At 41.3% G+C, this 144,179-nt stretch overlaps 1 protein-coding gene across 1 annotated transcript; it reads left to right on the top strand.

The window, feature by feature from the left end:
* Positions 1–63,807: 63,807 nt before the first annotated feature.
* On the top strand, positions 63,808–120,546 carry LOC308161767 (contactin-associated protein-like 5; the record flags this gene model as incomplete). Its single annotated transcript, XM_080535838.1, has 24 exons — positions 63,808–63,883; positions 79,680–79,790; positions 81,184–81,377; positions 91,600–91,747; positions 95,621–95,824; positions 96,451–96,635; positions 96,943–97,086; positions 98,826–99,093; positions 100,809–100,952; positions 101,361–101,529; positions 104,047–104,153; positions 106,096–106,215; positions 107,395–107,595; positions 109,133–109,289; positions 109,879–110,006; positions 110,244–110,414; positions 112,065–112,283; positions 113,067–113,306; positions 114,832–115,056; positions 117,255–117,388; positions 118,264–118,351; positions 118,920–119,123; positions 119,542–119,616; positions 120,344–120,546. The coding sequence occupies 24 exons, from the start codon at positions 63,808–63,810 to the stop codon at positions 120,544–120,546; spliced, it is 3,915 nt and encodes a 1,304-aa protein (XP_080391964.1).
* Positions 120,547–144,179: the final 23,633 nt, after the last annotated feature.

Raw genomic sequence — 144,179 nt, 5'->3', positions numbered from 1 at the left:
GTGAGTATATGCACCGGTAGACGGACACAGTACTGGAGGCAAACAGACCTGAGCTTAGTCCCAACTAGATAGAACATTTTCATATTGAACAGAACGATCCCACGCCATGAAATGAAAACATTTAATCTGTAACGAATACAGAATATAAACATACCGTTTCCCTGTTACCACGGTGTTTCTCTCGCTAATAATACTAACCGCGAGAACCATTAAAATCCGAACCAGGACACGTTTCAGCTCATGCTCTTATTTTGAAAAGGCTTATTGAGGAAGTGACATGACATAGCAAGCAATATGGGGTCAAAAGTGTTACGTGTAGTTACGTGTTTCAAAAGAAAAGCCATGGTGGAAGCCATCTAATGGAAGGTGTCTTATCTATTCCACTTGTGAAAAGGGGGTAGGCCTACAAGTTAATATACTGTATGAGTGCATTCATCTGTCAAAAGGGGCTCTGTATGTACTTCTCCTTCAGTGCTTTGCTATGCTTGGGCCCTGTGACCATTTCCATCTATCTTTCAACACTCTCTATTCACCTTAAATTAATTTCATGACCATGGTACTGACATCTTTTTAAAGATCTGCTCTATAGTCATATGTTCACAAATTGAGAACATATTTACAATTGTAAATAAGTGTGATAATGGAAGACAGGCACTATCACTAAAGACTACTACTGTTCCTAACCAACCATACTTGTCTCCATGCCAACGGCATCAGTTCCAGTGCCAGTTTCCTGAACAGGCACTTTATTGCCACGCTTCTCTCTCCCTAAGTTCCTCATTAGAGCTTATGTCTAACACAGCTCTGTGTGTGTGTGTGTGTGTGTGTGTGTGTGTGTGTGTGTGTGTGTGTGTGTGTGTGTGTGTGCGTGCGTGCGCGATTGTGTGTGACAAGCTATTCCCATTCAAACCAATCCTGACTCGCAGGCTTAATAACCTGTAACACTTCATTTCACCTTTGTCTCTGATGACCCCCCCCCCCCTCTCTCTCTACACTTTGTCGAATTTTAAATCGACCTTAAAGAATATAAGTAATAAATAATGAACTGGACACAGTATCTCAGACAGACTCTTCATAAGAGGTATTTTCAAGAGCTTCTTACGTTAGAGTTAACAATTTGCCGATTACATAATCAAGAGAGGTCGTAGGCATGGCCAACTCATCTGAGACCTTCCTTCCCACTCCCTGAGTAAATGGAGACTCCTACTCTTAATTAAAGAGTTAGCCTTTATCCTGCCTGTTAACAAGATCAACACAGCAGACTCACTATGCATTTCGGCCAGACCTAATGAAGGCAACGGTTCTTTAACGAATTCAAACCTTTAGAAAAATAACACCGTTAGTTGTGTATTCACTGTCTATCAGTTTCATATTTTAGATACAAGGTATTTCATCAGTTGGTTTTCAAACATTGATATTGCAGTATTACACATGTTTTTATAACAACTCCGCGCATGGGTTTAGAACAGTTGTGTATCACCTGTGTGGTTGGGGTGGCATTCATCAACCCTGTTGAACAGAGGATGTAGAACATGTCATTCTTATTGAGATTCTTTCACATGTCAAAGGTCATGGTGCAAATGATGGCATTTAAACATGGCTAGCTAGCGATATTTACCTTTTCAACGGAAGGTGCTGGCAGAAGTAGATTGACCTTACTGCTTAGTAACAGTATCACTGTAATTGATGCCACACAGCTACTATTGTGCTACATAACGCTTTGAGTTTCACTGTATTTTACAGTCCACTTATATAACATAATGGTCTTCCAAAGTACTTTACTTCCATGACCTTGGATCACTTGCATCGCTTAATAAATAAAAAATAAAAATAAAATATATATATGTGTTTTTAGGGCAGCATTTCTACTTTATTGGGATAGAGACAGTAGAGATTGACATGAAAGATGGGTGAGAGAGGAGGGATGACTGCTGGAATAGAACCGGGGACCCTGTGATTACATGGCTGACACCTCAGTGTGCTATGTCATGCCCTTCATCGCTTTTTTTATCTTCCATTTTTCCTTTAGTTTTTTGGCTTCTTTAGAATCACATCATCACACACTCTTTTCACTAATAAGCTTTTTTTTTTTTTTAAATGAATGGATAGCAAGGTCATTTATCAGAGCGGTGGCTGGCTAACATTATATAGTCCTACTGCCAAACATTCTCTTATGGTAAAAAGTAATAAGACACAAAGCAATATATCTTACTAAGTATGAAAAGTTGTTTCATAGATTAAAGCTGGTGTGCTGGGAGATTTCAAAGTTGGCTTTAAAGGCCTCTGACATAGAAAACAAAATATCCATACACATTTTTCCAACATAATATGCCATGATCTTTTCAAAATGAACTAATGATGAGCTCATAAATCATAAGCCACGAGGAACCTGGGCTTAGCTTTGGATTTGAAGAATTACCTGAAAGCTAAATATAATACGAATCTACAAAGCAATAGGAGCTCCCTCTTAATCTCGGCCTCAAATGCAATTGTTATCCAACAGAATACTTTATTTGATCATCTTTTTCACTTTAAATGTAATGTTAATGAAGGAAAAAAACGGACACCGTGTTGTTTTCAATTGATGAGTACCTTTTTGAGAACACACATGTTATTATACCTTGAAAACAAGAACGTAGATACAGTATAAGACAAGTGTTTACAGTTTTTCACTGTGCTATATACACACACAAAATGTAACTATGCACACAAGTCTGAAAACTTAAAGCTCATGTATCAACAGCAAGACTCCAGACTGCTAAACTCTAAGTGCAATTCCATTGTTTTCACTCAAATAGAAATTCAAAATCAAATTTTTCACATTAGCTGGGTAGCTGGGTACCAATTGAATTTGAGCCACTTCATGGTAGCCTCAGTTATCCAGGCATTTAGAGATGAGAATACCGTAGGTAAGTAACTACTTCAGTAGTCTTCTATACGCTCTACAGTAATTATAATAATGTAGCTTCATGGTTTCTATGGATAATCTATACTGCTTACAGAAATGTATATTGTAATGTTTGTCTTGTATTCTTGAAATATGTGTAGCCTATACTGTATTCTGTATACTGTACTGTATATACTTTTCAGCCAATGGAGGAGGCGTGTGACACAGACGCATGCCAGTGGTGGATCTGCCACACTAGGTGCTTTTTTCCCTCGGGAGAACATCGCAGGCAATGTACTGTAGATGAGGTCCTCTGGCCTGATCAGGATCGGAGGCGGGATCCAAACTGATTTACATGTAGATCTGTTTCACCACTTTTTCTTTTTTTACGCTCTCCCTGAGATGTTCGCCACTAGGGAGGGAGAGTGCAACCTCCTGCCTATATCCACTCTGCTAGTAGGTGTAAAAATAACATATGAATATATTTTTTTTGCAGTCAGTTCAGTCAGCTGAATATTTTACTGTATTACAGTAGCACATACATATTTGCTCTCTTACTTTTTTGTATGTGTGCACTGATTTCATAATTTCATCCCCAGAAAGACAGACTAAACATTTTCTTACTGTGGTGTTTTTCATTTTACTTATTTGTGCAATTACTGTTTTTCCAAAATCTGTAACATTTGTGTACGTTCATAACTCTAACAATGTTGCAGTATCATCTTTAACTTTACAGTATGACTCTGAGGAGTTGGGTTGGGAGTTTATCCCAATTGTAGCCCTTTGGATAGACAAATGTGCATCGTATCCTATCCTATGATATATTCACAGTATAATACAGTATTGTATTATATTGTATTATATGGCAACAGTCTTTATAATGTATGTACCATTATATTGCAACCTATTTTGGGACAGAAAAAGGACAAAAAGGAAATAATTTTTACAGAAATCTATACATTTGAATATGTAACATGGCCTCATGAAGCCAAAACATATATAAACACTATGTAGATAGTAGATAGGTAGTGTTTTAAATTTAGCAGACCAGTATTTAATTGATGCTCCGTAAGAAATATTCATATGATAGATTTGTGTATCGTTTTGGTGGAACAAATCAGTTTTGGGAATTGATCTATACTTTCAGGAAACGTTTAAACGATTGAAAAACTGTAAAACCAAATTAATCCAACCCAGATCAACACTATCATCGAGTTTCACGTACGTAGATGTACTACCTTGATACACGTAATTGTACAAAAGCATATATAATTTATATAACCATAAGCTGCATTGCAGTTTTTGTATGTCACATAAGATGTTCCTGAAAGTCCCCAAACAGCTAGGCAGAAAATGAGACAATGCCAGTGTGTATTGTTGAACTGTGCAGGCACACCATGGTGCAGTAGCTAGCAATGTGTATCATTCCTCATTAAACCAGCTGGAGAGAGAGTAACCACACACACATCAATTACATGGCTGGAGCCTGATGCTTAAACGATCCAGTGAGATTTGGAGTATCTCTCTCCGGTGCGGAAAGGCAAAGCAAAGCTGCTGTAAGGAAATGGCTTCGACAGCATAAACAACTCACACATTCACATGTGAACACTATTAGCTGTAATATACTATATATTTTATAATATACTACTATATTTATACTGTAATATTCTTGAGAAATGTATAGACAAATCATTTACGGCTGTATTTTTCAATGGCAAATACCCCTTACAGTTCAATATCATGATCATCAGGGCTAAATCAATCACAAGACAATTGTCTTTTTTTTTTTAACACATTTAAGACAAACTATTGCAGTGAGAGATTATTTTGCACAACCATGCAGTGCTTTGCAACGAACCTTCAATTGAACCGCAGTTTTAATATAACTCAAACACTTTATAAACCGTTTGTTAGTTTAGAGGTGTGTAAAAGAAACATTTGTAGAGAGGAAAAGGGAGAAAGAGACAGAGAGAGAAAGAGAAAGAGAGAATCAATGTCTGTTTATTTCAGTGTGCTCTGCGAGATCCATTTCTGCATGCTCAGTGGGCCTGTTATTTTTTCATCAATATATGTTAGCAACATTTCAATACCACATTAATATTCCACTGGCAGTTTTACAGTAATCATGAATACAGATCCAGCCAAGTGTTTTGCACTGATTTAGCATCTTCCTTAACTGCTTGTTGATTTGCAGAGTTAAAAAAAATACTTACTGCAATTTACTAACGTAATAACAACATCTCACACATTAAGTGTGACATATCATCATCCTCACCCCCCAGTCACTCTGGCTGACCCTGGCTTAAAAGCATTTACTGGATATAGCGATGGCAGAGATGAGGTTAAAGAGTAAATAAATATATAAAAACGTCATAAACGAGGCAATCTTTCACCTTGCCCCCCCTGGTAATCATGTTCTTTGTGCTCTTGCCATGAAGCAGGCCCATTGATGGTCAGGTGTGATTGTTCACATTCATCATGTCCCACCGACCTGGGCATAGAGGCAGGCTGGGGCTGAGGCTGGGGCTGGGGTTGCTCTGACAATGAGGGAAAAACAGCAAACAGTGATTGAACTTCAATGAAAGCAGATGTCAAACTGGTATTGGGGGATGGAAGTTCACTGTTCCGTCAATTTAATCTGCTTCTGTTACCCAGTCAGAAGAGTAATGACGGCCCAGATCCGGCTCACATCTGCTTTCTACTGGCATCCAGATGTGGCAGAACGTTGTTCTGTGTGCTTTGACCACATCAACATGCTGACCTATTTGTAGCAAAAGCCTTCGTAAGTTATGGAAAAACCATACTGAAGCTCAGCTTCTACCCCAGGGCCATTCAGGCCCTGAACACAGCAAATACCTAGGTTCTAGGCCCTGGACAATCTAGACAATTTGATGGCAGCTACTAGATTGTAATCAAGTGCAACACTGAAACACAACTGTGAACATTTCAAACCTGCAAACTGCGACACTTTAAATGAATGTGCAATAACACTATGTGCAATATGACAACCCTCGGGTACATAAGGTTCAGAGATAGGAAATGTTAGGATATTTATAGCTTAGCATAGAGTACAGCACAGTGTTTTATTTGTATAGTATAGTATAGTGGATAGTGTACATAGCCTTTATTTATGTAAACCAGCTCTTTTCCCTTCTTGTTTTTAGTATATATATTTTTGTTTTCCTAGCACCAGGGGAGCCCCCCCTCCCAAATGTCGTTGTATGGTACCTGTACTATAGCAATGACAATAAAGACCATTCATTCATTCATTCATACCTGGCCCACTTCTGGACCATCATTACAATTGGTTACTGAGCCGCATTGTCATGCCAGCCAAGATATCATGGTGATGATTAGGTATGGCCCCCAGAGCCAGTCCATTTCTGGCCCAGGGAACAAACATTCTGGCCCAGGCTTCGCCAGTGTGTGGCAACAGCCTGGCCATACTGCCTTAATGAGTGGAGGGGCATCAGGTGGGTTGTGCCTTAATTGGCCACACCTGAGTTGAATTGGGTGTGGCGTTATGTGTTTGAGAAGCCTTTTTTGTTAAGTCAGAGGGAGCTGATGTGGTAGACTTATTTCAAGTTGATTGGCTTATATCTTGTCACTTCGCTTAACATCTCGTTCTAATATACTTGGCCTTCTGTGTCAATATGCTGCACGCTTCAGAGGCTGTTCTGATATGATCCGTCAGATGGCACAGCAAGACAGCACCAAAAAACCCCACAATGGATCGAACTACATCGTGGGAAAGTCTGAAATAGACAAAGCATTTTGTTAACAAGCTTGACAGCCTTGATGCACCCAGAGCATTTTGACGGACGCGGCTCATTAGGACAAACTGATTGTAGAGGGAGAGGCTCTGTTTCTCACCTTGATGCTTGTGCATGTCGTGGGAAATTAGGATACAGTTTTAGAACTGGCAAGGAGGTCACACACACAGTCTGACAACATCTGAGAATATAGAACACAGAATAGGCATATCTGAAAACAAGATTCTGTCAGATTATTGTCAGTTTAATTCAGAGTTTATATTTGTTTGTATCTACCTGGCCACACTGACAGACTCATCAGAACCAGATTAGATGAGTATTTCTTCAGATGGTCTGTATGTTTCATTTAATTTGTTTTTTGATGAGTCTCAGTGTGCTACAATCAAACTCTTCAAAATAAGACGAGACAAGTCATTTCCAGAATGGAGTGGTCTATTTCTAAACACACAGACCATTTATGAAAATGACCAGTTTTGATTGGACTGTGTACAACTGCCTAAGTCTGCATGAAATGAACAAACGGTAATAAATGTAATCCTCACTGCTTAGCTAAGCAATAATTTAACAGCAATAATAACGGTAATATATACAAACGCGAAGTAATATGAAAAGATGTGTCAACATTCCATTTAGCTGTGCGTATATCATGGATATTGGCACGGCTGGAACGCAAACTGACGCAATAGAGACAATGGACCGGATCTATCCGTTGTGTAACTCACTGTATCACTCTTTGCCCACACCAGTTTGTGGTTCCATAGTTCTAAATTCTTGACAAATTCCAATTGACAAGATCTGAACTGTGACACAGGCTTTAATGTGCACAAAGTATGGCAAGCTTAATTTGTAAAATGTCTTTCCAAATCCCAAAAGTAACTTACTTTGAGGCAAATACAACATTCCCCAGGCCATAAGTGGGCAGGCATAGGATGCCATTCCTAAGCCATATATTTCCCAGAATGCAGTCGGTATGTGGATGTGGCCCCGTTGTCACTTGGAATGTTAACAAACTTCAGCTAATAGGATGTGCTATTTATTTAACTTAAGGGCATATTAAAATCCTTTACAACATCCATTCTAGTCAGGTTAACTACACTTTAACAGAAGAAAAAAAAGACATTTAGACACAACATGACTAATTACAAGAACTCTTGGCTACCAAGCTTACCAGAAACACAGCAATCTAAACACCTGCATAAGCAGCATATCCTTTGGCCTCCTGCCCAAAAAACTCCCTCCAAATTACACTGAGCTTACATAATGCCCATTCTAACCAGATCTGGCCCATGCAATACAATGTCACAATTGTCTGCTGAATGGGAACATAGATAGAGCCATACTGTCCACCACATACAGCTGGCCCATAAGCAAGGTTCCAAATGTCACCCAGTACTTGTCACCAACATTTATAACAACGATGGCCCAGTAACTACAGAAATGTATTATGGCTACTCTCCTCATACCAGAGATGGCCCATGAGCAAAATGCCAACTCTCACAAGTACTTGTCAACCACACCAAGACCGAAGAGAGCCCAGTGACTACAAGCATGTGTCAGAGCCACATATAAAATCAGAGCCACTAATAAATTGACAGACTACTGTTCTTCTTATTCAACAAAATATGTCCAGATATCCCACAGAGTGTGGTGTATTTCAATGAGCACTTGGTTCGTTGGAGTTAGGCTGTTTATGATGCTTACGTTGACAATTTCCAGCCCATCCACAGTCTAATAACCGCTGAATCCACCAAAAACCATGCCCAAAAACGTCAGAAAATCGATTAACCATAGACTTGCAAGCAGGCCACGCCGAGTGTTATGTGAAAGTGTGCCACGCCAAGTGTTATGTGAAAGTGTACAATTTCCAGCCCATTCACGGTCTCAAAACCGCTGAAGCCACCAGAAATGGCTGGCCGTAAGGTTTTGAAAGCCTTCTTTATTACCAAGATGCAGTGGCATTCAACAACCATAGTGAGCCGTTTCAGCTCTACTCAACATGTCGTGTATACCACTGCCCCTGTGTAACCCGCAATTTATACTGGGAAATTGAGTCATTTACATTGTTGGCATTTAGCAGACGCCTTTATCCTAAGCAATTTTGTAACTTTCAGGCACTGACATTTTGATACCGCCCAAATGCTATTTATCCAGCCCAACCACCCAAATACTTTTCCCCGCCCATAATATGTGAGAGGTAATATTTCTACTTATTTTACACAATGGTCGCAATTTCAAAGCGTTTCTCCAGTTTCATCCTTTTGCCAGCGGAGTCGCAGTTGCTCATTTCTTCGGTGTCTGTGCATACACATGGGTCCCAGTGTGTGTGGAGCAGTGCACATTTTCACGCCAAGTTGTTTTTTTATAAATCCCAAAAATGTGCATCAAAGTGGCGTACGCAAGCTTTCTAAATGAGTCGCCAGGTCTCGTCTATGCTACTTGCCATTGTTGGCACTGCCATAGTACCGTACATGCCAACACAAGACCAGATCTAGCCCACAATTGTGTGCTGACTGGGTAGTGACCTTCAAATATCTGACCTGGATATCAGAGCTTACCGTACGTTCCCAGAAGTTGTTTTTTTCTTAACAGTGATAAACTACCGATGAGTGTGTAGGCCCCAAAAATTAGATGCCATTGTTTTCCCTTTTTGAGTGACAGAATTATCTGTCATGCACCTTTCATGCATGTCCTAAGAAACTGAAGCGTGGAAGCTATCAACTTTCTTCCAGATGTTAATGTTCAGTTCTGGTCTACCATGATTTCTGGGGGGGGCCACTTAAAGCCAAACCATGCGTACACATGTACAAACAGCATCATGTGGTTCCAATTATGTCCAATCATGCTTTGCAAATACAGAAATTAATCAGAATAATGCAGGTCCTTAGTAATGAATTATTTAGTCCTCCTTTCCCGAAAATGATGCTGCTGCAAGTCAGAACAATTCCCCTCACCCCTACATAGTGACGAGGATTGTGAAAAGGTTGCAGGTCTGTTTGCTTGATGAATCACTGTTGTCACAGCCCGTCTCTCACTCTTCGACACTTCCCAGCAAAGCCGTAACCAATGCTCAGTCACACCTCCCTCCATCCTGTGGCATGGAAGATGACCAGGAAGATGGATCGTGGTCACAGGCCAGCCTGAATAAATTCAATCGCAACATCCCCCTGCAGTGTGCAGTAAAAGGTTAAGGATGTGCATTTAAACACACAGCTCATTAGCTAGCATCAGAATGCTGTTGATGTACCATCAATGGCTCTATCTACTTAATCCAGATAGCACTCTGTGCCAACCACTATGAAAAGAGAGAAAAAGAGAGAGAGAGAGAGAGAGAGAGAGAGAGAGAGAGAGAGAGAGAAGGGGGGTGGCTCCATCATCCCACTGAATTCGAGACTAGAATAGAATAAGTCAGCCTGATGTCACCATGTAATGTTCGAGCTAGAGCAATTATTTCCTCGTATATTGTTATTCACGCGGCTTCCCCATGTAGGGTGAACCTGTTTATCAAACATCTCCAGTGTCTTAGAACATGCGTTTAAATCATGGCTTTGAACGTCTCTCGGCAATCACAACACTTGTTTTCATCAACCCATTCGGTAAATGCCAATCAATGTCAATATCAGACTTTCCTGTTAAACGTGGAAAGTTAATGCAAAACATTATGCATTGCTGAAAAATAAATTATATTTAGCCCCAGAAACCTATATCCAACGTACTGACAATGTTTTTCAGCACACGCAGCTGTCACACGCAGCTTTCACTCTGCAGTACAGTTTGTTGGTCGACATACACTCACCAGTGGTCAGGTTGTTTAGGATTCACATCTTCTCTCAAACAGCCAAATAATGACTCTCCTGAGAGGATCTTATAGTGGACTGCTTTTAGAATAATAATATGGGTTTGCATTTGAGTATAGGCCGAGGTTTAGGTCTGTCACTCTAATGGTAACATTATCATCTTTGTTTCAAGCAAAGATAATCACACATAGATTAACACAACAGTGTATTTGCTACACACAGCAGCAATACAGTAATATAACACTTGAATATTTTGTATTAGATACGGTTCTCATTTGTGTTGCATGTTTTAATTGACAGGACATAAACACATTTGCTAGATAGAACTGGTGTGATGTCAATACAGGAACGTTACGTTGATGTGTAACAGCGTTAGGAGAATAACAGGCACGCGTCCAAAGGCTCCTCGTGAATTGCATATGTCCCAGCACCCAGCTGTGGTGATGTGTTTTGTACACACATGCACATGTCATGCGTGTTGTGCATGTGCTGTCCTGTGGAGGACGCACAAAAAAGTAGCAGGGAGTCCGAATGACAAAGAGCGACTGAGAGAGGGTGCACGCCGTAACCCGACAGGAGTGATACACTGTACGTAACTAACCTGCCACCAGTGACGACCGGAGTCCTACAGAGGAGAGACCGGGGTTTAGTCCAGACGAGAGGTACCTGGGTCCCACTTTGCCCTACAGATGAGGACAATCCTATAGTGGACTAGTCCCTTCTTTCCCTCCGAAACAAGGACGAACCTATTTTGGATTAAACCCTTTTCCCCTCCGAGACGAGGAGGAAGTGGCTGACCTGTACCTGTTCTCTGTGTCGTTCTCTCTGACCTGTACCTGTTCTCTGTGTCGTTCTCTCTGACCTGTACCTGTTCTCTAGGTCGTTCTCTAGCTCGGATCTGTGTTTTCCCCCGGCCGATTCTAGTGATTGCCACAGCGTCTTTGAGCTGGTTTGCATTTACCTGACAGAAATCCCAACTCTCCCAAAAAAACAACCCCCCCCCCTCCTCTCCTAAGCGGGAACAAGTCGGCAACCGACCATGATGTTCCGACTTTTATTCAGAAAAATTGAACAAAATGTCAACGTTGTTGAAAATCAATGACACATCGCTAGCCAAGTAACACAGCTTGTTTTGTGAGCCTGCTAACGTAAAGTAGTGTAAAGTAGTGTTATAGTTAACTAGGTAGTAGTGGGGATTACTCAGCAAATCCATTGCATTGTAATATGTTGGCTTCACTAGCGAGTGTGTCATTGATTTTCAACAACGTAGAAATGTATTTACATTTTTCTGAATAAAAGTCAGTTTCACCAACTTCCGTCACATTATTGTTGTTATTCCAACACCTTCTAGGTTCTAGGTATCCCGCAGGCTAAAATGGTGTTTGCTTACAAACATTGTGATCTCTCCTATATACCAGTGATGTTGTGTAGTAGGCCTACAGTTGGTGTGGATATTGGAACAAAACCAGTATGTGGTTGAAGTGTTGACGTCATCATCCAAATGACAACCCTTGATTTGGGATATGCTGCTCAACCAATGAACAATGACAGCAGGAAGGAAATTATCTCACTCTGCTATTATGTGTCAGAAAATTGTGTGGATGCACCGTCACAATCCAGCAATTCCCAATCAAGCCTGGCAACTGTCATATTAATATGTGGACCGAATAGTAAAAGGCAGTTGTAATTTGAATTCCAATATGTTGCTCGGACAAGCAATACATACATAGTACACTAATGGCATATTCCCATCAGTTACACATCATTAAATATCTTTTCATAGAGTCGTGCTTATTAATATCTACATAATGGCTGTGCTTGGGAAAGACCCAAAGGCAAAAGTAAGTTAAAAAAATAAATAAAATCACTGTTCACTAAGGGTGTGGAAAAAGCCAACAGCAGAAACCCTCCCGTGACTGTAATCATAATGTCACACATCATAAGGATTTTGAAAGGAGTGAACACAATTTGAGGGTGTAAATGTGAGCCTCAGAGAGGTCTGAGGCTGAGTTCTGAAAAGGCTGTTAGTGCCACATATATATAAAGTGGCATCTTTGACGTTGTTCCCGAGGACCAGGTGCTGGGATTAACCATGTGCATCTGTCATTATCCCACGCAGGGTAAGTGCACCTTGCTCTCCTCTGAGAGGAGAACTATACGATTCAGGTCATAAAAAAATTGCAGCAAAACTGCCACACTCTTACTTTGTGACTAGCTCACATACACTGTCAGTGGTATGTTGTCACTTAGGTATGTAGTCTTCCTTCCTTCTAGCATTATGACTGCCGATGGCCCCTGCCCCAAGCATAGATTGCTTTTTCTTGCTATGACTAATGGATAGATGATTCACCTACTTAGACAAATATATTTGTTGTTTGTTGAAAGTTGGATAAAGGTGTCTGCTAAATGCCAAAAATGTCAATGTAAATGTAAAAATGCAGTATGCCTGAGGCCCACCTGAGGTAGATATCCTGGTGGGGGGGGGGGATCAATTGAGCTGTCTTATAGCCAGCCTGAGGGGACAAGCTGTTCCGGAGCCTAATGTTTTATTGTCTAATTGTACCTTTTCTTTTTTTTCTTTTTTTTTATTGCACACACACTTTTGTTTATTGGCATATGTATTTTATTTTTTATTTTGTTTTGTTTTGTTTTGTTTTGTCTCTTGGTTGTTGTTTATTATCTTTTTGTTTGCTGTTGTGTTTTGTCTTATAATTACTTTATTTTTCATACTTTCTACTTGACAGAGTTAATTGTTTTCCTTTAATGTCTGTCCTTGTTGTGACGTCTAGATGTTTGTTGTTTAAAAACTTACCAAAATAAACAATAACAAACAAATAATAAGAATAATTGTACCTTTTCAAAAGTTTACTTTTGCTAGCATATATTTAACTTCATGAATGAATGGTCTTTATTGTCATTGCTACAGTACAGGTACCAAACAACGACATTTAGGGTTCAATGATCCATGACTTTACCCCATGACTCTATGGGGATGGTTTTGTTTGTTTATACGGAAAATACCTGTATAAGCTGATGTTAGTGTACAGTAAACACTATGTTTCTTGGCGTCCTAAACATCCTAATCTACAAGATGATGGTTCTTTAAACACAATATCATGAATTTGAAAAGTTTATTAAACATATTAATGTTGTATCTTCTGTGATATTAACTCACAGTGAATGACTGTCAGACTTTCATTTAATCTTCGTTTAGCGGCTGTCACATATATTGACTCAGTCAGGCATGGCAGCTTAATTCCATTAACCTGCAACTACTGTCACATATCTGAAATTACAGTGAAATAATGAGGTTCAAAAATCACAATGATTTAACTGTCTTATCTTTTGTCAGTGGTTGGCTGTTCTCATTCATTCTTGAGTATAGAGGACGATGGAGAACGGCAGGTTCTTTTCTCCCATCTTTTGAAAACCTGTGAGCTGGTAACTGAGACTGCTGGTAAAACCAGATGAGATGTTGGTAATCATTTATGTTACGTTGCTCTATCTATGCTATACCTGTGAGGTAATACTGTTATTACTGTAACAGGTTTGTATGATGTAATACTGTTATTACCCTAGTAACAGGTTTGTATGACCATGTTTGTACATAGGAATTAAGGAAAAGAGCTGCAAGTGTTTGTTGTTGCACAAAAAGAAAATAGGAACAGTCCTATTGGAGATGGGAACTACAGTACATACTGTAGTGTAACCACAATTACAGTTATTGGCTGCTTTAGTACCAGTACCTGTCACATCAACAAATCCAGCAGCTACTCACTGTGCAGAATCCACTAGAACTCACTAGAAAGGGAGTCGTCAGAGCAGAACCAGCCATGCAAGACAGAACTCCGACAGCATATGGGGTAGCACCTGACATATCTGGCCCAGGTTTCCTGCCTGACTCGGAGCACTATCTCTGACATGAAACTGGCACAGTAGAATGATGTCAACTCGACGCCTGTGTACCGAGCAGAGCTAGTGGAATGTCAACTGTGCAGCTGTGTCGGTTGTAGTTGTAATTTCCTTTTCATGGGGTCTGGAGAGAGAGGGAGAGAGAGAGGGGGGGAGGGGGAGGGAGGGAGGGACAGCGAGAGAGAGTGAGGGGATTGGAGGATTGAAGGTCAGCCTAGAGACTTTCAATAACATGACTTGTTTCGTCTGGCCAAGTTCACCCCCGTCGAGGCTATGGCTAGTGAAATCATCAGGTATGATACGATGTCAGAGACAGGATTCATCAGCCCCACTTGCAATCTAATTACAGCAACACTGATCCCAGATCCCTGTGTGACTGAGCAAGGTTCAACCGCAAAATAACATAATTCTACCCCATCCTATTTTAACCTTGGTTACTAATGGAGGTAAGTGCCATGAGCTACGGCAGTGATAAATGGGATATATGACCTCAACCCAACGAGAAGAAAAGCAATTTTGCGAGATGACATACTATGGCAGCCTTGATTTAAGCAATATTTTCTTCTTTTTTTTTTTTACTGTGTGCGTTATTACCAGACTTAAAAATTAGAAGATAAAACATTGTCATCCCAAGAGCAGGCGACCGGTGCCCTCTATCTAATTGTGTTTCCCACCAAGACTGTAAGTCAGGCAGCCATGTTGCAATGTTAGCAAAGTTTGACTTTCTCCAATCATAACTGCCCCGAATGCGCAACCCAACACAACACAACAGCATACCGACTCAAATGTTCACATGTAGCTGTCAGTTACCTGTGAACTGATTTTAATAGATCATGCTCTTGTTTGCTGAGCCACCCTCTTCCAGCAGGATAATGATGACGCATGGGTGTTTTTGCAGTTGGAAACCCAGAGGTACAAGAGCTGTCAGGTCAATCTTAGTCCATCTCGCTGGTTGTGTTTATTTACTACGAACCTCAGAGAGCTCTCACCAGGCATGTAGGCTACACAGCTCTCAGCAAGCTCATTCATTACCACCATACCACCGGGCTATAGCCCCGAATGTTTTATGAATAGCCCCGGAAAAAAATGAAGTGAAGAATTGTTTTCCATCCAGCGCATCGCCATCGATAGTAAATGTAAGCCCCACCCCAACCAAAAAATACAAACAACTAGAACCCCCCCGACAAAACATGGGGTGGGCTAAGCCCCCAATGTTTCAACAAGATCTAACAACACCTCTGCCCCCAACAATTAAGGAACATACTCTAATTACTGGGAGATAACAGGCAAATGAGGAGAGGCAACCACATTTTGTTAAGATAATTTCTAAATGTGACTGCGTTTGATTAAAAGGTCATCATGTCGGGAATGGACCTATTGCTAAGCCACGCCCCAAAATAGAAATTGTCCAATCATATCACAGCAAAAGTCACTACAGGCAGAAAACTCTGACAAACAACTCGCTAATATCTGATGGTGAAAAGCCTCTAGACTAAATATTCTTGTCATATTTAAAAAAAAAACATGTCTATTACTTGCTGTGGTAAATCAGAAATCAGAAATTTGCCAACTCCCGCCATTGTAAGTCATTGAATGTCATTCAGTCACGGTCGGTCAGTCAGTCAGTCACTGTCAGTGAAGCGTTTGTCCGAGTTTTCAAAGCGGGCATGGCTTAGCGATAGGTCCATTGTGAAACCTCACAATCCAGCCAAACAAGTATTGTTGTGAAACAAAAATAGTTTTCCGGTTTTTGCCATAGGACGAAAATGTAAGCGATGAAGAACCCACTCGATATCATAACCAACAGTTGTACATTCTCTAATGGTGGGGGGGGGGAGTATTCTTATTTATATTTATAATATTATTTATTTTTGAGTGGACGTGTCGCTTTCGGTACTCCTGACCTATTTCCTCATAACATAGCCATGTGCGTGCATGTGTCTGTTTGTTGACAAGACTGCTGCCATCAAGGACTATCAACAGAGAAAGTTTCGTCGATTCTGCTTTGTTTTTGGGTAAAAACATGTGTTGTTTACTAAGCTGTGTGTATGTACAAGTTTGGATGTTTCTTGCCGACACGGCATAGACCCCTAGCCTGTCCGCCTACCCCCAGCCTGGCTGAACGCCTGGACCTCTTATTAAAGCTACTAGCGTAAACCTTACCTGTCTGTCCCGTGTCTGCTTTTGGATTCAGCCTCTGATTCGTGACAGTAATACATACAGTATATACATTCCCAAATCATGGGCTCTATCCGGCTGATCGATAGTGGCATGTGTTACGTGTTTGAAACAAATAAATAAATAGACAAACAAAACCTGCACCTGCATACTGAATCCATATTTCTGCAATCAAAGCCTGTTTTTTTTCAGTCTGAACTTTAGGGCCGGAGCAAGAGATCGACTTGCTGACGAGAGATACAGCAAAGGAGCTCACAGCAGTATCTCTCAGAGTGGAGAGAGAGAAAAGAAAGCAATGTTACTGTATATAGCTGCTTTAGCACAGGCCCTAGGATGGACAGATGCCCTCCTCAATCTGTTCCGAGATGCCAGCCGGTTGACCCCGTGACCCACAACATTACTCCACAGCCATGTCCACCCTGGCTCTGATGGGAAGCCTTTATCTCCGATTGTTTGTGTCTTTCTGTCAAGCCCGTTTTAGAGTGACACTCTGGTCTAATTGGTTTTCCTCTCAGATAGCAGAGTCTCATTCGAAAAACCACTGTGTCTTTCTGTCTTTGATTCGGACATCAACGGTGTCCTGATTACGGTCCCCCTTGATGGATCACAAGATGTCCTCTCTACTTTGTTGTTGTTCCAACATTGATAAGACATCATTCCGTCTTCTCTTAGTTTCCGACCAGTGGGATTATTGTTGACTTTCTCCACTGTATACTTAAGTCTTTTCCAAGGAAAGTCACACTAAGGTCAGCAACCCCTGTGGCTTTTGTCGCTCAAGTCAGTCCCAGTCAATTCCAATAGAAAGGTTAAATAAATCACGTACCAAAATGTCAGTGTCTCTCAGTATCACAGAATTACATGTCATTAGTGAATGGTAGAATAGTTATTGATGATTCCTCCAGGGGATTTGGACGTGTGATACCAGATAATCCATTAGTGGTATGCACACAGTAATCATTTTTTAAAGGTCATGCCAATACAATGTCTATCTGACGTGCTATATTCTATATTCTAACAAAACAACATAGAAAGTGTATTTCACAGTGATTATGCTGGAGGATCGATAACATCATTTGTGTTATCGTAATTGAATTCCCTTTAATATCTCTATGATTGAATTATGATTTACCATGAAAGGGGTTAAGACATGGGTGTGCCTGCAATTCAGTAAGAGTCAACGCCCATGACAATACTATAATTTCACACTTCAAAGACATCAAAAAGGTGTACACTATATGGTTTCTATGATTCGGATCATGCTGTTTATCTTTCAGGAGGTACACTCACTCCCCGTTCTGTCTCTTTCCCTATCATCCGTCTCACCGCAAAGCTTTCATGAACCCATGCAAAGCACGCCCGTGGTCATATTATGGAGCAATAGTATGGATGTGCAATAAGGATACAACATAACACATGTTCTCTAGGATGACATATAGTAGGTTTGCCCTCGATGCAGTAGAAAGGCTCCATAATAATGTACAGTATGAGGGAATTCCTCTGACAACCGTTCACCCAAAATATACTGTTCCTAAGCATCCATCTATCATTCTGAAGTGCCACAATAATAAAATGTCCTCAACAATTCACCTGACACCCCAGTGCTGTCCCTCGATACAACAATGATGGAGTGTAGCACTCACGTTAACCGCTGTGCAAATACCGTTGAAAATGTTACTTGTGTAAAGTGTTTGGAAGTGTGTGTGTGTGTGCGTGTGTTCATATGTGCATGTGTGCGTGTGTTTGTGTGTGTGAGTACTGTACAGCTAAAATAAAACTCAGGGTATAATATCAGAGTATTTCAGAAAATCTATATCAACCTACGGCATATCGACACCCTTATATAATGCCCTCGTCGTTAACCCGTAACACTTTTTTCTGGACCCGAATAGTATAACTAAATACAACATCTCACGAGTAATCTGCTGGGCTCCGGCAGTGTTTGCCTGAGGGGTAAATGAAGGAGGTTGACTAAGGGGTCATCAGCTCCTCCTGGGCAGCAGACAGCTGGTCCAGCCCCCTCAGCTGTGCTCCACGATATCAGCACAACACAGAGAATACTGCCTCTAAGCTATATCAATTCACAGAGTGCTAAAAGTGTACATATATTTGTGTTTCGTCGAACAATGAGTGTGTGTTTTTCCAAAGTCCCCGGGTCAGGTGACCTAGTCCTGGTGACAGACTGTGGTCACAGATGGAGGTGAAGGTTCCAGAGGTTCCAGTCACAGGGACAATGGCCACAGCGAGAACAGCATCCAGTCCCACCGCTCCCCTGACCAGCTGCTCTGGGCCAAATATAAAGTTGGAGAGTTGGAGAAAGGACAGGTCAGCAGCAGGACATTTTGCATTGTGCGCTGGATGTGTTTTCTCAGTGAATACATATATCCAAATATCCAATATGATTAATGGCATATTAAAAACTGAACCTGATCTAACAATTTTCGTGACTGTAGTCAAAACATTGTTGAGAGTTTGAGAAATCTGGGGAGGAATGACTAAACTAATTAATTAGTTAATGCACTGTTTATGATATTAGTGTTTCAAAGCTGCATTCCATTTCACCTAGGCACTAGACACTGTATGGTATGCAAGTCATTGAAAGAGCTGTGATTTAAATATACAACCATGTAGTCTTTGAACAAATCATTATGGACACCCAAAGAAACATATTGTAATTACAATTATAGGATCACACAATTTTCCAAGCTTAGTTATTGCCCAAGCTCCTATAATGAAAATGCAAGACCCTTTTACAGTCGGAGTGCTTGAGCACACTCATTTGTCTTGGAATAAAAATGATATAGTGCCCCGGCCATTTATTTTCTCTCCAGATTTGCTGGCTGTACAGATGAATTTCCTGAGCAAGGTCACCATTTAAATGACTCAATAATTTTGCTGTGAGAATATTTTATGATCCAAGGCCACACTGGATGCCTGGGAGGCATTTTCATCCATATTCATATGGTAGTTATAGGGATTCAATCTATTTTCTCTCATCTCCACAGCTCCAAGCAATCCCAAACGCAGGCCAAGTAGGACTAAATATTTAGTAGAGAAGTAGCTCGGAAGACGTTCCATAGATGTACTGGGCCGTACAGAGAACAACTTAACTAGTACAATGAGAAACCATAGTGAAAAGTGCCCCTTTTTCATCCCAAAGTATAAGAGGTGATGTTCTCTCTTTTTTTCAGATATGTGACAGGGTCCCCAAGTAGGCCAAGGCCATTTTTCTGTTTTTTTACAGATTATGAAAGTGCAGGTTGTATGCTTTCAAATGATGTGTCATATATAAAAAGCTATGCGTATTTGAATATTGTACATCTCAAACCAAATACCGGAGAAAATCACTCTGAATCAAAACAGACACGTTTGCTACCATCGCGTTGGTAGCTAGCTAAGAAAGAACATCGCTATGAACATCTAACTAGATGTTTAGCACATCCAACATGCTGGTAGAACATCAACATGCTAAAAACACATAACTACACATAGTTATATGATCACACAGTCCTTGCTTTGAACACGTCCTAAAACATATGTTTGTTTACAAGCCATGTATCACTAACCAGTAGCCTACGAAGCCTAAGTGATTCTAAAACTGTTGTTTATTATATATCGGCTGCGTTCGTATATTCGCTCTGAGACCGCCAGAGCGCACACTGGGTTCAATGTCATAAATGGACGTCATTTGACTGGACAAGAGGTATTCCATGAGTGCTGATCAGATTCCAGAGCAAATTTACAAACACAGCCATTGAGTGGTTTCTTCAACACTTAAACTTTCGTAATGTGAAAAAAAAGGAAAATAATTTCGTTTTTAAAAAAGAAAAGCTTTGGTAATTTGCACGACTTGAAGATTGCCGGCATCGGACCTTTTCACCAGACCGTGTCACATATTCTTCGACCAAACTACATTTCAGAAGTCGCCTTTCAGATAAGAAATTACCCACCTTTCCTTTAGTCAGAGCCAGGGGGAATAGTTCTGATGGACAGGTTATGTCATTACAGCCTGTTGCATAATTTCGTTCAACCCGAAGTCCATCTAAGTGCAAAGCTGACATTCCCCAACTGACAGTAATTGAAGAATTTATGTCTAAGCGAAAGATGGTACAGTTATTTCAGCAACTTCATCAAGTTTTCTATCAACGGATTAGAACATAATAAGAATTTGGCATTACACTCTAATCTAATCAATATGTCTCGAGCCACTCTTCATTTTTGCTTTCAATGCCACTATGTAAGCAGAGATAGAGACCAGTCAGTTTTATAGTAATGCCCTAATGAAAAGTGACACACGATTGCTTCTTATATTTGCATCTGTCACTGATGTCATGGGTTTGCTTGCACCCCAAGCCCCCCACCCCCTTGTGGTTTTGAAATCACAATGAAATCTAGTTGATCCACTGACGCAGTATTGTTTCCGAGGGCCCCTTATCTCTTCAAGGGAAAACACTCTTTCCGGGAAGAACATGGTTGTTTTATCGAAAGCAAGGTCTATTGACTGAGAGTAATCCTTTGAAGACAGCAGGTATCTAATCTCTTACAATTCAGAAACACTACACAGAACAAGGCAGAACACAGAAGAACATTGTACAAGTCAAATTTGCCTGGGCGTTGTTGCTACAGTACAATACTGTATGAATGTGTTTGTTTATGTAATGAGTGTTGGTTTGTAGTAGTAGTAGTAGTAGTAGTAGTGGTAGTTGTTTTTGTTGTTGTGGCATGGAAAATAGGGGAAGCTTGTTCAGTCATTTCAGTCAAGATGCAGATTAGGCAAAAAGCCTTGTTTCCATGTCAGCTTTGATCAGGTCTGATGTCTACTCATGTATGAAGGCAATCTACTTGTGGGGCAACCACTGATACCTTAACCAGGCATCACAGGGCCTTATACAAGACTAGCGGCAACCCCTCCAACAAACAATCAAAACTCATTGGATCAATGTTATATACCTTACATTTTATAAGGCCATGGCATCGTCACAAAGGGGGAAAGCAGACAGTGGCAGTGGTAATGAACAATCATCCAAAGATGTCATGATATTTACCTAATAATTACCTAAAATCTTCCTCCTGTCCTGTCCATGCCATCTCTCCAATAGACTCTCGAATGTGAGCTTAAAAATGTTATTATCAGAGTGTTTGTAGTGTTTACTTTGTTTACCTTACATAGCCTACCATTTGAAAGCATCTCAGGGACAGTATTATTTGAAAGCCATCAATGCCTATTTTCAAAAACTGAAGGAGCTTGTGATATATATATATATATATATATATACATATATATAATAGATTTAATTTCAAAGCGCTTTTCTCAAACTCAAGGACACTGTACAGAAAACAAAGAGAAGCAGAAAAAAAAACCAGAACAAAAATACAAAAGATAAAATCGTATTCAAAAAATAAAAATGGTGTAAGAGCTCAGGCAGCTAAGAGGTGGTAGTGGTGGTCTAGTGGATAGTGAGTTGGACTTGTGATCGGAAGGTTGTGAGTTCAAATCCCGCCTGAAACCACACCACTACTAGTGTGCCCTTGAGTAAGGCACTTAGCCCTCAGTTACTCCAGGGGGAATGTCCCTGTAATTCGTAATTGTAAGTCGCTTTGGATAAAAGCGTCTGCTAAATGGCAAAATTATTAAATTAAATTAAAATTAAAATTAAATTTAATTAATTAATTATTTAGTTGTAGTAGCACATAGCCTGTTTAATTCAGTATCAACCTTGCTTTATTTTAACATCAGGCCTACTTAAGAAAAATCCCATTGAGTTTAAGCATTTGAGGGTTAGATTAGCAGTTCATGTGAACGGGACATCTTGAATATGCACTTGTTAGCCTATGCTATGGACAAAGGGTTGTACTAACTTCGGGTTGCTGAGAGTATATAGTAGATATGATACTGCAGAATTATGGGATGTTTTATAGTCCAAATCATGTTTTAACTGTCAGAGATATGATTAAAAGTGTTTGCATCTTTTAAATATATTTAATATGGTTTTGTTGACTTTAATTAATCAGGGTTCTGTGAGTATTTCTTTTCTCTCTTGTCTTGAAATAAAGTGAATGTAATCAAAGGGAGAGACACAGGGAGAGAGGTAGTGTCCCCAGTGTGACCTGTGAAGCCCCAAGCATCAGTGATACTTGGGAAAGTGTCAGTATTGGAATTCTCACCAATGGTGTTGTGTCTTGGGCCTGACACATTCTTGCGCTCTCTCTCTCTCTCTCTCTCTCTCTCTCTCTCTCTCTCTCTCTCTCTCTCTCTCTCTCTCTCTCTCTCTCTCTCTCTCTCCCCCCCCCTCTCTCTCTCTCTCTCTCTCTCTCCCTGTCTCTCTCTCTCTCTCCCTCTCCCTGTCTCTCTCTCTCTCTCTCTCCCTGTCTCTCTCGTGAAGTGGCAGAGATAGGGGAGACAGCTATGATCACGCTCCTTTTTATTTGCATTGAAAGTCCCTCAGCATTATGTGGAATCATTGGACAATTACCATAAAATAGTTTATGCTATGAATCCTAAGCAATAACATATTTTCAGTGTGAAGATTTTGAACTTGCTTCTAGCTTGTTATGACAGACTATCTCTCTTTTTATATCCATCTGGTGGTACGGCTCCGTTTTTTTTATAATGGAAAGGTAATCATTTTAACTACAAGTTCAATATTAAAATTTCTAATGACGTAGTTAGAGATTTTGAATCCCTGGGCAAGTACAACTGCAGAAAAGATTCACTGGTGGATAAAAATCGATGTCATTCCCCTCTGTGCTGTCCATATCAAAACATCCACTCTTCAACTCCCATTTTCCAATAGGGCGTCAAAACAAATTTGTTTGGAGGATCTCTGATTTAGATACGCTTTACCTTCTGAAGCAAAACAAAGACCCATCCACTACGACCACTACATTTCAGTCCTCATCAAAATGAAATGATGGAATCTCTTGATCTTACTCTGCATCAATCTCTTCTACCCCCCACCTACCGCCCTCTCTCTTTCTCCCAGTAAAGTGGTGCTATTGTAGGTATATTGCCAATATATTGTGGTTGTAATCATAATCATACCAGGGAGAAAGGAAAACCATGCCATTGTTTGTTTTGCAGCTTGATAAGCTTGATAGCAGCAGACAGGTGGATGGGGGAGGACCAAGGTGGTGTTAACTGATAGTATGTGAAGGGACACGGCATCTCTGTGACTTAAGACGTGTTCATCTGTGATTGCAGGGCTACCAGTATTGTTTAATTTCCTTCATTTTCCTGTCAGAAGGAAATAGACTGCAAATTACAGGAGATGAAGGGTTAGAAATAACTGAGAAACAATCAATATTGTAGATTATGGTTAATGGCTGTTGAAGGGAAATGTTATTGGTTGGTGAACATGCTGACTTCAAATGAAAACACATTACATGAACAACGTGAGGCATGTATTGTACATGCAAGTGTTTCACAGAATATACTCTTTAGAAATGTCACTTTTTATTGTATGTGTTGCAATTTTACCATCAAGGCCATTATTATGGTAAGTGGGCTCTCTCTGAAAGCTACAATGTTGCAGTACTATATTATGGATTTTTTGTATTTTTGCATTTTCATCTCTTATTATTTACTGTTCCTCCTAAGACCTCTTCACCCCCATCTATTACCTGTACAGTTTCTCTACTGTAAATACTAAATAAAAAAATAAAAAAGGCCTGTGGCCCTAGCATAGATTACTTTGTCTTGCTATATGACTAATGGATAGATGATTCACCTACTTAGACAAATGCATTTGTTTTAATGCTTTGGATACAGGTGTCTGCTAAATGCCAAACATGTAAATGTAAATGTAATGTAATCTCTTAGACAAATACTCTGGTTTTCAGTTCAGCATGCCAAGACAGTCTTAGCATTATGACTCACAAAATTGAATTTCAGAAATGGTTTCACTTATGAGTAGGACGGCCCAGCTGCCAGTGGGGGGTGCGGGGGCTACGGTGAGTTTTGTTGTCATGACGCCAGGCAACACCGGCCCCTGCATCAAAGTGGGAGTGAAATGAATGATGCATGAACAGCTGCCATTGTTTCGAGAACATTGTGTAATTGTGGGTTCAAGCAGCTTCCTGTGTGCATCAACAGTTATTGTCCCCCCACCCCCCTTCTCTTGACCCTGGTTTAGAAGAGGAGGTCACGGTGACCTACAGTAGCATTTATAACTGTCTGCCTTCAGACTGGATGTCTGTTATCATGGCTGGCGGTAGCGATTGTTGTGGTGTTGTGATTCTACCATCGTTGTTGTGTATTTCTCTGGGAATTAATGGTCAAAATGTGAAAGCACATATGTGTAGTGGAGGGAGCTGGATTGAAGGAACATGTGTTTCTGTCTGCTACAGAAGAAGGGCATGTGTGGACATGTTTGAGTTTTCAGCATTTGGAAAAGAAAACATGATATCATGAATCTGTGACAATCTGATTCCCCCCCCCCCCCACACACACACACACACATACACACACAGAAAGAGGAGAGAGAGAGAGAGAGAGAGAGAGAGAGAGAGAGAGAGAGAGAGAGAGAGAGAGAGAGAGAGAGAGAGAGAGAGAGAGAGGGAGAGAGAGAGAGACAGGCAGGCAGTGGGATTCAGTAGCTTATTTACAATAGTGTTAGGTGTTCATGGTGCTACATAGGTAGGGCTAGGCCACTGGTACTGTCCATGGTCCTGGAAAGGTAGGTCCAGGCAATTGGTGTTATCCATGGTGCTGAATCATAACTTATTGGACAGTAGTGCTGCTCCTTTACCTCAGAGGGGAGATGGGATACTTTGCCCTGGCTGTGCAATTTCATGTGCTGAATGGGTATATTTTACAGACCACGGTGCTGAATATCTAAAAAAAAAGTTATAGAGTAGAGATAGATGTCCACATCCCAGAATCAGCATGTGTGAGCCAAAGGCCTCAGGAACCACCCTTTTATTTGTTTAGATTTTTTTCTGAGCATACATTGTGGTACACTGTAGTTCAGGCATGTCGTGTCGTAGAATTATAAGGTTCTATCTCAATTTTTGGTCAAAATGTAGTTTTTTACAGAATCTGATCGATGTTTATTAATGCCTTTGTGGTGTTATTTTTTTAAATGTTGACATTTTTTAGTTAGTAATTAATAAAATACAAAGGTTACATCTCACAAAACATAATGGAATGTAAAAACTTTGACGCTCAATATCTCTGAACTACCCTAAACGGAGATAGAACCTTATAATTCTAAGCTCACGATGTGTAACCAGATTGAGATGCTAAACTCACTCACTCAACTTGAAATACCCCCTTTTGCACCATCAAATTGCTAGCGTTTCGATGGTGTTGCTGGTTAACACAGAATACTGAGGTAACAGTCACCTGTGTTGGCAATACAAAGGACAGGCTGGAGACTGGTGTGAGCTTGGAGTGCGAGCAAGCATGCTGTTTGCAGCGGTGTGACGCTTGTTGCTTTGGTGCGCATTGACCTGGATTGGGAGTTGTGTTTCTCTCAATGACTGGGGCAGCTGTGGTGTTAGGAGAGTAGAGAGGTGAGTGTAACCGGGTTGAAATGGTAAACACACTCGCACTCAAGTTGAAATACCCCCACCTGTGAGGTCAAATTGATAGCTGCTTGGTGGCTTAGCTGGTTTACATCGGGTTTTTTCAGTGATGGCCATGTGTTTTGCCAATACAGAAGACACAGGTTCAAGACTCCTGTGAGCTCTGGGTGCCAGGAAGCAATACGGCAATTTCCGCAGTGTGACGCCTGTTACACATTAATAGTACATAGCAAAGTCAAAACTTGGGTCAAAACTTGAGTCAAAACGTAACTAAAATGAATCCTTTATTTCTTTTTTAGATCTTTCTTTTAGGCCACTCCGTCCTGGGGCCCGCTGACATTTCTTCCTCTGGAGTATGCCTTTCCTCTCTGTGTATTTAAAGGCATTTGGAGGTGAAGGCAGAATAGAGAGAGAGGGGGGGAGAGAGAGAGAGAGAGAAAGAACATATTGGGGTGGGCGCGGTGCGGCTTCTTAACCTTTATTTTCAATGTATTTCTATTTCAGGGTGTGTTTGGCGCGGAGGGATGTGGGACGGAGAGACCCGAGCTCTGCCAGTAAGTGAAACAACACGTGCCAGCTCGTGTTGCCGTTAGCGACACTCACTGGTGTCTGAGCGCTGAGCCACATTTAGTCTTTAATCAAACTTCAGATGTAGTATGGCTGTTCTAATTCACACCAGGCAACAGATTGTAGCTCTTTAGTCATGCGCCGCTGTGAATGTGGATTACATAATGTGATTCAAATGTATTCCTCACACTTCACACTTAAATTACTAACACAGGCAAGTACTGTTCTTTATGTCTGTCTTTTTCAAATGGGGAAGATGATGTGAGATGTACGTATATTATCACACTCAGTACTCATACTATCATTTTGTTTATAACAATACCCCTTGCAAATACCTTGCTTCAGTCATCCAACCCTTCCACATGTGAGGTGTGACATTAAAAAGAGATCAGAAATCACCGTTATTCTATATTGGCAGATTTTATAGGCCTTATAAAAAGCTCTGAATCAATGCTTCAAGCAATTCTAGGTATTGCAAGAAACAGACGGGGTGGATTGGTGGGGTGACAAATCTGTGTGAGTTGCCTTTGCGGGAACAGTGGGAAGTTGTATTCAATGTTCTTTTATCAGCATCTTTAGAGGGGTTTCATACAGATAACTAAAGCCTTGTGAATCATGAGGAAACATTACCCGGAACAATGGAAGGCAATAAACAAGGACAGTCAGGGGTCTCTGTAGAATGTATTCCAGACTAGAGATCTCAGTTGAATAGAAAGTGTAGGCATTTCTACGACACCCTGTGTTTTTTTTTCTTTAATGTCTCAGAAATTACTGTGAATTATTCTCTCTTATTTTTTTTTATTTTTTTTTTTAAACATGATAATGTATCCTTTCTTTACCTGAGTAGTGTGGTATTGTTTGTAAACTGTAATAAGGAAATATTTCATTACCCTTGGTTTGATAACTGAAGAAAACACGTTTTTTTTCTGATTTCCTCAGAGACCGAAAATGTCTGCCGTCTTGTGTTAAAATAAAAAGAGAAAAGGTCAAGTTCATTTTGCTCACGCCTATTGAATGATTCCCAGCAGGGAATAACTTTGGCCTCCGCTATTCTGACCGTTATTTCATCTCAGGGAGTTTTCAAAACGTTTAGTACATTTTGCTGTTGTTTAAAGCCCTGAGAGAGCTCAGAATAGAAAACGCCTCAACCTTAATATATACTTTTTTCTTTTTCTTCCCATCAACATGGCTCTTCTATGTCGGCTTCCTTTATGATTTATTCTGTTGAAGCATAGCTACAAATCCTCAAGGGAGTGACATAAATAAACTAAAAGCTCTCTTGATCTCTGTTGCATTTAATTATACCAGAGTTGTTATTTACAGTTTGAAAAGCACAATAATTAAAATAGCCAGGAGGCCTGAAGAAATTAATTCAAGATAACCTGGCGGTTTACTCAAAGCACTAGCTGCAGTCTTTTCACTATGGGGATAGCCTACCACACTCAGTCTGGGTATTAATTTGTGTCTTGAGCATTATAGTATATGCCTGCTATATGTCTACTGTTAATAATAACAAATTTAAAAAAGAGACCAAAAAAAAGAAAGAATTCTTCTTCTAGCATTGTGACTGCCAATGGCACCTGGTCCGAGCATAGTTTTTTGATGACTGATGTATAGATGATTCACTTACTTTAGACAAATCGTGAGCTTAGAATGATAAGGTTCTATCTCCCTTCAGGGCAGTTCAGAGATATTGAGCGTCAAAGTTTTTACATCCCATTAAGTTTTGTGAGATGGAACCTTTGTATTTTATTAATTACTAACTCAAAAATGTCAACATTTAAAAAATAACACCCCACAGGCATTAATAAACACCTAATGGATCAGATTATGTAAAAAACTCAATTTTGAAACTCAACACAAAAATGGAGATAGAACCTTATAATTCTAACATCACGAAATGTACTTTGTTGTAAGTCAACTACGTTGTAAGTAGTTTTGGATAAGAGTGTCTGCTCAATGTAAAAAATGTAAATGTATACGTCTGTGGGAAAATATGTGTACATTTTCACAACAGGATTATAAAAAGACATGTGCTCGTTAGATGACAAGAATAGCCCCTAGTGTGGGTTTATAGACAGCTGATTCTACCCCCACAAAACATTCATTTAAATATAATGAAAACCAATGCATTTCTTTCACTGTACCACTGTCATGATAGCAAATGACCTGACACACTTTTATAAAATATGATTATAAAACAATGTGGATGTCCAGTATGTATTCAGATTGAAATTGCAAGTTAAACAATACACAATACAATACATTGGCTAATTTGTGTTTAATGAAAAACATCTCTGTTTAGTTCGTTGTTTGGCACATAGTGCAAAGTGGGGCATCCTCTTGTGAAAGTTTCCTCAGGTATTGAGTCAACTTCTCAGCTGCTCCCTTTCATCCAACCCAGTAATGCCGAAGAACATGCAAAAATAGCAGTTGAATATGATGACGGGCTAGTGACAACGCCTAAAGCAAAGCCTCAGAGAGAATGAGGAGGGAGTAGCAGGATTGATGTCTGTTTTCTTTTTTAAGCAGTGCCTCCCTTCGCCTCCCTGTGGAGCAAATAGTTTCTCCTTTTCCTCCTTCATCCCTAGAATGTCTCACTTTTTTTTTTTTGGAGAGAGAAAGAAAGTGAAAATGTTTCATACAAGCAGGACAGACACTCGCTTTGGTGTGGAGCAATTACAATCAATAATTGAAGGGAACCAAAGTGTTCCAGCACATTGTTGTAGTGAAGCAGTCGCCCTATTCAACTAGGGAGGGATAAGGGAGGTGTAGATTTGGAAAAAAATGGGAAGCAATTAACATTGATTTCTGAGTGTTATATTAAAGCCCATGCTTTACATTGTGTGAAATAATTATCCAACTTTTCTCCACTGAATGTTCCGGAAAGCTGAGAGATGAGAAAAAATCTCTGTGTTCCTTGTACAGATAAGACACGCTCAAAGTCAACCGATGTGTGCCGGCTCTCTCCTCGTGTCGGTAATTCCGACACAGAATACAGATTGAATTCATGTCGGTTTCCACCTAGGTCATTTCACGAAACAACATGAAACAGTTTTAGACTGATCATGCCTACTGTTCCTGTGATTCACCGTCTGCTTCTGCCTCGTCTGGCTGGGTCATTCCATCTAGGACCTATTGGAATTTTAGGACCTCAATTATCTCTTTTCAACACATCAAGTTCAGTGCTTCATTCTGGAACTATACTGTATATCCATTTGTGTGTCTGATTCAGCCATGCCTAGCTCTCCATATAATTACATGATCATTATTCACTAAAGGAAATTAATAATATACTGTATGAAGCATTCTTTTTCAAAAAAATGACTGACAACTGAATAGAATATGGCTGCTTTGTTCTCTAAAATATTTTCGCATATAAGTCGCAGATCCTTCCATTGTGGAGCAGTGCCCCCCCTCTACCGATTTGCATATCCCCAGGACTAGATAAAAGTGTTGGAACTGTGTACGCCCTGAGTAACCTTGTGTGGGGTCATTCATCATCTTAACACCATGAAAATAGTATACATGTTCACTTCTTCACAGTTTTAGTTCTGTACGGCAGGAGTACTGTACGTGTTTTTTTTAAATCTTCAAACTGTTATTTTCTCCAAATGTTAGCACTTGGTCTCCAGCTGTTAAACTGAAGCGGGTTGCCTCTACCCAGATGCTGCGTTTCTGAAATACTGTATAGAAAAAGGTGAAAAACATATTCTAGTTTTCACACGCTGCTTAAATTATCTTATTCCAAGCCAAGCCACCCTGGGGACTTCTCTTCATTAGCTAGGAGGAGAAAACCAAGGAATGTTGATGCATCTTACAAGGATGTGCTTACTGCTTAGACTGCACCATTATGCAAACAGAGGATTTAAATGATCGGAAATCATCATCTAGTAGTGTATACTGCAACAGAAGACATTTTGATTATCCATGATAATCCATTGTATTAGATACACACGTTTGATGTTATAATAGTGATTACATACAATATCTGGAGTGTATTTGTTGTGTCCATGGTGTGAATTAACTAAAACAAATATGTGGCAGAGCTACAGACAAAGTCCCATTGATTGTAGCTTTAGTGGTGGCCTTGGCCGAATGGATAGTGAGTTGATCTGGTGATCAGAAGGTTATGAGTTCAAATCCCACCTGGGAACACCACCACTAGTGTGCCCTTGAGTAAGGCACTTAGCCCTAAATTGCTTCAGGGAGACTGTCCCTGTAATCTCTAATTGTAAATCACTTTGGATACAAGTGTCTGGTAAAATGAAATCCTCATTCTGACCCGAAAAGCAACTATAAGAAATTACCATTTCAAAAGTGAATATGATGTAATGTGTACTGGTAGCATCAAAGAGGTGAGAGGTGAACACTGAGTCCAACATAAAAATACATCAAAACATTTCTCAGAATGTTCTTTTTGCGAAATGGTGCTTTTTGCTCTGCTTAGTGATTTACAGTGGCCTTCAAAAGGGTGTTAAAGCATCATCTCATCTCCAAAGGTCAGCACCTTCCAGGGTTAGAGAGTTCTTAGTGCCTTTTAGTGTTATATAACTGTATCACTCCATTCCATCCTTTTTTGTTGAGGACATTTTAAGTATTGGACTGGCTGTATGATACATCCGAGGTTTGAGAGGCCTGTATGTGAAGGTCAAAGAGGGTACTTAATGTGCTATATACAGCAGCATAATATGAATGTCTGACTAATTGTCTAAATGTCCGACAAACAGTACATTGTCTATCACAAATAATATGAAAATGTTACTTTTTGTCTGTAGATCTGCTGCTGCTTTACACAAGTTGTACATCGTTATGCATTAGGTGTTATATGTTCTCCAGCAAGTTTTCCCTTTAAAAAAAAATCATAAAACCTTTAGGGGTTAGTTCGCCCTTGCCTATGGGAAGAATGTTGCCACGGTGAATCCATGCTCTGAAGAGTGCAAAGAATGTGTGACTTCAATTGTACTTGTAACAGCATCACTTCTTACTTCTCAAATGCATTGCCTGCAGTTCTCTATCACAGGAAGAAGCACTGTTTTCTCAGAAATGCCTTTCTTTTCAGCCAGAAACAACAAAGAAAAGTGGAACACGTGTATTATCTCTGTAGAACTTTTGTTCACATCTGGCAAAGAACAGCAGATGTTAGTGAATCACTACATGCCAAGATATTTCCACTGTGGGACTTATGGGAGGGAACGTGTTCCTTGAAGTGAACAAGAGTCCTGGTGTGCTTTGTGAGTGACACCCAGGGACACACAGTACACTAACATGCAGTGTAACATAAAGAAGTCCAAAGAGAAAGTTACCTCCTGTCTTGTATCAATATCAGAGAAAAAGAACTATGAATGCATTTAATGAACAAACTAGGGGTTTAAGCACAAATGAGTCTGGTCAAAACAAATAATTGATCAGTGATACTAGAGATGCACATTCGCCAAGCACAACAGTTGTGCCCAGAACCCCAAACTGCACAGCCATAAAAAAAAAAGTAATGGTCACCACTAGCTAGAAATCTGATCACCTAAATGGAAATTGTCAAACGGCTTTTGCAGTCAGAATTAATAGCAATGGTGCTCTTCTTCAGTTAATGAGAGTGTGTGGAGCCTTTGGAGGACCATCCAGTCAGAGATCAGATACATGAGCGTTAATGTCACCATTAACAGGCTACTCACTGGATGTATAATGACCCACATGAAGAGAGAGCAAGGCTTGTTATTGAAATTAGCCCTGTACTCCCTCGTACTCCCCCTCTCTCTCTCTCTCTCTCTCTCTCTCTCTCTCTCTCTCTCTCTCTCTCTCTCTCTCTCTCTCTCTCTCTCTCTCTCTCTCTCTCTCTCTCTCTCTCTCTCTCTCCCTCGCTCTCTGTTCATACCGGGTTGTTTGCTGGTTGTTTGAGGTGACATTAGTATGAGTGCTTCATTTACACTGCTAATGGTTTCAGCCACATCAGCCATGTCGTGACAACTTCGGTCTACAGACCAGGGCTATTCTTATTTAGTGTAGCATTATTAAGGTTTGCATTTGAAGACATATAATATGTTTGAGGTGGATAGGACTCATAGATAATAAGCACAATTTAAAGAGTACCAATTGACCACTCTGGTAGACATACACTGCAGTCGCTTCTAAATTCTCTTCATTTCCTATTTTACACAATTTAAGAAAGTATTCTTTCAAATCCATTTATAGCTTCCTGGTATTCTAAAGGGCTCAGCAGGGTCTGCTTTCTGCCTCTGCCTGGTCATTTTCTCTCTTTTATGATTGCAAAATAAATTACAGTCCTTCCTGTCTTTGTCTTTAACCATGGGGCATAAGTCAAGCTAACTTCTTAGAGGGTTTTTATATGGCGGTATTACAGAACACAATTGGATTTTTGCATTAATAGAAACTCCAAATGACTTCCATAAGTCTTTAACTGTCAGGTTAAAATTACATATGTTTTCTTCCTTTCACATAGTGTATTGCATCTGTTACGAACCCCCAGATTGTATGGCTCTACATACACCTGCATGGAGAATGACAGAGGAGAACATAGAAGGGGAAGGAAACACAACAAGGACACATGGGGACGTAACAGCATCCCATCCATGTGGTATAGTTGCCCGAGGGATCATCAGTGGCTCACTTTGGAGCAAAATAACTAACCACTGCATGTTCTATCTCTAGGGCTTGGTTAAATCCCTTTCCCCGGCACAGATGTGCCAAACAGTGGGATGTAAACAGCTGGGGGAGGACACTATAGGGACAGCCTCCAGAGCTAGCCTTTCTTGAGGAGTTCCACGGCCACAGCTGTTGCTCAGCCGAGGAGATTCCACCTCACTGGTTGTAGGTAAACAACAGCAGTGTGGCTCCGCGGTGCTCTAATGGTTTACATGAAGACGGAGCCGCCAGGGTAGTATACATTACACACAGTCCTGCAGATACCATTCCATACCACAGCCAACTTCCCCAGTTTAACACTGAGATATGCAGTCCTGCAGATCCCAGTGAATTTGTACCACAATTACACCAATTTAGAAAAACTAATGATGAAGAATAGACATTTAGACCGTGCTCATTTAATCTTGATCAAATTAATTCACTTGCCGTTCATGTGTCCTTGTGGTATGGGGGAATGTAATTAATATTACTGTGCTCATTATAACCTATTACTTACATGGAACCTATTACACAGCTACAATGTGACACGGTCACTCTGGTGAAAAGGTCTGCATGTCGGCAATTCTCAAGTTGTGAGTCAAATGGCGAGTGGCTTGTTAACAAAACGTACATTTTAGGACATGTGCAAAAGCAAGGACTGCGTGATGCTACTAGCAGCTGTGTTGCGTGTGTTTCGATTCAGAGCGAGTTTCTCCGGTAGGCTATTTGGTTTGAGGGGTACCAACATTCAAATAAGCATTATCTTCTATTATCTTCTATCTATCTATCTCTACATATCTTCTATCTATCTTCAACTATTTACAGATTTCAATGTACACATCATATGAAAGTTTACACTTTCATAATCTGGAAAAAAACTGAAAAATGACCTTGCCCTAGAGGACTTTTTCACCAGACCCTGTCATATATGACAGTTACATTTAGTTTTGACTGCCTTGGTTTCGAGGCACAAAGGCAATGGACATGAATGGCCATAAACCCATACTAATTCAAAGGTTATGATAAAGGAAAGCACCAAAGTCCCTGTCAGAATTGTTCAATTTGTCAATCAATTATTTGATGCTTAGCCTTCTTTAAAAGTTCCTATCTATTACCTTCTTCATCAATGACCTATTTGTATCCTTGTTTGCATGTGTCTCCCATTCAAGGATGTGCCTTTTGATGTATGAGACCTGCAATTAACCAGAATCAATGGCTTTCAATGCTCAGCGAGAAGATAAAAAAGTAGGTAATGGCCATGCGTAATCAGTGGAACTGTGTGTGTTCGTGCGTGTGTTTGTGTGTGTGTGTGTGTGTGTGTGTGTGTGTGTGTGTGTGTGTGTGTGTGTGTGTGTGTGTGCGTGCGTGTGTTTTTGTACAGCCTTCAAATGGATGACTCATATTTACTTCATCATTGATAGAAAAACAAGGGTAGGGCTGTAGGCACTTCTCAGATGAATGAACACCACCTGTACAACCTCATACAAGTAGTTTGTGTACTTGCTTCTCCCACTTCTAAAATATTTAACGCAATTGTTGTACATGGGCCTGCTAAAACATTGCATGGAAATTCAAAAGCATGTCATCTTCAGAAAATGTCCTAGGCATTACGCAGCTAGTGCTATCAAACAACCAAAGGAACATGGATAATGATTCATAAGAATATTGAAAGCAATGGAAGCTTCGAGGTTACAGAAATGTAAAATACAAAGAGAATGATTTAATGACAATGCTGCACATAGTATGAAAATAACATACAGTACATACAACAGTGACTGGGTCTGGTTAAAAAGGCAGAAATCTGGCAACATTGTTTCCAGATAATGAAAGGGTAGATTGAAAGCTTTAAAATGATGTGTCATACATTGAAATCTGAAACAAGTTGAAGAAGTCATGGATATTTGAATGTTGATACCCTCCAAGTCACTGAGCTGAGATATCCAGCATCAAAGTATTCACAGACGTTTTTCACAGAGGTAAGGGTGGGAACAATAGCTGGTTAACTCCACCCCAACCACTCCCTTAAGACAACCACTCCCTCAAGACAACCACTCCCCCATTACACTACCTGTCATTATCTACCTGTCATCTGTTAGGGGGGTTGTCAGCTAACCCTCAGGAAACAAACTGCAGGGCTGACATGTTTACATTTCTAAATAATAATAATAATAATTCAAGATTCATGATTTTTTATTGCCATGTGTGCCCAAAGTTTCTTACATCCCATTACAAGTACAAGAGAGTACAATTCATGGCAATGGAAAAAATTAGGCAACATATAATTGAGCAATACAATAATAGAATGGTAAAAAATAACAATGTTGTGTCCATGTGCAGGGTTTTTCCTGCAAAGAGAATTATGAGCCGGCCGCCTCTGTCATATTCCATGCCGCCTCCAGCTCTCGACAAAATAGGGTGATAATCCAGGCCAGATACTAACTAGTTGTGATAGGACGTGATCTGGCCACTATCAGGGTCCGTCCATGCTGCTCTCTTTCAAGATGAAGACATTATCAAAATGAGTTTTGTTAACACATTTTCAAACAGCTTGTAAATCAGCGCCAATTATGTTTTCCGATCTTACACAATAAGTGGTCGGAATTTATTTTATTTTAACCTCGATTACAACCATTTAGTTAACTCAGTGGCAAAGCATTTTTCTGTAAACAATTATTTTAGTTGAAATAGGGTGATATTCGGGCCAAATACTAACTACCGGTAGTTGTGATGTGACGTGATCTGGCCGTTATCAGGCTGGTCTTTATTCGTCCGGGTCCGTCGGTGCTTGCTGGGATGCCAAAAACCGGAAAACCATTTTTTTCACAACAAAACTTGTTTGGCTCGATTGCACAATTTCACAATTCCCTACATGAGGACCTTCTCATGAAATGGTGTCACATCATATTTAATAGTACATACGTATATAGCACAATAGGTAAATAAAGAACATCCGAGACGAATGGCAGCTTTTGATAGCAGCCCCAGAGTACCACATCCATGATATTGTTGGTTATATCACATGCCCTCCAGCCTTCTAGTGGGTGACCTCAGTAACCTCTCTGCTTGAGCGACTGTGCAGAATTGTCTTTGACAACCTCGGGCCATTTTAGGATTCTGCTGCAATTCACACCAACCCGCTTACACTTGGTTAGCAGCTGCTTTAGTTGACGAGACAATGTCTCAACTGCACAGGAATGGAAAGGACTATCAGAGCTGTTTCTCTTAATACAGTTTAATGCCACCCTGTGTTACGGATTAGCATGGGGGTTTATTTAGCGTCTTGCCTAGATGCAAAAGATAGACCAGCAATCCTTTGGTGAATACACTCCCTTAGGCACTTTTTACAATTAACTCTCTGTGTATATCTATCAAACATGTGTGCATGCACGTATCAGGCAATAGCAGCCAGAAGTAAACCAAGAAAATTGAGAATGCTTTGCAATGAGATAGGTTGGGGTTGGAGGAGGGTGTAAGACCCAAGATAAGGACAAAATTGCCAAAAGTGCTTTTAGTTTGCAATGCCTTTCCCTACTAATGTGTACTATTTACCTAAACCTAACACGGCCTAACCACCATGTACGTTTAAGTACTATATAGTTGCATTGCTAATGGATCTGTTGTTGTTGTTGTTGTTGTTGCAGTTTTTAAATAGAGCCCCCCACTTGTTTGTTTGTCAAAAAGGGAACACATCATTGAGTGATTAGAGGTTGATGTCCGAGATACTAAGAAACACCATCTGTCTCATTTGGGTACAATTGATCAACCCATTTTGTTCTGCTTAAAGCTGTTGACAAATCCAATCAACCACCATTGAAAATCCATGGCACTTTCAAAGTTATGAGTCACACACAAACTAACGGCATGTGAAGTAGGATGTGGTTACACTGTCTCATACAAGTTATTTTAGGATCACAGTAAGGCAGTCGGAAAGTGTCAGAAAGTTTCAACCAGATGTCTAAACATAAAGTTAGGAAGACCTTATAATGCTAACGAGCCAGAGATGTCAGTTTTATATTAGCATACAGTCTTCAACTTGTTCTGACATAATTTTCTTCATGAACATTGTATTAACATATGACAACGGTTACCTTCAGAACATTATTACTCTGCTTGGATGTCAATTGTAAACTTTATCTCAGCAGTATTTGAACCCTACATTAAATGCCCACACTTCTATCACTTAAGATCACTGAGCATAAATAAATAACTCACTCACTTCCTAAACTATAATCATATCCTCTCTGATGTTCAATCTGGCTTCAGAGCCTCCATGAAGGTACTCGATGACATAAGCTCTGCCATGGACAATATTACATTACTGTGCAGCAGTCTTCATTGACCTAGCCAAGGCTTTTGATTAAGTCAACTACACCGCCCCACCCTCTTCTCTATGTGTATAAATAACATTTCACTATTCTCCCATGCCATGAGTGCTGTTGCATAATGTGAATATCAGACACTTCAATCTTTCCATAGCTCTTTCCATCGTAAAGTTGTAGAGTATGTGGGAGACAAGCTGGGTGGGGGGGCGATAACCAGGATATAGGGTGGAGGGTAGAGTCAGGAAGACTCAGTCAGGAATAATTCAGTAACTGGAATGTAGTTTTGAGAGGCTCAGGACCCCTCGGACAGATAAGTAGAGAGAGGAAAATACAAGATTAGAGGCTGTGGAAAAATCTGATAGATGAAACAGTAGGAGAGAATCAGTATAAAAGCAGGTGGCCTGAGGCCTTGGCACATCTAAGGGACATCTAAAGGACAAGGCCAGCACCTGCTTACATTGGGTCCATTCCGTCATGGTCCGTCCCACCAGAGGGACATCGGAGGGTAGGGGGGGCAGTAGCATAAGCCCGTAATCGCCCAGAGCCAACAGCAGAGGCCCCAGCCAACCCAAACTCCTGCACTGCAAGAGCCCACCCACCACTGAAAGGAAGGAAAGACCAGAAGTGTAGCTGCTCAGGTCGACCCAGATGACCCCGTCCCCCACACCACCAGAAGTAGCCTCAGTAGCCACATGGCAGGCCAGCCGCAATCAGAGACAGAACGAATGGTTTATCGCCTAGAACCGGTCGGAACGCTGACCAAAGTCAAACGGCCAGGGAACTGGTATACGTTATTTAACTTGCCAAGTAGGCATATGCTATGATAAACACCCGGATGACTTAGAGGGCGTACCTATACTATACTAGTTTGCTGAATGTCTCACAGGCTAATGTAATCCAAATCTTCCGAAACAATTCCTCACCATATCTTGGGGATCACTGGGGAGTTCTACAGATTTTCCAACACTCACCTTGTTCGTCACATTTCTACACAATTCTACAGATTCTCTGATACGCAACTTGTTTTGTCACATTGTCCAGGGTAATATGTATACAGCACAGTGGCCTCTGGGCTGTCCATGGGACACCTCCTGCCTGAGGGTGACAATATGAATCATCTTTAATGCATAGGTACAGGACCATGCCTGTGTAAATGTGTGTTGTTTTTGCCCAGGGGCATGCCAAGGTTGGGTACTGTATATATTTTAGGACTCATTTCCTGCTTGATCTCGCTCAAAGATTGGTTACACTGGTCACTTTTAAATAGGGTGACCTTGTTAAACGACACAAAGATAGTCCACAGTATTGTACTAACATCTAACAAAAGAGGATTGCCAGTTGAGAGATGGATGTACAGTCCAATTATCTATTTTCCACCTATCATTAACCGAATGAATACACCTACAGTATAAACGTAATTCTCTGAGGAGTTATTGGGACTTTATCTCTCTCCGTCACACACTATTGTATTGTTGTCTTCCTCAGAGTCGGCCATAATAGGAGAGGACATGTTTGTTGACACCGTGTTATTGGACGGTGCTCTCTGTCCGCTGGTTATTGGCAGGATCCACAGACCTCAGCACTTCCCCTGATGACAGATATGCCAGGTGGCACACTCTATCCTCCGGGTGGAGACTTTTCTGCTACTCCATCATTTCATACGACCTTACCCGCTTAATGACGTTGCAAGTCAAGTCCACCGGTACTCCGAGTTCAGCCAAAACTGAGGCTGTTTATTTTTTTCGGATCTTTTTTTTTTACAACATAAGAGATTTCGATTTGTTCTGGTCACGTGTGTGTGTGTACATGTACACATATGTTATTGTATGAGCTTTTCAACTACGGAAAAGGTAAATCATCAATCATAATAGAGTTTCACTATTCTGCACGGTGTGAACAAGCTGTCAATGGGATGTATTTATGACAGAGGGTGAAGCTGTTGTGTTGTACCTAATACATAATGTCAGGTGGTATGAGCTTACAATACCAACCAGAAAATGACAGCAAATACATAAACCTCTGGTGCTCTCCTGTTCTGCATGGGGTTGACAGTTGTTTGGAGCAATCCTTGTTTTACAGAGAGGAGGCAGAGAGTCAGTTTGATCAAGGTAAAGATAGATGCCCCTCAGTCACAACACTCTAGGAGATCATGAGTGAGTGTGAAGACACAACCAAACAAACCTAATTAACCCCAAACCAAGGACAGATGACATAGATAAGTACAAAACAACATGCATTGCTGGTGCCTCGCTGTCAGTTGTCGTCTCTAAGTTAAATCAAACTGATTGAAGAGCAAACCCATCTGGACAATATATTTGTGTGTCATAATTGCCATGTGTTTCTCAAGAGAGCGTCTTGTTTTGACAAATTGTTGACAAATATTGCTAGCGTGCACATGAGCTGCATAACCTGAGGGGTATTCCATCAACGTCGCTTAAATAAAATCCAGGCTTATTTTTTATAAGTCAAAAATAAACTTTTGTGAGCGAATCACAATAAGCCTGGATTTTCCTTTAGGCGACGTTGATGTGGCCTAGGAGAAATAGCCACAAAGATCCACCTAAAGGAAAATGTCATCGATGATCACCAGGACTCAACAGCAAGTTATAAGTGGCCTTTGTAGCCAGGAAATATAAAATAATAAATTTTGCAAAGTAGCCGTTTATCGGACCAGTAAGAATTATGTCCAAAGGATGAACTCCTACAACACCCCTAGTGCTTTGCGCTTCCCAGTCAGCAACAGAGGCATGTCTAAGCTATGATTCATGTAAGTAAACACAAGTGATAGATGTATGTGCTAGCATGATGCTTATGGGTGTAAATAAACCAAGCAGTAGCTAATTCTGGAACGGTTAGCTCACTCCTCCCTAAAGCTTCTTGTATTTTCATAAATCCTCTGATTACCCCCAAATAAGTCACTCAGGGTAAAAGTAGTGATACCTAGCTTTTGATCTACAGAAAACATTTGGAAGCTGTCTTCATATGCCCACATGTTCATAAGGTAATCTGGAGGACAATGATTTTGAGGTATAACATCTGTGGAAGTCTCCCAATGTACCATTATGCAGGATTGCACCCAGCTTTGAATGCAACATGTTCTTGAAATTAGCAAAGTTGTGGTTGAAAGTGCAGTCATTGGAAATGTTCACGGAAACATGAACATGGAAAAACATTTTTGAAAAAGCGAATTCAGGCAGGGTCTTGGCAGGTGCACACACTGTCACAGACTGCCAATGCTTTATAACTAATAATTCAACATGGTTATTAATGGCGCTTTTCCACTACCGTACCGTACCGTACCATGTGAGCCCGGTTTGTTTCGCTTTCTCCACTGCCAACCGAGCCGTACCGGCCCATAGTACCCATACCCTTCCTGACTAGGAGCGTAAGGTACTATCCGTGCTAGGCTGTGTGTGACGTGTGACGCTGCAGACCGTTGATTGGTCAATGGAAATCGTCACAACATCGTCATCCCATGTTCATAGAGTTCACCGCTAACCGCCATTTTTAAATACCACAACAGATTTCGCACTCGGAAAATGTCATTTACTTTTTCTATAATTACTTATTAATAAAGATTTAAACAATTACGATAACCATCTTATTATCTTAGTTTAATGTAATTTCAATGCATCATTGAATGACAATGCAACTTTTCTTTACAACAAGCATAACAAAAAAAATCGCTATTATGGCAAAGTGCTGTGCTTATGCTAGACCGTTCCACAGTCCAGTGCGCTTCATCATCCCCCTTTTAAAACTGCCATCCCCCCTTTCCATCCCTTATGTCATTTTATCAATGAACGTGGTATTACTGCTATTTCAACATTTAGTTTTGCCGTATCGTTTTTGGAGTCGTTTGGTCTGCGATTGGGTGTGTTTTTCGCTAACGATGACGCGGACACCCACACATGTATTGTGGTTTACTTAATACTGTTCAGCACTTGAGGTTACGTTCAATGCATGACTTGTGCTATATGCTAAATACAATTATGAAAGCGGCAAGTAACAAGCACGTAACATCCATATTGACTTACTTGACTTATGCCGTTGATTCTCTTGCAGAGCAAAGGCCATCAACGACTCTTCTCCATCCATCACGGCTCTGGGCTTTCTTTTCCACCTCTCCCCAGCTGGTACCCTGCCTCTTCAACTCCGCCTCAGAGTCCCGCCTCCAGCTGTTTCTGGGCCTTCCTCTTTTCCGCTTTCCCTGTGGGTTCCATGTCAGGGCCTGTCGTGTGATGGTAGCTGCTGGTTTGCGCAGGGTGTGACCAATCCATCCCCACTTCCGTCTCCTGATCTGGCTCTCTACTGGCTCCTGGCTCCCTCTCTGCCACAGTTCCTTATTACTGATTTTATCTGGCCACCTGATTTTGAAGATGCGCCTCAGACAGATGTTGATGATAGTCTGGATTTTCTGCAATGTTTTCTTTGTCATTCTCCATGTTTCTGAGCCATAGAGAAGGACACTTTTGACATTAGAGTTAAAGATGCGCACCTTCGTTGGAGTAACTATTTCCCTTGAGGCCCAGATGTTCCTCAGGATGATAAATGCTGCTCTGGCTTTGCCTACCCTAGCAGTGACATCACTGTCTGTGCCACCCTGCTTGTCAATGACGCTGCCAAGGTAGGTGAAGGAGTCGACTTCTCTGATGGGTCTGTCGTCTATGATGACGGGGGTGGTGTTCGGGGTGTTAATCCTCATCAGTTTGGTCTTTTCCTTGTTCATCCTGAGGCCTGCTGCAAGGGATGTGATTGAAAGCTGGGTGGTCTTGTCCTGCATGTGGTTATAGCTGTGTGACAGGAGTGCCAGGTCGTCAGCAAAATCAAGGTCATCAAGCTGTGACCAGAGGGTCCACTGTATGCCTTCCTTCTTGCCCGCTGTGATGGTCTTCATTATCCAGTCTATGACCAGGAGGAACAAGAAGGGTGACAGTAGACATCCCTGTCGCACTCCGGTCTTGACCTCGAAACTGTCTGTTTCCATATGCTGTATAAATAAAGACTACCAGCAAGACGGCCATGTGCCAGCCAAAAGCCTTAAATCAAGGAAAAGTTTCCTAAAGAGCGTCCCGCCCCTCTGAACACCGAGCACAAGCAGTGAAAGAGTCACTCGGTGGGAAGAAAGGCTTGACAAACTCCCACCAGCAACAACAATGGAGCTAAAGGCGAGCGAGGCACTGCCCCCTGGAGCAGACACCAACTACGCAGTGTGGAAATGCCTAAACAGAATAAGATCTGGTGTTGGACGTACAAAAGCCACTCTCGCCAAATGGGGATACCTAAATGACATGAACGTTGTGTGTGACTGTGGCACTGAACCACAGACCATGCAGCACCTCCTGATATGCCCCCTGCTGGAGCAGCCCTGCACAGCATCGGACTTGGCAGAGTTCAACGAGAAGGGACAGCAATGTGTTCAGCTGTGGTTGAACCACATCTAGCCAAGCCTGGTAACTGACTCTCTTGTGGACACGAAAAGAAAGAAGAAGACCAGCAAGACACCGGAGCACTCATATCTGCACGTTTGTCACAGGGCACCAGTCACAGTAAGTGTCAAGCACAGCCTTTCCGTAGAAATACATTGCTCCCTGTCTAACGTTATATATCTAATGTTACGTTGTTTTAACGTTTTAAGGCTGATCTGTGCATGATAGTGCTGCATTTTGACATAATTCTTATCACATTTTCCCCCCGTTGAGCTGTATAGCGGCACTTATTAAAGTGAAGTGCTCTTATGACACTTAACTCATCCTACTGTCCCGGAAAATGATATTGCTTAAGCTTCTCTTTAAGATTCTTAAGCTAGACAGGTTGAGGTTGAATGGGGAAATCAGAAGTCTGAAAATACAGAAATGCTGCTCCTTCGAACGAGTCTACTTGAGGTCAAAATGGTTAGTTTGTGAAATAAATTCAATGCCTGCAAAAGTACTGTAGCGAACGGAGACTGGTAGTGTAACTCGCCCCATGCGGGAATCGAACCCCGATCTCCCGCATAACCGACGGCCGCGCTAACCATTAGACCAAGAGAGTTAACTCCCTTGGAGGAGCTGTTAACGGGCCTCATACAGGATCGTTACACTATCCGCACCGTTCGGGAGAGCGTGCCCTCACGCTTCACTATGTCAAGTCCCTCACGTGGACACGCCTCTCCGATGGCCTTCCTTCCATCCCAACTTTCTGACACCAGTGTAGCGAACGGAGACTGGTAGTGTAACTCGCCCCATGCGGGAGTCGAACCCCGACCTCCCACATAACCGACGGCCGCGCTAACCATTAGACCAAGAGAGTTAACTCCCTTGGAGGAGCTGTTAACGGGGCCTCATACAGGATCGTTACAGTACATTTTAATCTTTAGTCACTTGAACTGCTAAAGTTGTTATATGCCGCATTGGGCGTTAAGTACTGTAATAATCACACATTCATGCTTTGTATAGGCCAGGGGTCGGCAACCCGCAGCTCCGGAGCGACACACATCTCATTTGCCCATCCCAGTGGCTCCCTGTGGCTTTGACATTCACGTGGCTTTGACTTACATTCTCCAGTTGTAAAAACGTGTAGCCTATATACCCAGATTTTAAAGAAAAAAGTTGTAATATTTCCTCACACCTATTAGTAATGTTGATAGGCTAATTTAGGCTTACAGTAATAGGCTATGTTACCTTCAGTATAAGGCTTGAATATGTTTTGTGGCTCCAGACAGATTTTTTATAGCTTTTTTTATACATAAAGAACTTGATTTGTTCTGGACGTGTGTGTACATGTGCAAATGTTATTGTATGAGCTTTTCAACTACCGAAAAGGTCAAAAAAGTAAGGTAAATAGAGTGTCCCTACTCTGCACGGTGTAAACGGGCTGTCAATGGGATGTGTTTATGACAGAGGATGAGAATGTTTTGTTGTAAATGTCTAATAAAGATGTCAGATGGTAAGAGCTTACAATACCAACCAGAAAATGACAGCAAATACATAAACATTTGGTGCTCTCCTGCTCTGCATGGGGTTGACGAGCTGCTTGTAGCAATGCTTGTTTTTTTACAGAGAAGAGGCAGAGTGTCAGTTTGATCAAGGTAAAGATAGATGCCCCTCAGTCACAACACTCTAGGAGATCATGAGTGAATGTGAAGAGACAACCAACCAAACATAATAATTGCAGGTTAATTGAAGCCCTGTATGTTAGATATTTCTACGTGCCAGTGCCACCCACACCCCGATCCCCCTCGACACCCCCCCATTGTCATAATGACCATTATAAAGGACAGAGTGGACAATTGGGTGATAGACACAGACAGCACTCAGACAGCATGTTGAATCCTGCTGTTCCTCAGAAGCTATGACAAATGAATGTACTGTAACACCGTGGTATTGTGACGTTCAGACCAGTGTGGAACCACTCGTAGGGTGGCCAGTAGTGGCGTCGTGAGACACAGTGGACAGCAGGCTGACAGGGTAGTTTTCGTAGGTGTCCAATGACTTATTGATTACACCCTGTGCTTTTCAAAGTCGTTAAAAGTCACTCCTCTCCATGTCTGACGAGGCCTGTGAGTAATTGTGAAAAAGAATCAGTCTCTGGTAATTGAACTTCTGCGGTTGGAAACAGATGGCTGCAGACAGGGGGGAGAGAGAGGGAGAGAGAGGGAGAGAGAAAGAGAGAGGGAGAGAGAGAGAGAGGGAGAAAGAAAAAGAGAAAGAGAAAGAGACAGGGAGAGGGAGAAGGAGAGAGAAAATTGAGTGGAGGACGACACTGTGGAGTGCTCTCATAGCATTTAGTGGGTGTTAGTGTGTGTGTGTGCGTACATGCATGTATGCCTTCCTCTATGACGCCACTGAATTAGATACATTATTCCAATATGAAAATCCTAGTAACTGTTAATCCAAAATACGTAGTAGACACGAGGCATAAAAAAGCAGCAACTATTTTAACATATTCGTTTGGCATTACACATTACTTATGTTGAAGATACTTTTATAATGTTTTCTTTTTTTATATATTCTCAAAGCCATTAACCATGGCTTTATTAATACCGCAACAAACGCAAATTATTCTCTCTCTTAACACGACTCATTTTATTAACAACAGGTATGGTTATTGAAGTGAATCGGTTCAAATGATAACCCAGAACATTGAACAGTGTTCAATTAAAGGAACCATTCAACCGGACCACAAGATAATTGTTTCCTTTTATTATTTCCTCTGTGTGCTCTCATAACTAAGGTGAATTACTCCTGAGAGGTACTTTGCAAACCTTTTTCATAAAACTCTGGCAGAACTTCCAACCAATGTTTTTGTCTTACCACACTTTCTCTCTTATCAGCCTATAATAGTAACGATCATTATCGTCAGATCATGGGTGAGTTACCTTCTAACCACCATCTAAAATTATACTTTATTTCTCTTAATGACAGTTCCAGACCATTAACAGAACATGAAAATACCATATTAGCAATGTAACTTGCAGGAATCTCCTTCTAGATCAGTATTCCGTATCCCTGGTCCTGGAGAGCAGCAGTACAGCAGGTATTTATTCAGATTAGCTCAATCGGGTGTGATATCACTAGTCTAAAAAAAAAAAGAAACAGCACCCTCTGTGGCTCTTGTGGACCAGGATTGAGTATCACTTCTCAGATCATTGCTTTGGTTCCCCATGAATAGCAGTGGCACAGGAGGAGATACCGTACATATCAGCCAGTGGAGGGTGATCTTCCCCTCTGAATCAGTTCTCCCTCCAACCTGGGGGCGTAATGGAGACTGATGGTTAGAGAGGCTTGTCCTTCTGGCAAGACCTTAATCCAGGGGTCCTAGCTAGCACACTGTGGTCATTAAGTCCCACGGCAGTCACTGAGTAACGATGTGACAAAACCCTGACTCTGGTCACCTTATCACACAACTGGTGAAAAACTATTTTATCCCACACCCACCTTGAATACATCCAAAACAGAAAAAAACAAAACAATGTATTGTCTGAGTAGATTAAGATATAGTGTAATGACTAAATACAAAATCTTTCAAACCACATAGATTGGAGATGCTCAGAGACATTGGAATATGTGTTGCTTTTCTTATTTCTCTTTCTACCTGCTAGTTCAGAAACAGTTTGGACAGAGTTTGGCTACCTGCTAATACATCATTGTAAAGTTGATGTCCTCTCGACTTGTCCTCCAAAGATTGCGTGGTCTCTTGTTTGACCTGATTTAACTCTAACTCCAAGACTGGCTTTAGACGCTCGATACATAGACTCCTCTGTCCACTCCCAGAGACCTTTCATTTTCTCTATATTAACCTGCTCCGGTTTCACACCACCAAGCACGGGGACCTGAAAACCTTTTTATTCTCAGCTATATTTTTGGCCCAGCTGAGCTGTCACCGACTGTCAAAGTTATGGCTCTACATCCTTGTGCTTTCATGTACCTATTGATCCGGCGGTGAATATAATCTTGTGATATATTCTTTGGTTCATTTACTGTAAAATACAATGCTGCAATATGAAAACTCCCAATCATGTCCTATATGCCGTAAGTGGTTCCATCTATGTCTCTTAGGCTTCTGTTTGAACATTCAAATGTAGGTAGTATAGAACTATGTTTGGTTAAATCCTTCAGCAAATTGGTACGGTAATGAATGGAAAAAGCCAATGCTTATATTCTGGTATGTCAGATACCTGTTTAATTATTCTTCTATCAATGTCAAATGGGGTGCTGCTCGTTTACTAAGTGCAGCATGTCATCACTTACTATGGGCTTTCATACAACTCACAACTCGGAACTCACCTCAATATTGTGCATAGTACATTGGATACACAACTGAAGGTGTGGCTAATGTACTGGATAATCAAGACCTCATTGTGAGTGAGTCAGAAGAGCTCGAAGATGGAATGAGTCAAGAGGCTTAAATCAACCAAGTTTTTGGTCCTCCATAGCGTTCAGCATGGTTGCACTGGCTATGAGAATAACATTTGTGCGGTTGTCCCATCCACTACCCTCAGCCTCTACCCGCTTGGTCGTTCGCTCTGTAGCCTACCCAAGGAGGGTTTTATGTCGAGAGCTCCCTGTCTATATGTATATGTTGTGGTCGTTTAACCCCAGGCAGGGAGCTCTATAGAGCGGAGCCATCCAATTACGTCACGTTTAAATGTATTACCAGTTTCATGCCATACATGGTTAAATTGACTGAGTGTCCTGATTGAACTTAACATGAATGTAACCGTCACCATCACACGGCTGCCGTCGTCAAAGTATCTCACTTTTCTATAGACAAAAGTCTCATACAAGGCATGTGTCAACAATATTACTATAAGTTTGTGCCAAATTGCAAATAAAAGGTCATTTAAAAACATTTTGATATGCAAATACATTGATATATATACACGCTAGTAGCATAATGCTACTGTAGGTAGCTGGGGTTATGTGCGTGTCTGACAGTGAGACTTATGGTAAGGTCTTCTTTACCAAGCCAACCCAGGCGTTCTCCATATTTTATGTATTCCTTTGGATAGCTACCAGTATCCCCAGTACAATGAGGCATATCTCCACCTCCTTCCCTGCTGAAATATTGAGCGAAAGGGATGTATTTAGACATTTGACCTCTGCAGACATGGAGTAAAGATGGCCCCCACCTCCCTCTCCTGCTGGGTTGACATGGTTTTGTACTCTTACCACTCCAACTAGGAACCAGAACTAAGAAGCTAGTGGTTTCACTCATCCAAGATGGGGTACCATGCAATATTGGAAGCTTGTTACAGTAACATAATAATCAAGTCATTTTACCATGATGACAATCATTACTTTAATTTCATGAGAAGAACATTGGACTAATTACTCATAATGGCATGAGGATACACACCATAAAGCAGACACACATTATGAGAAATTAAACCTATATACAGTACCAACTTAACTGCTCATTAATACACAGTAGTTTGCCCATTTTCAATCATTTCTCATAGGAAAAGTCTAAAACTCCCAATGTGGAGATTCAAACACGGCGAGTTGACAGGTGGCAACAGACCAATAAATGGGGTTGTCATTTAATTGGGTGCTGCTAATGCGCTACGTCTACCATCCAGGGCTGTGTTGCAGGTATGCTGGAGATTGACTTATTTCCTGGGGCAAAACAGCAGCTGGGGCTTTTCTCAGATCCAGATGTTGCTCTGAGAGAGCCAGATGATGATCCCGCCCTTTCCAACCACAGAGTTTTCAGGATGAATCTGTATGTCAGTGTGGTTATTATTTAACAGCATTTTTGCCCAGAGGGTCTAAGATGTAGATTATCATTGTGTTAGCAACAACAATGGAGCTAATTAAGTCAAAGACAAACAAATTAAAGATTGTAAATGAACATGTATTTGTGTTAATTGTGCTCTGTCTCTCTCTCTCTCTCTCTCTCTCTCTCTCTCTCTCTCTCTCTCTCTCACAAACAAATTAAAGATCGTAAATGAACAAGTTTCTGTGTTAATTGTGCTCTCTCTCTCTCTCTCTCTTTCTCTCTCTCTTTCTCTCTCTCTCTCTCTCTCTCTCTCTCTTTCTCTTTCTCTCTCTCTCTCTCTGTCTCTCTCTCTCTCTCATTTCAGAGTCATGCTCACCTCAGCACTCATCAGAAACAAATGGAACATTAAGCTAATGGAACCAAGCAGACTTAGCACATGTTCAGCTCCCATCCTCCCCCAAAACACACAGGGAGCCAATTACTGCATAACCCCCCCCCCCTCCGCCATGCACGGCTAATGTTTTACTTTGAGTCTCTGCTGGGTTGTCCTGTGGCTTTTGTATAGGATATAATCATACGTTATCTTCCTTGTTCTGGCCATTAGAGTAGAACAAGTGGGCCAGCATCACTTATGAACATCTAATACTTGTGAACCAGTAGCGTAACAACTACCTTCACCTGATGACATAAACCAGCTATCAAGGAAGTATTGTGACGACCCTCTCCGCCCTGTCTGCCTGTTACCTGTGTGTGTGTGTGATTGTGCTCTCCTTGCAGGTACTGGAGATGGGCGTGGCGGTCCTGTGGAGGTCATTTTGCACATTGGCAGAGCCTGGGCGTTGTGTGACTGGGTCCTTAAAGTCTCTCTGGAAGCCCAGTTGCAGTGTGCTCTCCGCCCTGAGACACCTTTGTTTTTTTGTTGTTGTTTTTTGGCCTTTGTTTGCACCCTACAACATTACACCTACACACTCTTCCACTCATGCACTCACCTACACTACTGACTTTACTGTTTACACACCCTAGTTCACTTGGTTGTGTGGGTCTCCCTCTTTTATCATGACCGTGCGGTTCGGGTTTGTGACAGTATGAAAAATGCCTCTTGAGCTAAGTTGTGTCCAAGAAACAACACACACACACACACACACACACACACACACACACACATAATGGTCAATTCAAGGTATAACAGTGGAACAGTGAAAACATTTAAATGTTCAATAAAGCGGATATCATCCTTATTAGCCCCCAGGAAGTGCTGCTGTGGACATGGATGGGCAATTTCTTAATGGACTATAGAAAGACTAGATTAGCTCATTGACTGGCAGTATTGGATCTCCTGAGTGAAATTAGCCAGCCTGCCTGTCTGGATAAGAGTGAGGAAATGCTTAGGAGAGAGGGAGGAGAGGAAAGGAGAGAGGGAGGGAGAGAAGACGAGAGTGAGGGAGGAGATGAGGGAGAGATGACGAGAGAGAGGAAGGAGAGGGGAGGAGATGAGGGAGGGAGCCATGGCGAGAGGGAGGAGAGGGGAGGAGATGAGGGAGTGGGGAGAGGAAAGGAGAAAGGGAGGGAGAGATGATGAGAGAGAGGGAGGAGATGAGGGAGAGGGGAGGAGAGAGAGAGAGAGAGAAACACTTTCACTGGGCTATTGTTAATAGTTAACTCCCTCTGGATTTCTGTTAATACACATATGTCCTTTATGTGGACTTTAGAGTAAATGTACTACAATCTGAAGTTCATTGTCAACACATTCGTTAAATGTTTATCAAGCCAAAGCAATCAGTTGTGCAAATACCACGTAAATGGTTTTTGCTTATGTTTTTGATGTGGGGGGAAAGCTGTCTTTTGGTGTTTGGGGCAATCAAGTCTATCTTAGAGGAGCCAGTGTTCCTGATGTGCAGTCTGTTTCATATCAAACTCACCCTGGCATCTAAAACCTACCATATGGGTTTATCTGATAACCAGAATAAATATTTACTCTGATTCAAAAGGGTGTTCTAACAAAGACATACTGAAGTGTGGTCTTAGAAGCCTGCACTGCCTGGGAATGATTAGACATTCACAAATAGGCTTCTTTCAGTTGCAAAAAGCACGATTATCAGGTTGTCCATATGGAGATATCAGAGACAGCCCTTCATTTTCATCCACTGCCAAGGTTTGTCAAGTTCTAATGTTCATCATCAATCAAAAGAAATGAAAAAAACGTAGGAAAATGGGCCCGTCAAGGGCAAATGATGTTTACTGTATTTTGTTTATCAGGATCCCCATTAGCTGTTGCACATGCAGCCTCTACTCTTCCTGAGGTCTACTTAAAACATACCTCTCTCTCTCTCTCTCTCTCTCTCTCTCTCTCTCTCTCTTTATATGTATATATATATATATACTTGTATATTATTATATACAATGGAGTTAAATTAGATCATTAGATATGTTGTGTTTATGTTCTACGGAACAGTATGTATTGCTTCAGAGGTGACATCTCTAGACATACTCTATTGCTTTATGATATTGATGTTCTGCATCACTTCTTTTTGTATGTTAAAACAAAAGGCTATTATCAACAAAACATACACAGGCCCCTCCTCCAGCCCAGTGCACCAGAATACAGTCACAGTGCTCTCCACACACTCCACAACCCTTGATGGATTGTTTTTCAACTTCAACCTTATGACACAGCACAAACCCTCCTGTTTGTTGCCACTTTGATATTATGAGAATTGTTATGCTGCTCAGTACCTGTGCCCACGCAAAGCTTGCCGATGTCAGCACAAACTCCACCCACAAGATCCACATAGTAATTGGTGGGACTGCAGGGAGAGAGAATATGGGGGGGGTGGGTGGGGGTGTCAGGAGCTGTCTAGAGAGAGAGAGAGAGAGGGGTTCAGGGCTGGTTTAGACTGAGAGAGGGGATTCCGAGAAAGTTCAGACGGATAAGGAGGATTTAGTTTAGCCCATGTGGTTTGAACAAGTATTCCTGTTGGGGTAGTTTACTCGTGGTGCATTACGAGAATGTTAATGTTAATGTTGTCGGTAGTCATCACTATCGTAGTGTTTACAATACATAGAAATACACACAGTTAGTTCATTAATGTAGTACATCAATTCAATCTACAGTAAGTCTGTATGACTGTGGGATTGGTATTGTTTCAATTTAATGGTGACACGTTTAACCATGAATTACAGGTATGCAATACGCTAATCACTAATGTGTTTGCAGACTACTGTATCTTACACGTGCAGTCATAGTATTCTGTATTTGCATAGTACATTTGCTATAGCGTTATGCATTTGCAAAGTATATCACAAAACAATTGTGACGTATTGTCATATTTCACCCCAGGTTCTTCATTGATTTTCGTGTTTGTGTTTATGTCCTTATGGAGACAAATGAGAGTTAAATATGTTATAATAACATATTATGGCCTGAGGAGGTGTATTCTCAGACTCTGGTGTAAATTATTTCTGTGGACTGAAGGAATGAGAGCAGACCAAGACAAAAGGGCCTGACAAAGCACGGTGGAATGAATCTGGCCGCAGAGGGTATTATGACAAATCTCCTTACTTACTGTTTAATGCATCACAGGGGCTGATTAGTTGGCTACTTCAAGTCTGAATTTGATTCAAGCTGCAGAGAAAGAAGACGAGAAGGCCTCTCCCTCCTTCTCCCTCCTCCAACTCCTCCTTCTCTTCTTCTTCTTCCTCTTCTTTTTTTTTTCAATACATTTTGTTATTTGATGAGATGCAGGAGTGGAGCAGAGTTTGACATCACACATGCCGATTTGCATTCACCATTTTTTTCTTCAGTTTTTGCCCCCACCCGACCTCCAGGGAGAAGGGAAAAAGCATAACAATACAAAAAAAATGGCAAAAAACAAAACAAAAACAACATAGAAAAAAAAAAAAAAACAACAACAGCAAAAGGAAGAAACTAAAAACAAACAGCAACACATATAACAAAACTAGTACTCTTCTTCTTCCTCTGCAGCTTGAATCAAATTGAATCTTTTTTTTTCTCCACATATTCTGAAAGAGAAACACTAGCAAAGAGAACATTGAACAAACACTCTTATCTGGGATGAAACATGCCGGCAAAGCAGTGGGGTCTCAAAGGCCTCAGATGTCTTTAGAAAGAAAGGAACACATGGAGACTTATTTATTGTATTTCTGATTTATTGTATCAGTTCTTTATCCCATATGAACCGACCATTACTTAGCTACTTGATGTTACAGTACATGCATAATGGAGTAAACAATTATTGTTGTCTATTGATTTTATTTGCCTCTTCAGAGTGCTTTGTAAACAACGTTCTACCGTTCTCAAAAGACAACAGCTATAACAGCCCTGTCAAACCCATCATAGCCGCTGACATATGACACCGTGGAACCGTGGTATTGAGTAAGTGCCTGAACCTGCCCTGGCTTGGCTCTGGCTGTATGGGTTTGATTGACAGTTGCAATACAGGAGGGAGGCCTACAGAATGTTCCTCTATTCTCGCATTGAAAGGGAATTTGAATTCGCTTTTTCAGTTTCGGGCCTGCGATTCTGTATGTTATGAACTGAAAGCAGGTGGAACCATGGGTCTCCATAATTTAATAAGCACATAAATGGTTTAATAAACCAGAAACATAATCTGAAAAACAGGAGTGAACAGGATAACTGTTCTGTTTGGGCCAGGCAAATATGCTGCAATATCGCAGAGCAGAATCATGACCAACAAAACAAAATGAAAAATAACTACACACTGGTTTGAAATGCAGGAAGTAGAGCAGTGTGTATACAGTAGCTTGATGAAGTTGATGTTGCAGTGGCCACCAGAAAAGCTGGCTCGCTGTGAATACTTTAGAGAAGACACTAGAGGCATATAATACCTTGTTTAAAAATTCCACAGCACTTATTGTTGAAATGTTAAATATTGATCAAGTGTTGCTGGCTGCATCAGTAAAGGGATTCTGTCGCTGCAGTAAAATGGATGAATGCCGTGAATTTGGTAGCAGTGGAAGATGTTGGGTGTACTAATATATCTTGCGCCTCTGTAGCACTTATCCTGAGTATCACTCGTAGCACTTATCCTGATTATAGTTGAAATGTTTTACGTTGCAAGAAGGGTGGTCCAAATTGATTTGCTGCGTAATCAAATGCATATCGGAGTGGATCAAGTGATATATTAAGTACATATAACCCACCCAGTGAAATTACAACTCAGAATTTGACTACAAACTGTTCTCTATGGGGAGCTGATCATACATCGGTCAATAAATTAGCCTTCATCCAAATCTTCATATTCATAACAATGAAGATCTGCTTGTGTCAAGACAGACCATGCAGCACATCTGTGTCAGTGTTGTTTTTTCTCCTGCTGTTGTCTAGCAGTAACCAGGTCCCTCCTGGTTTGGGAGGCCAGGCTACCCGTGGCTCTGCAGTAGAGGGTTGGCCCCTGCCACCGCTGCTGCCGAGGGAGAGATGAATATTCATCATATTTACCCTGTGGAAGACACACGGAGGAATGTGATCCCCTTGACTCCTCAGTTCAGCTATCCTCCCTGCCTCCCCATCCATCACAGAGACTGCAGTCGTCCCCCCTCGGGGCCTATGAATGCAGTGTACTAACCTCTCACTCCAGTGCAGGAGAATCCAGTCAGATTACTAGTGAATTCAGCCACAGGGTGCCATTAACTGCAACCATGTTTGTACGCTTTTAGTTATATTTCGCTCTTTGCTCTGTTGAGCCACTGTTGCTGTGCTGTTGTGCTCCTCTTGTCATTCAAGTACGATGGAGACCAACACATCTGTACTTATGTTGAGCTTTTTGCTCGAAAGAAGCTTAGTGCTCAGCATGTGATAGATATTTTTTGAATTACCCATCTGTGCCTACTTTTTTTTCCTTCCCCAATCAAAGCCTTCTTCAATAAAAACAGCCAGACATTTATCACAATGTGGCTGTTCGAGACAGGAAGAGCACACAGTGGCGTTCCGGCACCTGATTATAGGCTTCGATGAGTAATTACGAGCAAGATCTCGCAAAACTCCTGTCACCTGTTTGCCTCTGTGTTTATGCTCCTCGGCTCCACTGATAGGTGCCTGAGGAGGTGCCTGAGTGGTCCTCACAGGAGACGGCAGTCATACAGACACAGGTGTGCAGCTTAGTTTAGATTAAGTCATGTTTCAGTGATTTGCTCCCTGCAATCAGTACTGATGTGTTTGTACGTCTTCTTCCGAAGCTATGTGGTACCGTACATTATTATGACTTGTGTCTGTTGCATTATAACACAATCTAAGGTTACGGTAACTGATTATCAGATAGCATAAATGATATTGTCTTTGTTGTAATCACAGAGATTGTGACTGATTCAGTACTTCAGTGTCAAATTACTGCAAGTGAAAGTAATGAATAATATTACAGGGAATTACTGTGAATGCAGGTGTCTGGTTATGGAGTTCCTCTTGAGCAGTTCCTCCTAAAAAATGTTCCATTTGTGAGATGGATCCTGAACAACAGTGCAGTACCCACTTCCATTTCGCCTCGCTGTGTACGTATTTCCACAGGCAGCAGATAGCAAGTAGCTATAGGACTGCCTGACTCAGAGTTCATCAACCGTAACATTCAGCCTCTGTTTCTAATCCTTGGTGTGATGACTCGGCTGTTTCCAACCCGCCTACTGAGGGATGGGCAAACAGGGGCTCGGAGTCTGTTGCGGTTAGTGCCTCCCATGTCTGAACTCCATAATAACGCCTTCATCCCCATTGGCTCGCAGGGGACGTGATGTCAGGCTTTATTGGCTCTTCCATCGTGGCTCTATCATCCCACCCCTGAGGTTTTTTTAACTGAACCTTTGGGGCGACCACTCCAACCCCAGAGCTCCCCAAAACAACCCCAGACTCCCCCAACCCCGCAACCCCACCCGCACATCTGCCCCCTACCCTGTCCTGTCAGCACTTGTTAGCAGCGCCCATGGCAGCTATGGCAGGATTGGCCTGGATCTTGCCGCTAGCTTGTCTGCAGATGGGCCTCCCTGGGGTGGATGCATCCAAGTTCAGCGCCAGAGGAGGGGAGAAGCCAGCTGCTTCGCTGCCTCCCTCCTCCATCACTGTTTTTATGGGGGCCCTGTGCCCTGCCTTTGGCGTGGGGTGTAAGTAGTGAGCACTCCCTTGAGTGCCCCTCTAGGGGAGAGAGTGGTGTTTTCAATGGGAGAGCAAATCATCTCCGGATCAATACATTCTCAAAAACAACTCTGCAACGAATGGACACATGGAAAGTCAAACCCGGGCCGGTTCGGTATGAGGACCGTACGTCTTCGGTGTTTGCGCCGCCGACCTTGTTGTTACTCTTCTCCCCATGAACCCGGGCGTAAAGTCCCATTTCAGGGGGGTAGAGCAGTGACAAGCGGATGAGGGATGCCCTCTCTTTTGGGTGACCCAGTGATCAACCCTCCGCTGACATGTGCATCACGCAGCAGACTGAACGATTCAATACCCATCAAGTGTCTCCCTGACTCTCTGTCTGGCCCTGCCAGAACACAGTGTGACAGGCGGAGAGGAGATGAGAGGAATACAGACTAAGAGAGAGAGAGAAACCTGCAAACATCAAACAAGTGGAAACCCAGACAGATCCTACAGGCAACAACTGAGACGTATTCTGGCTGTGGCTGCTAGGTAAGTGTTGCAGAATTGCATCCTGCAGGTGTTTCTTGAAGACATACTGGGAGCCCACCACATGATTTCATAGTATATTGCTGGGCCCTCTGATTGAATGGCCATGATATACTTTGAAGCCGCCACACTGTAGATAACAAGATTTCATATGCCTGGTCTGATTGAATAACAATAAATCAGGCAAACAGAATCAGAGTGTAGAAGATGAGAAGGAGGAAATGGAGAGAGATAAAAATGAGGTGCACCCCCTGGCAAAGATAAGTAAAATGGGTTATAAAAAGCTTCACTTAATGTAATGTTCTAATGAATTAGCTTAATGTCAGACTGGAAAAAAATTGAAACATCCAATCTTTAATTGATGTAAATTAATTCAGAGAAAACATAATTATGAAAAATAATTATTTCTAACAAAACCACATGTGCCACAAAGATTGGGAAGATGTTATTGGCATAATAGAAATGATTATGAACAAAATTTAACAGAAGCTTTTTTTACATTCATATTTTACTTTTTTAAGTTCTTCAGAGTGTTTAGGAACTTTCGAGCAGTAATCCATGACATCCTATTTCACTGGGGTATACATAGGTGACACAGAGGCCATCCCTTATTCATACATAAAGACGGGAAATATAAGAGAACCCAGAAATCAAATGAGGGAAAAGTGTGTTGAGCTTCATAAGTGCCTGGAGTATTATGGTCAGATAAAACAAAAATGTAGCTTTTTGGCAGCGTGTTAGGGTATTATGGCATCATGAACTCCATGAAATACCAGGACTGGCTGCCTCTGCCAGGAAACTAAAACTGGGTCGCAGGACAATGATCCAAAACATTAATAATACAAATAATGTTCTTTTTCAAAATACATTTACTTACAATTAAAGGTTTGATGTTTCGCTTTTTCCCCCAGTATGACATTAAGAAACATTTTTCATTACCTTCTTTACTCATCTTTACCAGGGGTGCCAATAATTGTGGAGGGCACTGTACATATTATAGAAAGATCGATAGATAGATAGATCTATATATAGAGGGAGAGACAGAAGGATAAAGAGAGAGAGAGAGAGAGAGAGAGAGAGAGAGAGAGAGAGAGAGAGAGAGAGAGAGAGAGAGAGAGAGAGAGAGAGCGAGAGAGAGAGAGAGAGGGAAGGAGAGGGCTCATTGTCTCAACATAAGCTTGGGGTGCAGGCAGTGAAGGACACTATCAGACACATACATAGCACCCTGTGGTCCCAGGATGATACATCAGAGGAGATGAGGCATGCCATTAAACCAGCAATAAAACCTCCTCCTTATTCAATAAGATAAGCCATTCATTCTTCACTTCTGCCCTTCAGCAAACTACAGATATCAGCATGGTTCACAAGAAGAAAATCTGGCAAGGACTCCTTGTGATCAATTTGCAGCAGCAATGGTTCTGAAGGAGTGGGGTCGGATTAATTAAATCCAGCATTATGCCCAGTCACACTAGTGCAGGGTGAGAGGTGTCGGGTGATGAGTTAGACAGCAAGTCATCAAATCAAGGATCCTTAAGATAACTGCATGATTTTGAATAGCAGACAGCCTCCATAATTATTAACAGGATTTGTCAGCTTTTGGGTCATAGTTAATTCCAAACTTCTCTGGATTGAGAATAAATAGGATTTTAAGTGAAAAAAAAGGGGAGTTGGAGAAAATAGCCAGGAAAAATAAGTTGAGTCAGGGGGAAAAAATAGATATCCTGTGGGCGGCTGAAGAGTCCCCCTAGGGATAAAGCATCACTCCCTGCAAGTGTGTGGTGAGGAATATTAGAATACAGGACTTAGGTGGACTGTCTACTGGGTACAATGTATAACATTGTCTAATAATGCTGGGCTTACTCTAGTTACAACATTGAATTTACATGTTGATAGTATTTTGTAAATGGCATGGAACAGTATGGCGTTGAACATCAACTCCATTATGCTGCCATTGCACATGCAATTACCAACAGGTTGATGCAATGTTGTTACTATAGTAATTACATAGCTTCTAAACATAATAGGGACAACTTGATTAACTTTTTTTTTTTTTACATTTCGCAGATGCTTTTATCTAAAGCGACTTACCTTGTCTAAGGTAAGTAAATCTTCTATACGTCATTTATCATAAGAACAATTCTATGCTCGGACCAGGTTTTTTATCAGCTTTTGGCAGCGTGGTAGATCAGTTTAAACAATTGTTGGCCATGTGCTGTCTAGGGCTGTTCTACAAGGCAGGGTCAAGTCATGTCTGATATGGTTCCTAGGCACTTCAACATAGGGTATTTCTGTCTGATAGATCTCCATTAGTTCCTCACCGATGTCAAGCTGCTCCGATTGCAGGCTCTCTTTGTTGGGTTCGATTAACACCACTGGGTTGGAGGTGTCACAGCTGGCTGGCAATTCACACGTGATGCGGGCGACTTTGCCAGGTTGGATGACAACATCTTGCAGACCTACTTTCACAATGGCATCTTCAAGTTCTGAGTCTTACAGATGTACAGTGTTGCCCAGTTTTATATATTCTATGTTCCCTCTGTCATAGAGTACTACTGTACCGTCAAATAACCAGAACAGACAGAACGTTGGACAGAACAGTACCGCCTATTGAATTACTCCCATTAAGAGAATGTTATGCCAACACAATGTTATGCAACACACACCAATCTGGATCTCTAGTGTGTATACCCACTGTGTAATTTGGGTCATTTGGACATCCTCTTGGTCTAATGGTATAAGCTTGGACTTGATGTGCCAGAGACCCATGTTCAATCCTGGCCTGTTGCATTTGATTAGGTAAAACAGTTTCAATCAAGACGTGCTCAACTTCAGCCTCATCTAATTAGATATGTGTGTCTTCTCTGCGGGGTGGAATTCACAGAAGCTAGCGCCATGGAAACGCGTATGTATCCACCGTGCGTTCTGTCACTTATTGCTTTCTAAACAATATTACATCAGCAGAGGGAGAGAGCCTGAGCTAATATGAAAAGGCTAATGCAGCCATGATTAAATGAGAAATCTGCCCTTCATCTCTGGATAATACATAAACAGATAATTTGATATTCTCTCCATATCACTGTAAATACATCTAAGGATGAGACATTTTGGGTTACTGTCTCCACCTTTTGAAGTCTGGGAGTGGCTAACATGACATTCTAAGAATGATGTGACTTATTTTTCTTCTTCTTGGGATTCAGTAAATATAACTGAGATCAAAGGGACGAAAACTAAGACGACAACAAAATGAAACTCAGATAACAGATACATCTTTGGGGAGAGACAGAGTTTGAGCCGCAGCATGGCCGGAGGCTTTTTTGCATCCTTGTGACAGCATTACAGCAGAAAGTAGTTTCCCAGGGCTTCGGGATTTTTTTCAATAATGAGAGAGCCCTATGATGATTGAAAAATGCTCCGGGGCATCATCATCAGGGTCACTCAGCCCTAAACGTGAGAGTTCTTTTGCATCTGCGAGCTCGGTCTCATCCATCATCCATATGAGTGAAACTTTAGGCAGCCCTCTCCGTTTCCCAAATTAAATTCTCCACAGTGGCTGCATTTGAGGATGTTCACAGAAGAGTAATGTGCCGAGAGAGGGGATCCTGAGAATGCAGCAATCAGAGAGGTGTCGGAGCGCCAGGTGATCTGTGACTCCCAGAAGGAAATTTATTTTTCGGAGGTGAAGGTGTTCGCCTGATTATGCCAATGATTTTTTACAAACGGCTATATACCGTAGCTGTTTAATGCAAATGTCTATTTCGAGCATTGTTTCTGCAGAGAGGTAATTGGTTCCTTCGTGTGGAGAGAAGAATCCATGATACTGATACAGATCACAGCACTGAGCGATTTGGGCTGATAACAGCCGTGTAATGCCATAATGCAGTGCAAGCACACGCAATTAAACTCTTCTTGTTGTTACCAGCAATGCCAAATGTTTACCAAAGCTGGCACCTCCTTGTCATTGTAGGCTGTTCGAGTCAACAGTGCAAATAAGAGGGCTTGATAAGGAAACTAGCTTTTCCCTTACATCATCACAATATCACATAATTTGATATTGATATATAATTTGAATATGATACATTTTCTTCAATCTAAATCCAATTCACATCCATATCTCCATGGAACTTTCCACAGTTTAGTCCGGTGGGAGATTAGCAATCCAAAAAATCTCTAGTTTCTACTCCTTCAAATGTTGAGGATATCACTTCCTGCACAGGTATCACTCTCTCTGGGTAAAACAATCCACTGTTGGAAAAAATGGTAAATGAAGTACCTCTGCAAAGGAATAGGAGGAAAATCCATTATCATACAACAATATTTGCTCGATGCATCGATCAGGAGTAATATTTCAGCCGTTTCTGTTTTTGTTTCATCTGCATTTTTGTCTTTATCTTCTCCTCTCATTAAATATTTAAGGGCCCAATCTACTTATCCACATTTTCATTATCTGCAGATTTCACCAAGTGAATCCATTAGTGCAGTTTAACATTACACCTTGCCAACATTCTGTGCTTTGCATCTGGGAAGTGGACATAACCATGACGATCAACAACCTTGGGTACTGAATATTATAGTGCAGCCAGTTGTGATCTTCAAACTAACATGAAAATAGGTATCATGTACCATGAAGATACCATCATACAAGGTAGTATACTACTATAGTAGGCAGTAATGAATGATGCCACAATGTCCTCTGCAAAGGCAATGGACAATGAACCTTCAATGAGATGTATCACTATGTGAGATGTAATATTAAGAAAATCTATGTTCATTCAAAATGTCACATTAATAACTTTTAAAATGCTTTGAAGTATGAACAGGCTGCACTTGGTAAATAGCTGTGCTCCTACTGCGGCATGCTAAGCTACAGTAGATCCTACACGTAGCAGCTGAACAGGAACACAGAACACCTGACAATCCTCAGCACACTGTAATATAAATTATTATATAATACATCTGCTGAGAAGCTGTTGAATAGTATACTCTACTTCTGTTCCTTTGCATTGAGCCCTCGGCAAACTCAGATGGTCGCCAGTAAAGCGGTAAAGTGATGTAAAAAGGAGGGACACCAGGACAGGTGGGGGAGCAGCTGTTCCCAGTGGGTACAGAGACATCACCAATGCAGGAGGCCAGATGGAGGCTCTCCACACATTGAACAACACCCTCTGCTTCAAACCAGAGGGCCAGAGATGACGAATGGTTTTATTAATGTGTGACTATTGTGGAGATCAAATTATATCACGTCTGTATCCTTCTGATTATGTGGCTGGGAGTCAGGATAGAGAGCCAGTGTCCTATAGTGTTGGGTCATTTAATTGAATTTGCACTGGAATTATCCTCTACCTGTAACCATTATACCAAGCATGGTGGGATATGCCACTGCAACCTCAGCCAATCGTTTCTAATGCATTCATCAATGGATTAGTTAGTGGTCAATGATCAACTAACAACCAACCAACCAATTAGTAAATCAATCAAACATGCAATTAGTTAATTAATCAATCAATCAATCAATAAGTCAGTGAGTTACATGCTTTAAATGTGTTAGTAGATTACATATTTTTTGCCTTATCATATTGCAATGTAAAACCTTGAACATCAGTAAATCAGTTTGTTCAAGAATGCATCACCTAAGTAGACATTTAAGATAAATGATCAAATAATTTGGATGTATCATTCTGTCATTCGATCACATTGGAAGAACACCTTGAGATTTGCTATTTTGTTTTCAAATCCACAAAGTCTAGGCCAGCATGTCCTAATCCAAGGTCCTATTTGCTGATTTTAATGCTTTTTGGATGCAGGTAGTTCATTATTCAGACTCATTAAATATTCAATTTGCCACAATCTTTTAAACCTCAAGAGAAGGAATACATTTTTCATGGGGCCCCTTGTCAAGTGGAAATTGTGTTGAACTGTACCATATTTGTAGGTCTGGGAAAAGGTGTCAAATATGGCCCTGTAATTTAATAGCGCTTTAGTGTAGCCCCGATATGGCTGACACCTGACAGGGTTCCTAGCGTTATGCATGGGGAGTGCTTCCATAGAGGTTAGATAGATGTTAGATAAATGAATCCGGCATGCTTTTATGCTAATGGTAGTTTCTGCCAGACTATGCTGGGGGATGTCAGGGGAAAGGCAGATGGAAGCAGTTGATGAAGGTTGTGTGGTGTAAATGACTGTGATGTGGGTGTTTTCCGTGATTCAGAGGTAATGTACGGTAATGTACCATAATAATCAATAAATGAGAGAACAATGGCTTATTCATACTCCCGAGGTGGACAATGTGATCTAAATGGTGATAATAGGAGGTTATCCATCAGTGTATCCAGGTGTCCTTGTTTCCTTGTAGGCCTATTATTCAATTAGTTTAGTTGTCCAAATGTGTTACCTTTGAATAATACTGATCCCCCCCCCAGGAATACAAACACTTTGACTCATTAATATCCAACCTTACGACATATGAGCTTTTACATTCAGTATGTGTTTGTTGAGTTGTTGACTGAGTGACTCCAATCAGTCTGCAGTTTCCCACCGCTGCCATAGCCTGGTGACCGCCTGCAGGCAATGATTGAGGACTTGAGGGGAAAACGCAGTGTGAGACTTTATACTGTCTCAGTAGTCTCAGTCTCAAACTTTGTTAAACATACAGCCGGTGGCAAGATATCTGGAGGGAAGTAGGCCTACCTCATGAGAAATTGCGACCCACGCAAAAAACAGAGTAATTGGTAAAGGCAGATAGGAAGTATAAGTTGCGCGGTTTTTGGTTGGCGCGGTCCAATGAAGAGCGTAGCCTTACAGCGTGTGGAGCTGTCCATTCTATCGTGGTTCTGAACTGTGTAAGCGCCAAGCGGTCACTCTTAATGAGTCCCACAACGTTAACTATCTATGCCCATAACAAATGCAAGTGCGCCATGCATAATCATGCATGCAGCACATCTAAAAATAAAATCGGATTTATTATGGGTATTTCACCACCAGCGAGTGGGAATAAACGGAGAGAGAGAGAGAGAGAGAGAGAGAGAGAGAGAGAGAGAGAGAGAGAGAGAGAGAGAGAGAGAGAGAGAGGGGGGGGGGGGGGGGGGAGAGAGAGAGATACAGAGAGACAGAGAGAGAGAGTCACACATCGATATGACGGAGCTTTGGGAGCTGATCGAGCGAGCAGAGGATGTTGTGTTGTGAGCGCTCCTGCCTCTTAAAGGTTCTGTGGTAGTGAGGTGCATGAGGTCTACGCAGCTGGAATAATACTGTACTTATACTACACAGTCAGAGGAGAGGAGGCACCATCGGAGATATATTCACTCACAGGCGAAGGATTTAGGGTACAGCAGGTTGGATATCGCGTCCGTGGCGAGCGAGCAAGGTGGAAATGTCATCCTTGGCATGCATCGCCGTCAGTGTCACCATGCTCGGCGTCCTCAGTACCGCGCTGGCTGCCAGCAACTGTGAGTATATTACCAACTTATCGACAGGCAAAATACCTTGAATTGATTGATCATTGAGTTATTCTAACTTGATGGTGTACCACTTATTTTGGAAACCTGAATCAATTAGCCGTTATTCGACAACATATTGCCATGCATGAAAGCTACCTCCTCAATCCCCATTCCCCAGGATACTGTCTGTATGACAATGTAAGCTCAGATAAAGTCAGTGCATTTTTTTTGTAGGAGGCTGTTGTGCCTTTTCCATAGAAATGCAACGGATCTTAAAAATTCTGTTTTGAGGAATTAATTGTTTTAGAATGTTGAATCCATATACTTTATACAGTTGCCAGTCGAGTCGAGACATGGTGTGGCACATCATGAGTAATGGACTTAGAACGTGTGGCGCAGAGATCCATCTTTCACACATTGCAGTGTCTTTACGGCGCTATGTGTCAGAATTAAAGTTTCTAACAGCACTTTTAAATTTCGGGATTCGTGCATGCAGCACATATACGAAAACGTGCGTAATGGTTGCAGAGCTGCTTCGTGTTACCTATAACACAAAATATTCGTTTTAGGGATCGCCCTAAAGTATGGGGCTACACACCATCGTCATCTTCCACTCTTTACAAGTGCAATGTCAAGTGCGAGTGTATAGCCTCTTCTACAGTATGTGTATGTATCCATGTCTACACTAGAGGGTGCAGAGGGATGCTTGTGCGCGCTTGTGCGTTTGCGTGTGCGTGTGCGTGTAATGAGGGACAGTTGTGGTCATTAAAAGGTGTTCAAAGCCAGGAAAGGTCATGTGAACAGTATGCAACATCCGACATTACCCATCACATCAATGGTGTATTTCAATATTGCATAGCGTATCTAACATATTTGCAATGACATACTATTAATGTATATTATTAGTGTAATTAATTAATTAATTAATATTATTAATTAATTTATACAGTGATAAAACCATAGATGGTGATAAAAATGCCATAGATGTCATGTAAATGTAATGTTACTGTATGTTTAATCTCACTTAGCCATATGTGCAAACCGCGTCTCACACCTCCGAGTACAACGACTGGGAGCCTGTGTTGTTGTCTGTGTTGTCCTGACTAGTCATCCATTCAAAGGGTGACTTCCATTTAGGGGGTGACTTGGTGCACTCTCTCCGCCTATGTGTAACATAGTAATTTGGTTGGTGGCAGTTGAATGTCTCCCCCAGGACAGTAATCGTGTTCTATAGTGCTCTCTGTGGTCTTGGATGAAAGCCTAGCTCAGGGCCCAGGGAGCAGGGGAACCACAAGTCTGTGTGTGCCTCCCAGTCTGAGCAGGCCGACCTGTCTCCTCCCTATTGGATCAGAGGTCTTATCAAATCAAGCTTCTGTTCAATGGTCTAAGGCTCTAAGCTAAGGCAGAGCCCTCTGATCAATTGGGTCAGTCCTTACCATTCCCCCTCACTTGGTTTTTCTCATTGTTGTGCCTCAGAACAAGGACAGTTTCAGCAAACGAAACATACAGCAAAAGAGTATTTTTTGCTATCATCTGTTGAGGTCACATGGACGTGTCACTGTGTCGGTCTTTGCTTTCGACCTACTTGTGTGAACCCTGACCCTGGTAGTCTAATGGGAGTCTAAAGTATGGCCTACAGTACATTACTGTGTGTGTGTCACGTCATCAGGGACATCAGCACAGAACACATCTTTATAATGTACCATGTCCTTGTCATTGCATATTATTGTTATTCTTTATCTTGGGGTTACAAAGCAAAGGCGATCATCCTTTGACAAATCCAATCAGTAATTTATGTCACAGTGTGCGAATGAACTGTACTGTAGTTCTCAGCAAAGTCTTCAAAGAGGTAGGCTACTACCTATTCTGTAAATGGGATATAGACATGCATAGCCCCAGACATTGTTCTCATGATATCATCGCTTTTGCCTAGACTTTGGGGGTACATCAAAGCACAAGCCTAATCAATCATTCATGATATTCCAGCGGATATCTAATGTATCTAGTGATCAGGATTGACATGCTGCTCGAAGATGAGACGGCTAGATTGTCCTTGAGGACAAGCAAACGACTGCTCTCATATTTACCTTTGAGAAACTAAAGGAGAAGGCAGAGATCCATCATGGGTGGTTTGTGTTGCCCATGTGTCAGGTGACAGAGATAATGGCAGCCACATCCTCTCAGAGGACCATGTCCTTATGCTCTCCTCTCTCACACAGAGAGATAACAAAGGGGATTCTTTGCTCTAGTGTCCCAAGAAGGCTATTTGATCTGTCTGCATAAGCACAACCTGTCTGAATAAGCACAATTTCACTGAGACTACACATCCACTTTTTGTCCTGGACCTAAAAATGAACCTTTATCTCAATGATTGGCAGAGCCATGTTGCTGCTCAGGTGTTTTAATTCACATAGTCCACCTTAAAACTCTTAAGCTTTTTAATTTCATAATATTTTATTATTAAGGCCATAGTGAGGTGCTGGGGAAAGGGGAGGTTTCCTGCTGGGAGTGAGTGTGATTTCTGAAGGTTGCCTTTGGCAGGGAACAGCAGGGGCCTTTCATTACTGGGGCTGTCTCTGATAGGACACACTCAACCACCACTGGAATAGGAGTGCTCCACTTTTAGCCATCCTATCATAGCTGGCATTCCCATCCATGCCATAGCCCACACCATGCACTTAATCTAGTACTTAGAACTAGAACTGTCACAGGTTGGGGGGTGGGGGAGGGGGGGGGGGGGCAATCATCACCTTCAACACACAGTACAGTCCAGTGTTGTATTTACCCACGTTTGTGTCACGGTTCGTATTACAGTTCTATTCCTGTGAGGAAATGCTTCAATGTAAATTAAGTCCTAACTGAAGCACTTACTGACTGTTGGGAGTTCTGCGCTGTACTGGTTCCCGCAATGTGTCGGAGATGGCAGCATCGTATTGTTAATGCAGGCGTGAACACGGTCATCACTATTCTCCAGGCTGATTCATGCAAAGTGGGCTCTCAAAGAACCAACTGTTACTGTTTTACAGATGCATAAAAGCCTGATTAATTTATCAGGAAATAAATGAGGCAGGATAGAACAGTTGGCAGGGGACTCCTCCTACCTTTCCTGTTTCAACAGATATTCTTTATCGAGAAATAACCTGAACAGGAACCTGATCCAAATAGTAAGCAATGGGTATGTGACCAAACTGGAATTCCAAGTTGTGTCTACTGTGTGGAAGTACCAAACCTACCAGAGCCTACTGTAGGTATTATCTTAGAGTGTACAGTACACACCATACACAGGGAGATGATGAAATCCAGTTGGAGTGAGTACAAAAAAAATATGTAATTTACTTTAATTATGCAATTATACATGGATTTTCTCTTGATGGTGGCTTTGGCTGTCCTTCATAGCTTAGACATCATGTAATGGCAACATATAATTACTGTCATTTACTCTATTGTATACTGTATATTCTCCACTGTATGGTACTGTAAGTGCGGTGATTATATGAATTAGAGATGGTCGCTATACATGCGGTGAATTGTATAGGGAAAGCATTTTTAGTAATGCCTAGTACCTCCTCCTCTAGAGACACATTGGATGACATCACACAACACGTTGACCAGGTTCGAACCATTCTGAAAGGCACCCGCTGATAACGCCCTTAGCATTAGATGCCCAGGGTGAACAGGGCATTGGACAGTACAGGAGGAGTGTGTTGTCTGGGCTTTTGCAGGACTGGGCAAGCCTGGCCGAGGCAGGAAGTCAAGGCTGTTCTTGATCCAGGTGAAGCAGCCTTCATAGTGTAGAACGCCACTACTAATAAATCCACAGAGCTGAACGCAACGATTCATGTTGATTACAATTGATTTTCCCTGTCAGGCCTATTCACAGAGATCCTTACACATTCCCCTCAACGATTCAATTACCGAGGCTTTAATGAAATGAAGCTGAGGGTTTGTCAAGTATTTTTGTTCTTTTCAGGGGTGGACAGCTGCTGTTTTGCACTTTTCTCTCTTGTGTTGCATGTGGCATGTTAGTGCAGCAGATTAATGAAATAATCGTTCGCTTGGTGATACAAGCACCAAATTTGGCACACAAGTGCTTTGGGACCTACTCTCTCAGAAAAGTACGGTTTCCACTTGATAAAACAAAATGGCCACCATTTTTCAAGATGGCCGCCATTCGAAATTGATTCAAACAGCGTTTTTGACTGAATAATCCTATTTTGATGGCCTATACATTGAAATATATGTTTTTGAGTGTGAGAAATCCAATTCTGCATTTAGAATATCAAAATTATTGAATATTATGGTGATAAAATGGGAATTAAACTAAAAACACTCTCTTGGTGTTGTTTCCGATACGCAAAATACGCATATTGCATTTAAGCAGTGCTACAAATTTATTTTATTTTATCATTTCAAAAAGGACACAAAATAACCAGAATGATTGAGCAATTTCCTAAAAGATGCATTAAAGACATTAGTTTCACTTTTGGCTATTGGACCTGTAAGCTACTTATCCAGGACCCCAATTGAAATAAGCCAGTGGCTTTCTTGGGTTTTTATCCTGTTAGTTGACCTTGTATGTAATATGTACTTTCATGTACCTACTTCTGCAAATCTTCTAATAAAGTTTTCAATCAATCAATCAATCAAGGCCACGTAGAGGCTGTCTTTGTCTCCCCCCCAATTTTTTGTTGTTGTATTTTGTATTATTATTATTATTATTATTATTATATTATTTTTTTCATTTATACTGTAGTTAGCGGAAACACAGAAAACATGTCCAAGCATAGGCTGCATTGTACAATTCTGAGCAAAACATGGCTGGCAATCATGGCTGTTTCTTCTTTTAGTCCTCACATTCACAGGCACACAACTGGGTACACTTCAGGCCGAATCGATAACATTTGCATCGTCCTCTGCATTCAGTCTTGCAGCCGCATTTCGTCAACTGCTCACACGTCTGAACAATCGGTGGAAGGGTTGTCCAGACCACTTGCCAGACCTCACCATCTTTTTTCCAGCCCCAGTTGGCAGGGCTTTCAATTTGCATTTTGCACACTGTTGCCTGGCCCCATATGCAGGCAGCTTGGAAGGCAGGCCGTTTCACATGCTGAACGAGGGATGCGCTTGTCGGTGGAATGGCATCATAAGACCTTTGCTTCCGCGCAAATAATTCTAGTCTTACCTCATCAACCTTGCCTGTAGTGCTCTGCTTGTCATACATGGTGATGACAAACTTCTCAAGGATGTTGAGGTCTGCATCTTCTATGATAGGTGGGTACTGACTGAGCTTTTTGAAGACAGGGCTCACTTCAGGGCAAACCTCCCATGCTTGCCATGCCGTTTTTTTGCCTTTGCCACGAAAAGCTGACACAACATCACAGCCAGTGAAGGTGTGAAAGAACAGCATGCCACTGGATTTCTCTGGGCCAAGAGAAAGCACCATGTCATGGATAGGCAACCACTTAATGGACTGACCTTGGCCAAATTCTACCCAAAGCCTTACTAAGCCTGCATCCTGAAGAGTCGCAAAAACATTGACTGCAACAACAAGAATATCTGTGTCGCATGCCTTGATCAACACAGACTTCATCTGTTGCTTGGCTGCATGAAGAGTATGTATGAAGATTCTGGAGCCAGCTTCCTCATGGTTACATGGACTTAAGCCTTCAAGGCTGATGGGCTTGTTTGATAGAGCCTGCTCCCCTTTGGTCACAACTATGACATTGTTGAGACACAGGGTCACTATCTTGTCGGCTAGGAACATGAAGAGCTCAGTCTTGTTGTTGCTGTCTCGCAGGAAGCTTTTCCAGTTGGGTGGCAGTTTGTTTTTGTCTGTCACTCTTCGTCGACCTCCCATACCTCTGTTTGACCTAGTTTCAGCCTTCAGGCTTGAAGTCCAGTAGACATCAAAAATGATATCTGTTCGCTCATACTTTGATGAGTAGGTCTGGATTTTTGGAACTACATCCTGGACAGCATATTCCTCAAAGGTCTTTGATGTCGTAGGAGACAATGAATGCACAAGAGAGGAACCATCAATGATAATGGCATCACATTCTGGTTGTTTGTCAGGAGGAGAAATGGTAGCTTCCAGAATTTTTGAAAGCTGAGACTTCTGGCCAGAGTGGAGTTTCCCTGTGTCACTCAGTGCAGCAGGGAAAGGTTGATTCTCATGCTTAAAGAACTCAAGCAGGTCACACTCTCGTGATTGGCACGATATAAAAAGCTGCGAGAACAGACGACAGTCATCTTTGAGTACCTGCTTCTTCATGTCACTGGAAGCTGCAGCTGCCTCTTGGCGAAATAAGTCGGCTTTGTTCTTTTTAATGGGCTTATAGAAGGAACCCTCATCCCCCAGACCATTGAAAAAGTCTCTGAAGGCAGCTTGACCTTTCTCAAAGTGAGTTCTTACAAGCTCAGCAGCACTGGGATGTGTGATGGTTTTTGTGTCCAATGTGAGCAGATCTTTGGACTCTTCCTGGAAAGGATTGCCCAGATCCTTCATCACATCAAACAACTTTTGGACCTTGTCAGTGAAGGACTTCTGAGACTGACTGGTCTGCTCATGATGCCTGACATCTTTGTTTGCTTCTTTGACTTGAGATGCCAACTCATACTGGTTGACTAACTGGCTAACTTCTGGTCCAGACACCATCCACCGCCTCAATGCAGATGGATCCTCTGTAAGGCCAATGGCACCACCATCACCTTTAACAACTGCATTGGCCTGCTCGTGAGCTTGGTCAATGGGTAAGCCTGAGAACTCCCTGTGAGTCTTGTGGACCACAAACTTTCCAAGCTGAAATTCATGGAAAACCTGAGGATGAGTTTGCTCCAAAGACGCCAATTGACACAATTGAGTTCCAGTAAGGATACATTCATTTTGATGTTTGGACCATTAACCCATTTCTGTTCATTCAAGTTCTACTCCAAAAAACGTTATTTTGCATCTGATGAGGCGGCCATCTTGAAAAGTGGCAGCCATCTTGGATTTTCAGCTGGAAACCGTACTTTTCTTAGAAAGTACATCCTGGACATCATTTGTGCCAAATTTGGTGCTTGTATCACCAAGTGAACGATTCTTATGAAATATTGATTTAATCTGCTGCACTATGTAGGAAGAAGTTGCTTATTCAAAATGCCAAGAGGTTGCACAGGTTGTTATATATATTATACATATGTATATAAATATTATAATATATATATATATATATATATACCAACCTGTGCAACACCAAGATTAGGTTTGGTAGTATTAAACGGATGGCTCTGACCCCCTAAATGGAAAACAGCTTATTTTTAAAAAACATCTGAAGTGTAAACTCTCAAATCTCATAAACAAAGAAAATACGTTAGAATTCAAGAACTGTGCCTGAGTTCTAGAACCCATAGGCTGCATTCCAATATTTAGCATGCTACATAGGATGAAGGAATACTGTATATTGACCATGCATTCTCCTGTATGTAGTGTAGAACTCCCTTGTTTTTCTGGCTACACTGTTCTCTGACAGTGTTCCATATTTTATCCTTGTCAGGAGTTGTTGTTCTGAGTCTCAAAGAATACATGTGTGCTTGTCCCCTTTATTCCTTCTCTGTCAGTCAGAGACCTGTGTCCTGAATACTGTGGGGGAGAACCAGGTCTAATTTATCACTGTAAATGCGCCTCCACTGTCTTTCTGCAGTCTAAGCAAGGCAATGCCTTCCCAGAAAAAAATCAAGCAGCAACGTGCCGTAAATGCATTATTCTGGAACTGTCTTATTTATCCAGCTTCTATTTTGTCTGAACAAAAAGAGCAAACTTGTAGCGGCCCGTAATAAATAAAACAAAACCTCCCAAAACTGTGGATATATGATATAAGGCTATTTAGAACAATCATTTCTACTCCGCCACTTGGGAAGGAAAAAATCTATTTGATGAATGTGGCGCCAGTGGAGGCCTTTGCATTTCCAATCGCATCGCTCACATACTGATGGTACCCAGCTCTGGATCTATAGAGTGCAATGAATATGCTTCAAATAGCAGTATAGTCCGTAAGTTCTCCCTTCTATTTATTTCTGGTGTTACTGGCAAAGGATTGTTAACACCCACTCTCTATCGATTGTGCCAATAAGAAAGCAATGGTGCTAGGCAGAAAAGCTACATTATGGGCTAGTCTGAGTGATGAAAATAAGAAGATGATGCTCTTGTTTTTCCAAAGTAGACTGAACAGTCGTTTTAAAGTTTGCCTCAAACCATTTTCCGTCAGAAGGTATTATCTTCCTAACTCAGGAGATCTCAGTAGAGAATTTGCTATGAGAAATTAGGATAACAATGATCCATGTGTGTATTGTGTATTATGATCATTTCGATCATAACCCCCTATAGTATGGGTTAGAAACAGACCAGTAAAGCAGTATACCTCCAATAGCTTCAGTCAAATGGCCATACGGTACGAACAGGCTACTGTACTGTCTGTGATAGTTAACTGGTGAACTGGAGTAGGATAAATGCTTGCACAATGTGGACAGCCTGTATCCCAGCTTGTTTTTCCAACAAACAGGCCAATATCCCTGTTTTGTGTCACTGCCTGCTGTGTTGTATTAGTTATCTCTTACTTATGATGGAGGTGTGCCACTAAACACACTTAATCCCTGTGTAGTTAAATGTGAGTGGGCTGTGTGACATTTATCCATGCAGGGAGAAAGGGGAGAGGGCCTTGGGACTATCACAGGCACAATTTTTCGGCTGCTGGGATAGAAGAGCCAATGTCACGTTCCTCCAATGGTAGTCCTCTGTCCTCCCAGGCTGATATTCGCCAACAGGCTAATCATCCACTAACCTCCTGGTTTCATTGCATGGTGACACACAGCGTTGACTAATAATGAATTCAGTGTGATGGATCTCACAAGGGTGACACACACTTACCATGAAACTAATCAGAAAGTCGAATGATTCCAGATGCAACTACTGCAGCACATCATAGGTATAGGTCTATATTAACCTACAGTGTTAATGAAATTCAAAGTGAACACAACTTGATCAAAGCAAGCATTGTTGATTGGCAGCGAGGTGTTTGAAGCCGTGATTTAATCAATCATGATAATGTCACAGTTAAATCACCGGTTATGATATTCATACGCCGCAGTTGATTTGTTTCTCACATTCCCTTGACAAGGTTTGTCTATTTGTGAACTCTTCTCAGTACAAGGCAAAAAATCACCACAATTGATCACAGAATAAACATTTAAATCATTGATGTCATTTTACAATTTTTGCATTTGTTGTTTAACTGTTAACATAATAATAATAACAATGATGTCCTCTAATATGTGATTTAATCAATAGTGTTATGAATCACGGCTAATGAGAGAGGGCATTATTGCTTACGTATGCGTTGCTTGCCGTTCTCTGTTAGCTGAATAAGAATATCAGCCTTCCCTGAGGTATATTGTTTTCCCACTGAACTGTGTTTTGCTGCCCACTCTATCTGACGCATTATTGGAAACGATGTGCTACAGCACAGAACTGTGTTTCTCAATCACTTGTATTGACGTGCACTTCCTTGAATTCAGCCTGAGTCTGGAGCTAATTGTCAACCGATACCTCAGCCTCACTGAAGGTTTTGCTGAGGAGATAGAGATAGATAGATAGGAGGCTAGGAGACTTGTCTATTAATCTATGGGAGGTATCATATGCTGCTTTATCAATAGAACCCCGGAAGGGATGGATGGGGCAATGGATGAGGCCTATCATCACCCCCCTGGATTAGGGTTGGGTTGATTTGATTTAGATTCAGTCAATTCAAGAACAATAAAAAACATATATTTTTCAGTGTATAGATAAGTACCTTTTTTAGGGAAATGGCGTATTAGGAATCATTGAATTGTAATTTCATTTTACTTTTCATTTACTGAGTTCAAATTCAAGTGACCCTAACCTTGATCCTAATTAATTATAATTAATTATAAATAATAACACATTTATTTTATAATTTATGTCCTAGATAGCATTAGTTAGGGATGGGTCGATACTGATTATTCATAACACAATCGGCCGATACTAATTCTAATTATTTGTTATTTATTTACCTAGTTGTACCCTTGCATAAAATAAAATACATATTTTGCTTTTGATGATTATTTTAAATTAACACACATTCATACAACTACAATGTGATGGAACGACTTTTATTATTAATTTCTATACAAAGATAATGATCAAAACAATGATGTAGCATACGTGTGTACACCTTTAAGGCCCAGGAAATGGAGTGTACATGGTGAAGGAAAAGGAGACTCATGGTGAATAAAGCACCTTGTTTATAACGTTCAATACTCCAATAAGTCCAATGTCTTCTGTCTAGATACAAGCATTACAATTACAATTACACTTTATCATTATTATTACAAATGAAGAAAAGATACCCATCTTTTTAATATTGCCTTTAAATGACTAAATAATTAAATGATGATGATATAATGATTGGAGCACTTTGAGCTGCAATGTTTGCAGGAAAAGCGCTATACAAATAAACGTTATTATTATTATTATTATCAAATGAACATGCCATGTTAGAATCAATAATCAGTCTGAATAATAAGACATTTAAAGAAATTGACCGAACACTGATTGCATGTTTTGCCAATATCCGCTGATACCAATTGCTGGATGATCAATAAGTGCATCCTTAGTATTGGTACTTAGGCATAGGTAGACAAAACCTACTGGGTGTTGAGCTTCATAGCTTTCTGGCTTGGGAGGTTTTCTCCTCCTGTCTTCCCACACATTTCCAGAGATACAATACCAGAGAAGAAGAAAACAACCCTTTAGTTTTCAGAGGCAGCGGAGCCTTGTTCATTGGATTTACTCTCCCTGTTTAAACATCTCTGTCTCAGACCACAGTGCTTAGTCATCGTCAGTCATCGTCTGCACACACTGGTACAAAAAGGCAGTTTGTTGACGTAATTTATCTTTATTTCTTTGTGGAGCAGTGTTTGTTTTGCCTCCAGATTAAGGAAGGATTGCTAATGAGTAGAATGAGCGAGGGAAGACAGCTGGGAGGAGCACAGTTGACGGAAATGTAGGGTTCAATGGCATCATGTCACCCCAGTATTTCTAAACATGTTCTAACGAGGACCAAGCGATGGGACAAACTTGCGTTTTTCAAATGTCCTTATCTACTATCATACCGTCATCACACATTCCTTCATTGGCCCTATGCCAAACAACATGCAAGGGGGGGGGGAGGAGAAGTGGGTGAAATGTTTTAGCGTAATTTGGTATGTATAGTTGGAGTCGGCTTCGATAATGCAACCTATGGATTACTGAATAAAGTTTGGTATTTTCATAGGAGACAGGAGTAAGGATTTGGGGTTTAATGAGACTGGAAAAAAATGTATCCAGTATGTTACTGTATATAGGAAAGCTGAAGATAGCTGTGACATCAGCCCACAGTTGATTCGCTCACCTTCCTCCACTTCAGCGCGATTATGTAAATTCCCTGCCCATTACAGACTCATGAATCACTCTCTTTGAAAAGATAGATTGTTCTGTCTGTATAAATTACTGACTCGCATCCCCTCCTCCTCCACCGTTGAGCCTGCTAAATCTCTTCATTGGTTCCATAACAGACAGTGTTTTTAAATTCCTTAAATCTTTTGAAAAAATGTTATCTATTTCACCTAGTACAATTGCTTGTTCTGTAAGCATTCTGTAAGCATGCCTCCCATACACTCAGTTGGGATGTTTCAGCTCAACCGGTGGCATAATCATTGACGGTAAAATGTATAATTATCATTTGGACGGAGGGTCTGGGAGAAATTGGTGGATAGACAAAGTGCTTTTTTCGCTGACTGCTCTTTTTGCAGCATGCTTTTCGGTCAGGAATATGTTCAATAGAATGTAAAGCTATGTGTGACAGTGTCTATACAGATCTTTCCATAATCAGTCTAGCGCGCCCACAGGCCTATATAAACAATACTGTGCATCCCACGGCCTTTTCTCACATTGCCCTCACAACTCCACTCTGACCCTGTGTGAAAGGCACTTTTAAACTGAAATTATATTCTCTCCTCAATATCTCAGAATAGGCTATCAGTAGCATATAGTTGATCACTGGCGGACTCAGTGGGGGGGGGGCAGGGGGGGCGACTGCCCCTCCTGGTGCCCCCACGGTTGAAAAACGTCTGTCTTAAGTGCCCTTTTGAGTGTCAAAAATGCCCTTTTGAGTGGCTAAAATGAGAGGACGTGCCCTATTGGTGCCCCTCCAATGGTCTAAACTTGACCATGTGCCCCCACAGTTGAAAAACGTCGCACTAAAGTGCCCTTTTGAGTGGCAAAATTAGAGGATGTGCCCTATTGGCTGCCCTTCCAATAGTCTAAACTTGACCATGTGCACTGATGGAGTCCCATGTTGTGCAGTAGGTGCCCTTTTTTTCTTTTCGCCCCTGCCCTTCAAACAGTCCGCCACTGTAGTTGATGACAAATTTGCTCAAAGATATAGGATCCCACCTTCGCCCAACCTACTCATAGATCTCTGCACATTACCCATTTGAAACAGACTCCCTTTGAAAAGAACAGATCATTTTGTTGATAGAAATTAGGCTACTGACCCACCCCCCCTCCAGCATGAAGGAACATAAACGCTCTTCAGTAAATTCTTAAAAAACATGTACACATCTCCATATCTCCATATATATTGGTCTAAGTAAGAGGAGACTACAGACCTTTTCAGCCATTTTTTAGATTCTATAGGCTTAAAAGAACCCGTCAAAGGTTTTTGAAATACTAGACTCGGTAGATCCACCAAACTGAAAAGTACATTTTGTTTCAAAAAGGAGGTGTAAGGTCTTGTTTATGTGTATTTTAGATGAATAAATAAATGGTATTCTACTTTGGCTGTAAAATGTGATTGTTTCTCCAACCTTGACGATAACACTTACATATCTACTGACCCTCATCCACAATTTTGTTTTCACCTTCCAGGCAGCATGATGTCCTTCTAGTTCAATGTCTCTTTCATTGGAATTAGTTATGGGTCATTGTTTTACATGACACATATGTTCTTCATTTTGTCTATTATTAATTGGTGTACAGCTTATAGGCCAAAGAGGAAAGATAGAGCCCACACTGTGCATCTAAATCTGTTTGCAGCCATCCATCTTCCCATGCATGACTGCATGATGGTACACCTTGGGGAATGAAGGGGAGATAGCTCCTTTTATTTTTATCCCAAACACAATCACTGATAACCCTAACTGTGTTATACCAGCCCGAAGGTGCCGAGATGCCTCTGTGGTGGATCCTCACATATAGAGCTGTGTGCTGACTGAGATCCAGTACCATGCTAAGATCTATCGGTCTTCAGTCTATAAAAGCAAGTGTTTTCTCTTGGTTCAGTTTTCTATTTATTTTTCCGTGTTTTTTTGTGTTTGTGTGTGTGTATGTCTGTGTGTGTGTGTGTGTGTGTGTGTGTCTGTGTGCGTGTGCGTGTGTGTGTGTGTGTGTGTGTGTGTGTGTGTGTGTGTGTGTGTGTGTGTGTGTGTGTGTGCGTGCGTGCATGCGCGCGAGAGAGGGAAAGTCAAAGGGAGAGAGAGAGTGTGCATTTGTAAGATTTAAGCCCCAGCACTTTGCATAGGGAGTGTGTTCTGTGGTGGTGACACGATCACATTCATGGCTTGGAGAGATTTTCAATTATCCCACAGGGCAAGGAGGCACTGAGCAGAGCAGTGCAGCTTTGCAGGCAAATCATCCTTTGCCCATAAGTCTTCATGATTGACAGCCTGGCATTTGGCTCAACAGCAAATACGCACATGGAGACTATAAACAAAAATACTGCTCATAAAACACGCATCATAAAAATAAAAAAAATATTAAAAGCCGAGCTGCGAAATTGTCTTTGTATTCAGAGGCCTGCAAGTTATGTCCTGTCACTCTGTGTTGCATGTTTCTATGAAATAAAATGTTTATTGGCGGACTCCTTTCCACTGTATCAAGGTCTCTTATGTGATGTGTTTTGATGTAACCCTCAAATGAAATGGAAAAAAGTTATCGGGCTGGTCTTTGGAGTATTTTACCGGGGTGAAAGACTACAAGCTGACATTTACTGTGATGTTGCAAGCTCTGGTTTGGGAGGAAAACCATTAGGATCAAAGGTGCAAGGCTTGTGTTGAAAGGTTTGCAAAATCTCCAGAGGGTGATGGATAGTGTGAGATAAAAAAAGAAATGGATAGAGAGGAAAGAGAGGGACTGGAGAGTGTGGGATACCTAGAGATTAAAATGTAAAGTAAGGATATCGCCTGCAAACATTAGCATTGAACAGATGTGTATCATATGTTTAATACCAGTGACATTACATAACAAATGTGTGTTTAATTCCCTGGGACGGTACATTAGTTAGCATATTAGTGCATTGGTCATCCTGGTGACCATCTGTGGCTATGTCTTTGCACTGCGATATATCTGGGTCTTGAAAAAAACAGGTTGATCCACTTCAGTCACACTTTAAATAAAAACTAGAGACATCTGCTGGTGAGTGATCTGAGAGCATTCAAATCAGGTCAGATGGAATCCACTGGGCATTCTACAAAGACCTATTCGAAGTACAGTAAACAGGCTTATACTGTGCTGTCATTTTTCACTACGCTGTTGTCGAACCGGATGAATTAGCCACAACAGATGTCGGATGTTACGAGGAAAAGCTCCTACATGGAGTGGACGGCATCCAAAGCCAAAATGCTTCCTTCAAGAGATTAATCACTCGCTGATGGAAAGAGAGAGAGAGAGAGAGAGAAAGAGAGAGAGAGAGAGAGAGAGAGAGAGAGAGAGAGAGAGAGAGAGAGACAGGGGTACAGAAGTGATCATTGAAATGTAGCTGTTGCCAGTCGTTATCATGTCCTCAGATACTATTTAGGAGCAACTCATGCAGAGTTCTGCTCGTTGACAACAACAAAGGAGAATGGTGCAGTAAGTGAAGGAGCTCCACCCCAACTGCTCTTATTGTGCCTGCAGGCTAGCAGGGCTGGACCCTGTGGAAGATGAGGCCGACACGTACAGATCACTGGCGTCTTAATCTCCTCCTGCGTGTTGTGCTCTAATCTCACAGTGTTGGATGAAAAAGGAATACGCACACGCACACACACACACACACACACACACACACACGCACACACACACACAAACACTTGCGCCTACACACACACACACACACACACACACACACACACACACACACACACACACACAGAGGCAGAGAGAACTGTGGATTCTACTGTCCTGTTTTAAAGGGTCACTGCTTCAGTTAATGGACTGTTTGGGAGAGATTTGTGGAGTGGATAAATGCGGCCACCCCTATACCTGGATTTACACACTATAGCATGCCTTCCATACAAACACAAATCTGTTAACCATGTGATGGAAAAAAACAGTAATGAAACAGGTGTTGAAACGTTTAACTGAGTCAGGCCAGTCTAAAGGTAACACATTTTAATATCTGTAAGGTTACTTTTAATATGTTCCTGTATACAGTAATAATAAATAAAGAAATAAAGAAAGGATGTAAATTGCTATTCCAAAACATTTAGGAGAAGCAATCCTCTTCATCATGAGCCTTGATGGGCCAGTGATTATAATAGAGGATGACAATGATTAAAATGACATTGATGATGATAAAGATGATGATGATGATGATGATGATGATGATGACGTCGACGATGACAGTGATGATGATAATGATGTTGTTGTTGTTGTTGTTGTGATCCCAGTTACCCGCTTCTAAACTAAAATGATATTATAATGATATAACTAAATTATATTTCCCCCTTCCAGACAACTGCAACGGTCCTCTGGTCTCCACCCTGCCCCAGGCCTCCTTCCAGGGCTCAACCAAGTCTTTGGGCAGCACCTCTCCCCACTTCGCCAAACTCAACAGAAGAGATGGTGAGTCATTGAAACTGTTACTGCAATATCTACTGCAATGATCTATTCTGTCTTAACTGAGAAATCACTGGATGTTTTGGGGCATAAATAATCATTGAAGACATGTCATAGATATTTTTATCTTAAGATAGATGAGGTAATTCTCTGCCTGGTAAAAAGCTCTGGCAGTTGTACAAAATTGTGCAGAGGATCTTATCAACATCAACAGTAACAGTTTACAATAGATAGGATGGCACTTAATCCCAGATAATATTGGTATGCAGCTGCCGGCTATTGCGTCAAACACTGTAATTGGCCACTGTTTACCTTAGATACGCATACATTATCTCCACCTACTCATGGCTATTATTGTTAAAAAAAGAGATTTTGAGATCATTTGGAACCGCTGTAGGAATGAGTCAATTATATGATTAAATCAGGCATGTTGTGCATTTCAGCACAGTTTCACAGTCTGAAAATATCACCCATAGCCATAACAAACGAGGTTACAGATTGTAGCGTGATATAAATAATGTACTACCCCATTCTGCTCTGGCTGTTGTCTTAGTAAAGATTGTTCTTGAAGTCCATGGCGCCAGGTCTACTCAATGATTAACACATTTCATACATAGCTGACATTAAAGCAGTTACGAAAAACAAAAGACGGTTACTTTATGTATACGATTCTCAGTTATTAAAGGTGTTGGAGGCAAAGACACATTCTAATTTGGCTGTATGTTATTTTTAGCAGTGGCCAACTCCCACCACGTGTGCTTGTAAAAAACAGAATGATCCTGGCCCCTGGGGGGGCTCAGTAAACGATGCCTCTTCCTTCCGTAGGGGAAGACTCTTGTTTGATATTCTGCACTCATCCCCTCCCATGGAGTTGTGTCCCAGCCCACAGAGGCTGAGTAATAAACCTCTGCCAGAGCTGACCTGTTTCTTCAGCTTGATCGCTGGGTTAGCTTGTGGGGTCTGCGTCTAATTGTACACCACGCAGTCATATCACACATTTGCATTAGTCTTTCCATGTAAGACTTTGCCCCCGTACTCTTTCAGGCTAGTCGAGTTCTACTGTTCAACAGCGTATTTAGCATATCAAATGCGCTGACAACTTTTGAAGAGTTATTCTCGGAAAATGTTGCAGTTCACATTTCATTTCAAGGCATGTTGTTGCCAAGTAAAAGGGATAGATACTCTAGATGGTCCTCAACGATCTGAAACCTCAGGGAGAGTGTCGCCTACCTAGCGAAAGATGCTTCAAATACAGACAGCGGGCTAGGAATACAACATTAATAGCAGGTTGGAGCCCACCGGCGGAGAGTTATCTAGACTGAACACACCACAATTCGATCCGCTGTGCATCGACAGAAAGCTAAAAGGGATCTTGCATGTCTCTCTGGTGTCCCTCCAGGGGCTGGCGGCTGGTCTCCCCTGGTGACAGACAGACAGCCGTGGCTGCAGGTGGACCTCAGGGACAGGATGGAGGTGACGGCCGTGGCCACACAGGGGCGCTACGACAGCTCAGACTGGACCAGCGGCTTCCTGCTGCTCCACAGTGACACAGGCCGAGCCTGGAAACAGTACAGACAGGAAGACGGGGTCGGGGTGAGTCGTCTCATACATGATCTGTGATCGATCCAATGAGTGCACCACAGGACTTCTCAATGTGTGGAATGTATTGGGTTGTTTTAACAAGATGTTCTGAGTTTTTGTTGTAGTTGTAACTTCCATATCTCATTTTCAACCACCATACTCATGATTGGAGAGGGCTGGGGACCATATATTGTATATTCAAAAAGGTATGCACTCACTGTAATGTAAGTCGCTTTGGATAAAAGCGTCCACTAAATGGCATATATTATATATTATTATATAGGGCTCCTGCATGTCACTGATAGTCAGTGATGCCCGTTATTGCCACAGTAGATTTTTTGAATTCCAAATGTTCCTTTAACTGAAGCTTTGCAACTCATTTCACCCTAATCATCAAGGCTAACATGCTTCCCTCTCTCCCCTGTTTTGCATGGTCTTTGAACAGGAATAACTCAGAATGACTATCTCTTTGTGTGTAATCCTTATGAAAGAGAGGTTGTTCTTAGTTTTGACAGTAGTTTTGTAGTTTTGCTTTAGTGTCTGTTAAAAATGCGTGAGGTGTTATACAGCCTCCTTCACTTTGCACGTGACTTGTTTCCCTCGACTGTGATGCCATAGCTTCGTGCTTGGTTGGTGCGTTTGCATAATTGACCTAACAGCTAAGAAAATAGCCTCTTTGTACCTCATGATGTTGCTGGTGTGCTTATAAATTCTTTATTACCCATTGTGTTCGCCCCAGTTATGTCAAATATGTTTACGTTAACCTCAAATTGGTTAAAAATAACAGCTACGGAATAAGACGTGACAATTGATACTGTACAACCCATTATTCCTGAGTCGGTCGAGGTGTCAGTCACATGTTTGCAAGACGACTACAATACGCTGGCACATCGTTATACCCAGCGATGTGGTGTCTCTTCTCTCATGGTTTATAATTAATTACACTTGGTGGTGTTACAGCAGGACAGCAGCCTTACTTCAATTATTTAATCAACTCCACACATCTTGAAAAATACATGATTTACTGCAGATTTCAGGAGTGTACAGAAGGACTTTGAGACTTTGTTCTGTCGTTTTTTTACTCCCGACCAACACATTCATCACGGTGATTGTTAAAGACATTATGTTATACAAAATATTCGTAACGGACTTATAGAAACAGAATATGGTAGTACGTTCTATTACAGCACAGAATAAAGCGGTAATAACATGGTAATACTACGGTAACAATGAGCCTTACTAGTGAAATGTCTACCCCTTTATTATTTGCTGTAATAGGAAGTACTACCCAAACGACAAGGTACAGTATGCGTGGTGATGGTGAATCATCTGTATAATGCTTTGCCAGGTGGAAGTGCATTTCACTCCTTCTTCCGCTCCTTTGATTGCATGGTAAGCCAACCCCTCTGTGGCTCCAGGTTCAGCTCGTGGCTGTCGTCACTGTCCACTCACCACAAGGCTGTATCGTAAATCACCTTCTCAGATGCTTATTGTTCAGTCTTGTATTACTGATGTCCTATGACAAACCCACAGGTAATTAACACAGGAGACTATTATTGTGCGTGTAGAGGCACAAGGCAGATGAAAGCATGTAGTTTTAAATGTAAGTCATTTGTCAGTGAATTAAGTGGAGGTTTAGTCTCTCCTTTCCATTACTAGCAAACGCCCCGTTGGTGTGAATGTCATGGGATTTGTAATGGCCATTAGTGTCAGGATAGCAGTATAACGTCTCAGTAGAAGGATGGCACCCTTCGCAAAGCGGCGTCCCCAGTCACCGTCCTAATACGTATAGCTCTGCCTTATGAGTCTGACCCTCTAACACCACCGCCAGCAGCATTTGATCACCTAGCTGGGTATTGGCCACATCCAGGCCTGCTTACTGTTGCTTCAGATGAAAGCCAATAGAGAGATGCAGTGGTATGGCTGCTTAACACTAGAAGCCGCAGGAAAGCATTACTAACCAAAGCACCCAGATTGACATTTGGGGACTTCCATGTGTTCCCGTTAGTGTAAGAGTGTATTCATTGAATTAGATAATTAGATAATTAGATAATTAGATAATTGTACATGCAAAAAATACTGGTTGTGTCTAGTCAGGACTTAAGAAGCATTAGAATAGCACATGTTGTATTTTAAAGAGATTACATATTGAATATAGTATATTGACGGACATCATTGGTCATCATTGTAGAACAGACGGTTTACAGACGAATCCATCGGTTCTATGCTCCACCATACTAACCCTAACTCAACAAGATTCAAAACAAAATTATAGATTTTGTCTGCTGCCTTATAGCAAGCAACCAAGTTACTCACAAAAGCATTCAAAATGATTGTAATCAGTGCACACTTTGTCTGTCGCCCTATGCACTATGCTCTATGCACCTGCCAATCAGTCAGACACATATACCTGTAGGCTATTGTAGCCTACATAAATATACAGGTGGAGAAAATAATGTGACATGGTCTGGGTGAAAAAGTCCCCAAGTAGGGCAAGGTCTTTTTTTTTTTTTTTTTTTTTTTTTTTTACAGATTATGAAAGTGTAGATTGTAAGCTTTCACAAATGATACATTGAATTGAGTGTCATACATTGAAATCTGAAAAAGGCTTAAGAAGATATGCATATGTGAATGTTGGTACACCTCAAATAAACTAACAGAGAAAAACCCCTTCAAAGTTGTCACACATTTCGCAGGCAAAAGTTTATTACATCCCATTATACGTATTATTATACTTTAAATGAATGTGCAATAACACTATGTGCAATATGACAACCCTAGGGTACATAAGGTTGCAGAGAAATAGTAAATGTTAGAATAGGTATAGCATAGCATAGAGTACAGCACAGTGTTTTATCTGTACAGTATAGTATAGTGGATAGTGTACATAGCCTTTATTTATGTAAACCAGCTCCTTCCCTTCTTGTTTTTTTTAGTTTTTTTCTTTCCTAGCACCACCACCCCCCCTCCCAAATTTCATTGTTTGGTACCTGTACTATATTAATGACAATAAAGACCATTCATTCATTCATTCATTCATTCATTCATTCATTCATTCATTCATTCATTCATTCATTCATTCATTCAAGAGAGTAACATTCTCATGGCTTCAGGTCCAGCCGACATTGCAGCAACAAGAGAAAACAAAATGGCAATATTTATAAAAGGAAACAATAAGGCAATATACAATTGAGCAATACAATAATAGAATAGTTAAAAATAATAATGTTGTGTCTGTGTGTATGCATTTATCATTATAGTCCATAATGCATGGTGGTTCTAATAGACTGAGAGCAAAATGATGGCCTGAGTTAAACATAATGTAATAAGCCTACGTTTGTGGTCCTCTGTGGCTCAGTTGGTAGAGCATGGCGCTAACAACACTTAGGTTGTGGGTTCGCTGGGACCATATACATGTATATACTGAAAAATGTATGCACTCACTGCAATGTAAGTCTCTTTGGATAAAAGCGTCAGCTAAATGGCCTATATGTGACAGCAGCTGGTGAAACCGAACAACTGAACAAGTCGCCATCCGCCGGACCGTTCAGACTTTTATTCAGAAAAATGTAAATACATTTCAATATTGTTGAAAATCAGTAAAATATTTGTTTCTGATTAAAAGTGTAAACATTTTGATTGGTTGGCGACTTGTTCCCAGTTTAACCAGCTGCTGTTACATATAGTATGTAGGCTACATACTGTACTTTTATGGCTGGGATGAAGTCTGTTTTTGCAGGCTGGATACGTGCCTTTGTGGCCTTCTATTCACAAGTAATTGCTTTGATCATGCAAATAATTATAGTCTGTTCTGATATATTGCTGATATGAATGAATGAATGAATGAATGAATGAATGAATGAATGAATGAATGAATGAATGAATGAATGAATGAATGAATGGTCTTTATTGTCATTAATATAGTACAGGTACCATACAACGAAATTTGGGAGGGGGGGCTCCCCTGGTGCTAGGAAAAAAATACTAAAAACAAGAAGGGAAAAGAGCTGGTTTACATAAATAAAGGCTATGTACACTATCCACTATACTATACTATACAAATAAAACACTGTGCTGTACTCTATGCTATGCTATAAATATCCTAACATTTCCTATCTCTGAACCTTATGTGCACGAGGGTTGTCATATTGCACATAGTATTATTGCACATTCATTTAAAGTGTCGCAGTTTGCAGGCTTGAAATGTTCACAGTTGTGTTTCAGTATTGCACTTGATTACAATCTAGTAGCTGCCATCAAATTGTCTAGATTGTCCAGGGCCTAGAACCTAGGTCTTTGCTGTGTTCAGGGCCTGAATGGCCCTGGGGTAGAAGCTGAGCTTCAGTATCGCCACTACGGCTGAATGAGTAAGCCATTCATAACTGTAAGGTCAATTTCATAAAACCGCTAGACACATGCACAGACACATGAGAGAGTTTGCTTGTATTATCCACATCATTATGCACTGACTGCCCGCTTTTGGTGTCGTTATCAACATCAATGGCCTTTAGGCACACTCACATAGCCTACATACGCACACGGAAGGAGATATGATAGGATGCTCATTGAAAACATGGTCTAAATAGATGAGAGGAAAACGGTGTTTCTCTTCTTTGGAGGCTGGCTGTGTGCTGCTCACATGTAATCGTGCATTGATCATGCAACAAGTGTTATTGTCTGTCTGTCTATGTGTGAGACCCTTTATGGTTGAATGGGTGAGCCATTCATAACAGTACATTTTGATTCACCATGGTGAGGGTAATTATGTTAAAAACAAACATTTAGGAAAAGTCAGGGAAGGAGGAAGGTATGGGTTTCACAATGGCAGATTTATTTTAGTATAGTGTCACACAGTGCCTGTGCCTGTGGACTTCTGATTGGTATGACTGGTGTTAATAAACATATTGATTGGCGCTATTATGTACACAGTGCTTTGAACCAATTTGCTTAGAGCAGAATATTTTCAGGTCATAAATTGCCCAAGGTCAGATTCATCAGTCATTTTGTTAATTAAAAACAGCGAACATGACTTTGTTGTTATTGTTGTTGTCAAGGACAGTCTTAGCGACACCCTCTAGACTGTTCAATACTCACACGTCTCTCCTTTAATCTAGGAGATGTCATTTTCCAAAACAGTGAAAAACAAAACGCCTGTCGGTGAGTGGCAGATAATTAGCAAGGCTCCGCTAATGAAGGCCCTCCAAAGGAGGCTAACCGCAGTTTTAACCTATGCCTTTTGAGATATTAATTGACATGCGTCTGGCGTTTTAACAAGTGCAGTTCAAAGGTAATGGCCTGCTGACTGTTTCTCAGGCTGAGGGGGCTAATGAGAAAACACCAGCTGCTGAGGCTGCCAAGGCTCAGCCACTCTGCACCTGGGAGGTCACCCAGTGTGATGGGCTCGAAAGATATCAACATATGTAGGTATATGGAAAATAGATATTTGGATCACAAATGTGACACCAAGGCAGGTGCCAGGACACACACACACACAAACACACACACACACACACACAAAGCCCAAGCAGAGCCTTACAAACATGTACACACAGGCGCGCACACACGCACGCACGCACACACACGCACGCACGCACACACACACACACACACACACACACACACACACACACACACACACACACACACACACACACACAGCTGCAGTCCTTTTATCTCTGCCCTGTGTTAGACCAGGTCACAGTGGCAACATGATTAACTGCTCTTGAAGCGCTTCTCAGTCTTTGTCTCTGGGAATCATATATACCGGTACCTAGAACTGGGATGACACAATAGGGAGCAGGCCATAGATATTGGCAACAACACATTGTCTCTCCTAAACAAGCTGCTAATGACCCAATTAGCCAAAAGCAGGGAGAGGTTAGGATAGGATGGGAAATGACTCATGGCTGTGGGTGACCAGCTGAATGTTGATGAAATCTGGAGATCTTTTGAGCAATATGGTTTTAAGATAGATATCGAGGGACTGAACGTTTGGTCTCATTTGAGGATTCAGTCTCGGAACAGTCTGTTTTTGAGAGTAGCTAGTCTGGAAGTTTGTTTTAAATAAAGATATATTTAAAATCCCAATTCCAATATTTGACTAGTTAAAAAAAATCCTACTACGCTTGTTAGTAGGTCATTGCAGTCCCTCTCAATTTGACAGTGTTTTGATTCTGGTTTGATCTTTCTACCCCGTTGTGAAGCAATTTGCAAAAATATCTCAAGCAAGCTTGGATGGTGGATATATATGTGCAATAATACAATTACACAGAGGCCACAGAGAGCAATACGGGAATGTGAGATGACCTTCAAGAAACGGTGTAGTTGTTTATCTCTGTGTCTCAGTTGGTAGAGCATGGCGCTAACAATTCCTAGGTTGGGGATTCGATTCCCGCTGGGACTATATATACTGAAAAATATATACAATCACTGCATTGTAAGGGGCTTTGGATAAAAGCGTGAGCGAAATGGTTATATTATATTACCTTCCAGTCTTACCACTTTTCGATTCTGTTTAAGCAATATATATTTACATGCATGTTAATTATAAATGTACATGCATGTTTATTATTAATTTACATGCACATTAGTTATTCAGGCATGTGTGTGATGTTATTCTAAAGGAAATGTGTGAAATTAGGAAATGAGGAAATTAATCCGTTTAAACATTTGGCAATCTAAACTTGCTCTGGTAGCTACTTATCTGGAATGAAATTACTTTGCTGGACTGTACATAGAACATAATACAATAAATACAGTTTTATTAATTAAGTGTTATTATCTGTCTATATCAGTAAATTGGAATCAAATGTAAATATTCAGTAGGCCAGCATTGTCGCTTATACTGTACACTAACTCAACCATGAGCATACAGTACAGGAGGAAGATAATTAGGGGTGTATACTTAATAACCATATTATCATGTCATGATATCCTGATTATGTGTTGAGATCCTGGTACATTATTCAAGCCCTCAGCAGGACCATCTTATGTGTGTGTGTGTGTGTGTGTGTGTGTGTGTGTATATGTGTGTGTGTGTGTGTGTGTGTGTGTGCGTGCGTGCGTGCGTGTGTGTGTGTGTGTGCGTGCGTGTGTGTGTGTATGTGTGTGTGTGCGTGCATGCGTGTGTGTGCATGCGTGCCTGTTTGTGTACATCCGCCTGATGCAAGTCACATGAGGGACCTCCTCACAGGAGAGGAAGAGTAAGGAGCCCTAATGAATAGGGAGGGAGGGACGGCGTTCAGCAGTCGATACAGAAATAGAAATAATGAAGTCACAGTGGGGTTATGGACTGTTCACGTGGACGATGCCTAACCTGAGCCCTTCGCTCCGGTGGGAGGTCTCATGCACAGTAATTGATGGGATGTATTGTCGTAAGTTTTTTCCGACCTGGAATTTTTTGGGGAAATACGTCATGGTGTGACTGAGTGCTGAGTATCTATTTGTGTAATGGAACAACAGCCTGTAGGGGATATCCTCACCTGATGCAGTAACTAAATCTACTCCTCACATCATTATGCGTTGTGTTGTTAGTTAGTCCATCTAATTAACTGTTAATGAACTCTGTTTAAACAACCTCAAGCCACTTGACTGCAGGTGACCTTCGCTGACCTAAATGTGACAGCGGCTGATGAAAACAGCGAACAAGTCGGCAGCCAATTTAATGTTCAGACTTTTATTCCGAAAAATTTAAATACATTTCAGCGTTGTTGAAAGATCAATGACACACTCGCTAGTCAACTAACACAGCTTGTTTTGTGAGCCTGGTAACAACGTAAAGTTGTGTTATAGTGAACTAGGTAGTAGTGGGGATTACTCACCAAATTGCATTGCAATATTTTGGCTTGACTAGCGAGTGTGTCATTGATTTTCAACAACGCTGAAATATATTTACATTTTTCACAATAAAAGTCTGAACATTTTGATTGGTTGGCGACTTGTTCCCGGTTTCACCAGCTGCTGTCACATTTAATCGGGGAATTGTTTTTGTTTTTGTTTACGAATTTCAACTTTGTTTGCAATATGTCTAACTTTGCAATTACAGTATTTGCTGTGCTTCGCTATTTTCTATTGTACTTCCAATTACTGTGGAATTGATCTAACTACCACTGGGAAATAGTACAGTATTTGGACTTGGACTGGATGAGCCCAGTTGAAGACAATTATTTGACTCTTTTTCAGTTGAATCAATATAAATAGTTTTAAGGTGTATTTGCTGTATGCTTCCTTCCCCATACTAATACATTATGGATGGGGAAAAACAAAGAGTGGTACGCACATCTCAACCACACACACACACACACACACACACACACACACACACACACACACACACACACACACACACACACACACACACACACACACACACACACACACACCTCAGACATAATCTACCACGAAAGCAATTACTTGGAAATGCAATAAAAGCTCAGACAAAATCAAGACATTCATTCGTCATCAAAAACTGTTTCACATACTGTTTCATCTCAGCTGGTGCTTCACCTGGGTCGATACATTTTGTGAGAAGAAACCCCCGGCCTAGACTATTACAGTGTGTAGTACACTGCAGTGTGCAACGCAGGATAATACTGTAGGTTTAGTCGGATTATTCTTCAGTACAGAGTAATTGAAAACTGTTTTTTGGTATGAGATGCCGTCGTATTAAATTGCTATGAGTATTGTGAAATAGCTTTATTTCAAAAATGGATATACAATATACCATATTTTAATGAGATGCTTCTATATTATGTAGATTTTCTATAGAAGCTTTGCTTTGCAGCTCACGGTACATTCATAGACATATAGCCTCGATATGCTCTGTCTGATTGTGTTAAAACCCCCAGCGAAATGTTTAAATGCTTGTCTTGCACAGACATGAGTTACTGTAGAGCGCATTTGTAAGTGCTTACATTGCACCTCCTCTAAAACAAAGTCACCAGGCCCCACTTACACAGCTCACAACAGTAAAAGCGCTGACATAAATCAGAATAACAGCCTAAATAGTTACCATGTCAGACTGTCTTCTACATTATCTATGAAGGAACCCATGTGTGTATGCTCTGTCCCTTCCCTTCGCCACCATTTTGTGTGTGTGTGTGTGATTGTGATGTGTGTGTCTGCGTATGTGTGTATGCGTGCAACCACTTCTTATGTACAGTATGTGTCCGTATGCCATTGTGTTTTCTCTGCTACTGGGAGAAGTGAATCGACTGTTGGGCTATTCACAAAGCCTGGAGGCCCGGTGTCAACAATCCATCTTTTGTTGCTCTGTAATACACATCATTATCGACTTAGCTCGTCACCTGCCTTGGATCTGTCATGACGAGCTCTGGTCATCAGTCATCTGAGTTTCGTTTGTTGGTACCTTGCTTTTTCTCTCTCTCTCTCTCTCTCTCTCTCTCTCTCTCTCTCTCTCTCTCTCTCTCTCTCTCTCTCTCTCTCTCTCTGTGTGTGTCTCTCTCTCTCTCTATCTGTGTCTGTGTGTGTGTCTATCTATCTCTTTCTCTCTCTCTCTCTTCTCTCTCTCTCTCTCTCTCTCTCTCTCTCTCTCTCTCTCTCTCCCTCTCTCTCTCTCTCCATGTCTGTGTCCCCAGGCCCCTCCCTGGCGGTGCAGGGTGTTGATGTAGTGGTGGGTATAGGGGGATGGAAATGAAGAAGAATAATGATATCTCACATTTCACAGAGAGGTTTTCATTTTTATCTCCTTGGGAGAAGAAGACAAATGTGATAGCGATTGTTTTTCTACTCGTTGCTTTTTTTCCTCCTCCTGAGTTGTGGGTGGCAACAGTAGACATTCTCCTATATCTCTTTTGAATGTTTTTCATCAAATTTCTCTGTAATAATGGGGAGAAAAAAAGACACGGCGTACATTTTGCTTTGTCATCACTTAGGTGTTTTTCCATACTTTTCAAAAGCGCTGCAATACATCCAATTGTTATGTTAGAATCCAAAGACACACAGATACCTTGACACACATAACCCCCTTTTCAAATCCCTTGCTGGGGATCTGTTCCATTCATTTTCCCTAGACAAGGTTATCTTCAACCATCCTTGCTATGGAGAGATTCCCTTGATATTGCCTCTGTAATTGCTGTCTTGTTTAGTTTAATGAATCCAGTTCCCTCAAGGTTTTTCATGATTTTATATTTATCCTGGGCAAACTGCATCTGACCCTGTGTCTGTGTCGTCACCCCCCCCCCCCCCCCCCCCCCTCTCACATGTGTGTCTCCAGAGGTTCTTGGGGAACGTGAATGCTGACGGCGTCGTCCACCACAAGCTCTCCCACTCTATCAGAAGCCGCTTCCTGCGCTTCGTCCCCCTGGACTGGAACCCCAGCGGGTGGGTGGGACTCAGAGTGGAGCTGTACGGCTGTTCTTACAGTGAGTCAACTCAGGCAGGCTACCATCCATTATAACACCCATGCATTTCCGTCTGGCTGATATCTTTATTAGCATATTGCAGTGCAAATATGTGTGTGGTCAGTTGGTTCAGTTGGTAGAGCATGGCGCTAACAACCCTCAGGTCTATTTCTATTTGGGACCCTATACACGTATACTGAAAAATGTATCCACTCACTGCAATCCCTAAGTTGCTTTGGATAAAAGCATCAACTAAATGGCATATATTATTATTTAATAGCTTTAGCAAGAGTATGTTTAGACACGTCCAGATTCTAAGATGTTGTACTATTGGGGCATGTTCAGGCATGTACATTTAGCTAAAATGTTAATGTCTCTCTTACCCATTTGGACTGCAATGGAAGAAGCTCTAGAGTGTATCCTTCACTCATCCTTCCTACTCATCGTTCCTTCTAAAATATGGTTGGACAGGGTGACGCCTGACTGCTGATGTTGTGGTGCTGAATAATTGACTTGTGTGTGATGGCATAATGACGACTTGAAATGGAACTTGGCCTTGGAGGCTACATGTCCTATTTCCCCCCTTTCCTTAGCAATCCGATGCGATGTCTCTGACTTGTGTACCAGGTACAGCCTTATAGGTGACAGATGGCAGAAACCCTAGCTAGTTTAAACTGTATCACATCAGCATAGAGAAGAATACCGTATACTAACAGTATACAAATAATCTATTATATGTTGGCGAAGGCAATACTATAGGAGGACAACTGTAGAAACAGCGATAGAGGGAGGCGGTCGATATCGATACTAAAGAAGGCAGTCCTTTTATCACTCATGATTAAAGCAAGCGCTGACCAAACACAATCCCTGTAGCTGATAGAGAGAGGCAGTGACAGGCCTGCCAGTCCAGAACCCAGGAGACTGAGCCCCTGCCAGGGTAACGCTAAATAAAGGGGAGACGCTGCATGTGAGACGCCACCCACGCGCATCCTGAAGCAGCACTAACTGGATCAGCCAGTGAATTATTGCTCTGTGAAAGACAGTTATAATTATCCCTGAGTGAGCATTTTCATAATGCCCAACGGTTCCACAGCATGATCCCTGTATTAATGTTGGATGAATGACGATCTCTGAATGCTCCATCTGCACCTCATTGCAGAGCAACCACAAATGTATGAATTAAAAAAGGAACCATAGGATACAGTACCAGTACCAATATACAGTAGTAATAACAACAATAATAATAATAATAATAATAATAATAACAACAATAATAATAATAACAACAATAATAATTATAATTATAATTATAATATTATAATAATAATAATAATAATAATAATAATAATAATAATAATAATAATAATAATGTATACTTTATTGATCCCTGAGGGGAAATTGGCTTTTTGCAACACCCCCCCCCCCCCCCCCGCCTCCAAGACAGTACACACATAGCACAGCACATTCTTAGGAAGAATCAATCTCTGGGCTCTATTGCACAGGGTCAGCCCCCAACAGGCGCTCCTGGAGCAGTTAGGGGTTAAGTGCCTTGTCACTTGCCTTAACACAATGGCAGTGTTTGTAAGGATACCTTAGATATGATGCCAGCAGCCCTCCAGTCACCAGCTCACATGCGGCTCCCTCCTGAGGTGGGGATCGAACCAGTGACCTTTTGATTGCTGGCCGGCCTCTCTAACCTGCCTTACTTATCAAAAGTCAACCCATTACTAAGTCTGTCAGATAATGTTAATCAATATATTTTTCATGGGAGTGCCATACATCTATAATGGATGAATGTGATTGATTGATTAATTGATTGATTGCTTGATTGCTTGATTGCTTGATTAAGTGAGATATCATATGCTCATATTCTATCACATGGCACAGTGTAAGATTTGACAAACTATTAACTACCTCAAATTATATATATATATATATTATATATATTATATATATATATTATATATATATATATATATATATATTATATATACCGTATTTTCCGGACTATAAGTCGCACCCGAGTATAAGTCGCAGCAGACCAAAAATGGGTCATGAAGAGGAAAAAACCACATATAAGTCGCACTGGACTATAAGTCGCATGGTTCAAGGGAACGGGCTTGGCGGAATCAGCGGGGAAAGAAGACCCTGTTGAGCTTGACTCTAGTCTGGCACTGTGAAGAGACATGAGAGGATTTGTAAGCCCAGGAAGGACATAATTCACGTTGAAACTTCTTCTGAAAGGTTAAGGAATACTTGTATTATCGAGTGTAAAGTCCGCTAGCTAGCGCGGGGCTAACAACATGGCGTCGCGGAGGAAAAATGAAACTTTGAACAGCCTCTAAAAGGTAATAAATGACTTTAACATCGTGTGTAACGTTCATAATAGCGTGTATAACGTTGATAATATAGTGCTTAATGTCCACATTGTCGAGTGTAACGACTATTTATCGTGTATGAGGCCATGGGAAAAGATAGCTTGGTGAAAAACGGAAGTAGGTAGGATGCTACAAACAATGTAACATTGAACAGCCTCTAAAAGGTAATAAATGACTTTAATGTCGTGTATAAACGTTCATAATATCGTGTATAAGGTCCATAATATAGTGCTTAATGTCCACATTGTCGTGTTTAATGTCCACATTGTCGAGTATAATGGCTATTCTATCGCGTATGAAGCGCTACCGGAAGTAGCAAAATGCTACTCGCGGGTGCAACATTGCAACGTTAAATAGCCTCTGGAAGGTATAAATGACTTTAATATCGTTTCTAACGTCCATAACATTGTGTATAAGGTCCATAACATCATGTTTAATGTCCACATTGTCGTGTTTAATGTCCACATTGTCGAGTATAATGGCTATTCTATCGCGTATGAAGCGCTACCGAAAGTAGCAAAATGCTACTCGCGGGTGCAACATTGCAACGTTAAATAGCCTCTGGAAGGTATAAATGACTTTAATATCGTTTCTAACGTCCATAACATTGTGTATAAGGTCCATAACATCATGTTTAATGTCCACATTGTCGTGTTTAATGTCCACATTGTCAAGTATAATGGCTATTCTATCGTGTATGAGGCGCTAGCGGAAGTTACTCCTTGGTTCATGTCAGTCAGAGATTACCGTATGTCAGTTCATGTCAGTCAGAGATTATGAATTATTGATATATAAGTCGCACCTGACTATAAGTCGCAGGACCAGCCAAAGTATGAAAAAAACCGCGACTTATAGTCCGGAAAATACGGTATATATATATATAATTACATCAACCTGGAGATTGAAGGTGACGCCCATGTTGCTTTAAATCATGCCAACAATGGTAGGGAGGGATAGAAACTTGAATATGAATCAGTTGAGGGGAGATAGGGAGGAATGAAGAGAGAGAGAAAGAGAGAGAGAGAGAGAGAGAGAGAGAGACAGGGGAAGGGAGACAAGAGAGGGGGAGGGAGAGAGAGAGGGAAGAAGATATAGCAAAGACACAATTGCTATGCAATGTTCATGCTATGAAAGTACTGCCTATCCATAGATTCATGTATCTATGCATGAGCCTCCTAAGGTAAAGTAGAAAAAGCCCCCAATGCTAGACTCACAACTTGCCCTTAACCATGTTCTCGAAGATATACAGGAATTAATTTATTTATGACTGAGAGGAGAGCATACTATAATTTCTAAGGAAAATAACCAGGTGTATGTCAAAGATTGTCGGGCGATTCTCCCTCTCCAGTACGGCATGGAAGTGGCTTTGGGCATGATACATTAAAATATTACAATACCAATAACATTAGCATACTCTTATCAGGTATAAAAACCTAGAGAGATCACTCTGCATAAACTCTCTGTCAATGACATCCTATGCTGAAACTATTTAATTTCTGTGTTGATTGTGTAACAGAGTCTGACGTGGCGGACTTTGACGGCAGAAGCTCGCTCCTCTACCGGTTCAATCAGAAGTCCATGAGCACGGTGAAGGACGTGATCTCACTGCGCTTCAAGAGTCGTCAGGCTGAGGGGGTGCTGCTCCACGGGGAGGGTCAGAGGGGAGACTACATCACTCTGGAGCTGCACCGGGGCAGGCTGGCCCTCTACCTCAACCTGGGTGAGACACAGAGGAGAGAGGGCAAAGGATCATGGGTAACCGGTCGCAGGGGGCTCTGGGAATGGAGGGTGGAGGATGTCTTGGAAGATTTTAAATAGAGTCTGGGGAGTTTGTGTGCACGTGTGTGTGTGTGTGTGGGTGTGTGTGTGTGGGTGTGTGTGTGTGTACGTGTGTGTGTGTGTGTGTGTGTGCGAGTGTGTGCGTGTTTGTGTGTTTGTGTGTTTGTGTGTTTGTGTGTTTGTGTGTGCCCTTGCCCTTTCAATTACCACTGCACCTGAGCACCATTCACTAGCTGGCCTCCGACGTTTAAGAGTTCATGTTGTCTGCAGCTGAGTTAGAACACCATTATCAAGTGTTGTGTTGTATACAACATGTCCTGTGAGAGCACTTCTTCTGAGAGCACATCCTTCACAATTAACATTAACAACACGTTATGATCAATATTGATAAGCATATCGATCCCTGGTTAATAACTTACCATCTCTATCACCCCCTCCCCTTTCTCTCTCTCTCTCTCTCTCTCTCTCTCTCTCTTCTCTCTTTCTCTCTCTCTCTCTCTCTTTCTCTCTCTCTCTCTCTCTCTCTCTCTCTCTCTCTCTCTCTCTCTCTCTCTCTCTCTCTCTCAGATGACACCAGGCTGCGGTTCAGCAGTGGTCGTGTTGCGGTCACTCTGGGCAGTCTTCTGGATGACCAGCACTGGCACTCTGTCCTCATCGAGCGCTTCAACAAGCAGGTCAACCTGACCGTGGACACCCACACACAGCACTTCCGCACCAAGGGGGAAGGAGACTCACTGGAGGTCGACTATGAGGTGCGGACATCCAAACACCTCCTGTGTGACTGTCATAGATAGTACTGTATTTACCTGAGTACCACCTGTCCTTCAGTTAGGTCTACCTCTGTAAAGTAGGTGTACCTGTCTAAAGTATTGAAGCAGAGTTGGACTTTTTCTATTAATACTTAAAGATATTGTATCATTTTGACTGTGTGTACACATGTATTTTTGTCTCCAAACACCCCCCTCTCTCTCTCTCTCTCTCTCTCTCTCTCTCTCTCTCTCTCTCTCTCTCTCTCTCTCTCTCTCTCTCTCTCTCTCTCTCTCTCTCTCCTCATCCCAGCTGAGCTTTGGAGGCATCCCTCTGCCTGGTAAACCTGGTACATTCCTCAGGAAGAACTTCCATGGCTGCATTGAGAACCTCTACTACAACGGAATCAACATCATCGACCTGGCCAAGCGACGCAAGCCTCAGATATACAGTGTGGTAAGGGCTTTCAAACTCACGTTTAATCAATGCACTGTGAAAACAGATATACAATGTGCTAAGACAGCTATTTTTATCCATACATAATTATTGTGCTATTATCAAAATACTATGGGAACAAGAAAGTTAACAACCAACCTGGCCTCCTTCCTTGGGTTCCCAGACAGACGATTTTAATTGCACTGTTGAAGTGAGATTTCACATTTTGCTGCAATGTGATCCTATCACGTTTAATCACATTTGTATTTGAATTAGTCACATAGCTTAGCTCTCAGACAGCTTTTCCTATAGCTTTCTCTCCGTGGTCCCTAAACTGTAAGAGATCCAGGACAGCCACTGCTGTCTACTCTGCACCAACTGCACTGCAGTTGTAAGAAATTGAGTGAGAAAACCAATCTATTTTCTCTTCATCATTAAGCTCTATCAGATCCTCACTACTATGTCATTAAGTAGAAAATCTATGAATAGATTTAGGCTCCAGGCAGTGTGAGCCTATCATTTGGATCCCACTCCCTCCCCACATCCACTCAAAGAGGACAGACAGGGGGCCAAAGAGCCACATTCCATCACAGGCACCTTTTCTCCCCTCTCAGAACTCTGATTGCTATGTTAAAGGGGCCTTTACTTACATTACAAGTGAGAGAGAGTGACCAATTTTTGCCTCACTGTGACTGTGATGTTCCATGATGGAATCGGTAATGGATTTTCAATGTCGAAATTATGGAATACTACCACAGGTGCTTGTGAGGGTTCCCATTCAGAGTCAAAGAGATGTGATTGCGCCCATTTGCCTCTCAGGGATAGGGGACTGATGGGCTGCTGCCCTCAATTGACATGACTGAACTTCGGGGGCGTGTCCTCTAGCATGACCTCTGAACTACAGAGAATTACAGTGGGATTTATTTTACTTTTTTTTTTTTTACCTATCCGATGACCTACTACTACTATGACCTACTTAGCGATTTTATTTGAATTCAGATGAAAGTCCTGCAGTTTGGTCCTCTTCTAACACATTATGGGGATTTCAGATCATCAGTCAGCATTATCAAGCATTGGAAGATGATGTTTTGGTTGTAACTGGTTTTGGGCACAACAATAATTACATCGGAATGAACTAGAACTGTAAATTAACATTGAATGAAGCAGATTAACTTTATTTGTAACATCATTCACAACGTTCACTTACAGTTCTATTTCATTCCAATGTAATTATTGTAGTGCTCATGTGCTCGGCCAGGGCCATGTCATCTGTAATACAAATCTAATCAAATTGTGTTCATCACATGTATTGCACACAGTTGATACTGATGACAACTGACACAGTGAAATGTTTTGAGATCTTGCTCCACGCTCGACAACAGCAGCCTGCAACAATCAACAATTCAATAATAACTAAGAAAAAGTGGCAAAAGGTGACAATAAAGTGACAATAGTGTGAGTATTATTTGATCAACGTAAGGAGATGATTGAATAGAGAACAATTGTGTAATTACTTGTATGTGAATAATAATAATAATAATAATAATAATAATGTGGACAATCAAATTAGTGAAAGAGCGTGTTACGCGCTACTCCCCCACCCGTGGCCCGAGGCCAGCCCCTGCCAATGCATCAAAGGTGCATATTTGAAGTTACTCCGTCGGTTAGTGCTGAGGTACAAGGCTTCAAGTGTTATGCATTAACAGTGTTGATGATGGTATGTGTAAATGACTGCCACTGTGGCGTTCCTTGGTCTCCAGGGCAACGTGACCTTCTCCTGCTCGGAGCCCCAGCTGGTGGCCACCACCTTCCTGAGCTCCAGCAGCAGCTTCCTGTCGCTCCCGGCGATGCCGTCCGTCATGGGGGGCCTGGCAGTACGCTTCCAGTTCCGCACTTGGAACGCAGACGGCCTCCTGCTCTCTACCCGGCTGACCCAGGAGCCCCAGAGACTAGAGCTGCAGATCAGCAACAGTAGGCTGCGCCTGACCCACCACACGTCAGCCCAGCAGAAGTCAGAGGTGTCCACCGGTGAGGACCAGGGGCACACAGCCTCCAGCTAAACCACCCAGCGGCTCTGTAGGCTTGGATGAACATGGCATGCATGGGGGATTAAATAAGGGTTTTTATTCTAGCTAATCAGATAACCCATTTGTATGTAATACAGCGAAGAACACATGACTCGCTTTGACTCTGAGGCTCACCAGATGTCAGCCCAGCAGCAATCAGAGGGCTCCTCTAGTGAGGCTCCAGGGCACACGGTCCACTCCTGACCCGACTGTAACCTCACAGCAGTACGGGCTGCACAGTCCATCTGCAGTACAGTACAGGGACTCTCTGGTCTGCCCTTATCTGTGCCGAAGCCTATAAATGGCTCTTTATTCTAGCATGGCAGACAGACAGTGAAGAACTAATCCATCACCCTATCCAGCTAGGGAGAGAGACTACTACACTGTCTGTGTTTGGTTTTTGCACATCATTTCATCGACATCATTTTTATTACTTTTGCCCTCAATAAACTCAAAGCACGCTTAATCTCCTCAGAGGGGTGCGTGAAGAAAAATGTCATCTTCTAACTATGTGGTGTTTTGAATGTTTTGTAAGGGTTCTAACTTCAGGATTGCCATTTGAAAAATGTGGCATCATGTTGAACATATAATCATGTTGGAGTTGGAGAAGGCATACTCTGAAGCAGATGGCAGGCACAAAGGAAAATAGTAGACACAGAAAAATGCCACAGCTTGAAAAGCCCCCTTCACTTTTAAAGGCCAACCTAAATCTAATCAAAATTCATATTCCTCAACTGCTGTTGCTTCGGTTTGAAGCTTGAACTCAATGCCATGTAGGGTGTTTTATCTAATAATAACAAGTACAGTAGGACAAACACAGCATGATATTTAACCACTTCTCCAGCAGTGCTCTGCGTGCATGCTGATCTACCACATACATAGTTGAGAGAAATTATGTGAATCCCTACACAGTTTTCACATTTGTTATGATAGGGTCGGAAATTGAAATGCGTTTCTAATAGTAATATAGTTACACATGAGTAATGTTTCATTACTCTCCAGCCACTCACATTGGAGGAATGGCATGGAGTTGTAGGCACTATTCACTTTTTAATGACTGACAAGAACTTTCCAGAGAGATTATTATGTTCATGAATTAATTAAATACTCACTAAATAAACAGTTAGCGGGGTAATTTTAGTGCTTTGTCCTCATTTTGGTTTTGTCATTGACAAGGGTTCGCATACTTATTCACGCAGGACATTTTGGGTACATTTGTACATTCATAAAATGTTTTGTACAATCCTCCTTTTTTTGTACATTCATTTATTTCTGTACATTCTTTTTAATTTGTGTTTGCTTTGAATGTGTGGAGTAGAGCAAATCTAAATGTAATAAATCTGAATGTGAACATTTCTACTCAACCCATTTTAATGCATTTTGTTTTAACCTTTATTTATCCAGACGAGTCAGTTAGGAGCACATTGTTATTTACAATGCTCTGTAAATGGCCAGTGACGACTGAGAAAGGATAAATAATAATGTACTGTATGTATTATGTCAAACTGATTAACACACAGTGTTAGTACATGGTGTCAATTGATTGGTTACATAATGATTAATGAACAGCCAAACAATTAAAGTCACCAATTTGGAATCCCATGCAATATATATATATATATAATTGATAAGTGTTTTGTTGAACATTTCAATAATTGAAAATGTGTGTGTCCACAGGTCATAGAGTGAATGATGGACTGTGGCACTCTGTGAGTCTTAGCACACGAGGTCTGCAGGTCACCATGACTCTGGACAGCGAGCCCTCCTCAACCATCGAGCTGGGAGACCACCTGGAGGCAGGAGACTACCTCTACTTCGGAGGTGAGAGGACAGACACAGTCTGTCTCAAAACATCAACTTTCACACTGCCTAGTATGAACCAATGTATTGGCCATCTATACTACTCTAAATAGTGTGCAAGTCTAAATATTGGGACAGAGGCCTTACAATCTAAAGACAGATACAATCAATCCTGTATGACGAATTTAGATTACATTACTACCATTTAGAAGACGTTTTTTTTCCCAAAGCGACTTACAATTTGAGATTACAGGGCCAGTCTCCCTGGAGTAACTTAGGGCTTAAGTGTCTTACTCAAGGGCACACTAATGGTGGTGTTCCCAGGTGGGATTTGAATTCATGTCCTTCTGATCACTAGCCCAACACACTATCTACTAGACCACCACTAGCCCACATCAGTGTTAAACACTAACTGTACCTGTCTCCCAGGTTGTCCGTCTCCGGATGTTTCCCACTGTAAGAACCCCACAAAAGCATTCCAGGGGTGCATGCGCCTCTTCTCCATCAACGGCCAGGCAATGAACTTCAACCAAGTGCAGGAAGGACATGTGGGGAATTACAATGAGCTTCAGTTTGACACCTGTGGTATCCACGACAGGTAAGGTATCCAAACACTTGATGTTACATTATTATCACAAAGTCACGATCAGTAAAGCCCAATGCACACGGCGTGCGATTTTTGTCGCGCGGCAACATTCGATTCTCCATTCAGACCACCGAAGTGAGTGGGTGTGAATGGAGAATCGAATGTTGTCCTGCGACAATATCGCACGCCGTGTGCATTGACGTGCGATGCGATATTGTCGCAGGACAACATTCGATTCTCCATTCACACCCACTCACTTCGGTGGTGTGAATGGAGAATCGAATGTTGCCGTGCGACAAAATCGCACGCCGTGTGCATTGGGCTTTTAGATGTATAGATGGCAAAACAAAGGCTAAAAATGAATGGTTAAATTCAGAAATAGGAGGCCAGTCGCACGACAATGCTTGAAAAGTCGCTGACAAGCTGGCCAAGAGATAGGCTTACTGACAGGATCATCCAATTAAATATCAGTGGAGCCGAGTAACGCCATCCTTGGCTGAGGGCCCTGCGAGCAAGCAGCTTCCTGAATCATGCCATCCTTCATTACCCTGCTGGCCTGTTGTTAGAGCGATGAGTGGGATTAGCAGGCCTCTCTCTATGAGCTGAATGAAATGCCATTGTGGAAGGTGCCTGTAACATTTGCATAGGAGACAAACAGGAGAGCTGGCATTTTCCCTCGTATTCACCCTGAGGGGGAAATCCTCTCTGATGTCAGAACTGCTGCTTGCTGATTCTTCCATTTGGAAAGCAACAAGTGCTGACAGACTCAGGTGCTGTTAGACTAGATCGTATCTGAGACTACGCAGATGACTGAGCAGACACGGCTTTCACGTAGCGAGGAAATAGATGAGAGAGATGTTTAAAAAGACGGAATGAGATGTTATGGTTTTGTGAGAACAGAATAGATGGCAGCGAGAGAGAGAGATAGAGAGATAGAAATAATAGTGTTATGTGATTCATACTGTAGTAATGTCTTGTTGCGGAAAGAGATTTCAGGCTTGTGTGAAAGCGGGCTGTGTAGTAAGGGCAAGGTTTAAGTTCAGCTTTGTTTAATGTTCTAGCATATTTTGCGTGGTGTGTATCTCACCCTCTGTTGCAGTGTTTTTGTGTAATGACCATAGCTATGCAGCATAAAAGGATGGAAGATTAACCTTTATGAGTGTTAATCTCCTTCTCTCTGTGTCCAATCAAACTTGATGACTCAATTTATTGCAAGTGTGCACTTCTGTGCAGTGGCTACTGTAATTTCATGACCTGTGAGGGCACCCGTGAACACAACAATAGAAATAGCTTGACGGTAATTAAAGCACGGCCTGCAACCTTATCCGCGCCGTGGTCGGCACGCTTCTTGGCAATTAATGGGAGAGAGACGAAAGTGTATGAAATTATAGATGCGCGGTTGAAAGGCCGGCAATTATGCGAAACTCAAGGAGGCTTGAGGAAAGGACTATTAATCAGGAAAGCAGCGGTCAGGAATTTCCGTGAAAGACTGGTGTTGAAATCCCACAAACACATGCTCCGATTTGTAGACTTGACGATGTTCTTATTTTTAGACGCAACATGTCTAGTCTGACATGTGTGTTTGTTTTTCACTTGCCCTGCAATCTTGAATTTGGGATTTAGTGAGCAGCCTTCGTAAATCATAAATAAACAACTGAGAGGAAAATGCAAAAACGGTGTTGTCTCTCCTCTCAACGGCTAGGGTGCCAGACTGGGTCTGGATAATGGCAAGGAAATAAAAAATATATTTGTGAACAGGGAGGCTACTTAACTGATAATGAAACGATAAGTGTAGTACACACAAAGACTTTAACCCACCATAAATGGCTTGGCAGATAGGAGAGATATGTCTTAAGGGCTCTGGAGGACTTTAATTGTGTCATTAAATCGTCCTGTATCCGTCTTTGATTTGTCACAAACACATTTGTAATTGTTTGTGTTTATTGCCTGATAAAAGTTATCGAGAAAAAAAGAAGAAAATAGAAGAAAATAGAAAGTAGAAACAAAATAATATTGAACACTATCATTCAATGTGTCAGTGTTAAAAAACATTGTTTTTCTAGAGTATCTAATCACTTGTACTGTACACTGTCATTTAGTCTTTGTCACAGAGTTGTTGTCACATAGTTTATCAAAGAGAGATTGATAGTTCTTCGCTACCATGATTTATCTTGTATCTAGTTTAAATTCTCTACATTCTCTACAGTAATTTGGTAATGTGGAAAATGTGTCAACATTAAGAAACACTGTATTGCTAGAGTATCTGATCTCCTTTCCAGACCAAAAACTTTCTTCTACGTTGGCATTGCTGTCCCTGCGGCTTTGGAATACCAACAAGTCTTTCTCTGGTCTCTGGTCTCTGGTCTCTGGTCTCATGTATATTTTTGTCTCCAAACACCCTCTCTCTCTCTCTCTCTCTCTCTCTCTCTCTCTCTCTCTCTCTCTCTCTCTCTCTCTCTCTCTCTCTCTCTCTCTCTCTCTCTCTCTCTCTCTCTCTCTCTCTCTCTCCTTCCCCCTCCCTCTCCTCAGATGTCTCCCCAACTTCTGTGAACATGGAGGGCAGTGTTCCCAGTCCTGGAGCTCCTTCTACTGTGACTGCTCTGGAACAGGATACACCGGAGCCACCTGCCACAACTGTGAGTCCGGCACCGCCCTCCTACACTACAGCAACTGACTGATCTCTACAGTATCGCTGTTCTGTTTGATAGTGTAAAGATGTCTGACTTGTTCATGTGTGTGAGCTGCCCTTCCTACTAATACTATAGTACTTTACACCTTTCTCCTATCTGTACTTTATTGTCAAGAGGCTTCCTATATTTGTATGTAGACACTCACCGAATACTTTATTAGGACCACTATATTAATACTAGGTAGGGCCTCCCTTTGCTCTCAAGAGACTCAGTTCTTCGTCACGCTGATTCCACAAGATGTTGGAAACATTTCTTTGAGATTCTGGTCCATGGTATTAACGGGTCCAAAGTGTGCCAAGAAAACCTTCGCATTACTCCACCTCCACCAGCTTGGACTGTTGACAGGTGTACAGGTGTTCCTAATAAAGTGTTCAGTGACTCTACATCTAAAAGTGCAATTTAAAGGGTTCACTCACAGGACACTCACGCCAGTTTAATCATGTATTGCATGAAAATGGTAATACATTTAAGCTTGGTGTAATTGGATGGCTCCACTCTGTAAAGCTCTGCCTGGAGTTAAACGACAACAACACACACACACACACACACACACACACACACACACACACACACACACACACACCATATGGCAGGGAGCCTAGTACTTGTCAAACCCAGGTAGGCTACATCCAGAGTGATTGGAGGCTGGGGGTGATGGATGGGAAGACCACACAAAATGTACTCTCTACAAACATGTCCCAACTGTTGAATGCTACAGAATGGGGGAGTGTTAACTTGTTGTTTTTAAGCCTCTGTCCCTTGGACATTGGATTAGATTAGATACAATTGTATTGTCAACGATTACACATTGAGTACAAGTACTAGACAACGAAATGCAGTTTAGCATCTAACCAGAAGTGCAAATAGTGATATAAACATAACATAAAACATGATATAAGAAAAACATGATAGGGATATGTACAGTGTGGCAAGTATAGTACAGTTATGAGCTATGTACAGTTAAAGTAGCAATGTACAGTATGGTATGTACAGATAGTGTTTGTTACTTGTGAATACTTGTGAATCACCTGTCACGTCACCTGACAGACAGCCGCGCGGCTTGATTTAGCGTGCCGTCCCTGAACTAACGCTATGTTTCATTTAACAAAAACACATGCCAGTCGGTCATCCAGACTGTGTAACCTTTTGGTATTCTCCTCTGGTGTTTCTCCATCTTACCTACCTGCCAATGTGGTCAATCTTTTAGCAACACACATCGAGATGAAGCTCAGTCTGACATGCAAGTTTCTACTCTCATGTGGCCTCTCTTGACACACACCGGCTCCTCTTTGATATTCACCACGGAGCTCTGTTACCATCCTTGTGTGTGAGACCTCCCTGGTCCAGAATGCTGATTTCTTGCTTATACGCCAGTGGATGCAGTTGTCCTTGCATGTCAGGGAGAACATGACAGAAAAGTGCAGCACCTGAATGAAAATGGGGCATCTCATAACTTTTCCAAAACACTATGCTACATGCATAATGAAAGTAGGCAACCCTTTGTGTTTCATAAAGAAGGCAAATGGAAGGTCAGGGGAATAAAAGCTTTGATATGTGTATATTGTTATTCATGTACATTGTCACATATTATATTTCTAGATATTGTCTGGCATAAAATATCTGCTGGGGTTGTTTTGTTGCTTTTTTTTTTTTAATGGGAAGACACAAGGTAATGTCAGGGGGATGTCGGCACTACCATGGCCAGTGTGCTCGCTTGCTTTGTGACTTTTGTTTTGAAGGTCGGAGTCTTTGTGTATCAGTATCAGCCACTTACTAGCCAATAGGGTAGTGAATCACCCCCTATGGATTACTTATTGTTTACTTGAGTTGTCTGTGTCCCATGTCCCAATGTCCCAATATAAACTATGTTGTTGCTTTACCCCCCCAGCTGTCTATGAGGCATCCTGTGAGGCCTACAGGCTGATGGGCAGCTCCTCAGGCTACTTCTCCATTGATCCAGATGGGAGTGGTCCTCTGGGGCCCGCACAGGTCTACTGCAACATGACAGGTGAGCTAGCGAGTCAGGACGGGGGCCGTAGCCGTCACCCCAGCTTCAACTCTCTCCCAGTCTCCACTAGGCCCTGTGGGATCATGCCCAGAGGAGAGGAGAGAGTAACAGTAAATGATCCATCTGGTCCAGTCACTTACAGATCACATTGCATCGACCCGGCCAGCATAACTGACAGCTGACAGTTCGCTATCAAGCAGAAAATCGTTAGGTCACTCGATATGGGCCCTTAGTTGGGTTACACTGAAGTTTCCTGAAGTTGATTTGTGATGAATGTCCTCCTGTTTAAGGAAAGATATGCATAATTTTCCCTGAACAGGGTGATACATTTCACCGTCCCAAAGGTGACTAAATGCACCTAGAAAAAGAATAGCTCAGCAGTGAGTAATGAGTCGGTGTCGTGCCTCCGGGGCTTGGACTTTGAATAGAGTTAGGGAATGAGAGCTTCAACGCTGGCACCCAAGACAGTATCCATCACTTGGGCTGTCAGGAGCTTTACTGCTCTGACCTTTCCTGAGGTTAATGCAACATTTAAGTCATTACTGAGGTGGTGGTGGCTGCAGAGCTGCTGGTTGGCCTGGCTTTTGATAGTCTGGCTCAGGACTGTATTGAGTTTTCCTCTTCTTGATCACACACACACACACACACACACACACACACACACACACACATCCTAATCATTTTGCAGGGGAGTTGCCTCAGGTTGACCTCAATTAACAAATCCATTAGAGATGTAAATAACTCTTAGCTTGACAACCAAGGATGTGAATAATCACAAAGTGGAATAGGATTTTCTCTTAGGCAAGGTAAACACAAAACCCTCATAATACATACTAAACGGGGGATAGGAATGAATTGGAGTCCTCACCTCAATTAATCAAGCCAATGGTAGTGTTAACCCTTTACAGCAGAGCACACAGAATTTCAATAGGCTGTTATCAGTAGTGGATTACCTTTATGTACATACATCAAATCCCTGTATTCATACGTATTAATTAATCATTGGATTGGACAACTTTGAAGGCAGGATTGCTTTATTCAAGGTCTTCTTAATCAGAAGGTGAAACATGGCACTACTTGCATGCTCATATAATTAAAATTATATATATATTTATAACAATAGAATTATTTAGAAACATCATGTATGAGATGTCTTACAGTTGGACATGTGTTTTACAGCTGAGAAGGTGTGGACCGTGGTCAGCCACAACAGCACAGCTCCAGTGAGAGTCCACGGCTCCACGCTACAGAAGCCCTACATGATGAGGTTCAACTACAGCGCCTCACCTGAACAACTACGAGCCCTTGTGGCCGGGTCGGAGCAGTGTCAGCAGGACGTGGTGTACGGCTGCAGGAAGTCCCGCCTCTTCAACACAAGAGGTAAGACGGTACACACATGTAACATGATTTGCGACATCAGACCTCAGAAATTCTCCCTGAACCGTTGTGTTATTTCACTTGTTAGCATTTTTCCTTTCGAGAGAGAGAGCGCCTGACTCTGACCTTCAGCGTGATTGAGTATATACAGATATCATCTGCCATTCCTCTCATTATTTCTGCAATAACTTGAAAGGCTTCCTCCGAGCATGTCTCAGAGCATTCGTCTTCAATTGCTTTGGGAGCAAAATGCAGTCCCAGACATCTCACGTTTGCTCCTAAATCATGAAACATTCATGAAGTCCTGCGTCCTCGCCGTTCCCATGGTGTCATGATGCACACAAACAAACAAACAAGTTCATTATCACACCAGATCAAAGAGACACAGAAAACAGGACGTTATATGGCGGCATCAACATGATGAGATAGAGCATAAATTGGGTAGATATTTATAGCCATGCTTGAACCCAGATATGCAGTAATCTATCGAAAAAAAAGGGTTGTTGGCTCTCAACCGCCCTACCGATATAGCTAAACTAAGAATCTATTCGCTCTTTATGCAATTTGAACTTGGTTGGTGTATTCAAAAGTACTTTACATATAAACACATCACTGTTGTTTACAGTGCTTGACATGATATGCGATGACATATAGTGGGTTATTCAGACAATGAATTATGTATTATATTTGTCCTAAAAGATGAATGAATCAAATTGAATACACATGCTCTGCTTTTTGTTGACGTTTGATTACCCAACAAACACATGAGAATGACTTGAGGCCATGGAATCATTTAAATGTAAACATCAACACAATAACAGAGCTGTTGGGTTGTGTTTATAGCTGTTTAACCTTCCAATGTGCAAACACTGAAATAAACAGCTGTTTAATTGGTTCGATAATTGCTGTTAGTTAGTACAATTATTCAGTCAAATAATTTGTAGGTTAATGATACACAGTTGTGTTTGCTTGGGCTAAGGCAAGACTACAGCTTGTAGTATGACAAGAAACAAGCAACTAACATCTGCAACATCAACAACAGCCATTTATGTTTGATTTGATTCTTGATTTGATTTTACAGCAAATACTTGCTGTATTTACAATGCAGTTTGGTTATCTACTGTATGAACAAGTAGTCACACCAATAAGATCATTTTTGGCAAGGGTGAGACCCGTTCTGACAGCGCTTGTGACAGCGCATGTGACTCCTGTTACTGGCATTTCTTTAAACACCTCTGTTTACATGTGAGGTGTTTGAGACGGTGTTAAAAATGTCTGTGAATAGTTGACGGTGTTAAAGCCTAATCTTAGATAGAGATAGTCATTTGATTGGACAAGAGGCATTCCATGAGTGCTGATATACAGTATAAAAGCACTGGGACTTTTAACTGTATGTATCACTCCGCCGCAATAGTTGTCTCTGCACTCTGGAGAGTTGCTGAAACAATGGTTAAACAGTTGTCGCGTGATTCTCTTTTTTGCCTAGTTGTACAGTAGGTAACCATGGTAATTGCATGGATGTGTTTGTGCTCTGTCTCAGACGGTACCCCGTTGTCATGGTGGGTGGACCAGGGTGGAGAGAGACGGACCTACTGGGGAGGCTTCCTGCCTGGGGTTCAGCAGTGCTCCTGCAGCCTGGAGGAGAACTGCATGGACATGAACTACTTCTGCAACTGTGACGCCGACACAGACTCATGGTAACAAGGCAAATACGGCTCTCTGGCTAGGGAATTACTACGCTTCCGTTTTCATAATGTCTGCTTTTTTTCTGTGTACTTCCTGTATATATTGATCATCATTCATCATCCTCTATTGATTGTCTATCGTTATTGCCCATTTCCTCTCCTGTTTATTTGCAACATTGACCAGTGGTAACTGTTGTTTTTACGTTCCAAATGACTTTCTATCCATATGTAACAAAAAAAGTGGTCTGTATGAGAATTTAACTTTTGGAAATACTGTCAAATGATGGATTGTGTGGATATTTCAATTACGATAAAAGTGATTGAAGCTTTAAATACAGATCTTCTCGTGATATTCTTTATTACATATTTTATCTTTCAATTTTAAATTTCCATTGCATATATTTGTCTTCACCCGAGTGCATGCCCCGGGAATTGCATATTGAGAGATTTCATTTGCATATCTCCGGAGGCATATGTCCACGTTGTGATAGATTGCTCCATTTGGAGTGTTTACTCCAAGGTTCCAGCCGATGCTGAGGAATGGATTCTTTTATCTGTAGTGTCTCTGAAATTGAGAGGTTTCTGTTTTTTTCTGTCTCAGGGCTAATGACACAGGAGTCCTCTCCTACAAAGACCACTTACCAGTGAGCCAGATTGTGATTGGAGACACCAACAGAACGGGCTCGGAGGCTGTCTACAGAATCGGCCCGCTGCGTTGTCATGGTGACAGTAGGTGAAACGCTTCTATTTTGTGAGCGTTTGGCTGCGGATGGATGCCTTCGCTCGTCCTTGTTCTCCCAGGCCAAATGCTGATCAAAGACGGGAGCGTGTGCAAATGCTTCATGCGCTCCTAGACACTAAATGCCCTTATTATCCTCCTTCACTTTTGCTTCTGTCCTTCGCATGTCGAGTCAAAGGATTGTTCATTGAGAGTGATCTTTTAAATAGTTGTCTCTCTTCTTCCAGAGTCTGTGTGGAACGCAGCCTCCTTCTACCAGGAGTCTTCCTACCTGCACTTCCCCACCCTCCAGGCAGAGCTCAGCGCCGACATCTCCTTCTACTTCAAGACCAGCGCCCCCTCAGGAGTTTTTCTGGAGAACCTGGGCCTCAAAGACTTCATCAGAATGGAGCTCAGCTGTGAGTCAGTGTGCTACACACACACACACACACACACACACACACACACACACACCCACACACACACACACACATGTGCGTACATACTAGGGGTGTACAGAGACGTAATTATCTGTATCTGTAGGCCTATCTGTATCTGTTCAACCATCAAAATGATCTGTATCTGTATCTGTATTCGGTTAGAAGACCGGAAGTGGGCGTGATTTATACCGGAAGTCACATTAAATCGTCAAATGTTGTATTTTAAAGTCTAATATTCATTGGCAATGCAATGTTTGTGCAGGATCAAATTGATTTCATATTGATTTCATTAATCATTTTATTATGAAATATATGTCTACATCCTCATACTGTACTTTTCATCTCTCTCTCTTTCTTTTTTCTTTTTCTTTTTCTTTATAACTAAATTAAGTTTCATGAACTGTCTGATCTAGGCATAACAAACAGCAATACCTTATACTATTCCAGCAACAGATTCAATCTGACTGATATTGAGGGAAATCAACATTTGTTCAAGGCAATTAACCAATGATTATATATTAGACTATAGGCATTAATGTAGAAACCTCTAAATATATATTGGAATACAGAAGGACGGCTATCAGGGCACTCACAGTAAACAAGACAGTCATGACGGGACTGTTATGCTATAGGAGGCTGGTCGCTTACCGTCTGCTCCCCTGAGCTGAACTCTGAATTGCGTGATGCGATAAATGGGGGAGTCCCATTACCTAAATCCCAACTGTTTGACCTGCCATGTCCAATTCAATTGCAGTAGTCACAGCTAGTTACTTTACATGGAGAATATACCCCATGTCTGAAATGGAGGATTTCTCCAACCCAGATTCCAACATCGTGTCCCTGTGTTCCACAGTAACTACAATGCCTGAATGTAGCAATCATTTCCACATCTTTCTCCTGCTGTTTTGCCCAACTAAGTTTTTCTAACTAAGTAAACTATCTAATTTAAGTTGGTAAACTAAGTTTAAAAAAATGTATATCTTTGCACTCAATCACATTTCAGGTCCCTCCTTTCATGACTTTTCCTAGATATGTGTGTTCTGCCACCCAGTATCCTTACTTTTTCAAAATCACATCAGGATAAGCTAGTATAAAGCTATTTTGCAGTTCTTCTGTGTAGGAGGCAGGCTAATTTACAAGCCGGCCAACTAGTGGCCGTTGTGTGTAAATAGCAGCTTTCCATTGTAAAGACTATGGTCATTTGACCCCGAGGCGGTTCTTATAGTAGGTAAAAAAGGCATGGCTGTTCTAGTGTTAAGTGGAGATTTTGAAAAGCCATTTTGGATATGAAATGAAAAGTGTCTGCAGAGAGAGAGAGAGAGAGAGAGAGAGAGAGAGAGAGAGAGAGAGAGAGAGAGAGAGAGAGAGAGAGAGAGAGAGAGAGAGAGAGCAGAAAGAGAGGACGGATGGTGAAAGGAGAGGGTTTCAAATGCAGTTCTCACAGCTCATTGTGAAGAACAGCTTTCAATATTAGCCTTTCTATTGAAGGAAAATGTGTGGGAAAAACATTGATGGAAATATTGTACCAATGTGATGATTGATGGGGTTCCTCAGTTCGTGTGACCTCACTCCTCTCTCTCTCTCTCTCCCTGTGTGTCTGTTTCCTGTGGCCCCCTCCCCTCCCCTCAGCTCCTCTGGTGATAAGCTTCTCCTTTGACGTGGGCAACGGGCCGGTGGTTCTCGCGGTGAAGTCCCACGTGCCCCTGAATGACAGGCAGTGGCACTACGTGAGGGCGGAGCGCGGCGTAAAGGAGGCCTCGCTGCAGGTGGACCAGCTGCCTCTACGCTTCCTGGACGCCCCCTCTGACGGACACCTCCGCCTCAGACTCAACAGCCAGCTGTTTGTGGGTAGGCCTGGACTAAGACTAGGCCTGGACTAAGACTAGGCCTGGACTAAGACTCAGTAGACATGCGCACCCACACGCACGCACGCACAAACACAACCCTTATGGGATCTTGTTTTTTTTCATTGAGCTTTCCTTTTTTTTTCATTACCAATGGCCTTTCCCTTTTACAAGTCTCTATTCTACATACATACTACAATGTAGGCTATATCTCAAGATCGACGGTGTCCTCAGATACTGGAGGTCACAGCATGAATTATAATGCTATAAGATCTTCGATTCTCATATTCATTATCATTATTGCACAGTAACTTCCTGGTTATGCCAAGGCATTACACAGTTGAATGGATTTAGAAATTCCCTATAAGCCTTGCTGAGACAAAATCTTTGGGGGGCTATAAATCCTGGTTTGTCATTCCGGAGCGCTGCTGTTTTCTTCTGGATTCTAATGGCTTAAAAAGGTCAAGCCCAAACACTTTATCCTAATAGATATTCTTCCATATTCGCATATATTTAGTCTTAATGAGACCTCTCACACTTGGATGGTTTCGGAGTTGTGTTACGACGCTTACTGGAATTAAATCATGAGTTGCAGTCAATTATCTTCAAACCCTGAGTGGATTTTCTATGTATGGTATATCAAGTTATTCCTATAGGAGCATCACTGGATCCTCCTCAGCCTTTGAATTGATTTGTATATATTATAGATGTGTTATGATTGTGTTGTAACACTGTAATAGCCGTACAAATTCGTAGCCGTATGAATAATCTCCCCTCTCTCCTCCAGGAGGAACGGCCTCCAGACAGAGGGGCTTCCTGGGCTGCATCCGAACTTTGACCATCAACGGCGTGACCTTTAACCTGGAGGAGCGGGCTAAGATGACCCCGGGGGTGACCTCTGGCTGCCCCGGCCACTGCAGCGGCTCCAGCAGTCTCTGCCACAACAGAGGGAGGTGCCTGGAGAGGAACAGCGGCTACGTCTGTGACTGCTCCCAGTCCGCCTACGGGGGGCCCTCCTGCAAGGAAGGTGGGAGCTACATCAAGTACCTCATATCCCCCATGTCCTTGTTTTACTATAATAGTGTGCGTGAAGTCTAAAAAAAACATTGGGTTCAAAAGGGTTCGCTCTTGGTTTTATTGTTGGCTTCTTTTCTACAAGCAAGTTTCTATATGAATAATAGAATAGAAACACAATGCATAAGAAATATGTATACTCTTCCAAGTGAGAAATCATATTTAATAGGTGGTTTCCCCACACATCTCCCTCATGTATCTACTGCACCAGAATGATGACACGCGTTGCAACTGGTAACGACAGTGCAGCTCTTTACCTGAGTAGTAAAACGCACTGGGCCGTTTCTACCTTCTCCAGTTATTGAGCTGTTATCTCCTAAAAAGTGCTCCGTTATGAGCAGCAAGAGCAGTTCTTCAGCAAAAAGGCATTTGATGTACTGTACTATAGTCACAGCATGTTGAGTGTGTGTGTGTGTGTGTGTGTGTGTGTGTGTAGTGGGGGGCGGTATTTGCATATTTTCAATACATCTCTCTCTCTCTCTCTCACTCTCTCTCTCTCTCTCTCTCTCTCTCTCTCTCTCTCTCTGTGTATGTATGAGCCGCTGAAAAACATTTCATTCTGTACATCTTTCATGTTAAATAAATTATTCCCCTTCAATATTTTTTTAGGGGAAAAAAGCAATATTGATTCATCTTAACCCTGTTCTGTCTTTCTAGATTATGTTTCATTTCCACGGGCTGCACTTGTGTGGGCGTGCAGCAAGCCTCTCATTTTCTCTCCACTAAAAGTCATGACTTGTTAGGAAACATAGTTATGAAAACCCCACAAAGTCTATCAGAATCTACTCTAGACAGTGCTATAATTACGCGGCGTAGTCATTGTCCGTGCATGATCGAGTCAGAGAACAGAGGGAGGTCGGAGAGAATGTCATGTTTTGAAAGGTGTCGTCTAGTTATTCTAGAGGATCACTGTGCTCTTGAAGTTGGAGGTGTTAAGATCAGTGGCATTCCGAGTGCAAATTGAGCTCAAACAAGTAGAAGAAGAGATCAAAGTGAGAGAGGAGAAGATGACAGTTCTTTGCTGCTCAGCCTGTCTCTGGCCTGTCTTAGAGGAACCTTCTCTCACATTCCCACTAATCTAACTCCGCTACCATGGGGGAGACGCGTCTCCTATGAAGGGTGATTTGCCTGCCTGTGAGACCGTGCTGTATGTGTCATATTCGTGACACATACAGGCTTTGTATGGGATCCATGGGTCCATCATTTATCGATATTCGCAAGATGGGTTGTTTTTCTGGCTCCGACTGTCCATAGAAAAAAAGTCATACTCATGTTCAAAAATGGCTGATTATTTCAATGTTTGACGTTCAAGCTACTCAAAGATGCCTTTGATTCAATGTATCACAGCATAGCACCATAACATCCTCCCTCTGTGTCGTGAGGTAACTATGTTGTTCAAGACTGCTACGCAGAGATAAACCTTAATTCAACCATCTCCTGTCCCCCCCCCCCCCCCCCCCCTCTCTCTCTCTCTCCAGAGGTGTCTGTGTCGTTTGACAGAGAGTCGTCAGTGACCTACACCTTCCAGGAGCCTTTCTCAGTGATGCAGAACAGAAGCTCTCAGGCGTCCAGTGTGTCCAGAGAGAGCAGCAGGGCCAGAGAGAACATGGCCTTCAGCTTCATGACCACACAGAGCCCTGCCATGCTGCTCACTGTCAGCACCTTCAGCCAGCAGTACATAGCCATCATCCTGGCTCACAACGGTATGTAGAACGTTGTAGAAAAGGCAATGAAGTCAAATATAAGAGTTCATTTGTTTTAGTAGTAGTATATTTTAGGTAATTGTTTTGTGAATGAACATATGAACATAGAAAATACATATCAATAAGGCAAGAAACGAAATGTAAAACAAAACAAAAACATGACCGAGAAGGACATTTTACATCTGTGCTAAGGCTGTTACAATACTAGGGGGTTAGGGAAACTGTATGGAGACTCCACTAAGGCTATTACGAACATACTTACTTTGGCAAAGGGGGTTTAGAAAAGGATTTGACACTCCACCAAGACCTTACCAGCTAATGGGTTACAGTACATGAATGAGCAATGATACTGTATGGAGACTCCCCTTAGGCTTAGGCAACATTAGCTTTTCAGCAGAGGGCTGTTATGAAGTTGGGATAATGACCATATTAGTTGGAGAGTGCCACTGTAAACGCAGTATATAAATCTTAATATCGTCCCACATAAAAGAGAGAAAGTTGCTCATTCATTATTTCATAACTGAGGGTGCTAAACGTTTTAGTAGTGAAATCCCAATCGAACCCGGCACCTGGCACACAGCATTCAATGTGACAAAAAACAGGCAATTCCTTTTCAAATAGGATGTGATCATTATAATCCACATGACATGTTTAAAATATTCCCAGCAATCACCATTCACAAAACCAGACATTAAAGTAAAAAATGCAAACACACTCACCCATGACAGATACTCCACGTGTCAGTGATATGTCTAAGCCCCTGTACAGTCTGGTTCATAACGAAGCCATGAGCACAGTGGATCACTCACAATGGCCCCTGTAAGCCGACAGCCTTCAGAGCAAGTCTCACGTCAGCAAGCATCACCATGAGTGACACCACTTGTGTTCTCCTAAGTCTGTGGCTCCTTTCTATGTTCTTTTGTGTCCTCAATCGGAACGTGTGGATGAGCCCAGCTTTTGTAAATATTGAAGGATCGGGAGGGACACTTCATCCGCTGTAATCTTACCCACCAGGGCACTGTCAAGGTCTTCTCAAACATAACATAAACCCCCCCTTCCACCAACCCAGCCTGAATTGCAATATTGACCCGACTTCACTTGATAATGCAAAGCTCTCTGCCTCTGTGATCTGGTGTGGTCTGTGTGTGGGAGGAACACTGAGTGTGTATTGACATATTCAATACAGGGGGCAAAGACTTGTAGGATACTACCAGGAGAAATATTAATATCTATAAAGATGCAACTGTTAGGGGTTTCAATAGGGGAGTCTATTTTTAAGTAAACTATACCAACTCGCTCTCTACTGTATCCCATACATACTCTCTCTCTGTGCTCTCCAGTTAAAAGCATTGCTGCATTCCAAACTCAATCATATTTTCTAGTTCTAATACAGTATATATGATTATTGATTGACATGTGGTGTGCTGAATTCAAAATAAAAACACATAGGTTAAGGTGGGCTGCAGATGAGGATTTTCTGTTTGCCATTTAAAGGTTATTCTCAAGTCTACTGCGAATATTCTTTTAATTCTTGAGCAACAAGTGTCAGTTTCAGTGGCACAGTTCATTGCAGACAATTGCAGTATTCAATTGCAGCAAGCCAATACAGTTTTCACAGCATCATAAATGTAATGAATAATATAAGTATACAATGTTTAGTTTGAATTCACAATATTCGTCCTGTTTGTCTAATGTTCAGGGGAATGTGCTATTATGAAACCATGTACACATCATGCTGTAATAACAGCTCTAGAGATTTCTGATGCTTCATTTCCAGATACACTACACTACTCTGGCAAACAGCAAATGGACAGTGTATCCATAACTAGGTGAATGTAGTACATTGGGCATTGCACACTCTCTTCAGGCTACATCTTGACTGCCCCCCTGAAAAACCTCTTCACCCCCACTACCCCTCTACAGATGTCTACTCTACTGTTAATAAATACATGTTTTTTTTTTTTAAACTAATCCTTCTTTCTTCTCGAATTGTGAATGACAATGGTCCTAGCATAGATTTCCTTTTTTTCCTTATGATGACTGATGTATAGATCACTTACTTTAGACAAATGTACTTGTTGTAAGTCGCTTTGGAAAAAAGTGTCTGCTAAAAGTTAAAAAAAATAAAAAATAATGACACCTATTCCCATCTAGATTATTCCTCTGAAAGTCTCCATGTCTCTGTTCCCCTCCACCAGGGACTCTGCAGATCTGGTACCGTCTCCATGGAGACAGGAGACCAGATGTGTTCATCCCCAGACGCAGCAGCCTGGCAGACGGACTCCTCCACCGCATCAGAGTCCACCGCGAGGGGAAGGACCTCTACGTACAGGTGAGGAAGACACCAATGTAGAGAATGGCCCTAACCCTAACCCCTGTGGGATTCTAACCTGGGTCTCCCAACCTGCAAACCAATAGGGTTAACCTGCTGGGAGTGATTGTACAGGCCTTTTCTAGGCTAGGGTTGTTACATGTACAGTACATCAGGGGAGGCTGGTGGAGGTAGATTTTGGAGGACAGGCTCATTGTAATGCATACAATGGAACCATTCCCTATTCGATACTGTGCAAGGAGTCCTCGTCCTCGGATTCCTACCTCTACTAGTCTCCACTGAGGTACATACTGTATGAACAAGGGTTTGAACAGCACAAGTACTAGAGGAGAATTGTTTTTCGTTTCCTTACCACTGTGCTCTAGATTTTTCTCCCCTCTGGGGAGTTTTGTTCCTTGGCTTACTTTTGGGGCTCTATGATTAGCTGTTACAGTAGTATTCTTACAGTAGTATTGTTTATATTGTTTACTTTTGTGATGTGTCTGTGTAAAAAGGGCTATACAAATTGACTTGATTGATCGATTGATTGCATTGTGATTTCAACATCATGTTCACTATTGTTACTAGAGAGAGAGAGAGATAGAGAGATAGAGACAGAGAAAGAGACTTGAGATTGAGAGTGGGGGGGGGGGGCAGGAAGATTGAGGGAAGGAGCATGAGGGAGGACGATAGGGAATGGACAGAGTGGGATGTGGGTCACGTGTTTCAGTACAAAAAAGAGGTTTCAAAGCACTTAAGCTAGAGCTAGACTACAGATGCCATTCAGACAAAGCTAGTTACAAGAACATAATACTCAATCTATATTGCATTGAAATCTACAATGGTTTTGTATTTCTTGAAACCTGCTCATCATTTGATTACTCTCCGCTCACCAGATCGACCAGGACATCCACAGAAAGTACACACTGTCATCCGATGCAGAGTTGATCTTAATCAGATCCTTGACTTTGGGCAAAGTCATCGGTAAGCCCTCTTCTGGAATGAAACGGCTAGGCTAGCAGTGGAGAGCTATTTTGAATAATGGAACAAGGAGCGTTTAATGAAACCAGATTATGACGCAGTTTAATCATTTTCTAGGCTATACATTTTCTTAAAGATTTGACCAACAATGCAGAGGGATGATGTTGTTTTCCCTAGCTGATGTTGCTTTAGAAAGTTTTATATTAATTTCGGAGCTAAAGAAAGCGGAATCTAATTTAGGGGATAAAGATTCATTGATGTGGCATAAGAGAACAGTTACTCAAGCAATAAGCAGCCTCTATCTCAGCCGTTCAATAAAAAACAAATGAAGATGCATGAAGACGATTTAGAATACAAATACTTTCCCCAAACAGTTTATTTCACCTTAAAATGTGGCTGATTTGTTTATTATCAAATCAGCCGAATGAGCTAATTCTGTTGTGGGTTGACTTTCACAGAGATCCTTAACATGTATAACATGTTCATGAGAACAATATTTTCAGAGCAATGTTTATAATAACATGTATACTGTAACAGGCACCAACAGTTCATTGTTGATTCTGGATTCCAGGTGGGGAGAATTTCAATGAGGAAGTGATGCAAGCAGGAACCAAAGGTTTCATTGGCTGCCTGTCATCAGTCCAGTTCAATCATGTTGCTCCCCTGAAGGCAGCGCTGCTGAATCGTGGCAGCTCATTGGTCAGTGTACGGGGTCAAATGGTCGAGTCTAACTGTGGGGCGCTGGCGGACTCCACAACCTCACACCCACACTCAGGTAAGTGTTTTTTTTAGTTTTTTTTTTGTTTAACACTGAGAATCTGGACACGGCTAACAAGATGAACTCAGATCCAAATAAATGAGTTTATTTTCCAGCTACAGCTGTTGCTCTGTCACAGCAGAAGACATTTGGAGTGTGTGGATGTCAGCAGCCTTGCTGCCTCTAGCCAAAAGCATCATTATTACGTTCCAGGAATAAATCAGGGAATGAGTACAAAACAACAATGAGTCGATGCCTTCCGGCCTAATGGAAGTTTTGTTTATCTTTGTTTTTTTTGCAGTGTTACACAAATGCGTTATCTTGCGCCCGGCAAACAGCCTGTTAAAAGACCATCCATTGGCTGCTCGGCGCGGCACGTTCACTCATTACTGTGAAAGTTAATGAATTAGGCTGTTTCTCTTTTCTTCTCTCCCAGATCAAGCTGCCAACGCAAATAAAGAGAAAGGACAGCACGGCAACGATAGCAGGAATGATTCAGTCTTAATAGGAGGTCCGTTTCTCTGTTCTCTGTTAATTTATTGTTTGGTTGTTAATATGAGAATGAGCACCCGGTTGTCTTTGTCTGTCTCTCTCTCTTTGTTCTCCTTTTCTGTCGTTCTCTTTCTCGCTCTATTTCTCTCTCTCTCTCCCTCTCTCTCTCTCTCTCTCTCTCTCTCTCTCTCTCTCTCCCTCTCTCTCTCTCTCTCTCTCTCCCTCTCTCTCTCTCTCTCTCTCTCTCTCTCTCTTTCTCTCTCTCTCTCTCTTTCTCTCTCCCTCTCTCTCTCTCTCTCTCTCTCTCTCTCTCTCTCTCTCTCTCCTCTGTATGTGACGGCAGCTGGTAAAATGTTCTGACTTTCATTCTGAAAATTGTAAATAAATGTCAAGGTTGTTGAAAATCAATGACATACTCACTAGTCAAGCCAACATATTGCAATGCAATGGATTCTGTGAGCAATCCCCACTACTACTACTACTACTAGTGTAGAGTAGTGGGGATTACTCACGAGTCATTGATTTTCAACAACATTGAAGGTCCGAGCATTTTGATTGGCGACTTGTTCCTGCTTACACCAGCTGCTGTTACATATGTTTCTCTCTCTCTCTTTGAGTTACAGCAATGGTCAGTTTAAGACCATTGCCTAGCTAATAGTCATCTGACTACATTGAACTCCAGACAGGAGAATACAGTCCTCTCTACTCCTCTAAAGATGGCTGCCCTTGCTCCTCCCCTTCCCCAGGTGTAGTCACGGCGGTGGTCTTCATCACTTTGTGTGTGGTGGCGGTGATGACCCGTTTCCTGTACCAGCAGCGTAAGGCCCAGAGGAATGCTGCCAGCGTCAAGGAGAAGGAGCAACGGCAGCACAGCCTGGAGACGGCCTACCGGACAGAACTCCACCTCCACAACTCCGTCAGGGACAGCATGAAGGAGTACTACATATGACTGACACGTAGCGGCCCTGTGCTGGACTGCTCTCCGGCCAAGCCTTCTAGCCATTGCTTACCTCTCTTCTGTTTTGTCCAGCTGTCTGCACGGCCCGGGATGAGGTCCTTGGGCTTTCCCCCCTTCTCTGGGGGCTAGAAATGGAGGACAGGTTCCTTCTCCTATAGGGAACTGTGGGAATAGTGTGTAGACAGGACTTGTAGCTGCAGTGATATTGTTCTGTTTGCCCGGGAAATGCTGGCGATGGGGAGGGCAGTGTCCTAAGGGAATGTGACATTATGGGTATGGTGCAATGAATGGATTTATCCAGTGATAAAGTCAACAGGAGCTAGGTGTGGTTGCCCACAGGCAATGCTATGGGAACATGTTGTTCCTAAGCCAGAGACAGAAGGAAAGGACGGACAGATGGACATTTGTGCTGAATTGGTGAATGGATGCCAGAGGCCAAATGAAGACCCAGGCTGTCGAGGGGAGACAATGAGTGCAATGAATCTGTTTAAACCCATGTAAGAAGAGGGTCAAGAATTAATCACAGCTGAAAGCCACAGCATTACAGCTAATACAGAGGGTAAAATGCCATAAGTGGCCATGATGTTGACAGGCAATTACAGCACACTGCTTTAAGAATATCTTAATGCCTCCCTTGCCATACTATACAAAACAATCAAATAAAAAAAAAGTAAAGTAAAAATTAGGATAGGCCAGGTACCCAATATCCCACAATATTCTTCAGAAGTTCGACAATAATTAGTTTGCTCTTCACCAAATATTCCTGCCTCGATTTTCCAAGCTGTAGGCTGGTTCGTATTGTACTGTACCGTGGTAATGGTTTAACAGTAAGTAAAAATAACCCATCAAGCAGAAACATCTGCTACCTGTCCCCTAGCAAGAGAACTCGTCAAATCCCATTCAAGTGGCTGCTGGCCAAGGGTTAGAGGAGCCTTCAATGAGCTGCCATATACAAAGCTTCTTTTGTTTTTCATGTTCTCCTGAGCTCTTAATCTTTTTTTCCTTTGTTCAGTTTAGTTCAGTTTCTTTTTTCTTTGTTGTTGGAGATGTTTTGTTGTGTTGCAACCTTGATACTCATAACATACATATGTGGATATTTAATATCTTCTGAGATTGTAGTTCATTTTTTTCAGTGCAGATTAAAACCAATAGCACCCCTATTTTAGATTTAGAACATGTGAATAGTGTTGACAACTGGTAATGAGATACTTGATGGTAATGCTTATACTGTAGTCTTGTTTTCGTCCTTACATTGAGACAGGATGGATCAGTGGCACTAACGCCTAATGTCACAGTGACAGTGTCCACATAAAAAAGAAAGAGGAAAACTGTATACTGTATCTTATATGCAGAGAACTTTCATGAGCAACTGTTCATGAACACACAATCATTAAGTAGTGGGAGGACGAAAGTATTGCCTGAAAAACAACAACAATTATTTCCAATTAAAGTGTCCTTGACAGCAAGTTATAATTAACCTCTGAGACCCTGAAGATCTTTTTTGTACTCATGTTGATATTGTGGTTATTTTGAGGGCCAGTTTTGTACAGCTAGAATTGTACAGGTATATTATGAATATATGTTTAATAAAATCAGAAATTCTTTTTTGAAAAATAAACATTTCTTCCAGAGCAGATTTGTGCTACAATTATTTTGTGTTAGGGTCTTCTCTCTCCCTCTTTCTCTTTCTCTCTCTCTCTTTCTCTCTCTCTCTCTCTCTCTCTCTCTCTCTCTCTCTCTCTGTCTCTCTCTCTCTCTCTCTCTGTCACACTCTCTCTCTCACACACACACACACACGCACACACACACATACACACTCGTCTCCTTGGAGTGTGCATTTGCATAGATTTGTGTGTTTGCGAGCATGCATGGAACACGTTTGAATAATAAAAGGTGGTCCTTGGCATTGATATTCTTATATCACACATCTCTTTATTATCTGGTCTGTGAATGAACCCTCTTCCTCTAAATGTTATGGTAAACATGTTACTGTACAGAATGGAATCTGACCTAATTCGATCATGCAGGCAGGGTATTTAATTGCTTTGAGTCAAACCAGCAGGTGTGGAAAATGGTATTGTGTCTCTAAATTAATCATGCTTACTGAAGGATTTCATCCTGACAAGGTTAGTGGAATATTGCAACACAGGGAGATGCCTCTTATTCTTCCAATTAAGAGTCCAATTAAAATGATTTCAGATGAAAATGTTTAATTGAATAACCCCTCTGTCATACTGCTACAATGGCGTTGGTAGTGGAGGGATGTGAGTAAGACCATGGGTCTTTGTTTTTATTTGATTTCTATAGCCCAATGCACACTGCGTGCGATTTTATCGCACGACAACATTCGATTCTCCATTCACACCAATGAATGTGGAGAATCGAATGTTGTCGTGGGATAAAATCGCATCGCACGCCGTGTGCATTGTCTCATTCAAAACAATGGAATAGAATTTGGCGGTGCGACAAAATCGGGGCCGTGTGCATTGGCCTTATGTCATAGCATAGGTATGTACAACGTGCAACATGGGATGAAATATCAGTGCTAGTGCCCAGTGACAAAGAGTAAGACGAAGCATAACACTGTGTATGCTGTTGTTTGTGGACCCATTTATTTGACCGCCGCCGTTTCAAACATCTTTTAGAATCTTTGCTCTGATGCGTCCAAAAAGCGACTTGGGGAAGATACATCAACAACCCTCGAACAACAATTCCTCCTGGTCGCCATAGCAGCCAGCAGTGCCTTCCACCAAGCAGCCAGCAGTGCCTTCACTGTTTTTAACATGTTTCTCCCCAGGGTTCTTCAGATCCTTGTTATAACCACCTATTATGGAGAAACCTGTGCTAACTTTTCATCCTTCGCCTGTCTTCTATTACATCAACACCGTTCCCCCAAGTCATACTATCTGCTCCTGCCTGAGGAGGCACATCAAAGTCTCCATATACTGGGGTCTCGCATTGGACAGACTTCTGATTCTCATCACAATGACAGCGCATGCACCGAAAGAATGTCTGAGAAGAGGAACGAATGTGTTAATTAATTCAACAAGCAACACCACAGAGCAAAGCGTTGACTCTGAGACTGTTGCTTTCTTTCTGGAGTACTGTCTGCATCGCGCTTTACGTTTGTATAACACTTTATTGTATTAACTTATCGTCAAGCATTTGCTGATGCTTTAAATGTAATAAACAACATGCAGTAATATGCTGTCTGATTTGACTGACTAGAAGTCAGATAGAAACACATAGAAACATTATCTCAAACTCCATTTTAAACAGCCATGACACAGTATAGAATATGAAAATAAAACACTGATGACGAGTCAAACATAAGACATACAGTATATTTATTCCCAATGATTACTTCTAACAGTTATGGACGTGATGAAACGAACTCAACACAAGTGGTCACATGACCAACTGACACAAGTTAGTGTGAAAATAGAACTGACAGATTTGCCAAACAGATGGGTCAGAACATTAATATCTCCAAAACCCAAGTGATGTGCATAAATTCAACACCAGCCTAAGGCACATCTGTGCAATAATCATGCTGTCTAACCAGCATCTGGATATGCCACACCTGTACGGTGGATGGATTATCTCGGCAAAGGAGAAGTGCTCACTAACACAGATTTAAACAAATTTGAGAACACAATTTGAGAGAAATATAGGCCGCTTCTGTGTACATAGAAGAAGTCTTAGGTCTTTGTTTTCAACTCATGAAGAATTAGAGCAAAAACAAAAGTGTTGTGTTCAGTGTATATGATACACTGGAGCCTGTTTCTAAGCTATGCAAGGACAACAGGGTAGCTAGGATTCGATGTGAGGAAAGCTTTCATTACCGTTTTGAACAGAAATATATTCAAATCACACACTGTTAGCTACTATAACCTTTAGGGCCGACAGTATACAGCTACAGTACCAATCAAAGTTTGGACGCACTTCCCCATTCAATTTAATGGGAAAGTGTATCCAAACTTTTGACTGGTACTGTATATCTGAGAATTATTTAGGTATGTATTTATACTGCAGTAAAAGGTGATTGCATAATCAAATTAAGGCATAACGCCCACCTCCATCTCTCTGGTGTTCTAGTTTCCTTCTTCATACAGTACACTTATTGTCCCTTTGGACTGTTTTCAAAAAATCTATAAATGAAAAAATGAAATAGAGAAGGGTTGGGGGGGACGGCTCTCTCTTATGCTGGGGTTTCATTTAAGAAATAATGCATCTAAATCAAGGTCATAAACCATGCCACTGCACTTGGAGAGCAGCAAAATTAAAAAGGAGCGTGCCAGCTGGACAAGATGAATGAATCCCGTCAAACAAAGGTCACAGTGGGTAACGCCCTCCCAGTTTATCCTATTAGTAACGGACACACATCACTGGTAAGCTGATGGTAATTTAACAAAGCCAGGGCTCTGATTCATGGTATTTGCCAGTTTGAGATACTATAGGAAAACACAGGCTACTAATTTCAGGGCCAGCAAAGATGCAAGTGTGGTGGATTGGAGCTAGTGGTAGGCTGCTTAGCACTGAGCAGTAGTGAAGTCGCCTTGCTGAAACTTGAGGTACTTTAGACCCCTGACCGATAATGACGTTTGTATTGTGCATCACCAAAATAGAACTGAGCAACTGCTCAAAGATATTCGAATCCTAACAAATGTGAAGCTGTGTAAATAATGCCAAATACTGTGTCATGTTCAGATGGTGCTTTTCCAAAACTTTTACATACTTCTTAATTAGACTCTGGAGAGTCTGGTTTTGGCAAAAATGTCCTGCGGATTGTTGGGCCATATAGTACCATTAATAGGTAGTTACTGAACTTCGCAGGCGACACCACACATCCCACACAGGGCTTCTTCAGTCTCCTGCCGTCAGGGAGAAGACTTCAAAATGGCACAAGTAATGTATAAAGTAAAAAATTAGATGCTTCCAGACTGTATCCAGAGACTGTTTCAAGTTAGACAGAGTAATTACGAACTCAGAGGAATATGTATGTTTATGAAAACAAAGATTAGAACAAATGCAAAGCAAAGATGTATAACAGTCAAGGGAGTTAACTTATGGAATACCTTTGAAGAGGAAATGAAAATGTGTAGCACACTAAAAGGATTTTAAAAATTACTAAAAAGTAGGATGATTGACAAGTATAGAACAGAGGTATAGATATAGTTTTTGTTTGGTATTTTTGAACTTTTTGTTAACATGCGTAAGTAAAGTTTTGTTTATAAATGTTTCTATGAATGAATGGAATGAATGAATGAATGGACTTTATTTGTCATTGCTACAGTACAGGTACCAAACAGGTACAGGTACCTATGTCTTGATTATAAGGGGAAAACCACTCATGTAAAAAGGGTAGACGCATTAATATAGTTTTTTGTTTGGTACTTTTGAGTTTTTTGTTAAAATGCGCAAGTGAAATTTAGTTTTTGTTGTCTTTGATTATGCACTCATGGGGAAAGAAAACATGCATGTAAAAAGGGTAGGCGCAATAAGCCATGGCTTACCTTTTTGGTCCTGGTACGCATTGTGACTGTGTACATTTTTATATATATATATATATATATATATATATATATATACAGTATGTATTGTGAATTGTATAAGGGACCAAAATAAACATTCTCACTCACTCAAGACTGAGGAGCCTCCGGGCAAGGACTAGCAGGCTGAGGGATAGCTTTATCCACCAGGCTGTCAGGAAGCTGAACTCTCCCCCCCCCCACACCCCCCCCCCCCCACTCTGCCCCCACTCTGCCCCCACTGCCCCCTACACTGCCCCCACTGTCCCCTACTCCGCCCCCCCCCCTACTCTGCCCCCACTGTCAGGAAGCTGAATTCTCTCCCCGCCCCCCCCCTACTCTGCCCCCCCCTACTCTGCCCCCACTGACTCCGGACTGAGAACAATCTCACTTCATGCATACATACATACAAGCATACCTGTACTTTAGCCACTTTCTCTATTATACTGAGCCAATTACCACTATTGCACTATTGTCATTGTTCATATTGTATTCCACCCCTGTACATTGTATTTTTGTATATATAGTTATTTTTTAATCTTGTCGTATTATATTGTTATTTATTGTTTTTGTTTGCTATGCACCGTGGATGGGAGGGAAACGCAATTTCAGCCGTCTGTATGTCAATATTGGATTGACAATAAAGCTGACTTTGACTTTGGCTTCTGCCCTCTCACCTTTATGAACTCACTTTCTCCTCGTTCATTAGGGATTAGGGTCTGAGGCAATGCGGCAGTGTATTCTAAATTCTTCACTATGAGTTTAAGAACTAGAATTCCTGGAATACCTTTCAGTCTATTCCATCCATTGAAAGGTTATCTAGGGGAAGCCTTCATCGTCCAATAAAAGACCACCTTCACACACAAACACGCTTTTAATACAAAATGAGTATTAAAGCAATAAAGAGAAGGGACATGATTGATCACTGGCACGTGAGTCTAGTTAGACTCATCCCCATTTTCTGGGGAGTTTTCTTTTTTTTTGTCTGTCTTTGTTTTGTCTTTTCCAAATACAGTGTTCCAAATTCAGTGTAAACAGTGTTTGACACTGTTCAAACAGTTACCATGTTCCCCTAAACATATAAAACGTTTGCCAAAACACTACATTTGTTTTGCAAAATACATTATAAAATTATTTATATTATTATTATAAAAAAAAATCACTGGGATATCCTGTGATGGAACGCTGGATGATGGTAAGCGACTCTTAAACCACAACATTTTAGCTTTTCAAACCATAATACTGTTTTTTACTATTATTTTTAAATGACTGGACTTTTTAAATAGGCACTACATTTTATAAACACTGCTATGTCTGTCTGTTTTTATTGTATGTATGTGACCTATGTGTGTTTTTAATGTGGAAACTGTATTCTTGAACTGCACTTCTGCCTGTCAAAGGAGAATTTCTGTCACTGTGTGACAGACAATAAAGCAATCTTGAATCTTGAATCTTGAATCTCCCCGCGATGACCTAACCCTGAGTGCTGTCATACAGAACACTGAGCTAGCCTACACACCTGTGTCCGGCCTCAGCCCTGTGTGGGAACGAGCCTTTTGAATTCAATGTACATGCAGAGCTGTTGGGTCGTGACACTCTTGTGTATCGAACTGTTTTCGCTGAGGACACACTTTGGAAGGGTTCTGCGTAAGGATTGAGGACTATTGATCCCCCCCCCCCCACACTCCCCATAAATAACCTTTAATCCATTTTCTGTGTTTTGTTATAGAACATGGTTGAGTGGAAACCCCTACACACTTGAGCCTGCTACAGTAGGGATTGACTGTGATGGTGGAAATAGATATATGCTTTTAAAAAATAATTGAGTTTTATGTCACTTACTGAATTGATTACTCTCTACATAAGACACAGTGTTAACTGTTTTGCAAATACAATATGTGCTTAAAATTAGCATTTTGTGTGGGATAGCAATGATAAATTGCTGAAAATGTTACAGTTTTGCTCATGTATGTTATTGATGTGGGCATGTGAACTCCTAAAACAAACGGTTTAAGCAGTCAATAAACAATTTAAGTGAGTGTCAATCATACAATGATTATATGCACGATATCTCCCACACATTGCTCTTGCTAAAGTCTGTTGCAGTACAGTATGTTGAGTCTCCCCAAAGGCACATCCTCAGGCTTGCTTTGGATTTCAGCACAGCATGTGACCCTTACACCCCACCATACTACAAACACACAAATACAATATGACTAATGTAGACATGCAGCTTATTTATGTACTCTAGTCCAAATAGAATGAAGAGGCTGACTGCTTTCTGTCTCCGCAGTCAAGAACCAACAGTACTTTATGCACACTTTCCTTTGCTGTTGTGACATTCCGTAATGGAATGGCACTTTTGACAAGAAATGGATGTGCAGGTAAGTGATACTGAGCAATGAGGCAGGACTATTTACATTTCATCCATTTCATGGTCCTCCAGAGGACTGCTTGTGTGATACTCAGAAGACGTACATTTGTATGTATACGTTTTTCTCTGCGACTCCCTGAAAACGTTAAATGGGCCCACAGACTTCAAAGGTCTGGCCATTCTCTCATCTAAGTGACGCTTTTTCCAACTCCCTTCCTTGTTTAACTGCATACGCATTCTGTTCATTTAGAAGTAAGCCTGGAAACAAGATTGTGCATCAATATTAATAGGCTGTAAGAATAGTACTCTACATGTTCAGTGCATCAACATTTGAGCTTTGCATTAAAACTATCCGTTATTATTTCATGATTGAATCTTTAATTTATTTGAAGGGTTGTCATTTGTAAAATGCAACACAGTCTAGACACTGTAATATAAGTGTAAATACAAATAACTCAATGAGTTTACAGTGAAATGAAAATAGTTCAACCAAGTATTCACCTCATAATGTATTATTCCTTACACAGTACCGTATACCCTAAAATACACAGTATGGAAGATCATTTGTTTTGTATTAAGGTGTCTAATGTATGTTGCTACTGTACATATGCATGTTATCAGTCCTGTTTCAACTCTTACAATTAAACGATATATTCATCGTAGACAACTTTTTGAACTTTGAATAGAAACAGAATGGTCACAGATTTTATTTAAACAAAACATTATGAAATGTTGACCCGCAACAACCATCTTGCCTGTAAAGACGTTTTAATAACAGTCTCACATTTTCTGGGTCCACAAGTTCTGTCACTTCATGGAATAAAATCCCCTCACAGTAAAACTACATGTTATAGCATTTTTTTGTTGAGTTATTATTGCTATCGCTAATGTTATTGCTAATGTGGTTTAGAGGGAACGCTGGCTTGTTTTTTTATGACATGCTTTGCCCGCGGCTCTGTATGGTTGCCATGGGATTACCAGTGTTCTATTTCTTGATGTTCTCTCTTCTCAAGCAAAAGGTGCATGCTGGTTCAAGAGATCAGAACTAAAGGTACTGCATGCATTCTCACTGGGCTCTTGGATTACTTGGCTTTAACCAGTTATAACCCGATTCCCTTTTCTTTTTCTTCTTTTTTTATGTCATTATGTATTCATTTCTTTATTTGTTGTTATTGTATATATGTTATCGCTAATGTATATCTGACTTGTGTACTTTATTCATACAGTATCTTCAATGATATTCGAAATTCCACCACACAATCTTGTCTAACAATGAATGTGATAGCATTTCAGTGCTTTTACTTTTTCCCTAACTGTTTTCAAATGAGGAGTTCTGTAAAAACTCTTTTCCAAAGTACATATTTCACAGACTGACTGACCCTGATGCAAGCAGGTTGTTGACCCACCTCTCTACCCATGCATATTAAAGACTCAGTGGTTGTTGTTACAGATTATTGTTCAGGCCTGGTCATAGCCTCCGATGGTGGGCCTTAGCTCATTGGCATTCATGTATTTCTACCTCCCTATAATCTGCCCTTTAATAGACTGCTGGTAGGAGGCATAATGAACCGTTGAACAGGATAATTGTTGTTGTAATTACCTGTAAAGAGCTTATTTCCACACAATTAAAATGGCAAGGGGGGACCCCTTTTTTGCGGACATGGCAGAAGTTTGGGCAGCATGCCCGGGGAGAGTGGTCATGTGGACATTCGTCACATTCTCCCTGTGGGGTCCTTTTGCCTTCTGAATCATAAAAAATAGTTCTCTTTGGCAGAGGTACAGGCTGGCTTTGCACCAAAAAAAACCTGCATGGAATTAAATTGTTTGTAACTAAGTTGAATATGAAATGGAATGCTTTGTATAACACCCCTGCAATTAACTAACTACTCATCTGTACACATCTGTTGCATTGGCTTAAAATATGTTGAACTTCATGCAGCAGATTTCGAACAGCCAACAGCCAAACAAAGAAATGACTTCAATATTATGATCTACTTGAACATTTAGAGCCAGAATGTGTGACTTGTAAACATTTAACTCTGCTATCATTATTAGTTGTAAAGGTTTAAAAAGGCATTTTTGCTAAGCTCATACAACACAAATATTTTTGTGTTTTATTTTCTGCAGTGTGCTTACAGTAATCAAATCCAGAACATTGTTTTAAATGAAGAACAAATGTCGAAACATTCATATGTTACAAATATGCAAATTACAGGAGACAACAGCTTCTTTCTCAGCTCTGGGTCTTTAGTGAACACTTTTGTACTGTTAAGACTTTGAAATTGTCTGTGGAATTGATCAATATGGTGAATGCAGGGGACCATTTGATGTGAGAAAGATGAGCCGAAATTAACCCATTAGAGATCCAGTAATGGTTCAAATATAGATGACAGGCCATCTGTTAGCTGTCTGTTAATCAAAGAGCCTTCATCTGCAAACGCTATCCTCTGATGTCCTTTTTTTGCGTCCATTGGTACCAGCCATTTGTCTGGTCTCGCCTTTAAGTATACAGTATAAATGTTCCATAGGCAGCAAAGATGTCAGATTTTCTAATTCCTATTATTTTTGATGATCTATAATGTACCTTTAAAGACATACTGTATAAGGGTTCATAGCATGGATATGTCAGTTGATTAGGTCAAACATTACACAACAGTGTTACAGTCATAGCCTTTTTATACTGTATGTACTGTAACTACATACACACTGTATATCCTGTATACTATATAATCTGCTACTACCATATGTTTTACCATGTTTTTTATCGGCCTGTTCATTTCAATTGGTCTTTGAATTGAGTACTGTAAAACGAGATGCCATAGCACAACCAGTAACTCTTATGAGGTGACAAGGTTTATTCCAGCTGGAACAATCCAGAAAACGCATGGTGTCGTGTCTGAGGAGAGAGCGGCCATATTGTTGCAATGGCCAGAATGACAGTTAGATCAGATCATCCGGAGAGAGAGGGAGATTGCTGAGCGTCGTTATCTACAGTATGCACACCGGTGATGCTTATTGAATCAATACATCTGTCAAAACAATAACATGGATCAATAACGTATATGGCTAATAAGGACAACTGGCCTTTCAGCGCTTCCATAATAATACAACTGGCTAGGTTGTTAGCAGTTTATTTTTCTCTCTGAAGTCTCTGCATTACAGGTTTAATTGGGTAGTGGGTGTCTGGCACCAAAGAGTATACAGAGGTGTTACTTTTGAAATAAACCATCTTCCCAATTACTAAATTAAAGCCATTATACATAGGAAATGAGTGTTTTTCTTTTTTTCCTCTCTTCAACTATGAATTCTTCCGCGCCTTTCCGAAAATATACATGCCACTGATTGTGATGATTAATCTGATCATCACTGAATAATGCCTTAATCTAATTAAAGGCATGTTTCAATCCCACAGAGGAGAGGGAAAAACACAGAAGGCAATTAACTCTGGATAAGACACAAGGGGAGGATGCAAATCCTTCACCTGTGATTCGGTGATGCCATTTAATCATGAATTACCCTTTGGGTCTCCTTTTCACCTCATAAACAATAAAACTACTGGGCTCATTTGTTGCCATGGTAGTGGAGAACATCTGTGGGAAATTGGAAAGAGGGAGTTGTGTTTGCGTATATCCTGAGAAGCTGTGTAATAGTTTACATGTGAATGTCATTTTCATGGGAGAGCATTACACACAAAATACGACTACAGTGAAAGTTGACATACAGAGCCTCTGTATTCCCAGATCTGTATGTGCTTTAGCCAACTAAATGAGGTTATCATTGTCATAGTAAACAAATATGCCCACTTTCCAATCAATACTTCTGGGCAATATATCATTAATAATAAGCAGAGTGGGCCACGATCCAATCACCTAATGACTACACTATCGCCACTATAATTAACTCTGCAACTCAATAGTATCATAGACAACCTTGTCAGCAATACCACTACAGGATGATGAGCCCATCTCTCTGACAGCAGACTGCAGTAATGACACTTCTCTGGAGACCAGTCTTCCATATTTCTCTCTCTCTCTCTCTCTCTCTATAAGAAAGGTGCTGTAGACTCTTGTAGCGGTTCTGAAATGACTCATCAATGGGCCTGTCCTCCTCCCAGCCAGATATGGTATGGATGAACTTCTATAGCCTCGGGGCAGTCAAGCCCCAGTTCTGTTGTTGTTTCCTGTCTCAGCTAGGCCTAGCAAACAACACTGACCTTTACTGTTGAGGCCTCATATCCATTTCAAAGAGAAATGCACATAAATAGCATGTCAAACAAAAAGCCAGGGTGAATCAAAATTGTATACAAATGAAACCATCCTTGTAATTTGGGGCGTACATCAATCAGATCATCCTCTAGGCTCAATAAAATAATTATTTCGAAAAGGAGGGGGTGGAGAGGCGATCAATGACGTGACGCATAAAGGCTTGTTTGTGCTGTGTGCTCGAAAAAAAAGAACACCAAGGGAATTGATTTTCCCAGAATTAGAAAATTGCTATTGCAGGGATGTGGGATAGTTGATGTGAAAGTGACAAGCATTTGTCATCCATTACCACAAGCAAAACGACTGTTCAATGTGTGATACAGAACTCAATTATTTTGTCCCTACTTCTTCAGAGCCCTTGTGATTACCTTGGACCCAAGCAGAACTGTTGTAGATTTCAAGATGGAATTGAAAATAGGTCTATGCTAGGACTATTAGCATTGCTGGTTTAACAGCCCATCTCTCTCTCTCTTTCTGGGAATTTATCAATTCAAACTTATAGGATTGAGGCACAATATTTGTTTTGTGGTAGTTCATACTATACTGTACCAAGTTTATAGCATCAGCATCAGAATTCAACACAACTTATGGTGGATTTTATTTTGCTACCCTCAGCTACCATCAGCCGTACCTTGAGATATCAACTGTAACACTGAATCTGAGATGTACAAAACATTTGTGTAATTGCAGTGGTAGATAATTGCTATGGCATGTTATACAGTATACCAGCATGAAACAAATTGTTTTTCACCTCAGATAGAACTTGAAGGACAAGCTTTAGCTGAATCTCTCTCCTTCTCTCCCTCCCTCTCTCTCTCTCTCTCTCTCTCTCTCTCTCTCTCTCTCTCTCTCTCTCTCTCTCTCTCTCTCTCTCTCTCTCTCTCTCTCTCTCTTTCTCTCTCCCTCTTAATTAAAGTAAGATTACAAATCCCTAACCAAACGTCTTTGAGAACGTATTCCTTCTTTGACTGTGCTCGACGGTTTCTGACCCTGAAATACTACAAGGTGTAGAACACATGCGGCTCAATACTTATCTATAGATTAAAGAAAGAGACCCATGAATATAAGAAGAAACAAACTTGAGCCGGTGCAATTTAAATGATCTGCTCTTTTATGTCCAAAGTCACCAAGAATAAAGGGAGAAACAGAGTCAAGCAGATTTCCACCAAAGCCGAGGGATGAAGCGTGGATAAAGTTTGATGCTAGAGTCTGTGGGATCTTTGAGTACAAATCAAAGAAGTTCTCTGTGAAGTTGTCAAGGTTTCACTATGCATTGATGCTATGCAGTTGTTGCTACACTCACTGCACACTTTGTATTAGGAACATCTGTGCACCTTCTCATTCATTCAGGTTGTGTAATGGTGTGAGGAATGTTTTCTTGCACCATGCACCATGTCACGAAGCAAAAGTCGTCTCAAACTGGTTTCATTAACATCTTCAGTGGCCTTCTTGGGTTGTGATAGAACAAGAGGTTCACAGCTTAAAAGTGCACCTGAAAAATCTCTCAAAAGAATGTCTCCAACATCTTGTGGAATCAATGGCTGTTTTGAGAGCAAAGGGAGGCCCTCCCCAGTATTAGTATAGAGTAATAACAGCATTATTACATAATAGAATAGCAATTTAATGTAAAGACTGTATTCTGTATACAGAAAGGCAATATTATTATCTCTGTATTCTCATCCCCTTCTTTATGTTGACCGTTTAATCTTTTGCTGCTGTAGATCATGAATACTGAATTACTATTCAAATGCACTATTTCTCCACACTGAAACAACAAGAGCCATTTTATGCCAGTGTTGTAGCAGACATTAAAGCAAGACTCAAATTTGTTTCATCTTCTCTCAGCATGGCCCCTAGTGAGAGCATAATGCCGAGAGCTTGAGTGACAGTCCATCATTCTTTTAATCTCTCCCGACCTACAGCCAGACAGCAGTTTGAAATGGGTATCGCAGTTACCAGCTTTATCAAGTATGACACCCCTCTACAGCACACTAATACAGCACAAGCGATGTGTCAGGAGATTCCCCCCATTTGTCACAAAAACACAAGACTGACAGTGTCTTTGCTGGTGGAATCCAAAATATGAGATCAAAAAACATCTTTGCTGTGTTGTGTTTAATTATCACCCTGGGCCTTCCAAAACTGTTTCTCGTGTGATGTGATGTGTAGCTCAAGAACAGAAGGTTGAATATGAATGCGCACATGCTCTCCGAGTCCCGTCTTGAAATAGGGCTTTACATTTCTTTCAGATCCTCTTTAGCAATGTCACAAATCATCACAAAGGGATCACATCAAGAAGGGAAGTTCAATGTTCTCACTGGTCTGGGGAAAATAATGTTTTCAGAGACGTCCAGCTCCTTCCAGAGGGGAGGGGCTTGAAGAGGTGATGGTCATGATGGGAGGGGTCAATGATGATGGGGATTTTTTTATGTTTGAAGGTGCACATGGTATACAGATAGCTCACTGAGGGAAGGTCAGTGACTCCCTAAACTTTAATTATTATGATTAAGAGATTAAGATCAAGAACACATCTGCAGAGGTAATGTTGTTTCATGCTTCCTTAAAATGTGTCGATCGACATGCTTGACAAAAAAGTCTTGCTTGCCTTGTCATGACATGGTCCTCTGGGCAGAGCATGGTGCTAACAACTCTTAGGTTGTAAGCTTGATTCCCGCTGGGACCATATATACTGAAAAATGTGTGCTCTCACTACAATGTAAGTCGCTTTGGATAAAAGCGTCAGCTAAATAGCATATATATTATTATTATATTATGACAGCGTCAGCTACATAACAAAGTTCAGGAGGCGCGTGACATCCCTTGGCAGAACTGAAAAGTGTCGACTAGACACATCATTTCTGTCAATCAATGTTTTTTGGCAGTGTCGAACGAGAAAGAATGCATTAACCTGTTGACATCTTAGATATGATGCCAGCAACCCTTGAGTCGCCAACTCACATTCTCCCGTCGGCACCGGGAATCCAACTAGTGACCTTCCACCCACTTGCTGTTCCACTCTAGTCGTGATATGAGTCATGTTAATTCAATGTTATTTAATGACATGTGATGTATAGTGAACATCATGGGAAAGGTTTTACACATAGATCTCACAAGGTTAAAGGAATATCACATACATTAAACCTTGTTAACCCTTTATATATTAGCCTCAAGAACTAATAATTGCATATTAATTTCCCTCTAGCTTAACTAACTCTAGCTTAACTAACTAACTCAAGCTTCACATTTAGTAGCAGGCAGTTACCAATAGTGCTGATTGTATTGAGTTAAGTACCAGAATGTACCCATCGTTACCCCATACAAATGGACATACAAATGTTTCTTAGTCAATACTAATTAAATACTAGCTGAAAGGGCTGTAAAAAGGGTTACCGAAACTTCTTCATTTGATTTTCATATCTGTATGCACAGAGCCATAAACCTCCTTTCAACCAACGGATGGATCAATGGTTCTTCCCACAAACTGGAAAGAGGAGGTGAAGCACAGCTGTAATTACTAACGGAATTAAACTGAATGAATTATCCAATTTTAAAAAATGACATGGTTGGCTAACATACCAAAGGCAGAATTAAAGTCTGCGGCTTAATCAAAATGTATCGTCTTTGCCAACAACACGAGCAATAAGAAGAAAATACAAACAGCTACATGTTCTCTGCGAAAACATATTCATGTGACCTGAACGTAATAATAATAATAACAGGATGCAACAGCTTGATTTAATGCAAATGTGACAGATATTGATATGATAGTGGATATTGATGTGATCGGAAGGTCGCTAGTTCAATCCCCGCCTCCGGAGGGAGCTGCATGTGCCCTTGAGCAAGGCACTTAAGCCCTAATTGCTCTAGGGACGCTGACCATGGCTGACCCTGTGCCTAGAGCAAGAAATACCAAATTCCAACAATTGATTAACAAGTTGATTGCATGGCATATACATTTGTTATTACTTAATAATAATAATAATAAGAAGAAGAAGAAGAACAATAATCATATTAATATTAATTACATACAGAGCTATGTGTAAAGTTACCCTAGAGTAGTTATGCTATATAGCTACCACACCAAAATCATTCAATTACATGGTGATCTGACTGAGGTCTCAACAGCTATAGGCTCTCACATACAATACATTGCAGTAATTGAATCTATTTTCAACTACATGTTCTCCTTTACACGCCTCATCTGAAGACTCCATCAGGTGCCTCAGTTCAGGGGTAGGAGTTAAAAGATTTGGGAAAATCATAATAAAAGAAGATCCTACATAAAGATACAATAAACATCATGGGCAAACTTTTCCATTGGTGTTCTTCTCCCTTTCAAAGATAATAAAACCATCAAAGAGAGTGCTTCATCTCCTGCCACATCATCTCTCACTACACTCAATTTCAGACTGTAAAGGAATCTTGTTAGAGAAATCCCATTGGATAGCGTTGTTTTTCCAACCATTTTCTTCTTGCTTTCGGCAAAACGCTCAGCAGACGAATTAAAAGGGATTCAAAGAGAACAATCCCTTAGCACTCACTTTGGTGTGTAGGTAATATTCACTCTAAAAGCAAATCAAAGGAAAAGGGAGAACAGTTTCTGTGAATGGTGACCCCTGAGATACACCGCTCCCAAACCAGTTCTCATTAATTTAACGAAGATAGGGAGGGAGGGACATTGATTGCAGGCTTATGTAAGCCAAGCAGTTTTGTAGCCAAAGTCTGGCCAAATTTGAAATTGAATACCCTTACCCTACCCATTAACGCAACACTGTGTAGCTTTGCGTCCTATGCATATGAGTTTCCAACAAGTTTCCATTGTCTCCTTATCTCATGTGCAGAATAACGCAAAGACAATCTTTTTTTTTCAACTGTCAAAGTTTCAAATGCAAAATCATGATTGAAATTTGAACATTGGATGACATGTATTTGTACTGCCAAACCATCAATTGAGTGACCTTTGTCTTATTGTGTTATTTTTGCATGCTGAGATCAAATCAGGACTGATAAAAATGCATTAAAGCCAGGCCTATTCATTCTTAAACCTGTTCTCAAAGGACAGATGGGTTGTTTACAGACAATATCAATCTTAGTGAATGAACCTAACTGTAACTAACTGGTTTGCCATCATTGAGAGTGGGAAATATTGCACGGCAGCATCACTGCAATTGTAATAAGAGTATGACATCTTTATCTAAGCTTCAATTACAACATGTATTCAAGATAATTAGGTCATTTAACCGACGAACTAGGTCTTGGAATTGTTTTGCTATCTCTAAAGTAGTAGAGGAAAAACCCTTTGAGTCAACAACATCTCAAGGTAGAAATGATAAAGGCAGTTAACACTCCTTGAGAAGCATTAAACAAATATGCATTGTACAGATGCTCTCTCACACACACACACACACACACACACACACACACACACACACACACACACACACACACACATACTATGAAAAGAATTCTGATTAGGACCTGAAAGTGTTTAAGTTGTTTATAGACCTCCTTGACACTCAGATGTGTTTCCCCTGTAGGTAAACCTCAGACAGACTGTATCATAAGAAGGTGCAACACAGCGCTTATGTCTCCCCCTCACCACTTTGAGCTCAAGAGCTGTCTGTGTTGAAAAGTGCAAATCCGTGGAGGGTAGAGCTAGAGGAAGGTGCTTTTAATGCTTGTGAATACATATGTGTTTTTACACCTTTGGAGTGAACAGAACAGGAAGAAGAAGAGGTGTTTGCTTACATGTCTTCTGCTTTTTGTTCGGTTTCTCTCTCTCTCTCTCTCTCTCTCTCTCTCTCTCTCTCTCTCTCTCTCTCTCCCTCTGTGGCAGTCCGAAGGGGAGGGATGAAAGGAAGATGCTGAAGGACTGAGTAGAGAAGAGTGCTCCTCCTGTTTGTTTCTCTGTTCTTATTGATTTGATACGGTGTCTCCGAGGCTCAAGAGAAGGGCCCTGGCTGCCACACTCTCCGTCTGGAATACCTTATTGATCTCATATTTCGCTTGTTCACTTGGGTTTTTCTCATTAACGTGATGAATCACTCTGAAATCATCATTAGTCCAATGACTGCTGACCTCATAAGAAGGGTTCACATTACACTATGCACTACACACTACAGTAGCACCACAAAAACAATAAATCAGAATCAGAATCGCTTTTATTGCATCCCAATGTACGAGTTCGCAAAAGTAATTATTTGGCTTTGGTTCCTCAACATTAACATTGCAGCATCAATATATGTATCACAGTAATAAAGTACAGTAGTAATAAGTAATATAGTAAGTAATAATAATAGGTATTATACAACAGTTAGTTCCGACCAAGTCATTTGATTGGACAAGAGGCATTCCATGAGTGCTGATATACAGTATAACAGCACTGGGTATAGGTATCACTCCGAAATTACCGTTAATACAAAGTAGCTAACCTGCAGATGTTTGTGTTCAGGTTACTAGGCAACAATCCAGTTGCGGAACAATTTTTTCTTGACGGAGCCAAAATAAATGATTAAATAAACAAACAAATCATAATCTGTTGTCACTTATTACTGTTAACTAATAAATTGCGCTGTAGAACTGTTGTATAAAAGCAATATCACACTCGATGCTGTGCTGTTATACTGAATATCAGCACAGCTGTGATTGTCTTCGGTACTCAGCCTGCGGCCTCGTACCTACGACCGAATGCTGATATTCAGTATAACACACTCCCTCTCGTGTGATATTGCTTAAATAATAAGTAATAATAAAGTACTACAGTAATAAAGTGATAAAGTGATAATAGTACCAGTCGTACCACAGTGTAACACATCAGTAATTGTGTTACGTCCATAGCGTGTTTGTGTGTGTTTTGTTTGTTTCCTGTGTTTCTCCCAGGTGATTGCCCTTCCTCCCTGCTTATTGCCATGGTTACGGCCTGACTGAGCACACCTGTGCTCAATCGCTCCATTAAGGGTGGAGGTGGAGGATAAAAGGCTAGGAGAGACGTTCAGATGGGGCCAGCGGGTCAGTCAAGCAACGCTTTTGTCTGTGTGGTTTACATTTTAGCTCCAGCTGCTGTGTGAAAGTACATGTTGTAATGTGCACTGGTGTCAGTAGTTTTGACTTCAGTGTGTTTGTTAATATTATGTTTGGCCTTTACTTTACTTGCTGCATTTTTCATCTGTTAACTATCTAATTTACTTTACATTGCTTATTAAGACATATTCGCTCTCTTTTTTTATAGAGTAGTTTTTAGTTAATGACTTTCACAGAAGTGTATTTATTTGACAAATTTTACAACACATGTTGTTTTATTTATATTCTCTGGATAATATTTGGGGTTGTAACACTTTGTTTTTGTAATTGTTATCGTCATGCGATCAACATGTCAGTCAATTGTTGGAATTTGGTATGTTGTGCTCTAGGCAAGGGGTCCGCCATAGACAACGACCCTGGAGCAATTAGGGGTTCAGTGCCTTGCACCAGGACACTTCGACACATGGCCAGCCGGGGTTTGAACCGCCGAGCTGCCGACCTTGCCATCCTTAGACACCTCTACCTCTACCTCCTGAGCCACAGCCTCCCACCCTCCTGAGGCACGGCCCACGGCCACCCCCGTGCAAAAATGCTGTGCAAAATACAATTACAATTGTATGCCAGTAGTGATAAAATAAATGTATTACTGTAGTGTATGTGGGGTTGGTTTGGTGGCAATAGTCTATAGTCAATAGTCTTCATTTGGGATTGGATTATACACTAATTATGGACAAACCTTTAGTAATGAAAAAATACACACATAATAATGTTTGATTTCCTTAATTAGGATAAACACTTTGTTCTGTATGCTGTCTGTGACCACTCATGCCCTGAAGTGTACCAGTCGAGAGACACAGTACATTTGATTATCATCTTTCAGAGAACTTTCAGAGATGTTACATGCATTGCAGAGATGTTAGTTATCTAACAATAATATTCTTTCACTCCGAAGGGATCTGTCTGTCAATGTTTCTATGTTGGTGCAGTATATACCACAGTTATAATGTATGTTTTGACATAGAAACTGCTCTAACAGCTTTGAAACTCAGTCAGCCATGTTTCTCAATTAAGAATAAATTGACAGATAGTCATAAGAATTATCTCTCAGGCATATGCTGTACTGCAAGAATTACTGTCTTAGTTTTCTCACAATGTCACATATTATTCTCTTGTCACATACTGAACTGTATGTCTTTCAAATGAAGAGTAAATACAAAGAATCTATTTTTAATGGAGCATCATATACATGTACATTGGAAGATAATTAGAACCGTGTAGCATGCTTCAGATTCATCATCGACCATATGGCATGTTTGTGCTTCATAGAATATTGTGCTGCTTTATCCACAGTATGCTTCAATCCATAATAATAATAATTGGCAATAACGAGGACGTCTAAATGCAGGATAATTACACAGACAAATGATTAAGGGAAATACAGACTTGTGAATACCATGAATTATTATGTCTGATAAGATGTATCTAATATTTTTTTTCTCTCTCTCTCTCAAACCAAATATTCGAATGTGTTGCAAGGAGAGTTCCAGGATAGAGAATTCCATGCTGAATTAATTTAGCCGAACTGCCACGGTATGAGGTGTATTCACCAAAGTGCCGGGTCATTCTATAGTCTATTTATATAGCGTGCTCTTTCTCTGTGTGTCTGAAAGGACTCAGACTCTTTTCTCACTGTGACTTAATTGGATGGATGAACAAAATATCTTGTAGCAATCAATTGACATCGATCGACCCCATGCAATGCTTTTATTTTGGTTGTAGCGTGGATGCACTTGAAGAATGGTTGGTCTTGAGTGAGGTAGAGAGAGAGAGAGAGAGAGAGAGAGAGAGAGAGAGAGAGAGAGAGAGAGGAGAGAGAGAGAGAGAGAGAAAGAGAGAGAGAGAGAGAGAGAGAGAGAGAGAGAGAGAGAGAAAAAAGTGATATTCTGTTCTGGTCAGACTATTGTGTTCTGGTCTGCCTTTGATTTGACCTCTATGTTCTCCAGTGCTGCAGTGTGAAGTGACGTTATATACTCACACTTCACCACAGTACTCAAGCCTTGCTATGTAAGATGACATCAAAGTGAGTCGTACATATAGTACATTACTGGGGCTTTCACTCTTTGTTGCTACAACTAAATAGGAGGTTGTTTTTTGATGATTTAGCTGTCCAAAACCAAAATGCATATACAGCGAAACCATGTCAGTTCTCTTATTTGAACTGCGCGTTCGATACAACACAGACATGTTCAAATTGAAACCAGTGCATCCATAACAATCTAGTACATGAGATTAACAACATGTCAAGAAGAGGTTGCATTGTGAAAGCACCATGAAATGAGATTGCAGTGGTCCGGAGGCTGGCGAAATTGACTTGCCTCTGACACTGCTGGCTGGAGTCAGCTCTCTCAGGCCGCCTCATTCCTCAGCCTCTGTCCTCAGAATCTCTCCTCAGCCTCTCTCCTCAGCCTCTGTCCTCAGCCTCTCTCCTCAGCCTCTCTCCTCAGCCTCTCTCCTCAGCCTCTCTCCTCAGCCTCTCTCCTCAGCCTCTCTCCTCAGCCTCTGTCCTCAGAATCTCTCCTCAGAATCTCTCCTCAGCCTCTCTCATCAGCCTCTCTCCTCAGCCTCTCTCCTCAGCTGTCATTCAACTTGCCTTCTGGCCAACAGCCTCTCAGGCCTTTTCTTGAAGCAGCTGCTTAGGGCTATCTTGGGACATAAGTAGCCTTGTGAACACACAGGCCATAATGGCCCAAAGGGTAGGAGCTCATCGATCTCTTGTTTCTGTAGTCTGAGGCAGCTTGATATACAATTCTACTCCCTGGACACGACGCTAGTCTGATGCACGGCCTATCTTGTGCTGTAAGGTCTATTAAATAGTGTGGAAAGTAAACCAAGATACGCTGACTGCATTCTAACATCCACTGTAACCAAACAGCTACAATACTACAGAGAGAAGTTACCCCCTAAGCAAGCATCTAGGATCAGCTTACCTGACCCAAATCCTAACCCTTAACCATCAGGGGAAAAACTCTGATATCAGCCTCTAGGAGTATCTCCACAAATGATGGCTGACACTGTGCCCAGAGCCCAGAACGCCGTTCTCCCTTCGGGGGGGGGGTGTGCAGAAAATACTACATTCCAAACAGTGATTGATTGATTGATTGATTGATTGATTGATTGATTGATTGATTGATTGATGATTGATTAGCAAATCATGGTTTGGTGTGAAGTGCTGGATGTAGTCTTCATTGACAGTAGAGCTTGATTTACTTTTACCTATATCTTAATAATAATAATAATAATAATAATAATAATAATCAGAGAGCATTCTGACTGGGTGCATCGCTGCCTGGCACGGAAACTGCACTGCCCTCAACCGCAAAGTGCTGCAGAGGGGTGGTGCGGACAGCCGAGCACATCAGTGGATGTGCACTTCCCTCCATCCAGGATATATACGACAAACGGTGTGTCAGCAAAGCACGGAAGATCATTAAAGATCCCAGCCACCCCAACCACAGTCTGTTCGAACTGATGCCGTCCAAAAGACGACGCCTCTTGGCCAAAACTCAGAGGCTAACCAGCAGCTACTTCCCCCAGGCGATCAGGCTCATAAACAAGCCTGCTGGAGATAAATGACTATTATCCCCAAGCACACCACATGAATACAGACTACCTAAACCTTAAGCACAGAGTCAGTTTACTCAATACTACATCTTACACCCACTACTAGTACTACTGTACTATTTGTATTTATTTTACTATTTATTTTACTATTTGTTTATCTTTTGATTGATGGCAGCTGCTGGACTGAAAAAATCAGGTGTAGTGCTGAGGCACAAATATGTACTTTTCAAGCCTGCAAACTGCGACACTTTAAATAAATGTGAAATAATACTATTGTGCAATATGACAACCCTAGTCGTCTATCTGTACAGTATAGTACAGTGGATAGTGTACATAGCCTTTATTTATGTAAACCAGCTCCTTCCCTTCTTGTGATTTTTTTAAAAGTGTTTTTTTTTTCTTTCCTAACACCAGGGGAGCCACCCCTCCTACATTTCGTTGTTTGGTACCTGTACTGTAGCAATGACAATAAAGACCATTCATTCATTCATTCATTCATCTTGCCTATTGTCTTATTGTCTAGTGATGCAATGACGGGAACCAAAGCCTAAGAATTTTACTCTTGTTATACTCGTGTAATGTGTAACTTTACACAAGTATAACTTGAAGACTTGAAACTTGATATCAATTACAAAGTCAACGTGGGCGTCTTTTTACCCTGCTCTGGTTTAGAAGGAAGGACATGACTAACTAAGGAAATGCTGCGATTGCATCTGACATCACCGGCAGGTAGATATTCATAGCATACCCTTCAGAAAGAAGCCCTATGAAAATGTCACACCGTGCCAGATATAGGTATCATCCTTCACATACAGA

The sequence above is a fragment of the Nansenia antarctica genome (assembly GCF_963989245.1).
Source record: "Nansenia antarctica genome assembly, chromosome: 7".
NCBI lineage: Eukaryota > Metazoa > Chordata > Actinopteri > Argentiniformes > Microstomatidae > Nansenia > Nansenia antarctica.
This window is presented reverse-complemented; position numbering and strand designations above follow the sequence as displayed.